Genomic DNA, 144,179 nt, shown 5'->3' on the forward strand with positions numbered 1-144,179 from the left:
TAGCATTGATGGATCCATGAAGAACTGTCACAGATAGACTGTGTGTGATAGACTCTTATTTTGAAAGGCCTGCTGATGCATGCATGTACACCCATGAACAGTTTACACCAATACACACACACACACACACACACACACACACACACACACACACACACACACACACACACACACACACACACACACACACACACACACACACACACACACACACACACACACACACACACACACACACACACACACACACACACACACACACACACACACACACACACACACACACACACACACACACACACACACACACACACACACACACACACACACACAATCTAGATGCCGGCAAAACAACATCATATATGTGATAGATACAGTTCTATCTATCAGATAGATCTGTGGTTATTTTTCTGTTTAGGTGTAATAGGTCGTCTGCTTAGTTCCATGGTTTTGTTTATATAATATTCTTTACTTTTGTTGGTTGTTTGTTTTGTCTCAATGTTTAATGTTGTGTTATATGATTTAACATTCAAAGAAAGCACACCAACTCTTTTACAAATGTTAACGGTTTCCCCTCCAACATACATAGAAAATACTGTTGTACTCACATTGTGGGTCAAATCTCAACTGGCAAACCCATGTGGAGCGATGGCTGCCATTTTAAAGCTTCCATTTTCAATATTCCTTTGCCTTAGTTTTTGTCACTGTATATTTGCTCGGGAATCACGACTTTTGCACCAAAATAAACACCCTGGGCTGAGTTTTTCTCCATCGTCATTGATTTTACACCTTCACCGCCAGTACATCCTAACAAGAACCTTTAACATTCATAGAACCTTTCCAATGCACAAAAAGTTCTTTATAGTATAAAAGGGTTCTTAAGATTATTAAAAGGTTCTTTTAACAACTGTTAACTGCACACCCAGACAGTAACATACTGTCAGTAACACAAGTGGGCCAGATCTGGGCCGACAATATGTTACTGTCTGGACACACTTACACCCCAAGCTGTCTTATCTAGTTACTCATTAAACATGTGTTTTTAATGTGTTTTCGCTATGGGTGTGTAATTTACGTTGTTGGTGTGTAATTTACGTTGTTATAGTCAAGTTATGTTTACCACAGGCTTTATTTGACTCCCCATTATAAAACCCCATAGGAAATACCAGCAGCGAATTCGACTTCCATGTTCTGACGTCATACCTGCACCATATAGCCGACTGCACCATTAACTGGAGAGCTTTAGAAGTTTGACATGTAAATTCCCACAAGTAAGATTTCTTATTATTGTGAGAAATGAATGCTGTAACCGACTCTAACTGATTTCCCCGATTCCCATTTCAGTTTGCTCGCATTTTATCGCCTCTTATTTGAAACATTGAAGGTTACGAGTCGTGAAGTTTCCGCTGTGCATATTCAGTGCATGCTTGTGGTCACTCACTGACAGTAGGGATTCTTGAAACGTTTTGAATTCTATTCAAATGTTCTTTGTTTTAATACTATTCTGTGTGCCGGTGCTACTCACACACATTCCAGTGGCTTTTTCTTTTGAATTCTCATTCTCATGAATTTCATGCCAAACAATCTTGAATACCTTTTACATTTCCACAATGGTTTGACCTTCAGGATTCTCCAGCACTATACTTCATCCAGGTATTCCACCTTAAACGCGTGAATACATGAACCCATGCACATTGTTGTAGGCTTAGATTCTCTATTCCTTCAAATCTGACAAATGAACATCCTCATGCAGCCAAATACCAAATGCAGTGTGTGTTCTTCCCTTTTGAAAGTGCACGTTGCCAATGTTTTTGCAGAGATATTCCCATTAGCAGCAGAGGGAACAACATCACCATTACTCCTCCAGGAAAAGGACTTAGATGCCGAGCCAAAGTTGGGCTTTTGTTCTGGGAAGAAAAGCGAGATGCTGAATGGTGGATAATGATCTTACCGAAGCCCGTTGGCTGTCTGAGTTCAGGCAACGTTCTTTGGGTAACCTTGGTTCACTTCTCCTTTGTTTTCAACTCCAGAAACATATTCTGTAGTGGTTAGCAACACAAATATCTGAATACTTCCATGAGTATTATTATGTGATATTAGCTGATAAAAAATAAAAGTGTTTGTAACTTTGAAAGTCTTACCCTGAGTAGGAAACCATAAATCAAAACCCTGAAACGGTCGACGTCAAACGAATCCTCAGTTTTTAATTCCTGTTATCAATGAAAAAGTTGGATGCCTAAAGTAAAAAATCACCATGTTTACTGAAGCTGAACTTCTTAACAAATGGAAAAGCTGATTTAAAAATCAATAGACTGCCTTGTTCAAGGGCAGATTAACTCCAGATGCAAGAAAAACTGACACATTGCTTTAAGGGGGAAAAAAATGCAGAAATGAAAACTCACTAGATCTTTTTAGAAAATAATCTGCAATATCTTTCCTCCTATAAATAGGATTGAACAATGGGAACGATGCAGCTGATTTTGGCTGAGCCTGTTTGTTGGCTTGGTTCAAAGAATTTGTTGAATACACAGTAGATCTGCTGAGTATATAGATGCACTGAATTGTTTATTCTCTTTGTCAGTGTTGCATATGTCTGCCGTGATAAAGGGAATGTTGCATTTCTGAACCAATAAACCACAAATGTACACGAGGTGATGTTGTGAACTCAAGTTTTCTCAGCCAGGAAAGAAATACAGGAGCGTCTCTGGACCAGTTGATCTGTGTTAGGGTGTACAGGTAAAAATAACTTAGTCAACACTTATATAAATGTACATTATGTATATATATATATGGTTACCTGTAGTGTTTATACAGTATCATTGTTTGATACGCATCTCTGAGATTCAACAGTTTCAAATTAACAATATTTCAATTACATGATTAATCCATCTAAAAAAGGGAATTATGAAAACAAATCGAAGCAAATTCATTTCTAAAAATACTCTTAATAGTTCTGAAATTTTTGTTTTGAATCAAAACAATTGAATATTTTAAAAACAATGATTTTTGCAAATATATACCACCATTTCTTAAAGTAGCATTGTAATGTAAGGAAACAGTTGATGGATTATTATTATTTGGTCACAAATGACCAAAATTAAATACTATGTTGATTGTGGTTTATAAAGAACATAAATGTGAATATCACTTAAACAAAAATGTATTTTGTTTTCTAAGCACAACACATGAAGATTCATAAATCAGTATCCAGTTTCTATAGAATCATTGCAGATAAAGACAAATGTTCCTGAAGCATCTCCTTCAGAATGAATCATTTAGCAGGCCTGTGTTGTCACACTCTATAATCGTGAAAACGGCTGTAAAACTTTCTGTTTAAAACAAACCCGTGCGATAGATGGGCAGTTTAGTCACAGGCAAAACCAACTCCATAAAACAGGCTCTCAAAGAGACATCAATAGCTGTTAATATTTAATTTTGCCCATCCGATAATGCGTTTCACTGAAACAAATCATTACTGTATTGAATTTGAGATAAATGGTGTGCAGAAAATTCTGAGGCTTAAAGCATTTTCCCACTGTTCTGCAAAGTATGCAATTTATATGCATGTTATATAAAGACATATGCGATTATTTATTACGCTTTCATTTCAGGGACAATTTAGATTCTTCATTTTGCAATAAAACACGCATAAAACAATACAACACAGCTACATAAAGTCCTTTTAAAGTTTTATTCACTTAAACTTTTCAGTGTTAAAGCAACAAGAAAACATTTAGAATGTCCTTTGGTGTGATTTTCTTTTTTTACATCTCAGTATATATACTGTATGTAAACTGATATTCTTTGATGCCAGCACGTTGCCAATATACTTTAGGAAAACTTCACAATCAAACTGAAGGAGAAAAAAAAAAGTGTAAATGAAATAAAATTTCAGACAAACGTATTTAAATATTTGATTCTGTTTGCACCTTGATTGAACGCACTAAAATATTGCCCTTAAACACATTTCAGCAATAATACAAAAAAGTTTATGCTCTACATTATCTTTACTCTGTCAAGAAAATAACTTCTGTATTAATACAAAAATTAAATACACTGATGACTGTCTAAGCACTTCATCTGTTGGGGTGAAAACACATCTTTGACCGTGGCCTCAGCAAACAGTCTGTCACATTTCAAAGTCAGCTTTTAATCATATTTTTTGGAGGATAGGGGTTGTGCCACATGAGTGTGACTAACATCACACAGACTGAAAGGAAACCAAAAATATATATATGAAAAAAAATATCAAGGGTTACAGAATTACATTCACAAAAGCACATGGTGGAGGAAGGACGGGGCTCTTGACACAAAGGACACTCTAAAGTTTATTTTCGAGGGTGGGGTCGGGGGTGTTGGCGGGACGAGCTCAATTTGAAAGCAGATCAAATGTGACATTCGCAATAGAATTCCTTGTATCCACAATGCACTGACAGCAAAGAATGCTTGTTTCTTTTCTTAAGTCTTTCCCCATATTATTACTGCTTTATCTTTATTTATTTTTTTGTAATTGTCCAGTTCACACAATCCAGACAGTTTTCCATCGCTCTGTGTCACAATAGCCGAAAGCAGTCTACAGCCAACATGATACCCAGAATGGCTCAGGTGAGGGGCGGCAGCTGGCTTTACTTGTACATGCCGCTGGCTGAACGCAGCTCCCGTTGCCGTGGTGATAAAGGGAGGAAAGGGATGAGTATTGTCCGCTCCGATCCCTGTCACTCTCTCGTTTTGTTAGGGGAGTGAGTATCTATTATGGCTTGGTTCAAGTCTCTTCTTCCTCTTATTTGCTTCATAAAGCATATGCTCAGGTAAATTCTATAAATAACACCTTGATTTTTTTTTTTTTTTACTTTTAGATTTTTGTATTGAATCAATTATTATAAATGCTATTTTTGTTGATGTATTTATTTATTATATTTTGTCTGTCATCCTCTGAAATTTCGCTTTGATATTTGGGCACATTCCACATGGCCGGCCGAGTGTCGGTGGGTCTGGTGCGCTGCTCGTACAGAAGAAGCTGGATAGTCAGAGATCTGCCTCTCAAAGGACCGTGACCCAGCAGATCTCCATGAGGAGAACGGGACCCAGGACGAACAGCAGCAAAAGCAGGATCGGCGGAGGGGGGCGGAGGGAAGCCTGGCCCGAGTCTGATCCTCCGCAGCCGCCCGGCTCGTTCTCACACCGCGGTTTCTCACACAGCAGGCCGGTGTACGCCGGAGGACACTGACAACGGATGTTGTTCACACACACACCGCCGTTTTGGCAACGCAGAAGTTCATTGTCACACACCCGGGCTGTGGTATTGAGAGGAAAAGGGTAAGCAGAAGACAAACACACACACAGGCTACACCCAAACAAGTATGAACACTTCTATGATTACATAGAGCTCTATCCTGAGATATCATATATTCATCTATTGCTGAAAATAGACAAAAATAGTCAATACAAAGTGCAGGCAAAGTATTGATTGAAATGAATCACAAGTAGAAAACTTAATATCATTATTAATAGAAAATCATAAGTAAAAAAAAAATGTTTTACAGAAACTCTTCAGCTTCGATTATTATAATTTTGTTTTCCCTCAAAAAGTTTGCTTGGCATCCCTGCTCATCGGCCTCCTCAAAATTATTTGGAAAAAGTTGAAGTACTATAATTTGTCTGGTTTCATTTGAAACATGTCACTCAAGAGACCTCAGCACTGCCATTAACCCAACCATTAACATGGCATGGGTTTCTGCAAATCCCCGACAATGAATTGCATTCTGCACTGCATCGGGCATCACAACAGGGACACCAAGGCCAGACCTGCTCCCTTCAGATGCAAGCTGTCGAACAAGCTTCAGGCAAACACATTCCAGTGCAAACTAGCAAAACCAACATAGACAAATAAAAACCAATGAACAAGCCATGCCTCTCACATCTTCATCAAAGCTAGAAAAGCACTGTAAACCTGCAGATTGGGAAATAATCATCTAAAACACAAACATTAACCTCCATCAGCTTGCGAGGAATGGTTCTGAGAGGACTTGTGCGTTGCAGCATCTGTTTAATGGCTGTTACCGAGCTATTTTGGGATGGACTGAGCTGACAGGAAGAGCTGGATGATAGAGAGAGGAGGTGTAACTCTCCCAGTCATAACAGGCTGATTAGGGAGCTGGCAGAACTACATGGTCTCCAGCTTCTCTCTCTCCATCTCCTGTGTGGATACGGGCTTTATGGTTGAGTCAGGGAAAAATGAGCCCCTGTTTGTGTCCATAATTCCCCCTGTTCATCACTGCCGAGTCTTTTTACGATGCAGATCAATCGTTCCCTAGTGAAAACCCACACTCGTACCACAAAACAAGACTCAGACACTGGACCTGCAAGATGAACAAGCTATTCGAATTATCAGTGATTAACACACATACAGATTGAATGCGTTCAATTAGTATTAGTCTCATTAGCATTTGTTAGTAAAAACAAGCAAATCATACATTTCTTAACGTTTGGATACACACTGATATACTTCCCTCGATTTACTAAATCATGCATACAATTTACTTTTTTCTTGCGTGTCATATGCGGGTCTTTTTAATTGTAATAAAATAGATTTCTATTAAATAAAATTATTTAATAGAAATAATAATAATTATACAAAGTTATCAGTGTGTATCCAAATGTAAAGAAATGATTAGGACAATAAATTAAATTGTGCTAAAATATTAATTCAATTTAGCAAAATTCATGCATTTTCCTAGTTAGACACTGCAATAGTTTCAATCTTTTCTGTCTGATCTTTAAAGACTTGTTGTTCAGTGTTCAAATTTAAAGCAATTTATTGGTGTTATAGAACAAACTTAATATACAGTTACCTCTGAATACTGTTGAGCTTATTTTCAAAGGTTTGAAAGTCATCATAAACATTATCAGGTCAGTAAGAGAATGCTGTGATATGCTTCTTTTGTTCTATTGCTCTCTCTTCAAATGTAAAACAATTGTTTACTATATAACAGATCGCAGTAGGTCAATAAGTTCATCTAGGTTTTTTCTTAAAGTAATCAAAATATTAATTTAGACCAGTATGTTTTACTTCTGGGGCTCTGATTTAATCATGAAATGACAATCAACTGTCCTTTTCTGAGCATTTTAAACTTGTTTAGCCTGCCCATAAGAAAATAAAGAAATTATGGATCAAAAGATGAAAAACATCTGCTTTTAAAAAGAGGCTTGTTTATAAAAGATGCTTTATTGATTCAATCTTTGTAAATCTCCAAGTTGGCCAATGCTCTTTTATAGACTAGATGTTTCCTTTTTTTAAATTAATCTTATTTTTAAAAGATGTGTAGGACACATTGACTCTTTGCAATTGAGACATCAATGTTGCCTCTTACCAAACTGTACAGAGAGGTAAAAGATAATGAGTTGATCGTGTCTGTGGAAAGACTTTTAGAACAACTCCTCTTTGCGGTAAAGAGCAAATTGATCGATTACCTTTTCCACAACTGTGGCCTTTGGCAAAAGTGTTCTTGTGCTTCATCTAAAGAGAGACTTAAAAGAGGCACACTTTTGTAGATAATGTACTGTATCTCTCAAGAGTTTGGGTCTTTTTGGTTCACCCTAAGAGTTCAACTCTTTCTGTCTCCTCAGTTTGATATCCCCTGATGACCAGAAAAAGGTGCTGAGGCAAGAAGAGCCCCGTCAGTGATTTATAGCTGGTATGGGTGCAAACAAACGCCTTTACCTTCCAAAAGAGGGGGGCATGGAAACTATTTACTCTGCTGTTGGCTGAGAATGTATCTCTCATATCCTACAAACAGTTTAACCTCTATATCCTACCCCACGCTCTCTAGAGCCCAGGCACAAGAAGGCATTTTTATCGAATAAATATGAGAACCTATTTTAAGAGAGCAACAGAAGGTCTGTTTATGTTTAAAGCATGTGCACTCACAACAAGGAACAATGTGCTCAGCCTCCAATTCTGCATTCATAATTTGCTTGCATGTAAATAAACCGTAATAAGAGAATAAATTGAGCCATTTATTGGGTTTGCTTTTGATAAGAGGGATAATATTTATTGAGAACAGCAGTAGATTGCATGGTGCGCTGGAAAGAAAAGGCTTATTTGAAGAAAGATTTGAGCTTTAATTGCATTCCGAAATCTGCACACAGATGGACCGGATCAGGAGAACGAGCGTTATATTACATTTATCACACACATTTTGGCCTTTGGGACTTTTAATGAGACAAATGCAACAAACTTAAATCTCTTATCTAGGACATCTAACAAAAAAAGTGTCTGTGTTGATGACAACATCAAATTAAAATGGTTATGGTGCTTTACCGTAGTGCATCCCATTGACTGAAACAGTCACATGATAATGCATCTTCAAGCTGGTGGGAAATGGATGTGTATAAAGAACATGTCTCTTTATATCTCTTCGAGTACATCTTCTAGAACAGACAGTAATGGGAGTGCATTTGCCACATGTCACCACTTGTACCAAACTCTCTGGTTTACTTTAATCTTGACATGTGATGGTGTGAATTTCTGCTTCTCACACTAAACCAGCCTCGTACTGTTACATTCAAAGCCGCTTTGAACTCAACATACACATTTGATGGACTGTCCATCTTACATTATTACAGCCAAAATCCCTTTGTGTTATCTGAGGCTTTGGTAAATGTTGACCTTTGATGCTGGGAGCCCATTGAAGAATACAAATCAATGCTTGACCTACAGATCGTTTCAACCGCAACACTGGGAGCCAAGAGAGAAAACCAGCCATCATAATGTGGCCATAACAGCAAACAGCCAGAGAACACAGCGCAGGCGTCAAATGTTCTGCTCACTTCAAATATTAGCTCAGCTGTCTGTGTTCATCTGCACAAATGCACATGCATGGGATTATGCCGAGATTTGTTTGCATGACTTATCTCTGTGCTTGAGAACAATTCTACAGTAATACTATTAATAAAAACAATTCTAATAAATTATGATAATAATTCCCTCAAAATTAAATCTGCAGATAAACCTCTAACAAGGCAGTATGACAGGTGTGACTGAGCCTCGGATGGAAGTCAGTCCAAGTTTTTTTTTGTTCCCAAGTGCTGTAAGCAAACCAAGCTGCTCATTCCCGGGTAAGCCAAAAAAGCAGCAGCAAACAGAGAAAATAGAGGGAGAGAAGGGAGGGATTGAGAAAGAGAGGGAAAGGAGAGCAAGGGACTAAAGCTGCAGGTTGGTTGGAGGTTCTACTTACATTTGCAGCCATTGTCCCACAAATATCCTTGTAGACACTCATGGCACTTAGCCCCTGTCGTTCCCTCCTTACATTTACAATATCCTGTGCCATTACAGCGATCAGTGTCTGAGCCAAAGGGATTACAATTACAGTCTGTAGAAACAAGACACACACATACACACAGTGGAGAGATGGGGTCTGTGGTCTTCAGCCTCTCAGATCAGCTCATGAATAAAGTCCCTGTTTTCTACACAAAAAGCATTTTCGCTCAAAATGGGCCTCTGCTGCATCCTTCATGCACATTGCTAGTCTACAAAGGACAGATTTATAACCCGTATATCTGAATATTTACCTTACATCTTCCATTTCAAAGGAACAAAATGAGAAGCATCAGCTGGGGAAGGTGAGTGAGGGTGGAAAATGGAAAAAATGGCATTTAGTTTAGTGAGGAAAACGTATGTTTATGAATGTTTAACGTCTTAGAAGTCCCATTATGCAAAAGTGTAAGGCGATGCAGACTATTACAGACTGATTGCACTGTGCATTATGAATAATTTTACGAAAATATATTTCTATATTTAGTTTAGCACTAAAAATGAGTGGCATGAAGGGAAGGAACATACAAAAGAGAAAAAGAAAGACAGAGACACGTGGTGGAGGGTTCCTGATTAACCAATACGTTTGCTGTCAACAAGTGCATTAAAGTCAAATACTGATATAATATCTTAAAATGATCTCATAATTAAATCCTTTGATACTACAGGAAATTTCCTTGAAGGGGACCATTTCATTAAAGTCAACATGAAACAGCATTTGTAACACATTTCACTTGCATCATTTTAAAACAAGATACTAAACAAAACCCCCCTCTGAAAAATCCAAGTAAATGTTTGGGAATGACAGTAACTCTCTAGGTCATGGATCACTCCTACTAACATTTGACCTTAAGACATCTGGCTTATGACAACTACCCAGGGTCTGATTACTTTCTTGGTGCTGAAGGACCATTCATAACCTAGATCTCTGGGACATCCATGGAGAAGACAGATGTTGAGCTACTAAAGGGTTTTAGTTTAGTTACATTTTTTAAAAATATTTGCCATTCAAATGGTTAATTCTCTTGTGCTGAAGAACTTGGACAAGTAGCCTGAAACTCATGTGTGTAATAGCATTTCACAACTCACAACTGCATTTGTTTTTATTTTAGTTTTGTTGTTGTTGTTTTTTGGCTGGGCTGCTAATTTTCAGTATAAATTCACCAGAATGCCCAGCACAACAGAACTCTACATATGTGGGAATATAGCCTTCTGAATATAGGATTCGCTACAGAGCAGATACTTGTTTAATTTCTAAGTAAGTTAACTTCGAGTAAGTAGAAGACATTAATGCTTATTAATTATTAATGCTTTGCTAAAACACTAACACAGACCTCTCCCAAGATGCACTTTTCACATATTTTGACAGCTCTGTGGCCCTCCTGTGAGTACGGAATTTGCTGGGTTGAGGTGGAGGTCAGAGTCTGTGACCTGTAACACCTAAAGATGTGTGTGTAAGTCACACAGCCGTGACCTGCTCCCAGACACCTCTCTCGCTCTCTTCTTTCTCTTGTTTCTTCTTTCCCAGAGTGACATATGCAGCACGCAGCACCTTTTTCTGTGGGTGCGAGCCCTCCCAGACACCACACTGGGGAAGTGTGAAGGCAGACAGCACCTCTGTCTCACAATGACACCTTTCTGACTTTATAGTCTGTCTTTTTTTTTTCTTTTTCTTGTACTTTTTCCTTTCTGAGCTTTGTAATAAATATTCAAAATGATGTTTTATTAACAAAGTTTGGGAGGAGCACGTTCAGATAATTAACCTAACTAACATAGGAGGAGCTCATCCAGTTAATTCAATTAACATCAGGAGGTATATATACAGCAGACTTACCTCTGTTCTATGACAGTTTTCCAGCATCCCTCCACCACCCCATCTCCTCACTTCTAACTATTCCTATCCCAACCTGGGATGGGGGAGTACTCTATGTTCGGGCCAAATTCCGAGCTCGGAGCCCTCCCCTCGGACAGCACGCCAAGTACGCATAACCTTTACTCTATTTAATTACATGTGTGAACTCGTGAAACACTAATAAACATGCCAATTTTTCCTGACAGTGTCAGGAAATATAATCTGCCATGGATCATTGTATCAGATACTTGCTGATTTTGTGCTCAAATACCGGAGGGATGTGGTTCAACGTGACGTTGCTGACTCACACAAGCATGCGTGAAGAGATTCGGGTGATGAGACAGAGATGGACAGACACAGAGAAGGGAGTGAAGAGATGAAGGATGATGGAGCAATAGAAAGGGAAGGCCATATGGCAGATTTTGGGAGGGTGTGTGATGTGCGTTGGTGGATGGGAGTGCTGGAGGACTGACCTATGCAAACATTCTCATCGTCCAGCTCTGCTGAGGCATTGCGGTAGTATCCAAGCTTGCACAGTTGGCAGTGCTGCCCTCTAGTGTTGTGCTTACAGCTCACGCAAATGACGGTGTTTAGCACCTCGATGTAACTGCAGCGGTTGGAGTGACTGAAGCATTCGCAGTCTTGCAAAAAGGGGAGAGAGATGTGGCTGTGTTTAGGGTAAGTGTGTGCGAGTCGCGGCGGCGCTGCAGAAGAGGGACACCATGGCATGCGAGGTTTGGATGGTCTGAAACAGCGGTAGGGTGGCAGGCACTGCCATGGATGCAGCCAGCGGTGTTAGATGTACGATCACCTTAAGATGAATGGAGAAGCGGTGTTGTTATTAGAGAGTTTGCCTCGAGCACACCACAGCAATGGAGAGGAAAATAAGAATAGGAATGCCACATGGAAATCAAACACGAGTAGATGTAATTTTCAACCTCGACAGAATGTGAGTGCAATTTGAAATTTACATCTACAGTATTTATATTCTATTGCTCATGGAGAGTTGTCTGAAATAAATGATGGAAGGGTGTTGTGAAGGAGCTGGAACTTTCAAACATGAGAATAAAACAATGGCTTCTATTTTCTATGCCCCCGAAATAACAAAGCCTCTCAGGTCGAAAAACGGGTACACAAACTGTATCCTCTCCACAGAACTACTGCCATAAAAATGAAAGACAAAGCACTTTTTTCAGTATTGATTCTGTCAGCTCCAAAATGAGAAATAGCTCAACCAAATCAGAAATAACTTCCTATCTATTTCCCCACAGCCTCCAAAGAAACCAAACAACGTTTATCCAGGACCCGCAAGGAGTCTGTCCTAGTTTCAAAGTGAAGTTGAATCTCAATGCACGGATGCTGCTCTTGGCATAACAAAGCAAAGTGGCGCCCTGACCTGCCAGGGACACTTGGTCAACCTACTGGCCAGAACCCTCAAATCAACGGGTCTGACAGATCTTCTCGTTCATAAAGCCTCCATATCCTTCCCTCCTGAGATGATTCCAGGGCTTTCGGGAGAAATGGAGGGATTCTCATTATCAACATCTGGATTGAGGTCAGGCCTCCTCAGCAGCCTTTTCCCCCGTCCCCCGACTGGAGGAGTCGAGACAGACATATCTCCTGAAAAGCGATCTCTAAAGGTGCCTGGATATGTCAATCATTGAGTCTGAAAAATGTTTTAGAGGGCCCACTTTAACAAAAAAAATTGACAGGGTTCTCGCCTGTGAGCCACTGGAGTTATATCAGATTTAATGTTCTCATCCAAACTTGGATCAGCAACATTGACTATATACAACACATTAATCCGACAGAGTCAACATGATGCTTCCCCTTCTGATTCATCCAAGTAAAATATTTGCCTCCTCGAATATCAAAGACTCGTGTCCCAAAAGCATTCGGGACAGAGTTTACATGCTGGTTCAGGATGGAACTAATAATATAAACAAATTAAACAAAGTAAATAGAATAAAATCAATATATTTTTAATGGTACAACTTGATACTATGCAAAGTGGGAAAAGTAAGGTCAGGGATAGGTGTTCTGCAAGTACAGAAAGTACAGGACTCACTCTGGATTCATTCGGGGGATGGTGGTGGGGGGTAATTCGGATGACATACACTGACACAGTAGTTAGAGGATATGAATCGAGTCCTCCTACCTCTCTTACTGTTTGCAACTTGTACAGAAGGAACGGTTGACAAAGCAACTTGAGGAGCTACTGGACAAAATAAAGACAAAGTAAATCAAATGAAAACATTAAATCAACAGAAACCCTAGATTATATTATGAACATTAATGTTCATACCAAAAGAAGAATGAATTTGAAAGAATGCAGACTATTTAAATCCCGTTTCTCTGTCATAAATGATAAAAATAGACAAAAATGTGCACAGTGCACGTTGCATTCCTTGCAGCTGTTGTGGTTTGGAAGTTTCAACGGCTCTGGAAAACAAAAAGCCTGCATTGCTGGCAGAAACTGCTCAGCTGGCATTAGCGCATTTGAGCTTCCCAGGCTTCTTGTGTGAGAGCACGTAAGGCTTAGATCCCTACGTCCCGCTGCCAGTCCGACACAACAGCAGAACAACAGGGCTCAGAACAATCCCAAAGTTATCAGCTTATCATGCATTCACAAATCAACCCAAGTTTCAATGAGCACTATGTCCTTTACTAACCTCCAACCCCCAATTCAATCAAAACCACTGTTTATGCAGGCCTGCTGTTTGCATGATTTTTCTCTTTGGCCATCTTTCTGCGCAATGTATTAACTTGAATCAGTATACTTAAACAGCCGTGAAGACTCCCTAGCAGGGCTGAGAAAAGATTGAGAGGGCCCAAGAGAGAGCGTCGTTCCTAATTAAAATGGAGGGCATAATGCTTTAAATCATCTTCGTGTGTCTTTATGGCTGTTCAGCTTGTTTCTCAGAAATGCTGAGAGCTCAAAAATCTCACAGCTTTCAGACATGTCAGAAACTCGTACGTGAAAGAGAAAAAGCAAAAAGAACATATTTGTCCATCTGGAATGAGTCAGTATACAACAAATGTACAAAAAAGACTAGCTGTCAGCAAACTTTTGCTGGATCTGTTTCACTCTTATAGCAGTCTAAAAATTGTTCTGTGAGTCAGATCAAAGGAAATTTTATCCAAGTTGAAAAATATACCCTACCTTGATTTCGGTTAGCGACACCTAGAGATGAAATGTTCTGCCGAACTGCATGCAAGCAGGAGAAATCAGGTGTTAATTGAATGCACTGGCTGTCGGATGTCAGATGCACTAGGACGGGTCAAGTTTGGACTCATGTACACATAAACAGCTACACACATCTCCAGATGGGTCATTCATAAAGTTGAGCTGATAGGCTCGATGAGGACAAGCAACCAATAGACCAATCACAGGTCATCTCTAGAGATTGTATGTAATTGAGCTGTGTTTTGTGGCTTACTCTATATTAATACATGGGAAAGACGGCTGACAGAGATGAAGGGAAATTGTGTCAGTGTTTCGGATGCACCATGTGAGACTGGATTGTGCGCATGTGTAATCATGGTTGCTTGAGATACTTGTTAAATTCATCAAATTGATTCATTTGAAGTGTGCTTCTGAATGAAAAAAAAAACCTGACAATTGAAATTATGATTTGCTGGGAACATCCTTATAATTACAAAAAATTAATTTCCTTAGATACGGAAATATGAAGTCAACCTCAGTCTCTCAGTCAACCTCAGAGGCAGCACTAAAGCGAAAGGACCAAACCAAACGTTCCTTCCCTCCAACACAAACATGGTTAAGTCCCTTATGTGCTGCTTCATGGTTGACCTCAGTGTGTGGGAAAAGTGTGTAAAACGAGGACAGGGTGCAGGAATTCCAGTGAGGACACGTCTATGAATTTGAATTCGATTTTTTTTTCACCAGGGACATAGCATGGTGTTTGGGGACTCAGAATGCATGCAGACGCAGGTTACTGACAGAGGAAACCCATCTTGAAGACCCATTATGAAATGGCCTCTATGTCCAATCACATTGGGAGAAATTACTCTTTTTCCATGTGATTCGGGGAATTCCATGAAAATAACTATGAGTTTTCAGTTCAAGCTCCAGTAATATTTTATGATAGAAATTAAAGATGAAAAACAAATAATTGTTCTTGTAAGAATAATAAGATAATGTTAGCTGAGGGTGTGTCAAAATTGTAAAGTGTTTCTCTTTCTTCAGATTAGTGTTTAGCATTTCAGCATCACCTCATCAGTTGAATATTTATTTTATTTTATACTCAACCTCATTAAAACACATACAAGAAAAAAAGGAATGTTTTTACAATTATTTCAAAATGTGATTAGGCTTTAATTTGTAAACTAATAATTTTTTCTAAACTAAAAAAACAATTTGCATTCATCAAACTAATCTAATATTTGGAGAAACACTTTTTTTTGTCCACAACTCTTTTCATAGAGGTTTTCTGTATCTTTATTTTTAATCCAGTTAGACACAACGAGTGAGAACACAGCATTGAACAACCATTGGGGTTACTATCAGTTTGGAAGCTATCAGCCCTCAGATTGACGGATGAATCCAGTTGTCCTCTTTCATCACATTACATGACACTAACACATGCAGAAGCCAGTGTCATGATACCCATGGGACAACATTGAGCACTTTATTATTGATATAAAATGTGTTCTGTATTACCAAGTGATTAGGAGCGATGCTCATCACATCTGCTCTTCATTAATGTTTTTGTTAGTGAAAATTTGGATAAAAATTGGATAAATAAGAAGTGACAGCTTTTAATCAATGCCATCCCAGTAATGAAATGCAATCCTGTAGAGCCTAAATCTCATCTTAAAATATTAATTTTGCTCTAATGCCTGCATTAGGCAATTCTGGCAGGCTTAATAAACTTGAAATAGAATTGGGAAAAGTCAATAAAGAATTCAATTACCCTCAAGCAACTCAAGGAAACTGCAGTGTTTTCTTTTTCAGTCTCGGGCAAAACATCTCCGTCCTCAAGGACTCTCTTTACAAGCTCTCTCTCTATAGTTTTTATGAAAGGGAGAGAATGGTGTTTATAATTGTTATAGTGATGGTCAGAGGACAGTGTTTATGGCTTCAGCTCTGTTTTGGTGCTAAAGTATCATCAAACTGTTCAGGACCCTAGTTGTACTGTGAGTGTCTCATCTTTGTGTCTTTCTGGATGGAGGTGTGTAAATTCACCATGAGGGACAGTGAGTGGATGTTCATGTTGATGATTGTATAAGAAATAATGGAGTGAGCCCATGCAGAAATGGCACAGCACAGGCCATGCTTTACAGCCAAAGACAAAACACACTTGAGGAGAGTGTTCACTTGGTTTAACGTACATTTCTGATTAAAAGTGCAACTTTGTTGTGCAAGTTTTTTGTTCACTTACTTCTTCTCAACAAATGTTCAGTGGTAACACTATATTGTATGAATAAATCAGAGATGTATAAATCCTTATCAACTCCTGTAATAATTCCAATGTTCATTATTGAATATTTGATTTGTGCAATGTTATCTCATACACCTTTGATATGTTACACCAATCTATCCAAAGAGGAAATGTGTATATTTGTCCTGGACCCAAGAGAAGTGAAGCGTATGGAAATATTCAAGGCTCTACATGCATTCTGACTTGTTCAATATCTCTGTGGCTCCAGTTTTCACATTCAACTTCCCTGCACCTGTAACTCTATCTGTCTGCTGGCTTATGAGGTCCCTGGCAGGACCAGATAATACCAGATAGACCTGCATTTCTCATATTAAAATGATATTCTCCCCTTTCTGCTTCTAAGCCCCTATCTTATTATGTGGCAAAACTGCTGTTTGCTAGAAACAGCTTACCTTAAACCTGTTCTAATTAACTTCAAAACTAATCACATTAGGTTGCACAGTTTATAATCAATAGGTCGAATATAAATCAGAAATTAACGTTTAACCAGAAGTGTACTTGAGGTAAAGTGAGAAGCAAAGCTGTTCATCTCGCACTTCCTGTTGATTTAGATCTATGAGTTTGTTTACTTACTAACTGGACCAACGCTATTTGGCAGACCTAGAAGAGAGATGAGAGAAGAGATTATATTAGTAACAGTATATAGAAATAGCAATAGCAACAAATTTAAAATGCAATAAAAAGTGCAAAAATGTGTTTAAAAAAGAAAAGAAATTAAAAGCAATAATTACATTTTACATTCTATAAATATATATTTCCATAAAAATACATAAATGAAATAATCATAACACAATAAATAATAATAATACATATAAATAAATATTGGGAAAAAAACACATACAATGCACATAACATGTTCACACTAGTTTGGTTCGTTTGGTCCGGGTCAAAAAAAAAAAAACTTAGCTTAAACTTAAAAACTTTAAAAACTCCGCTTAGCATATGCATTTTAACACCATATAGGGATTCATTTCTTAACCTGATTGTTCAGCTTTTATGACGTTTCGAGACGGAACTTCCCGAACATCCAAACCTGCTGGGCTAAATTTGCTCATTGTATGTGCGTAACTTACATACAGTATGATTGTGTTTAGACTCGTGAAGAGCTTATAAAATGTGTAAAGGAGTCAAAACAACGGGTTGCATCTTGTGACATCATGTCCCATTTTTGGTTAGTTTACATGCTTTTGGTCCGTATTGCGTTCATATTTGATTCAAACCACACCAGAGTTTGTTTGGAAGTGGACGGAGACACATCTTTTCAGCGGTCTCGGTCCACTTGTTTGGTGCGCACCAGGGTTTGCATGGTAGTGTTCACACTTCAAATGAACCGCACTAACAGAACAATTGCACCAGGGTTCATTTTAATTGAACCAAATGCCAAGTGTGAACACACCCATAATCTGGTTTTTATGTAATAAAATAGTTTGTAATGTACTGCTGGACTATCTCTCACTATACTTGATACAGAACTTGAACAAATAAACAACCTTGGTAAAACAACTATTTCAAACAATGGATGACAGCAGAGAACCACCCTAGGATAATTCATAAAAAAAAAACACACACACAAAGCAAATCCAAAGGTAGGAGCAGGTTCAAATATTATATCTGCATTCCTAATAAATAAAAATAAACCAAAAATGGTGAGATATAAGAATAGATGCTACGTTTCAAACAGACCATTTGGAGAGCAGTGAATGATGGAGAACTGATGGAGAACTATTGGAGAGCTGAACTCACGGCCCTGCAGTGTGCCATTGATCTAGTGTGCGCCATCTAATCTCTCCCCCTGATCTCTGCTTCATATGGACATTTAAGAGTCAAATTTATGACCTTTGGAAGGAGGGTTGAGAAATCACTTGGAAAATAGGCACCTCCAGGCACCTCCAACGAACATGTGTGAAGACTGAGACAGAAAGATAGAAGAGGGGAAGGAGTAGAGAGGAAAACCTGCATATGGAAACATTAACTATAACATCATGCTTTAGCATTCACACGTATTCTGCCAATACCAAAGAGAGATTGGTATCTGCCAATCCCTTGATTTCATTGATGAAATCAAGAGAGAAATCTTTCACACTTCATAGAAGACTTCATGTAAGCTCAAATATGCAAATTATATTGGGACAAATTGTTCCGGGTAATTTCGGTGGAAACGCGGCTTTAGTCTTTATGATATTCTGGTCCATAACAGTAAGGCTTGGTTCCCTCTTTCAGTGTCTTTTTTTTTTTTTTTTTTACTTGAACGTCATCATGGAAAAATTACAATGATTGATGCTGCATCTGACACCACAGAAACAAATACAGACGTCTCTATATACTCTAAACAGCATCAACAGTGTAACACAGCACCTCTCACAGCACATTGTCCGCTCTCTTTGCTTTAAATACAGTCAGGCTTTTAGTCATGGTTCTCATTCATCCTCACGATTCATGTAAGTGCTATACAACCTCACTTTTATTTTTATTTATTTATTCACCTCTCCTCTTTTGAGTTGGACAGTCGTCTGCCTGAGACGGACACAACATATCATGTGTCATATCATTAGATTACCTTTCAATCAGAGCGGTTTTTAGCCCCCCTCACCTGCTGGAACTCTCCATTATTTCCGAGAGCAGGAATCAAATTGTGAAGCCTGATGCAGAAACACATTAGGCTGCTTATGTTTATTGCACACTCCATTGATTTTTACCATCTGAACTTCTGCACTCTGGGGTCACTCGAGTCTCCAGGATCAACTGATGATGGGCAGGAGTGTGTGTGTGCTAAATGAATATATATCCAATATTTTTCCTGTACCTGATTTTACATGTTGGGTTGTCATCTTTATGCTATTGTTTGTTTACACTGTCAGAAAATGTTTGCAAAATGTTTTAACTTTAGTAGCTTAATGGCTTATTGTGTTGTTGTGTGTGGCTTATTGAATAATTATTGATGTTTGTGTGTGTGTATGAGAAAATAACCCATATTACAAAAATAAAACACTGCAAATAATACAAAATGTGACATTAAAAGTGTATACAGTTCAAAAGTGACACCAGGGGGTAATTGGTGAAATTAAAGTCTCTGACCAGTGTTTACAGAGCTTGATGACTGATGAAAATATATGTACTATTAAAAAGAATAACTGAACATCAGTTCACAAATAAAATATATTGTTTACATATATACATTTATGCTGTCAATCAATACAAAAAGTAACGAATTAAATCGCACATTTTTCTGTAATTAATCGTGATTGAACATTGAAGTTTTAATATATTTTTATATTGTAATAAGTTCCATTAATTTAATTTAATCTCCAAATTAATGTAGAAACGTTATGTTAGAAATGTGTGTTTAATGGCATCTTTTTCCCCGGCCAATATCACCGATACCAATAATGCTACTGACGTACTGTATCTATGAAAATTATAACCATTAATTATAGGCATTTAGCATTACAGTATAATTGAAAGCTATACTTGCTTACCATTTATTAGGCTTTAAATAATAGAACAACTTTTAATTTAAGTGAACTTAAAACAATCTTTACATAAACCCATCATAATCAATGCCACATTCACCAGCTCTTCAATATATTAGGGCTCATTTTTTTTTCTATGGGCCGAGTCAGACCGGTTCAGATTTATACTTGCCCTATCAAAATGCACAAAAAGTTATTGTTTTTACAGTTTTTGTCCAATGTAATCTTGTGTAAACAGTGCTTTAAGATTTTTAGGTAGGTCTAACAGGTAGGATATATACAGAAATTGAATAAAGTTCTCATTCACACAGTTACACTGTAACACATACAGGAGATTCACACACAGATGCAAGCGCCTATTTTACTGCGTTTTATTTAAGGTCTTATCTCGCGTGAATGTTTAAAAGCATTTGCATTGAATAAGAGCGTGACCATTTAATGTAATGTAACGCTAGCCAAAGGATGATGGAAAAAAATGGATACTTCGTTAATTGCGTTAAATATTTTTAAAACAGAAACAGGAAAACATTTATTACGTGTGTTAAAGCGTTAATTTTGACAGCGCAAATATATATATATATATCAGTGTGTGGGACTTATTCCACATTCCTTCTATTCATATTTTAAACAAATACTTCCTTGATTTTGTGCAAATCCACCTTTCCACAAATTAATAAGACCCTTTTCTCACAATCAAGCAATTATGCCATCAAAATACACCTACAATGTTATGTGAACCTGCACAGAATGATAAAGAATAGACAGTCTCTTAGGGGGAAATCCACCCACACACACCTAAACACATGTTATACTGACAGTTAATTTTTCAGGCTTCCTCCCAGAGGTTGACGGGACGTAATTAACCCAACCTGGGCAAGATACCAGATCTGTCCTGCCCTACATAACACACTCACACGCCTGCCAAGTCATCCAGCTTGAGGGATTCCCGCTGGACGGCATGAAAATTGTGACGACTTCCTTTTTTTCTCATTTAAAAGCCAATCTGTTCCTTAACCGCCCACTTCCGTCGCCAGCAAAAGGACAAACCCCTCTATGATGCTTTATTTCATGTTTCATGTTGGAAACGGAGCTAGTTGAATTGCTGGTGGCCTCATTATTGTTGTTCTAGTAGAACAACTTCCTGACCTTCACTGAGTCTCATCTGTTTGCTTTTTCCGTCCACCTGGACTTTCCGGCAAAGCTTATCTACAAAATTTCTACCCTAGGCAAAGTTTGTAATTACTTTCCCTGGCCACTTACATCTCATGGCCATCCATCATCCGTTTTCTACACAGATGTGAGCCGTGACATACACAACCAATCGCGCGGCTCAAAACGGAAGGAAATATGACAATCCACACCGGTGGAACTTGTCGGCCAACCTCTGCTACAGTAACGGCACCTCCATCCGAATGTCTTACAGGGAAGAGTGAATAGATTTGTACGGGAGATGGCAAGTATGAAAAAGTGCCTGCGACGATGAGTCACAGTCACAGTTAAGATTCTGGGAATGCGACGCGCGGCGGAAAATCCTGTGATGGAAGAAACAAATATTTGAAAGAGAGATTACCGTTGCGGCAGCACAGAGAAAGATGTGGAAAAGGCAGAGTAAACAAACCAGGTCTCATGGGGGAATAAGGAGAACATAACACAAAACAAAGAAAGAGAAAAAAGACCGAAAGAAAGAGGGAGCGTAATATGCTTTCGGAGTTGACACTACAAGAGTCAAGATGGAAATGGTAACTGTGGTGGCTGTGGAGGATATGCAGCCAGGGTGGAGATGTTAAAATGAATAATTAGATAACACAAATGGTACAAAATAACTCTCCTCTTCTGGGAGAAGACAAGATGGCCACCTGGCCCTTCAGATAACACTAATTAGAGCATCCGTACGGCAGTGGAATGAGGATCGAGGACACGCTTAATTACACTTCAAGATCGTCCATGTTACAAAACAAGAAAGGCAAACATCTTCTACAGGACTGAGCACGTTCTAAGGCTGGAACTGTCTACCTCACTTCCTCCTTGAGTGTATGCTTTTCCTATAAGAAAGTTTGCATGTCAGAGGATGGCAGGTGGGGGAGGAAGGGTACAGCTGTTATAGTTTCATCCCAGGAACGAACCATTTGATTCAAGGACGCCGAACAACGGCAGGCGAACACACTGACATCTGGCAGCCCTTTACTTATGTACACTAATTAAAAAACAAAACCAGCCATCAGTCGTACACTACGGCACCACTGATAATAATTTACTCTCATTGCGACTGTCATCTCCAGATGTGTTGGGCTGTCTTCGTTAGCTAGGCTGAACAGAAGTAAATGAGGTATTATGAATCTCCTCCCTCGGTGGATCTCGCTCAAGCATGATTTCCATGGCTTCTGTTGTATGCTGAGTGGAATTTTGTATCCAAATAATTAAATGTTAAAAAGCTGTAAAATCAATAAGTCGCATAAAAGCATATATCATGTTCAGCTTTTATCTTCACGGACTGAAGCTGAGGTCAATGAGGAGTGATAAAAACCGTTACTGAAACTGTGTCGGGACACATCTCTCTTTAAGTGCTTTGATCGCGAGTAATTTACAAGGCCAGGCCGGTTTGATTTGAAGTTTCATTTGCACAGTTTAATCCTGCCAGGACAAGAGGAATTAGTCAGTTCTCTGTACAGAAGTGCTGTCTTAAACCACAGAGTATTACTCAGCAGAGACGTGGAAAACAATTAGCATTGCTTGCTAATCCTCCCATTTTTAAACTTTAACGCTTGCTGATCTTACTTGCGTGAACCATACCAAATGCCATTGCTTCGCTTGGGAACCAGCAGGCACAGTGCAGATCAGACCTTATTTTCACTCGCGTCGTGAAACCCTACATCAATCTGACAACCCATAAAACACACAAACATTAGTCAAGTTTAAGAAGGCATTTTAGATTCAGATCAGCACGGGCCAGAACATTGTGTGTGAGTCCCATTGCCGCCTTTTCCAGGAGGGAGAAAATGGGGGCGCCCTCATCACTTCCCCTCTCTTCGAGAGCAGAAATGGTCTGTCACTGCTAATTCTCCAACTGATCGCTCTCCGACTCGCCGTTCTGATGTGAAGCGAGATCCTAGCTACTTCCCAGAAGTCGGAGCACGCTTTGACGAAGAGTGATATCCAACACTCTTTCATCAATCTCAAGCTCTTTTCTTGATTTGTCTGACCCACTCGGACTAAGAGGAACTCTGCCTTCCAACGACACAAAAAAGGAGAGCTAACACTACATAATATAAATGACCAAACTACAATTACTCATCATTTAAATGAGTAAAACAGCAGTCAAGATACAGTACCTGTATATATTTAAAAACAGTGTATCTAAATATAATATCTCTCACAAAAAAAAAGAGAATACAAATAAAAATGAGTTAAAAACAATACAAATAGAAAATGCTATTTTTTACAAAGTGCCAATAAAAAAAAATTACTTTGGTGAAAGCATTGTGATAAACAGTAGCACTTATTTAACTAAATATTTTGCTTCAATAAAAAGAAGACCGAAGCGAGAGAGCAATACACTGTTAGCAATAAAAAAAAAAACGTAAAAAAGCACAAAAATGCAACCTGTAGTAGAAAACATGCTATTTGTAATTATTTACGTTTGTCTCCATTGCCCTACCGCATGGTGTCAAGCACAAAGAACTATTGTAAAATCAGCTGCAATTGGTTTTTAATCGACAAACTGCTTTTCTTCTGTTTGAAATATTATTATTGTATAATCGAATTATTTGAATCCAAAGGGAATAATCCAAGAGCCTGTCTTTTACAGCATTATTATGTTATGGACTTCTCACTCTCCTCACAAAGGACCATAATAAGGGGTTTAAGGTGAGGCTGTTATAGTGGGTTCAGAGTCTGCGCTGTCTTTAAAAGAAAAATAATGTCCTGTCAATCTCAGTCCTTCAAAACACTCCACCGGCTCCTAGAGAGTCATGAGGTACAACAGCTGCCAGAAGGCACGCGTCGCTCCCCTTACACACGCAGAGGGATACACAAACAAACAAACACACACACACACACACACACACACACACACACACACACACACACACACACACACACACACACACACACACACACACACACACACACACACACACACACACACACACACACACACACACACACACACACACACACACACACACACACACACACACACACACACACACACATGAAGACTGAAAAGAAAGTTTTGGCATGTACACAGTTTCTGTGCATGCTAAGGTCATTTCTGTGATATGTGCTGCTGCTTTAGTCCCAGAAGCATATTGAGTGCTAGTTTATTTCAGGGCAAACATTTTGTGTGTTGGATTGAAGGCTCTGTCTTCTGCCATTTGAAATAAACTGCAGTGGTGGTGTAGTCCCCAGGCTTACAGACAGCACTGGTATTCTAAAGGCTAACTGTCCTTCTTTATAGTTCTAACATTTGACATGCATGCACTGTTTTCTGTGAAAGAAAGGTCCTACAAGTATTCTGCATCTTTCTGAAGGGTAAACACTCCTTAAAGGGATAGTTCACACAAAAGTACATTTCTGCCATCAGAATTTTGTCTTCACTTCAAAAGTTTATCAGAACACAGCCATAACCAATCTTAAACCTTTGAATGTGATTTATAATAGTATCTGCAGATTTGTTTTGAGGTGTCCATTTAGAACTCATCACTGTGAAATGTATCAGTTATTGAACCTTCTTGTTCACTAAATGCTAGACGACAGTATCATTGGTTGCAGTTTGTTCACAAATGTATTTTCTCAAACTATCCATCCTATCTGAAACAATACTTGATTCCATATCAAACATCCTACAGCCTAAGAGACACTGACTATTTATTTTTTTCTGAACCAAATATATCCAAAGAAAGTGGGAGGAGCCCCTTCTGATTGGAATGGTTTACCTAGGTCTTTTAGATCGATCTCCTCTTTTCACCAATTTAAGATGTCTCTTCTTAATTATTTGCATACAAGCTGCAACTGTTTTCCTCATGTTTGATATAAATGTCTATATGAATGACATGAATTGTTTATTGCCTAATATCTAATGGTTGGATATGGGAAGATATGGGTGGTTTTGGTGTGATGGAGAGCATTTGTTTTCGCTCTGTTGATATGTATGTATGTGAAGTATGTTTTTCTTGAGGTCCCCTCGAAAACGAGAAGTCACATCTCAAGGGGTTTTCCTCTTAACAATAAATTCAAATTTCAATAGACACAAACAACTGAAACCTTATTTAAAATATCTAATTTTGTGCCCTACAGAAGAAAGGTTCAGAAGAAAGGCCCTAAATTCATAAAGGTTTGGAATGACATGATGGTGAGTAAATGATGGCAGCTTTTTTTTTGCAGCTTTTTTTTTTTTTTAAGGTAAACTATCCCTGTAACCAATAGCATGGCTGCTTAGGCACTTCCATGCTATTGCTGTCATTAAAGCTAAATGACATAACAAATAGAAAATAATGTTAACTTTTCACTGAAATGGTAAATGGTGAGAAAGTTTACTTTGGAACCCACATTATATCAAATTTCTATGGATAAAAATACCATGGTAGCACCACGATTTTTGGACTTGGTCACTACATCTGTAGTAAACAATTATGAGCATTTAGTTTGTAATTTAACATAAGTGAATAAAATATGAAATATGTCTGATAGCCCTTGTTAAAGTTGAGAAGTTACTGTGATGTGTCAGAGTTCCTGTGAGGACCTGATTTTAAATTGGAAGTAGGGTAATGGCTTCTGGGGAGACACCGTGAGCGCATTGTGAAAGGTAGGACAGCAGTAAGAGAGATGGTTTTTGGTCAGAGTAAAAGGACATGTGAGCCTTGTTATCCACAAACATAGAGCCCATATTGTTCTTTCCAGTAAGTGGAATGGGAATGTGTGTGTGTGTGTGTATACTCACAGATATTTGCTGTGCCCTTGGGGATGGGGAGATAGGATCCAGCGCTCCAAGCTCTGGCCTGATAATTCCTCTTACAGCGGCCACAGTCAGGCCCCGTAGTGTTGTGCTCACACTCGCAAGTGAGTTTCTCTTTGTCAAAGATGCAGCTGTTGGCATGAAGGTTGCACTTGCACCTGTCACGGTAAAAAAAAAAGAGAAGGAAATAAAACATATGCCCTTGTGGATTTTCAATTGTGGAGTTCAATTACACCCGAGAGGGCAAAAAAAATTGGAACCAGCACTTAGAGACCAGAGTGACCTTGTAAATCATTTGCATTTCAAGTAAATGTGCATCTGCATGTGGAGGTATTCTGAAACTTCCAGAAAGTGACTTCAAAACCTTGCACACGGTGTCAAGGATTCTGCAAAATCCACATCATTATTTTTCCGTTTTTTTCCCCTTCTCGAAAGATAGGTTATTTCTAATTATCCCACTGGAAAATAAATAATTACAGACAGGTCACACTTTCAAAGAGAGAAAGAAAACAGTTAAATAATCAAAAGAAAAAATCAATTAAGAGGTGTATATTAGACGTATATGTTATGTTGCACACTTCTTTATTTACATATTCACAGTTCTTATCATTTACAGACTTTTTACTATATAAATATAGTTTCTATGCATAATATCAATAAATGCTGAAGCACTTGTGAGTGCTTTTAATCCTCAGAGGCAGTCATGTTTTAAATGTTGGTTATATATTCACTATGGCCACTGAGGACAACCCCCGTGCAAGCGTCTCACAGCCAGGTTTGCTCTCCCCAGTTTCCTCTCTAAGCACGCAATCAAAAGATGGATATTTCTGTGACACTCATGCAGTACAGACGTAAAGAAATGTGATGCGGTTAAGTGAAACTGTTCTGCAGCTAGAATGGAGTAGCTTAACTTGTTTATATGGTATATGTGCGTCTGTGTTTTTCAGTTCACCATGCAATTCTGTAAATTAAATTGACCATCACTTGGCGCAAATATTTCATTTATACTCATGAACTGAATAACATAAACAATATGGCCCCACTTTACAATAAGGTCACATTTGTCAACATGAGTTATTGTATTAACTAACCGAAATTAACATTAACAAAGATTAGTAAATGCTGTAGAAGTGCAGTTCATTATTAGTTCATGTTAACTAATGTAGTTAACTAATTTTAATTGAAACATTATTGTGAACCGTTACCAGTGTCTTAAACTACAATAACATTTACATTTATAATTTGATACAATGCACTTATTATGTACATACATGTTTTTACTTATAGTATTATAAATACCTGCATGTAATTACATCTGTAATTAATTTCCGTAATTACAGCGATAATTAGTAATTACACTGTTGACCCTTCCCTTTTCTTTTAACCCAGCCTTAAACCTACTCATACCACTAAACCTGTCACTAACCTTACCCGAATCCCTCAGTAGCAGAAAAAGTGTTTTGCAATACAACATCAACACAATAAGTACATTGTACTTATTTTTTTGATGTAAGGGCAAAGTAGTTAAAGACACCTAATATAAATTGTGACTAACAATATAAAAGTACAATTAAAAATGTTAATACTATAAACCAGTAAGGAATAATCCCTGGCTTGCTGAGCATTAAACTATTTTAATGCATGATGTGGAGGCAAAGACCACCCGATGGGAAGCGGAGGCTGGTTGTCTCAATAAAGTGAATTCAAATTGTTTAATGCACAGCTAGCCATGAATTATCCTGCTTATACCATGGCCATTTGTCAACATTGACAACTTAAAGCTGTTATTGATGTTTTCAGTGCAAATTTTGACCGGAAGGGTAAAATTGACGTTATTTTCGTCAGTTACGGATCGTTAGTTCTAGGATTCTGCCTGCCTTCAAATCAGACACAGAGATAAAATAGTGTGTAAGTTTACACTTTATTTGAATGAATAAACTATAGGATTAATTTGAATGAATTATTAAGAGAGAGATGAGAGATGGGTACCTGCATCTGTTCAGCGTATCTCTCTACAATAAAGCTGTGAATTTATTTTCCTTCAGAATAGCGATGTAACCCCCTCATGCTGAGAAATGTAGCGATTCAGTGGCGAAGCTATATTATTACAGGTAGTCGCAAGGCAGCGTTGATAACAATTTTCACTCCTGAATGTTTCTGTGTGTGCTTTCCGCAATCTCTGCCCTCTGTGTGCGAGTGACGTATGTGTGTATGTGTTTCAATGAAAACAGTGCATTAATATAACGGTAATTAAACTGACTTGGAACTACTTATTAAACGGTTTTATTGCACACCTTCCAGCCAATCAAAATAGAGTATTCAGACAGGCCATGGTATAAATATAAATAAGAAATAAAAAAAGATATGGCATGAATGATAACAATAGAAAGTCAAAGAGAGTAAAGAAGATTTTACTTTTCATAAAGCTTGGGTTATATAGAGCAAACTCCACCCAGAGTTGGAGGTACCCAGAATGTATTCAGATAGCAAAATACATTAAAATTACTCAAATTATTCTGGCCCACTTGCCTGCTAAATATAAATGCATTAATGTAAATATTTTATGTAATTAATATAGCTGAAACTAATATACAGCACGTCACAGATGCTGTCCATAGATATTATGTTAGAAAAAAAAACCTGAATTCCTTTAATGTTGCTCAGCATGATTCTAACAGATTAAAGTAACTGTATAAAAAAAAAAAAAAAAAAAAAAAAAAAAAAATGCAAAAGCTGATCAGTCTCTTTTCTTTGATCTAACTTTTTCCAGACTCTTGATGTCTGCCGTCTCTCTTTCTCACACAGGTTTACGATCGGCCAAGTGTGGGTAGAGGAGCATTATTAAAACCATTGTGTCCGAAGAGATGTGCATGCAAGGGCTGATAAATGTGATGCACAGAATCACGTTTGGAAGTGACAAATGACTGCTCAGTCCCTGCACGTATACACGGGTAGAATAAATGAGGGGGCATTATTCTCCAGACACCCTGATTTGCATCTCATTATCTATAGTTTTTTTTTTTTTTTTTTTTACAGAAGGGCATGTCAAATCTCAATATTATAGGACATCCTCTTTAAAACTGGCACCTGTCAGCCAAGCATGAATCTGTTGCTATAAACTCTCCAACCAAATAATGACATATGATGCAAATTAGTTGCTGATATTAAACCGCATATAAACAGTGAGTAATAGACTTCTGAGACATATTAAAAGCACAAAAGAGTAAAAACCATAAAAAAGGGCTGTTTTACAGGGGCATGAAACATTTCCAGTGGGCAATGAGGTACTTTATTCAGAAAAAAACTATGCATTGCAATGAACAGCTCGCTAGCCTTAACTAACAAGGCTGGTTCCGGGACCGAGCAAAACAAAGTCATCGAGCTGCAAGGAGTTAAAGGCATGCATGGCATTCTGATTAGGCCTCCTTGTTCAGTTCAGGTGGAGGTCTCAGATTCCATGCACTGCACTTCTTGTAGCTTGACCTTCATATCCTCTTATCACCAGAAACATTTTAATCACGGTGTTGATATGAGGCAGAGCTGTGCTGCTGATGTAATGAAGGGGACACAGCAAGGGCCTGCCGGGTCCCTTTGCCGTCGGCATGGTAGCATCGCTAACAGAGACGAAACATTCTCGTTCCAGTCTGGTCACCAGGGGAGATGAGGTGCAATAGCTGCCTCAAGGAGAAGTGAAGTAAAAAAATATATTTAATTAGACTTTAATGCCAAAGCTGCTCTCCAGGGCTCCGCCATAGAAACTGTCTGTCTTAATTTAGCCAGCCTTTGCCATATTCACAAGCACTGCCTTGTTCTGATAAAATATTATGATGCATGTGCATTTTGCTTGTGTGAGTTTCCACAACAGTCTAAAATGTTGTTTAAAGAATAGTTGAACTAAATTTTTAAATTCTGTCATTATTTGCTCACCTTCATGTCATTCCAAACCTGTATGGCTTTCTGACTTCTGTGGAATTTGACTTCTTGCTGATTGTCCAACCTATTCTTTTCCGTACAATTGTAGGTGTCAAACACAAAATTGACACAAAAGAGCACCCCAAATGTAGTGCACTATACTAAGTCTTCTGAAGTCATACAATAGCTTTTTGTGAAAAACAAACATGCATTTTGTTATTTACTGGAAATCTTCCCCTCCTCCATAGCTCTTAAATTTTGCCCTCGTCTGTGTATATTCAAACTCAGAACCTAAAGATGTGTTAAGGGACAGCTCACACAAAAATAAAGTATAAAAACGACATGAGTGTGAGTAAATAATGACAGATTTTGGTAACACTTTATTTCGATAGTCCACTTTAGACATTCTACTAACTATAAGTAACTTTTCAACTAAATGTCAATTAACTCTCATTAAAGTATTAGTAGGCTGTAGTAGACTGTCAATAGACTGTTCAGTTATGGTTAGCTGTTTGGTTTCGGGTTAGTAAAATTAGTTGACTTGTAATTGCCAAGTTACTTATAGTTAGTAATGTCTGTTGGGGGACCCATATAATAAAGTGTTAGCAGATATTAAGCAGGCAGTCTAATAATACTCTAATGACAGTTAGTTGAGATGTAGCTGCAAAGTTACTTATAGTCAGTATAATGTTTATTGGGGGCCCAATATAATAAAGTGTTAGCAGATATTAAGCAGGCAGTCTACTAATACTCTAATGACAGTTAGTTGAGATGTAGCTGCAAAGTTACTTATAGTTAGTAGAATGTCTAAAGTGGACTATCGAAATAAAGTGTTACCAAAATCGGTCATTATTTACTCACACTCGCACATTATTTACTGTCGTTTCAAGTTTTGATGAATTTAAAAAAAAATTAAGTGTTCTATAAAATGAAGTAGGCTAATGCATACAGGTTTGGAACAACATGAGAGTGAGTAAATGATGACAGAATTTTCATTTCTCACTTGTTTCAAATTGTATAGATGGCTTACATGCTACAAAGAAGAATATCAGCTTTGAAGAAAGTCAGCTTTGAGTCTAACAGAAAAGTTGAACCTGGCTGAATGTCCTCCTTGAAAGGCAGGAGGCAGACCATGCTTATAGTGATTTATTTATTCATCTTTTATCAAAATACTAGCCTGAAGCACATGAGTCTGTGACCTCCAAAACAATAGAAGCTTGATTGACAACGAAAGCACAAACAACACTGTAGTCTCTCTTTAAATAGTCCCCCTCACAACTGACCTCTTGAAAAAATGAGCCCATCTTCATCAATTCATATCTTATCTGCTCTCGCACCAGTTCAGAAAACCGACAGTAAAACAGCCCCCGTTCTCTAGCCGCCTTGCGTCGTACTGACTTATCAGTGGATAATTATTAGCAATTATCTCCAAATGAAGCTTACACATGCATGGCTAAGCATGCTGATCCAACCAAAACAGGCTGAGCAAAGACAGAATGGCCTGTGAGTGAGCGAAGTAAGTGAAGTAATTATGTTCAATTAAATGTGCAGGTGTTATTGTAATACAGAGAACATGGTCAAAACTCTCACTAAAATAATTGTTTGCTCATGTCAGTGTATAAAAACCATTGTGCAAATCATTAAGATACGAGGAGGCAAACAACCTAAAAGATAAGAGTGTTGCTGAGTAACTGGGGTATCGCACAGCTTCAGAAGACTCGGAATATAGCGTTCAAGTCGTATGAATTCATTTGACTTTTTAAATTACCGTTTGTGTTCCACATAAGAAAGAAAAACATATTGATTTGGAAAAACAAGATCACTGTTAAACCTTTTCCACCGACACGGTTCTGGTGCGGGTTCCCGGCTTTTGTCGGTTCTCGAACCATTCCGCACATTTCCACTGCAGAAAAGGGGGTTTCGGGCCGGAAAGATCGGTTCAACTCTGGCTCTAAAAACTAGCTGGTCTCGAATACTGGCAACACAAACACCGGGACGCACAATTTTTTTTTTTTTTGTCTTGTCATAGTCAGGTAAACAACTCATAATAGCGTTACATCACCATTCATTCCTCAAGTCTGTGGAAACACGCGGCTGACTCGCGACAGACTCCTGGCTGAGAACAGGCTCTAGATCCAGAACATGAACCATTCTGGTGGAAAAGAGTATGTTAGACTCAGAGCCGTCGCCAGTACACACGGACTAGGGGGGCATTCATAATTCTTAAGGGGGGGGGGGGGGGGGTCACGTTATTTTCGTTAGTTTCACTGCGGCACGTTATGCTTGTCACGTATGTTGTTTAAACACCTTTATAATGATCATGTTAGTTGATCTATAGAACACGATGGGAGCCGGATCTGTCAGATTTAAGTCACTTAAATTCATCCATTTCTCCTGAAATACATCAATGTAAGTGGCTGGTGAACTCGGAGAAGAATAGAGTAAACTTTATAGTTACTGTGTACAGTGTGTAGGCTCTCTGATATTAATAAAACACAATGTCAAATTATAATTGAATGGATTATTATTGCCGCTTCCATTGACATCAGGGTATTTAACAAACAATTTTTTTGTTATTGCCTACATGTCTGAAGCCTAAATTAAACATTATGTGATCGAAAACACTGAATAGTTGTGATATATGAACAGCGCTGAGCATGCCTGTCTCTGGCTCAGCAGCACCAGTCGAAGAGCAAAGATGCATATTAATTTAGCAGTTTATCACGTCACACACTGAACGTCATAATCACACCGGTGTGAATGTTAAAAGGGTTAAAATTTATCGCGTTTCGGGGGGTGGAGGGGGGACAGATTGCAACTGAGGGGGCACAAATCAGATCTGAGGGGGCAATGCCATCATTAGACTGTTAGCACTGAAGACAAAGTGCTATGGTTCTGAAGTGGACTTGAGTCCCCAAATGTCTAAATGCAGAACTCATGTCTGTAGTCATTCAGATGTGGTATCTTGGGCTTTTTGAGGAACAATGGCTGCTCTTTTGAGCAGATGGGAAACTGCAGTGCTGCTTTCAAACATCCAGTTACTTTGAAAACATTCAAACTAACACATCCTGGCCAGCACAGTGTTGGATTTCTATCCTTTATCTTTCAGCATCCTTCAGTAATTTTGTTCAGCAGCATCTGATCTTGCATTTCCATTTTTTGGAAGATGTTGGCTAAATTGTAATGATGGGTTTGGTTGATGTAGGGTGCTTTTGAGGTTTTGAGTAAGGCCTGACTGTTTCTCATCTTTGTAGTTCATGCAATCCTGAAGGCTTCCCCTATTTTAGATAGATAGCTGGTTCAAAATTGTTTCCCCAAATATTAAAAAGAACCGTGTTCTGATTCCTCTTTCTAGGATGCCAAGTTCTTAGACACCTTTGTTTCTTTCAGCTCTGATCTATTTGGCCATCTGCTGCCACACATCTGATAAACAAGCTTCAAACTGGATGTAGACACCAACCAAAATTGAAGAAGGGAATCTCTGAGGTGATTCTCTGCTTTGGTCTAAAAAACAAAACAAAAAAAACAACAACAATTGGTCGTTAGACACAGAAACGAGTGTAAGTTAATGATAAAACTATCCCTAAGGTATTTTACGGATTTGTTTTACTTCCTGTTTAACAAAGACAAAGACCCCTTTTCTCATTTTTTAAAAACATTTTCTGTAAAGTGTTTACTTCTCCATCCACTGTAAAGTGATTACTCCAGCCAGTTCGGACTCTTTGTGATTGGCTGTGAGCAGTAGCGTGTCATAGCCTGACAAGGTGAGGCCTGAGTACCGCACCTCACTCTGAATCTGAGATAAATGAAACAGAGCATCTTGAGTGCTGACTCTAATTGCCTCCTGACAAACACAGACAACTGCTCCGCAGCACAGCATAGGAAGTGAGAAGTGGGTGCAATTTCTCCGAGACACATCTGTGCAACTATTGCTTTTTGCTAAACTACATGTACTTGACAGCAAGAGAAGTTAGATTCAGGGACAGCTTAATGCCTTGAGAGCCGAAGATGACCATCTGAGAAACCAACTCCTCTGGGTTCAACTAGATGCAACAATACTTACTAAAAACAGCTGGTAACAACCTGAACCACATTAATCCTCTCACTCAACCGCTAATGAGTGACAAACACGACAATTCAAGTGGCCATGGTGGATATGTAATGGATATTCTGTACTTTGAAAAGAGGACCGTGGATATTGTCTTAGACTCTAGGCTCACAATTATCAGACGGCTTCACATTTGCTAAATAACAATGTTAGCAGGATGCAGTGAGGAGCTAAATTGGAATAAATCTGAATGACCCTGAAGCCAAACATTGGCACTGAAATTACAAACACTGTAACCACAATTCATTTAACAATTTAAAGAACATTCAGTCGTCCTACTTTTGTTTTGTGCAGCAGCCACAAGCTATTGCAGATTGTTAATGTAAGCCCCAAGACATTCATATTATTCAGGGGTCAGTGAACTAATCACAAGATAAAGAAAAGCTGGAGAAACTAGGGAGAGGAAAAATATATTCTGGGCTAATGTTGCATTCAATTCAACTTGAAAAGCCTGAATTTCAAAATGACTACTTGAGTGCAATAGAATGCCAAATGAAGTCGGACTTCCATGGAAACTTTGGCAGGAATCTAGAACATTGCACAGAGGCCAGGTGTACGGCATAATGCAAAAAAAATAAAAAAATAAAAATATGACAAATAAAAAAGGCAAAAGTATGAAAAAAAGTTGACAAAAATAAACGAGTTTAATAAAAATGATAGATCAATAGGCTGTATGAAACTGTGTATTGTACTGGTGATAATAAAGGCACAGTCTGGGGAGGGTTGTGAGATAAATGTCAAGGAGATTCTGCTAAAATGAAGCAAGAATATTCCTTCATTTCTCCTTGAGTGAACCTTTACAGCCACCAAAGTGTGTTTCATTTCTTTCTAGCACCTTCAATCCTAGAATAAGATTGAGGTAAAATGTAGATGCAATGTGCTTCAATGCAGCATGTCTAGCCAAAATACTTCAACATAAAATCTATCTATCTATCTATCTATCTATCTATCTATCTATCTATCTATCTATCTATCTATCTATCTATCTATCTATCTATCTATCTATCTATCTATCTATCTATCTATCTATCTATCTATCTATCTATCATTAAATTTTTAATTATTTTTGTCACCACAATCAAAATTCAGGTATAGAATTGAAATCTAAATTAATTCTTAATTCAATTCTGTAGTGTACAATGGGTAAAATGAAAAAAATCAACAACAAAAAAGAAGAGAAAGAAATTCCTATTCATCTGTAGAGCCCTGCTCTGGTTTACAACGAATCTCACAGCGCAGGCAACAGAAAAGCCCTTATAAGCCTGACAGCCGAGCTCACCACACGCCTGCCATGACCATACAGATGACATGGCTCTCTCTGATGGAGTATCGCTGCGGGAATTCGTTTTAAACAAAACTCACGAATCTGGCTTTACACAGCCAATCTGTTGTCTTGTTTCCTGTCCCTTTCACACCACTGCAGCAAACAGCTTGTGTTTCAGTATTATCATTCTGGAAAAACAAGGGTTCGTGACCTTCTTCGATTGCTGAATGTGTAGAGTGGTGGATGAGGGATGTATTTAAATCTTAATGTGTCGGGTCTGAAGGAGGCGGGTAAGAGGAGGTCGGAGGATATCTGTGTTGTAATGATGCATGGCTGTATGGGGCTGGTGAATTGGCCTGGCTCAGATTGCCAAGTTCTCCCCAGACGCTCTGATTAAAGACTCTTAATCCATCATCAGAGGCGGCCTGAACCGCACAGATGTGCCCGGGGTCAGAGGGCAGTTCGCGATTGGAATCCTACAGCGCTTTGCGTCTTAATCTGTCCTATACAACAGGCATCAGCCCAGAGTGAGAGAGAAATATTAGATGTAAGCACCTCATAAATTTTTAGCTAAAGCATCTTGAGACATAAAAGATGTTCAGAACGCATGTAAAAGCTTCTCACACATAGTGATTTAAAGAAACACCACAGTAATCTAAGCAGGGTGACATCTAAATATTGTGTGTATGTGTGGGTGGGTGTGTCAAATGGTTTAGGGTGCGGTTATTAGAGGCAGAGATGTTGAGTGAAGGTGAGGTCAATGAGGGGATTACTCATAGATATCCATCAACAGTCGTATTATGAGTGACGTGAACCCCCCCTCCCCCCTTTTACTAATTAAATAGGTCATGCCTAGGGATGTGCCCGAAGCCAAATACCTTATTCGGGAAGGCACGGATAATGGCTTCAAAACGAATAACGAATAATTCTGCTGAATAATAGAAAAAATATTCAGCTGACACAGTCACTCCTTGTGTTTGCTGGATAACAGGTGAGCCAGGGGATCGGGTGATATTATACAACCTCTAAAATCACTATGCAATAATGAGTGGGAAGTGAATGAGTGTAAACTTTATGAATAAATTGAGCACAAATCAAATAGCCGCGTTGCCGTCTCTGTGCGTCTCTCAGAAATTAGCTCTATGTCAAGAGTACTGAAAACATACTGAAAAAAGATACTGAATCTTACACATTTTCCACTCAAATAATTATTTGATGAGTTATACAAGGCATATTTGTTCAATGATAACTACGGAGGAAACAGATATGCTATACATTTAAAACCATAGACTTCTCTCAAGTAATTGTACAAACTTCAGATTAAAGCCCCGCCCACTTCCAGTTTTATCCGAATGCATATAAAGAAACAAATAATTTTGAGACTGTTACAGACATGTATAAATATTGGCTCCACTGCACACCTCTAGTCACGGTATGAACACAGAGTAGGCCATTAACTAAAAAAATTAAATGTGGAAATAATTTCAACAATTTCATAATTTTAGCTTTTACAGTCTTTGTGAATGCAGTGGGCCTCAATCATGAAACTTATAAATACAGTAACTATTTTGCAAGTAAAATGGACACTTCTTAAACCTCAAAAGAGAATTAAACTAAAATAATTCAATGAAGTGGTGTTACTCTTGCAGACGAATAGTTTTTCGTACCAAGCTAACATTTAGAAAATAAGACAATTATGTCAGTAGTTCTATGAACGGCTTTACGAATGATCTACATAAAACGTTTTAATATTGACCTTGTATGAAGCAAGACAGTGAATAAAAGCGGCCCAAACTTTCCTCCTCAGAAGGAATGACAAAGTTAACCCTGATTTTGACATATTAACATAATAATTCTTGCGTTACAGTGCTAATCTGGAGGTAGGCTAATAGCTTTATTCCAGTCAATGGCTTTGAACGGGATAGGGATTTTGCTGGAACCTCTAAATGGGATCAGCCTTTCCGGGGTAACACTATGGCTTTGCACTGTAAAAATCCTCCCATCACCTCAGTATTAGCCCTGCTTATGGGGCTAAGCTGTGTATACATTTGCGTGCATGTATGCGTTTATGTGCATGTGAATTTGCACATGTCTGTGGCAAGGAACGTCTGTCTGGATGTGTTGATTTTACACACTGAAACACATAATTAATCCATTTGTGTAGTGATTGCACACATGTTCCTTTGCTGAACGCTCTGTAAAGGAGGAGGAACAGAATAAGGGCTGTGCCATCTGTGAGTGATCAGGTCAGAGAGAGATAAAGAGAGAGACACAGACAGAGACGGTGTGAGTGAGTGGAATGCAAATCAGCTCTGCTTGGGAGGAAGGAGACTTTGTGACAGTGAGAGAAATGTTCATCTTCTAAACAGTGATTCAGGCTCACACACTGAATCTCAAGAATTATTCACACTAGTTGCCAAGGCACTTTCACAAAATATACAGAAATCACTGGTCACATCAGTTGCATTTAATGTGCACATGAAATGTCTGATTTCAAAGTGGATATGTGCAACATTTGTGCTTGTAAACACACTGGGCCTCTGAGCTGCAAATTGCAGGAGAAAGCTGAAATATACAGCACCTTTGGCATGTCTTTTTTTAAAATTAATTTTAATATTTGATGTAGTCAACACTTCCTTTTAAATCAAACATTAGCAGGAGTTTTTTTTTTTTTTTAAGTGACTGCAAATAAATGTCACCCTCTTGATTTTGATATATTTTTAATTGCATGTGAAATTGCATGACTAGTGCTCCCTCTACACTGCATCTGTTTCTGAAAAACCTTGTTTCTAGACAGAATAGCCATTGATATATATACTATACTGTATATCATTAGACAATTGGAAATATATTTGGAGTTTGGATGTTCTCCCCGTGTCTGCATGGGTTTTCTCCGGGTGCTCTGGTTTCCTCCACAATCCAAAAACATGCAGTATAGGCGAACTGGATATGCAAATTTTTCCGTAAATGTATGTGTGAGTCCCAAGCCATGTAATGGGAAGGATTGGGGAAAGACCTGGCAACCTACCCGGAAAAAATCATTGCCAAAAAAATCACCGCCCAAAAAAATCATCTCTCATGTATAGCGAGAAATGGCCCAAAGAATCAACAAGAGTCAGATAAGCCTGAAATGGTTAATGATCTAATTATACATATAAATTAGAGCTGCAAAATTCTGGATAAATTGAGAATCATGATTTTTTTTGTTTCAAATAGAGATCACAATTCTCCCACAATTCCGAACATACAACTAAACAAAATAACGTAATTTATTACGGTTCTGACAAAATGTTAATTGCTGCAGTCTATTTAAAATGTTGAATTAATCCGAATTATTTACAAAAAACTGTTTGAATGAATGATTCAATGACAAATAATTTTTTTTAACAGTCACTTGTCACCACCAATTGTTTTTTAAAGGGCTGTGTTACTTTCAAAAGGTGATTTACTCTATTTTGATCGCTACCATAACATAAGTGTTTATAACCGAACTATAAATCTCAGTACTTCTGTGATAATTATATTTGTAACTTGAAAAGACTTTTTGCGAACCTGTTTTATTCTTATACATGAGAACTGCTCTTTCTGGCTCAGAGTTCTGAATGTTCCGCTGTGATTTTGTCAAAGGTTTAACAGACAAAGGTGAATCGTTGTCATTTATGAATGAGATAGCTTGGGTGTTTGAATCGCTTCAGTTTTGAGTTCTTTTTTTTACATCTTATCATGCTTGAATGTTTTAATAGCACTTAAATGAATGATAGCATCATCATAATGTAACGCTAAGCAAAGGATGCCAAAAAAAAAAGGAAGATATATTTTTAACACGAACTGAAAAAATTACTCACATGCCTTTAACGTGTTAATTCTGACAGCCCTAATATATATATATATATATATATACAGTGCTCGACAATAAACCTTTTGGTGTGCTCTGCTCTGAAATCAGTCATTCACTTGTCCGAGTAAAAAAGTTGTTTTTCCGCATTTCCTTTTGTGTGTGTTATATAATTATATATAATTTATTCCGAAGCAATATTCTCATCAGTGTTCAATCAGCTTTGCTTTTTGCCCCCCCCCCCCCAATGCTTCATCTTTCATTTTAAATTCCTAAATTTGATCAATAAATTCAATTATTTAGAATAATAAGACAGGGCTGATCAAATTAAATAATTTACACTGAAAAATTACAATTGCATTAAATAATGTTATGAGATTGTTTTAAATATACAAATAAGAAACGTTGGAAAGAATGATACGTTTAAACATGAAACTAAACCGCCTGTAGGTGTCTTAATGAGTGAGTCATTGAATCATTATTTCGCATTATTAAACAACTGATTCATTCAAGAATGAGACGGATGCTAATGAATAGGTCATTGAATCTTTGACTAAACCGATTCGTTCAAAAGGCTGAATCATTCAGTAATGAAAATAAGGTTGAGTGTTGCTGTGAGATGCGCTGGGGTTCTGCTGTGATCTTTGTTTGGAACTATTTTCGCTGCTGAAACAGAACAAAAACAGTCAATATTGCATCTAAAATGTAAGTGACTTCATTTGAACTGTTGTATGAAATCAATGTCACATTTTCAATCGTGATGGTATTTAGGAAAACAACACTCGTTGTGCGAGGTTGCTTAACTGTGTCATATGCTAAAAATATTAAAGGGCACCTATTATGACATTTAAAATGTTCCTAATGTTGTTGTGGGAGTCCCCAACAACAGTTTTACATGCATGCAATGACAAAAAACACTTTTGTTTTCGTATAATATGCATTTATTTTTACCTGATTTGCTCACCGACTCCCAAATGAATCGTTCAACGACTCGTTTTTCAAACCCCTCCTTTGCGCGACGCTAATCTGCGTTGATTGGTCAGATGACCCAGCAGTGTTTACAGAGATAATACTTATTTTTAACACGGAGTGCAATGATGCTTTTATCAATTAAATTGTATTATAATAATGATTATAGTCCACTGCTTTATAGTTTGTAGTAAAAAACGAAAAATAAGATAAAGAATTTAATGTTATGTTAGCGAGCATAGACCAGAGTTCATATTGTAACGTTAAAAGCACAATCAGTCTTTGTTTGCGTTAGCCCGATGCATAAACATAACGTTTTTACAAAAAAAAAATGCAGTTACGTTACTACGAGGTATTACTCTATTCTTTAAGACTACTCCGAAAACAACGACAAACACTTCACATATCTCAATACAATTGTCATCGAAGACCTAGAAGCTAAACGGTGCTTACACAACAAACAAAATAATTATTAAGCATGCTACATAAAATATAAAAGCAAAAATTATTAATAACACTTACAGGTTGTGATACGGAGGAGGAAGCTGATGCAAATACACTTGGAACTGAACCTTCCTTCAATATCAGCCGGCTCGCGAATCCAAGTTTGATTGCATTTAAAAAGCAATCTTCAAAATGACGCGAACAAAGCACAAGGCTCGGACTATACTTCTGTGGTATAGTGAATTGTAGCCACTTAGTCTTCAAATGCTCCTCCTTGGGCAGATGAAAAAAGTTTGCTTTTGAGCCGCACTTCAGAACACAGCGTCTCGTCGCCATGATATTTTCCCTGGGCTTGGAGCGCAATAAGTGGGCGTATCGTATTCAAATAACTTGACAAGTTGACGTCATCTAGTCAGAGAGAAAGCTTCGGTCTTCTAACGATTCATAAAAATGACTCAGAGTCGACTCTCACTTTTGAAAGACAATAACTTTATATACGGTGCACTTTCATATTTCAAACTTTGCAGGATGTTTTTGTTCACTTAGATCTATGTTACACACTACATGAAAGGTAAATTTCAAAATTCCATAATAGGTGCCCTTTAAAAGTCCACATTTTTTATTTTTATCAGCAGTTGTCTGTTAACTCATTGTTAACTGAGTACAATAAATGTAATAACATCACAATCATTCTCTCGTTTTAGTGATTGCCTAGTTATTTTTTTGTTATTGACGTTCTAATCAGGCTACTTGTTCCGTCAGGAAGTTCAATTCTCTTGTCCCTTCAAAAAGTCCACTCGTCCCAGACAAGCCCTGACATAATAGACTCTATATGTGTATATATATTATATGTATATATACACAAACACGCACACACAATGTGTGTATATAAACATTAGAGTATGGCCACATAGTACTTCAAACGGTTTTATTTCAAAATTCTACTATGATTTGACCTTATTTAAAATAAATTGCTGTCTTCAGTCTAAACATAGTATATTGTTTAAGGGTCAAAGAGTTTACAATACAGGGAGACTGGTTTGCTAACACCCTCTAGGCTACGGTCTGTCTCTCTTCTGTCTGAATGTGCTGGATCAGGCAGTCGCTGGTAATCAGTAAGGGTGTCTAGAGGCATCCAAACGTTCAGCATGTTATCATTAACACAGTTCTCAGTCAGTCAGCAGAGTCCCAAAAGACACAACATTCTCTTCACGGAGAAGCGAATGTCTTTCTCAGTCTCTGGATGACTGCTACATTATTGATAAGTCAGAGTGGTTCAGCCGTTCTTCTTACTTAATGTCACACAGGTGAAATAATTATCAGCATGTTTACTAGGCTTGCTGGTTGCAAGTCTGACAAATCTGGAATGCAACTACGAAATGGTGGGTAGTGTTTTTTTTTGTTTGTTTTTTTCAAATTTAATGAGAACACTCAGTCTCATGAGCTTGCTTTCTTTTTGATGGACTTTCAAATACATATTTTAAATCAGTGGTCTGTGTTCATTTGTGCATCAACCAAAGCTTCACCTTCTGTGAAACAAGTGAAGGAGAAACCACTCGAGCCACAACACGAACACGGACAGACTTTACAATAAACACAAATATTCAAATGAATCTACAGATCTCGAAGCAACATGTCATTTTCATTTAATTTAATTTAATCAGCTCTGTTCCAAAACCTAGAGAGATATTTACCAGTATTTTAAGGCAGCCATAAAATACACTCTCAACACAAATGCAGCCTTTTAAGATGCCTTGATTTTTTTGAAAATTCAATCAGCACTTCAAATATATGGCAGTCACAAAAATTCACTGACATGCTCAATGAAAAAATAAGAGAAATGCTGATTATAAATATGTCATTCAGTACTTATAAATATAAGTAATAAGTTATCCAGCAAGTATAAATGAAAATATCACAATATAATTATAAAATGTGGGTGTTTTTTTAAATACATTTTTTTTTGTGCTTTATTAATTGGTGCCTATTTAGAGTGTTCTCAAGCTCACTGGAGTTTGGGACAGGACTAAGATGTTGATCCACTAATACTAGCACATATTCACTAGGGATGTCAAAAGTACTAGTATGATACAAACTGCCTGCCAATAAATATAATTAGATATATAACAATTTGTGCAGTTTCAGGAGTAATGAATCCATATAGCCTACTGTGTGACAGTCTCTCCTTTACGACTTTCTTGTCGATCAAATGTTGAACAAAAATATTTTTTCAATACATTTTGAATTCATTTGTTACTGTATTGAGTGTAATATAAATAAAATCAAATTAAAAATTAGTTTGATTTTCATACAAATTTATATTAAAAAGTCAATTTCATTGGTATTGATATTTACTACTACAATTTTAGTATTGTGACATCCCTAATATACACTAAATATAAAAAAAATATTTAAAAAATCCTTAAATATCACTACAAAATGTGATATATGATGGAGGTTTCCTCAAGAGTGGTGCTAGCATTTAGTTTGCCACCATAAATTGCTCCTTTATAATTCATAAAATCAATTGGCCAGACAAACAAAGAGCACACCAGCAATTTTTTTTTTAACAGGAGCTAATTAAACATGTGAACTGCGGAGCGATTCACATGGAACAGAGAGAGATTAGCCCTCCCCCTTTCAATTTTGACCAAGCATGGCAGTCACGCATCAGCCCAGCACGACACACACACATGCACACGCGCACACATCTGGGACCTGGCAGCTGGGCTACCCAGATACGGCACATTCTGCTTCTGTTTTGTCGCACAACCCTTCTCCTCTTCTCTCCCTCATTTTTTTCTACATCTACGGTCTGCAGGTGCACTGCTTGTGGAGCTCTCAAAGCAGTGGGTATCTTATTATGGGGAGGCGATGGTGGAGAGAGACAGAACAGTGAGCCCCATGTGCTTCAGACAGGAAGTGCTGGGCAATATGTGAAGCTCTTTGTATGAAAGCCGGTGAAAACCACAGGCTGTGAAACACCAACAAGCAGATCTGTTATCCGTAAATAAGTTAAAGAGAGTGTAGAGGTCAGGTAGAGACAGGGGGAAAAGATCTGAAAGCAAAACAAATGAACTGAAAGATTTTCTGGACTGCAGGAGTGTCAGTGTTTCTGTTTGTGACTTGTTAAGATGCTTTAAATGAGCTTCTGCGGGTCTAATGGTAACAGGGCGGACAAGCCAGGTGTCACCTTCCATTTGCTTGAGTGATGCTACCTGTCTGCTGTTCATTCATTCTGAGATATACAACTGCCTGCTCAAGAACAACAGAGAAGATGAACCACAAAGAGATACTGTTAAGTTTGTGCATGAAAAAAGCTGCTATGAAAAATGCTATACAAATACTACCACTACTACAAATAAATAAATATGATTATTATAGCATGATCAATATATATATATATAATATATATAAAAAGATACACACACACAGTTTAATGGCATATTTTAAATGCCAAACAATTACTCGAAAACTCTAAATTAATCTGAACTTGATGACCTATTATACCATTTTCTTAAATATTAAGACAGTTTAAAATCATATATATTCTTTAAATGGTTCTAACAACCACCTGCTTTAAAACTCTTTAGAAAACATGGATGAGGACTGCTGAGAAATGGCCGTGGTCTTCAGAAGATGGACCAAAATCACGGTCAGGATTGAGAAAGATGTGGTCACGGGTAATCAGATGCAGAGAACAGAACGACTCATCAATCATGGGGAGAGCAGAGTTACTCTGAGGAATTGCGAGAATTAATCCATCACCTGCATTTTGTTTAATTCCCAAATCGTTGAAAGGAGAAGTCAGCTAATGCACTCTTATGAGTGAGAGGGAACACAAGAAAGCAAGTTAAACAGCGAGAGATACGACTGATTCAGGCTGTGAATTCTGGGAGACTGAGAATAAGAGCTGGACATTTCTTGAGTTGGCGCAAGGGATGCAGTGACACCCTGTATCTGCAGGGTCAAGTGTGTATTTTTACACATTAAATTGTTTTCTTAGCTGAGTTGACGCCTGGAAACGGCGTTTGTGAATAACATGATGACTGGGTGATGAACGAGGTGCCAGAATCAATTGGGTGTGTAATTACACTTCATCATTTGGATCTCTTGTGCTCCGATTCTGTTTCTCACAGTACACACCACACACACACACACACGCACACACACACACACACACACGCGCGCGCGCGCGCACACACACACAAAGTCACGCACACACACACAGTCTCAGATTAACTGCCTGGGCAGCAGCTTCCTGATCTGTCAATGGTGTTAAGAGGTCAAATGGAATTTATCTAAATCGGTGTCCATATCAACCAATATAAAAAGTTGCACTGGAATTCTTCCATCTCTCTAACAATAGCACAAAAATCAAACGCTTTAAATAAAAATCACAGAAATGCAAATCGGATTGCAATCATTTGAGGCCGGGAGGTTATAACATGATTAGATTAAGTTTTGTGGTGAAAGAGCATGTGGAACAGAAGACTGCTGAAACATCAGATGACCGGACCAATGAAATGTGCTGATGTGGAAGAGCTGAAGTGCCGAGCGCAGCACATGAGATGGCAAGAGGAAGATACAGAGTGGAATGACTTATTCTACAAGGGGCGGGGGTGTGGGTAGAATCTCGAAATTAGCACAAATAGATTATCTGTCCTCCGGTTCCTGGCCTCAGCACGGCCTAAGCAGGCTGGAAAAAAAAGAAAAAAAGAAAAACACATTGACTTCTCAGCAAACGACTGCCCATCCGAGCAACCAAGGAGGACCGCAATTAAGCGATCAATCACCGTATCATCGATCCCCAAGGGAGACAACTGTATCCGGGCCTAACTAAATATGCAACGGTTTTGCACAGATAACAGTAAAGCATTTGAAATGGAGTCTAACATTCTTTAACAAGACTAATGCATTCATCTTTTAGTACCCACTGTATTTTATTTTATTTACATTTTTAGATGAATAAGTAACCATTAGGGGTGTGCCATATCATATCGTCCACAATAACACCGGTAAATGTTTATATAATAAAAAAGTGTCATATCGCGATATCAATGATATAGTGACGCGATGACGTATGGCGCATGCGTCTTCTTACTCTCGTCTCTCAAAATGGGTTGCACAAGCAAATCAAATCAATATTTGGTGTGACCACCCTTTGCGTTTAAAATAGCCTTTGTCCTAGGTACACTTGCGCATAGTTTTTCAGGTATAGGTTATATCAGGTGTCTTGGATTTGTTGCTGCAGTTTTTCTAGATTTAGTCTGTCTCAGTTTTTTCTGTTTCTTTATGTATCGTGAATTGTATATATATATATATATATATATATATATATATATATATATATATATATATATATATATATATACACACACACACAGACTCCCTGTTTTAGTCAATAGGGAAATGTCAAACAATTAATAAGCCTGTACTGGTGTGCTGAACTGACACTAACAAAGACCTGCTCAACGCACTAAATGACCCATCCAACCGCAAACTACTCAAATCACTTAATAAAAAATTAATGCTTATCTGTAAGATTTGCCAATTCAATTTCTGTCCCGACTGTTTATCATGTAGCACACAACGATGCATTAATCTCAAAACACAGCATGACCGTTGTAATTCAAAAATGTAAAGATCGTCTCTTAGACATGGCTGTTCAATGAGACATTTACACCCCTCTTTGTCTTCACTGCAAACTAACAAGGAACAGTAGGAGTCTTCAGTTCTCCTGCAGAGACTATGGTTGAGCTCGAGAGAAGGCTGATGTATAATGCATACATTATACATCAGAATGAGTGAGGGCCAGCAGTGTGTCAGAGGAGACAGAGTCAGACTCAAGCTGTTCCTCCAGGAGCCAGCTTCATCCCTCCTTTAATTACACTCTATTGATCAAACACAGATGGAGGGGGAATGAAGGATGGAGTAAAAGAAAAAAAGAGAAAGACATGGAAGGACAGAAGTGAAGGGAGAAATAAGTGTTGTGTGTAGTTTTCAGACTGAGAGGGAGAAAAAGAGACTATTTACTATTGCTGCAGAATATAGTATACACTGCACAGTGTGCAAATTATATGTGACCTACTACATTTGCCAAAATGCTTACTACATGAAATAATGTATCTCACAATGCAATGTGCTTTACTTCAACTACCATTGTGTGATGGATAAACCTAAAGTAATATCAGTCACAAAAATTTAACTGAAAATGAAAAATGAATCTAATATAATTATAATTTAATGTAATATATCATTTTAATACGTTATATTTATGAATATATAAATTATAATATTATATAATATATTTTAAAATATAAGGAACTGGCAGTGTCCAGTATATACTGTGCAGTATTTAGAAAGCTAATATTCCAGTCAGAATATAGCCTACAATCTAATAAGGTTCACATCAGGGCTTTTCAGCATTACAAAGTCTCTTCAGAAAAAGGTCAACCTCAACAAACAAGATGTCACCTCTCAGTTTTGATTTCTAATATTAGATATTTGATCTGATCTGATCTAATCTGCTCTTTCAACACTTACATACTTGACCTTCATAATGAAAAATTATATGAAATCATTATTAGTCATTCGGAATCTCCATACAACAAACGTTAAGTGTGCGACCACTTTTCTCTTTCATTTTGCTGACCTACTTAGCTCTCTGTTCCAGGGCTGCATCTTGGCTCCTTTGTTTCATACCGATATAGACTGAATCTCTTCTGAGATCAGGAATTTCTGTGCTTGGGGTCATCCGCCTCCTGCCAGACTCTAGTGGCTCATGCACCGTGAGGCAGAAACACATTTCAGGGGATGAAGGAGTGTATGCTTCCTGTGAGCATGTGGAGGGAGATGAATCATGATTCTCCATGACAGGGAGGCTCGGAGAAAAACCCGCTACAACGAGCATGCTGCTGAACTCTGGATTACCTTTTTAGAAACAAAACGACAAGTCACTGCTCTCATAAATATCCGTCAGAGATGACACTCACCGATCATCACTGTGCACCATTAATGAGAACACAGCCTTGAGGGAGGTATAAAATTTACAGCCTTTTGTGATCCACTGTCATCGTCACCCAGTAACAGGGTTTAGAAACATCCACACACTCAACACACAGCATTGCAAACTCTGATGTGAACTTTACTGATTAGACTTTCTTTTCCTATGTAGTCTAATTTCCCTATAATACAACAATACTGATTACTTGTTAGTAAATATTGTTCAGCATATCATCATAATCATAACCAACATCATTATTATTATTATTTATACATTATATTTATTAAATTATTATTGCATAATTATTTATATTTATTTAGCATTTTCGGGTTAATTTGTTGTGGGAGATATTACTTCTGGTGTATCCTTTAAAGAATAGAATGGTACACCAACATTAGATACATAACATTTTCTTTAAATGAATCAGCATGTTTAGAAAATAGCAGACTAAAGAAATGGACAAGCAGGGATAGATGCTGAAATAATTAGTGTCCTTTTTAAGAATGAACATATAAAGGTGAGATGAGATAGAGGCAGGTGTGGCCCCTGCTATGTGTATAATTAGAGAATGAACTCCTGTTTATAGCCTGGGTGCCAGAACATTGAATTTCACAGGCTTGAGATTGATCACAGAGTGTCAAGTAAGAAAGTATATTTCTGAATGCTGCAAAAATTCTGACCATGCAAGAGTTTAGCAAAACATAAAGCACCCTCCAAGGAAGCTTTCTGAATTCAACAAGGTTCTTGTGGAAATGAAAGCGTTAATGAGGATAGTAGTTAACCATCCTTGATTACCAAGGTACATATTTGCACTTAAACTAAATGTTTCACCCAGAATGTTATCTTTTTTAATGCACTCACTGTTAAAACTAATTGTAAGACAGAAAAGGTGTTATACTGTACTCTGTAGTTCTGTCTAGCTGTTTATATGCATAAAACATAACCCCTAAAATATAAAGCAAAGTACACCTACCCTGCCTCCCAATACACAGAACTACATAATGAGATAACATAATGGGCAACAATCTACAACCAAAATTCGACTGCAACAACAAGTAAGCCAAATGTCTTACCTGCCATGTACTTTAATGTCAGAGATGGCGTAGAAGTATCTTGAAAGGTTGTTCTCATCCACCATGGTGGCGCCCGTGGCAGGCCTGAGCAGACGTACGCGCAGGTCAGTAATGGTGAAAAAGTCTCTCAGGTTCTTGGTGGTGTCCAGTTGTCCATACAGCGAGGCCATATTGTGCAGCTTAGGCCCGGCGAACAGTGCGAAACGGTCTTTGATTTCGAAGCGTACGGTCTTGTCATTCTTCCACACGTAACCTCTGGAATATTCCTCGGTACAGATAATGTCCAGCAATGTGTGCTGAGTAATGTCTCTCACCGTCTTGGCCTCCATAGTGAAAGCATCAAGGCAGTCAGTAGCGTAGAACTGGTAGGGCTGCCAGCTCCGTCCATAGTCCAGAGACTTCTCCAAAACCATCTGCTCAGGCCGACCTGACTCAAAAGTGATGACAATGTCGTCGGTCAGCTCAATGGTCTTGTTCCACGACAGGGTTATGTTGACCGCCAGAGCTTTAGGGTATTTCTTCCAGGAGGTGGACTGCCAGAAGGTGGTGGGGTTACGGCCCTCAAAGTCGAACATGAGCTCAGGAGGGTGGGCCAGCTCATCTGTAGCTGCGTCACACTCGTTGTTGCACATATAGGGGTTTTCCTACAAGATAAAGAAAATAAAGAAGACAACAGTTAAATGAGAATCCAAACAAACATGTTTTTTTAAATTAAATTTATCACATGTTTGCAGAAATGGGGTATAGGTTGGTTTAGGCAAATGAGATGAAGAGTACTCATATTTCAAAGGCACTGGCCTTGGTGGTGGTACATCAGCGTTACTATGGATAGGATGCAGTGGTCCAATCTATTCTCCAGCTGTTGGCTGGATCTATATAAGGACCAGCCATTAAACGCCCAAATACTCATAGATCTTTTATAGAGCCATTTAAAGTCAAGTTCCCTCATGCACAACCAGTAAAACCAGTCTTGTTTAGCACATAATTTATTATTGCCTGTTTTAAGTTCCGCCTATCCATGATAATAAAGAACAAGAGAATTTAGTCTCTAAAGAGCTAAAAATGGACATGGATTCATGTTAAAATGCTCATTAAAAAAAGTGAAAAATATCAAGGTCAGACTGACAAAATGTGAATAATACACTCTCCTCAAGTCATTCTTTTGCATAAAGGCTACCTTGTTCTGCACCTTGAGGTAAGGACACCCAGAGGTGCACTTTTGTCACAGCCACCACTGGCAAGTGAAAAATATACCACGGATCTACAATTCAGAAAGAGGCATTGAAATAAGTGTGCTGCTGGCTTGTGTGAAGACTGTTGGTGCCCTCATGTCAACTGCCCTCTTTCACCCTGTACCATCCCCCTCTCAAACATTCACACTAATCAACATACTGGTGTGTTCTGCTGCGCCACATGCTGGTGTGCGCTAAGCAGGGGCTCGTGGGGCTGTGATACTGTAGGGTGGCTGTGGCGTCCTCCAGGAAATACCTCTCAAGAGGAACAAGCTCCAATTTATCTGAACAAGAAACACAGCAGCTGATTAAGTGGGAGATGTCTGTCTCTCTGCGGGAATCCACAGGCCTGGACACTAGGGAAGAGCACAGTGATAAAGGATAGGTGGGGAAAGGGACTGCGGAGAAGAAAATGAGCGACAGAGGCAGAAAGGTACACAGGGGAAGGAGCGCTTCTGCTAATAGGCTTTTCCTCTTGCCTTGTCCTCCAAGGCAACGAGACAACGAAGCCCTGACAACCATTGAACCTCTTAATTTTGACAAAGTGGCATTAATATGCTCTCCAGCCAGTCCTCTACAGCTGTGCATATAAGCTTGGAGAATGATCAGACCCACCATTGGAGTCCACATGCCTCTCACTAGGCCATCCAGTCAAGAGGCAGAGCTGTTCTATCTCAGCATGTGCTTTAGGCACTAGCCCTTATGAAGAATTGTGATCGGTGTCTATAGCACTCTATATTTAACTAGCATCACAACTACTATTGCTTATACTTGGAATGTAAGATTAAGGGATTTTAACAAACCCCTACCCCTAAGAATTAAGCTTTAGTGGATAATTTTCCTGCAAATTATGTTCGGTTTTTGAACATGAATGATACCACATATTGCACAGCTTGTTGAGGGGAGGTATGCAATTACTCCTGGCAAACAATAAAACAGGCAAACAAATTGCATAGACTTTCATTAATGTCAATTCTAGAAAGACTTTAGGATGGGCTCTTTTGACTCTCTAGCAGCTGAATAGCAATGGATTAAAAACACTCTTATTACTTTAGTAATCCAGTATTGTGCCATAAAGTTGAAATGTGTGGCAAAATTTTTTATTAAATAAATGTGTGAAAAAATAAATTAATAAATATATATATATATATTAATATATTGCTGTGATGTTAAATAAAGCATAAAAAACCAGAGAGTATGCATGTCAGCGGGAAAATTACGGACATATAGTATCCTCGAATGCCGTTAGATGCAGCGCAAAGCTCGCTCTGTCTGGAATGGATGCGCTTAAATGCACAGTAAGGATGCTTTTCTGTCATATAGCCTATCACATATCATATGCAGACTCCAATAAGACCAAAGAACGCAGGTTAATAGGTTTACATGCCAGGAGAAATCGGGGAAAGGGGCAAAAATCGATCGCTGAGTCGATGTTTAAGCGGTTTATGACTTTACTCGGATAAAGGAAACGCGTTTATTTGACCACATGTGAAAGTGAAAGCAAAAACTGACCAAGCTTTTGGTATCTGTCGCTGAATCAGCCTAAGTATATTACAGCACCTCCAGAGATATTATACTAAAGGGCCACAACACACACACACATGCACGCACGCACACGCACAAGCTTGTGTTATTTATTTATTATTATTATTATTTAATTAGTCCACAGGACAGTAATCTGTAGTTTTGCAGCTGCACAACTAGAGGCTGATGTGAGGAAATAGGCCACACAGTAATGCCTTAAAGATTAATTAAGTGTTTTCCCCCAGTCATTGCAAACCTCACATTCATCAAGAGACATCATCTTTAAAAGGAACCACTGAAAAGCAAACATAAAAAGTTCTTTCATGCCACAGAGCATGTTAAGGTTTGACTCACATTAGAAAAACCGATATAGCTGTCACATTGACAAAAATCATTAATTACTAAAGATGTTTCTATTAATCCTAAACTGATCAGGACACAGGATACTTGGAACAGGGCTGGGGATTTTGATGGCTGGGCTCAGTTGGAAAATCAGACAGCTTTCTGTGAATTGGTGTTAATGAGAGTGTAAGGCTCCAAACTGTGTAAGGTTAATCCCATCCACAAAGAGCTTGATGAACAAGAAAGAGGTCCAGAGATAGAGAGAAAGCAAGGCGAGAGAAAGAAAAATAGAAAGAGAGATGTACCACTCAGCTGGTTCTAATCCGAGCGAGCCTGTTGTCCCCATTAAATGTGTTCTGGGTAATTTCACACCAACAAACACGCACACAATCGTCATGAATCACCTCTCACTTGCTTACTAAACACAGCCTTAACAAACCCACCCATCCTACAAACGCCGTTTGTCTGTTCAGTGCCTGGCTGAGTGTTTTTCTCACGGCTGATCACACATCTCTGTGGAATGAAGATGTATTATCAATGCAATAATTTGTCTCGAACAAAAGAGTGCAAATGAAAGCCATGTCAAAAGCCTGCCTCTTCAAAGCCACAATTAACAGTGTATGCTTACACTCAGTAATGACTCCCATTATTTTCCTGCTGATAATCTCACAAATTGCAGGATCTAGACTGACTCATGTGCACTGAACTCTATGGAGCGTCAAGCAACAACATTACCACTGCGTAGCATGCAGGGTGTTGTAGCATGACTCTCAGAGATCAGACAGTATTTACTATGACCTTGTTTGCCACTGACCGTTTGAACCGCAGCCAGTGATGACAAGGGAATTTGCGTGACGTATCAATACATGAGTGGTGTAACAGAGTTGCACACCACTCGGAATTTAATTGAGAATGCCTTTTAATTTCCTGAACTGTGATTTGAAATTGAATAGTAGGAAGTAGAATTAAAGCAAAACAAAATGTAAAGAAACAATTAACACATTTTTAACAACAAAAGTAAAGTTTGTCAAGAGAAATATTGAATGTTTCTTTGACAAAGCCTAGTTTTTTAAATAAAGTTTAAAAAGACTCATTTCCACAGAGCGGTACGGTACGGTACAGTACAAACGAGCCATTATAGGCCTTTAAAACCTCACAAAACATCCTTCAGTGACGCTGTCTGCAGTACTTTTCAAATGGAGGTCAAAGTGGTGAATGAAGCTTGAATGTATGAAAATGAGAGGTGCATTGAAGCCTTGTCACGAGTCATGTGAAATGGCCCCAAAAGCATTAAAATATTAGTAGTTTAGGACCCATTCTGACCAAGCCACATGAAAAATTATTATTCGGCTGGGAATTTCTTGTCGAGGGCAGAAGTGAAGGAGATACGACTGTCCTACTGGCAGGCAAGGCTTCAGATTACCAGATCACCAATGTGACGGAGTATAAATTTACTGTGGCTGACAGCAGACTGAGATATATAGGACCAACCAATCAAACAAATCCTTTTGTGTGACAGATGTTTGTGACACGCAATCCGGATCAAAGTTTGCTCTCTCTGTCTCCATTTCTCTCTTTTTTTCCACTCTATGGTCCTTTAACAAAGTACATATGTGCAAATATGCGTACACACAATCACACTCACACATGCCCACACACACACACACACACACACACCAATATGCATCGCAACTCAGCAAGCATATTATCTGTTCCATCACTCTCTTGCCATGCTTTTCACGTATTTGATTGTGGCTGTTTTGAGCTCTTCAGAAATGACAAATAGATCAATATCGTTTCATTGGAAATGAAATTACTATGCAGCGGCCACACGGAGATCAGTGCTCACGTTGTGAAATCTACTGTGTAATTGTCTCAGCTAAAGGAGACCAGTGTGAAGAGCGATTTCTCCTCGATCATTTCAAATGTTAATGTCTAATCTGTCAGAGGCCGTTTTGCCAGACCATATGACAGGCTCAGGTCAGTACATTTGCATATCTCTTTTTCTGGTGCTAACATGAAATGATTTAAATCGAACTTGTTCATATGACACGACATTAGCCACTAAATTACAAAGGAGCAAATTTGATTTTACGAGCACGGCTTGCAGGCGTTACAAATAAACATGAGGGTTTGGGCATGTGATTTCTTCTCTTTTTCTCTTTCTGTCTCTCTCTATCTCTCTCTCCCCCCAGACTGCGGTTAAATCCATCACTTGTGCATAAATGAGACCTTGGTGGAGGGATAGATTTCTCCAAGGCCTTCGGTTTGATTGAAGCTCCGACTCCTTTTCAATCTGCCTCTGTGCTCTTGCAAGCACCTTTGAGCTCGTCCTGCAGAATAGCCACAAACGCACTTGGGCTTCACCGCCACGCTGCTTGAATACAGGAAACACCGATTACTGTGTGTAATAGAGCCCAGAATAAATCCCACCAAGAATTACAGTCGAATTTTTGAACTAGAGGTCAGCGGGACGAGATAGCAGACAAAAAGTGAAGCCAGTTCTATTCCTATCTGCCAAATGCATGACACATAAACATGCTGCCTAGATTTAAAATATACATTATTCACATATAAATAAGCTTTTAAAGGGTCATGAAACCCTTAAATTTTTTTATGAGATGTTAACAGATATGTACAGGTTGAACTTCAATGAAAATAACAATAGCACTTTTATTGTTTATTATTATGGAAAAAGTGGTTATTTTTTAATTTTTCTGCACTATTTCGTTCTTCTAGTTTAGAAAGTAAGTTGAACCTACGTCACAATAAGTGAGGTATATGCGTTAATTCAGAGTTGCGATTGGCTGCCGTGGCTGGAGAATATACGTCTACGTCATCAATTTCTGAGTTTTTCTTTCAGCGCTGTGCGTTCACCTCTGTCTCTTCAGCTTTGCGTTCAGACACGTGTTGTAAGTGTATATTTCCTCAGTACAGTAGCAGAAAAGTGTTGTTTACATTTTCCCCACGAGGCGGTTAGAGCTGGAGTTTGACTACCACCAACACATGGAAAATATGACTGTCACAATATTTAATATATGAGAAAATAATAGATAGACAGACAGACAGACAGACAGACAGACAGACAGACAGACAGACAGACAGACATAATACTTTAGCAACACCAAAGCATCATGCCTGTGACAGGGGTTTTCTGAGGCTTAATCCAATCTGTTGCAGACTGTCCCCACTATTTCATTGAAAAGCTAAAACGTATCATTTTAAATGGCCTGGGCGACTTCCCTATGGACAAACGATGAGAAGGGGAAAAAAACATCACGATTCAAAGACACCACTTAAGAGTCTGTATTCACAGATGCAGATCACACCAACTGACTTCCAATATGTCAAGGTGATTCCTTGAGGGATGAAAAGTGAACAGCTGCCTGCACCTTTACGAAATGGACTTGGTAAAGCATGTAAAAAAACGAAGAAGAAAAAAAAACGCATGAAGGCAGAGCTTTAAAGATGAAGCCTCATTCTTATATTAGTTGTTTATCAAAAGCTCACCACTAATTATTGATGGCTTTCTGCTGCCATTTAGCATTTCGAGAGATTACATGTCAGATTTCGAGCTGATGTGTTGTGACAGCAGAACTCTCTCCAGCCTGCAGTTGTCTGTTTGTTGTGCTGGGTCAGCATTATCAGGGCCAGAGCTTCAAGCCCCCTTTGATTGTTCGAAAATGAGAGTACAAACGAAGTCAGGACGAAGTTAGATCTTCCACCACTAATGTTCTAAGTAGTACAGAGAACTTCAAGTGGTAGTAATTATTTCCTCTTTTCAATGCAATAAAGTGCGTCCATTTCTTTTCTTCATAAAAGAAGCAGCCATTACATGCAGGAAAGCACCCATAGCGAATCTCATTAGACAATCACAAAAGATCAAAAATACCACACAAAGTTGTCTGATGACCTGCCTCGCTCAGTTATTCCTTCTTTTGATCTGCCTGAATTAATCAGCGATATTACCACAGTGCACAGACTCACCACACACACATTGCACTTACACATAAAATGAAAAATACTCTAAATAAAAGTCTGACATACTAAACATACACACACTCTTTTTAAAGGGACCATACAGTTTCATAATTTTTTAAAAAAAAATAAAAGAGTTCAACCCTCTGGGGTCAGCGTATGCTCCGGCGCGTTTTGGTGGATTTTTTCTAAGAAAGAAAACGTGCTTTTGTAAAATAAAAAAAAACAAACAGGGTGTGCTTTCTGCAGTCTCAGTCTCTGTGAAGTTCTTTCTGAAACACGTCACAAAAATGAAACAAAACTCAGTGAATACTTGCTGCACAGACATGAGATAGGTCTTTAGAAAGTGTCTACTTTTAAATGAAGGACAGTCCAGGAAACACGAGACAGGAACAGGTACAGCAAAACAATGGCTGAAAAACCAACCAGAGAAGCACAAGTGTATTATTTATTTATACAGAACAAAAGGCCTAATGAATCACTATAGTAACTAACAAGGAGGAGGATGTGGTCAAATGACCAGCAATGGCACAAATATGGGGAGCAAAGTAACAGGGAGACATGAAGTGAACAAAGCAACAACGCAGACAACACAGAACTTAAATTCAAAATATGATATAAAAGTAGTATGAGTATTTACACTGTAACATGGTGAATTTTAGAACGTTTAGACCAGTGTTTACTTATGATGTGCATTTGAAAAGAAAAATGTGCCAAACATGTTTTTACCTCAAACTCACTTCATAACGTCAGTCGAGTATTTTAAATATCTTCGATTTGGGATCTGAAGTGGCTTATCAATGTAATACAAATGGAATGTAATACAAAAGTGTCAGTTGTTGCCTTGGTAACGAGTAAGTTAACAAACAATATGAGATGTAAATAGCGACCGAGTTATTACTATTATGTGATGTTGAATGCACGTCACATTGTACTTGTATGTTGTACACTGTAGCACGATACTACAAAATTTCTTCCAAAGCAGATTGTGGAGACATTTGAATCGTTCACGATCTAAAATTGTGATATTTCACACTCCTAGAATACCTGCAACACCAGAGGCTGCAGTTTCAGGACCACAGTCCTGTTTTTTGGGACACCTCAGGTGCAAAGACTAGACGCCCCCGGTATTTTAATTTTAAATGTATTAACATTTTGGCAAAACGGTATTTGTTACCATACCATACTATTTTATTTTAATATTTTATATTGATTTATCATTGTAATCATAAAAACAGCACAAACAGTTTTACAGTTTAATGCATTTTGTTAAACTAGTCTGTCTACACCAGTCGAGAAGCATCACGCCACCTCGTGGCTAGTGAAATGGAAGGCTCACACATAAAAAAAATCTTAATTCCACTTTGAAAAATAAGGTATTTCGTTCCAAGAAAACTGAATTTAAAACCAGAATACAGGGGCAGCCTCCAGTACTGCAGGATCATGCTACTCAGTTGTGGTGAGGTAATAAGAAAAAAGTAGGAAGTAGATATGAGTACCCCAAAACACCAGAAAAATATACTTTTCCAATTAGTAGCTAGTTGTGGGGGACGTTTGCCAAACATGTTGCTATCTTTGTATAGCATATTCTCACAAGTTTATTTTTGACCATCGTCCCTGCTAGTTTCACTCTGACCGAACAGTTTGTGCTGCATATTTCAGCATGGATTGCTTTGAGAAGCTTTCACAATGTAGGATTTGCAAAAAGGCTGTTATTGAATGATGGGGCAGCACCAAATTTATTGGACCTGACAGCAAATTTGAAACATAAAAATGTGTTACTCATTTACATTCAAAACATTTAGCCAATCGTAGCAGAGGTTATTTAAACATAGAAGCCTGCTAGCAAAAAAAAAGAGGGAGTTTTTGATACAAAATTCAGAATTGGCGCAAGTTGCTAATATATTTGATACTCAGCACAAAGTAGCCAAAAAGATATTTAAGTACAGTAAATAATTAAATTTACTCAAATACTTTACACCACTGATTATTAACATTATAAGAGGGTTTGAGAAAAACATGATAAAAATACACGGTAAATCCCCTTTAATAAAGCACAGGGACTGGAACAATTCAGAAACTTATTAAAGCAAAATCATTGGCTTTTACATAATTATTTACACACTCTTTCATCATTACGAGTCTCTCGGCAGTTAAAGTCGACATGAAATCAAAATTGACCCTATTTACTTTGTTAGCGCATATTACCAGTCTTGTGGTGAACAACTAATCCGTGCAAGTTAATACACAGAATTTTTTTTTTTGCCGTGGTAATCTTAAATCAAAGTCTGAAAAGTTACTTCCAGTCTGGAATGGCGTTCCTTTTCTGATGACGTCAGTTTGCCGGCTTGGTTTGAAAGCGTTTAACGACTCCCCTCAAACCGTTAGTCTGCTATGAGCGAGAGATGGAGAGGAGGAGCGCTAAAGTCAAACCCTGCCCTCTGTTTAATATTCCCTTTCACTTGGAAATACGTCACAACACTGGAGACAAGTCGTTTGCAACTTCCGGTTCACGTGGACTTTATCATGGCATCCTTCATAGTGCATGACCACAATGTCGTAGACCTGATAATCCTGCCTTTGTCCTAAACTGACTGACAGATCACATTTCCTCTTTCTTCAGTCCTTCTTCGTCTGTGTTTTCTACCTTCAGTCAGACATACATGTCTGCTTCGCCGCTATGGCTGAATAGCTGAATGAACAAGCGTCTCAGTGTTGACTGCACCCTCCTTTGAGGATGCCCATAGAAAACTCATTTCACCTGGAAAGGTGTTCAATTTTGCAGCATTTCCAAAAGACTAATATTTTTATGATAATAGTAATGTGCTAGATGCGAGGAGACAAGAGTTGGTTGTAGAGATCCGCAAATAACATTGCTGCAATTCATAATGTCTTATAAAGATCTGAGATATAGACCCATATTGTTCCTGCCAGCTACATCTTGCATTTTAAAAGTAATTTCTCAGCCATGTCATTGGTGAATCTCTGTAAATAGCAGCCTGAGGGTTTCATTCAGAATAATTTCATAACAACTCTTCTGGGATTTTCTTTTCTGACAGGGAAATTGTCCCTTGATATGAGAAAACATCCTTTGAAATCTTAGGCCCCTAGAACAGCTATTTAACTCATAATATAGTTTTAATATTTTGTGCTTAATTAAAAGTCGCAGTGCTGACATTAATTGCTGTTGGCTGAGAGATCTCCCTTTGTGTTTAATCTGGTTTATATTGCAATTCTGACCATCTCAGAAAAGCAAAAGGGGTTTACTGCTGAAGGTGGCAAAATAATTTAGTCAAATGTCCTTATTTGACACCTACACCATTCTTGGATATAACAAGTCTTTTGAGGCTGTATTTTGCTCATGTTTTTCTGGGTACTGGAACACTGTGGGATGATTAAACTCAATATGGCGTTGAATGCCGTCTGTTTGTGGCAGACTGCTTTAGTGGTCTTTAAATTCAGCTCCTACCACCCTTGCCGATCAGTGAACCCTTTCTGGACCATCCGCCGGGGATTCTTTTACTCTTTTTCACAGCTGAATGTGAAAAATGATTGACAGATGATTCTAGGGACCAGAGAACAATCCTCTGTACTCTGCTAGACTTATTCATGTTTGCACATAGCACACACACAAGCATCTTTTGTGTTTACAGAGAAAGAAAGGGGTGAGAGAGACAGACACTGGGGACAATGGGAACAAAAAAAATTTTTTTAAAGGTGAATGTGCCTTCTAAGCATGGAGATGTTTTTTTTTCTTCCACGTGTAATGAAACCAGGATGTCTTTCAGTCCAGACGGACTCATTTGCTTCCTGACAAGCTGCTATTAAAAACTTTAAAAGGACCAACTTGGCTGATTATCTCCACTCCTCAGAAATAAAAGATGAATTAAGCTCTCTTTAAGTGACTAATTAAGCCTTGAGACTAATCTAATGAGATAACCCAGAAAATAGCATGAAAAGCCCTACATTTTCATTCTACACTTGTCAGGGCTCAGCGTGGGGGTCCACGAGAGAGAGAGAGAGAGAGAGAGAGAGAGAGAGAGAGAGAGAGAGAGAGAGAGAGAGAGAGAGAGAGAGAGAGAGAGAGAGAGAGAGAGAGAGAGAGAGAGAGAGAGAGAGAGAGAGAGAGAAAGAGAGAGAGAGAGAGTGAGTGTGTGTGTGTGTGTGTGTGTGTGTGTGTGTGTGTGTGTGTGTGTGTGTGTGTGTGTGTGTGTGTGTGTGTGTGTGTGTGTGTAGAATCAAGTATGGAGAGTTCAGTGTATAACTTTAAATGTCATATACATATGTCATATGACTTTACAGAAATAGCAATAATAAAGAAATATTTCAAAATAAAAATAAATAAAAATAAAGCTTAATTCAAATATCCTTAATTTTTTTTAATTTTTTTTCTACATAAAGTGTATCCTTGCAGGTTTTGAATAGCACCACTCAATGAAATAGTTCCATGAATTAGAATTTCTACAAATTCAAAAAAGTTCTGTGTGGAAAAACAAGACAGCCTAGAATTCCTCAGTTTAAATGAAAAAAAAAAAAAAAAGTTATTTTTATATCAATAAATAAAAGAGCAAAACAATTCCTTCTCTCATCTGGAACAGTGAGTTCACAACAAACATATTTATCACACTTCGGATATTGGAGCCATAGCATCCTAACAAAACTACCTCATAAACGACCGGCTCAAGGGACTATGAAGAGGCACAAATTTTGTTAACAGCCACTTGTGCACTCTAACTCACACGATAGATAAACCTAACATATACCCAACTGATTCTGATGTTAGCATGTGACTGCCGATATGAGACCACACTTGATTAAGCACAACACCCACATCAATACTGAGACCCATGAAAAATGCACACTACTGTTGAAAATTTGGGTTCATTATTTTTTTTCAGCAAGGATGCATTAAATTAATCAATTGTAAGAGTACATTTTTACATGGTTACAAAAAAAAACCTGTTCTTTTAAACTTTCTGTAAATCAAAGAATCCTGAATGTATCATGGTTTCCACAAAACCATAAAGCGGTAATGCGGTCAAATGTTTCTAGAGCATCAAATCAGCATATTAGAATGATGTCTGAAGGATCACATGACACTATAGAATGGAGAAATGGCTGCTGAAAATTCAACTTTGCAATGACAGGAAGTACGTATATAAAATATATGTAAAGTATACAGCAAGTGTCTGTGCTCTCTGTGAGTACATTTTAACTTTTGGATATGGATTTGGAGTCGAGTTAGGTGTGTCCCACATGTTTTTTTTTTAAACTAATCTAAAGCCCTGGAAGAACTTGTGTTTTTATCTGTGAACAAACTATAAAAAATAAAACTGTATGAGCCCCCGTAACCCTGCAAGCACTTCCACCCCACATTTTTATTAAATTATTTATTTCCATGTTTTAAATCTCTGTCACAGACTGAACATTCCGCCATATCCTCCTCCTTCTGTCTCAACCCTTCTTTCCTTTCTCTGATGTTTATTGTCAAACTTTTTTTCATTATTGATGTTTATTGTCAAACTATTCATATCTCCTTTTCTGCTATTCCATCTGTTTCTCCAACAGGCCCCTTAGCTCCGACTCTCAGCCACTTCTCTCGGCTCTGTCTGACACATCTCTCCTTGAGATCGATGCAGCTGACAGCTCTGACTGAAGTTCTGCGCGGGGGCTTGTGATTTTTAGATGCGAAACGGCACAAAAAACCTTCCCTTATCCTCTACTAAAACATCTTTCTTGTATTTTTCTCTCTCACACTCTCTTTATGTCACTTTCTCTAAGAGAGAGAGAGAGAGAGAGAGAGAGAGAGAGAAAATAATATATTTCCTTTGGTTTGTATCTGAATTATTTAATTAGTTACGTGTCAGAGCGTAAGGCCAGAGGTAGAAGTGATGCCCATGTGTCTTGTATAATGCTGGGCTTACAGTGAGGGAGCTAGACCAGCACTGATGCAGCTATTCACAAGCACATGCTTACACATACAGAGAGTGATCTTCCCTTCCCACACTCCGTACACCACGGTAGCACCTGTCTGTAGTATCTGCCACTGTATGTCTCAAAGCTGCCCCAGATTTTGCTGCAGACTTTTGGCAACTGAAAAAAACAAAACCCCAAAACCCCCCACTTCATTCCGTTTCTTGTTTGTTGCCGCAAAATATTTGGATTTAGCAAGCAGATAATAGAAGTTTCTCAAAACACGTTCTTGTCTGTAATTGTGGACTTGTGAAACGTCATCAATCATTGCCCAAGTAAATAGAATTCCAAGTAGTATAATTTGCATCTAAGGGGTAATCTTTGGTCTTATAAATCTTCTATCACTTTTTTTGGGGGAAAATCGTTTTGGCTGGGAGCAAAGTTAAATTTCATTACTTGATATTTTGAGCAGTTTGTACTTTTTATCAAATAGGTTGCTTCTCTTTATTTCTTATTGTATAAGCTTATTACACTTTCGACATATACTTTTATAATGGCTATTATTTTTCATTAAAATTCACATTTAACACAACTACCATTTTTAGAATCGAGGAGCTTGTTCCTAAACGAGGGGATACCTCTGTAGCATGTACATGGTTTGGTTAACTTTCTATGTTTAATTGACTATTTTATTTGGATAATTAACAGGCTGCGATATCAAGTTAGCAATGCTAGATTAAGTAATGTGCACGTGAGGCGCCATCACAGGAATTTTTGTCCTTATGAGTAACCCGTAACTCTTTAATTTGTGGTCATGCGGATAGAAGCAAGACATGATTCAAAACTGTAAAGCCTTTGTAAAATACAGAATACAAGCACAATGCCGTTTTCTGCCATCTGTTTCCTTTCCTTGAACTTTGGATATACTTTGAAATGTAGAAAAGAGTACTCAAAAAATACTCAAAAACACTTAGCAATGACCATTTACAGTATATTAACTTTGAGATGTGAGACAAATATCTGCCCCCACAACAAAATAATTTGAGCTAATAATATCTAAAGACACCAAAAACTTAGATGCTATGTTCAACACCTGTGCTGTCAAGCAAGCCAGGAAGTCAAGTCAAGGAATACTAGAATCTAAAAAAATCACTTCCGGCAAGCCTTGACATTACATCTCTCTGAGGTAAAAGGTCAGACCCAGCAGCATCTTGCATGACTCAGGGAAAGGTCCGAATGAGTTGTATACACCCTTTTGAGTGGAAACGTCATCATCCATCAATTTGAGGGGTTTTCTAAACAACAGCTCACTCTGAAAAGACAGATTTAGACAGGTACAAGCTCAAAAAATGTAGCAAAAATCCCATGACTCTCTGTAAAAAGCCCAAGCTTTAAATGAATTAAAGGGGTCCTGTTATGCCCTTTTACGAAGTCTTGATTTAGTTTTTGTTGTGTACTAGAATAGGTTATCATGCTTGATTGTTCAAAAAACACATTATTTTTCACATATTTTACATTATTGCAGCACCTCTCTTCCCAGTCGGACTCAAACGCACTGTTTAGTTCCTGATTCGATTAAGCCCCTCCTTCCAAAATATGAAAAGTTCTCTGATTGGTTAGCTGACCCAGGGGATGTGATTGGCGAACCACTTAGAGCGTGTTCCGGAAACTGTCATTCCCCTTACCATAACCGTGAGTTTCAACTGCTCAGGTGTACATATTAAAGATGCTGTCAATTTTGCCATACCAATACGAGCCTGATTCAGACCCTGAGAATGTTTACGAACAAGAGGATCAAGCAGAACCTTTACATGCACAGATTTTACAGGACGTTTCAGAGTGGTAAGTTCTTAAAGATCAGTGAACAGACTTACAAAAGCGAGAGCTTAACAAAAGGAGTGGAACCGGGGTGAAAAAACTGTATCCCTTCGACATGGCAACAACATGCTACTAAAGGTCTACTTCATCTTCTCTAGCGCAGCTCAACCAGGTCTAACCCCCCTTTTTGCGCATTCTGTTATTTAAGAGTGACATTGAGAGAGCTTTGTAACCTTGCAGATCGTTTTTATGCACAGACAGACAGACAGACAGACATGACAGATAGACAGATAGATAGATAGATAGATAGATAGATAGATAGATAGATAGATAGATAGATAGATAGATAGATAGATAGATAGATAGATAGATAGATAGATAGATAGATAGATAGGTAGATGTGAGCGTCTATCAAGGCTTCCTCACTGAGAAATTAACACTTCCCTCCAGCGGAGTGTGTGTGGGGCTCTAGCCAGCGGCAGGGGGAGCTTGGCTGTTGGCAGAGAGGTGTGATCTCCCTGCCAATCCCCCTCTATCCCTCCGCCCTCTGATGGGAATATGGAGCTCGCTACAAGTAATTAAATCAGGCGCCATTCAGCTGCATAACTGCCTAAATTACAAGAATGACAGTGAAAAGGAAACATCAAAAGAATCACATTGTGGATCTGTAATTGGTTTGGATTTCATTTGGCGTGCTACTGACGTATTTGCAACAGATACCTTCAGGCATTATCTACAGCCCAATCAGTAATTTTGCACAAAAAAATGATTTAAAGATATCTGGAGCCATAGAATTGTGTTAGCTAACTGCGTGATTTGTATATATACATTTCTGAAATGCATTACTTGGACAGTTACCTCTGATAACAGATCACTCTAAATTGTGATATAGACACGCATTTTCTGTAAAGCTGCTTTGAAACTATGTATTTTGAAAAGCACTTTACAAATAAATGTGAATTGAATGGCACAACAATTCAACTCAAGAGATCTGATGGACCCTTCAGGGCTTATGAACCCATGGGTTCTATCATGCAGTCTGAACAAGGGTTTGAATAAGGGTCTCTTTACTCAAACTGTGTTTAGCTGAGGCATGCTGTGAAAGCGATCCTTCATTTAATGTTGCCAGACAGAGAGGAAGTGAGAATGCATGGGCTGAATGTAGACTGGAGTGGTTTTAACTGTACCCTGTCAGACAACACTAAATATCACATTTATCAAGAAGGAAAAACTGATCCAGGGGAAGAATGTATGCAGATACCATGTACACACACACACACCACTTCTAAAGTGCTGGTGCAGGAGTCGGTGTTTAGCGGGAAGATCTGCAGTCGTCTGTTACAACAAATATGCGTTTCCAATGACTTGGGAAATGAACAATACGGCAACTAACTATATTACTACAGTACACACTCATCCTACAAACAACAACAAAAATCACAGCCTTATAGTACGAACATATTTTATCCAAAGTAAATTCACTTTTAAAGTGTCCGTATTATGCGATAGTTACTGTTTTTCTTCTTATTTCCTCCTACCGTGAAAAGCTTGCGCTGTCTGGATGCGCTTAAAGCACAGTGAGAATGCTTTCCTGTCAGAACTAGCCTATCACATGAGTACACTTCAATAAGCCCAAAGAACGCAGGTTAATATGTTTACATGTTGGGAGAAATCGGGGTAAGAGACAAAATCGAGTCAAAATCGAGTCGATCGGTTTATGCTTAAGCCATTAATACTCAGATAAAGGAAACCGAATTAACGCGTTTACATGACCGCATGCATTGTCGGATTATACAGCATTCAGCATTGGGTAAAGAACGTGCATGTAAACGCACGCACTTATTCCTTGAAAGTGAAAGATAAACTGTCCGAGCTTTTGGCATTTGTCGCTGCATTAACGGTGCATTCTCTCAGTGACGACGATGATGTCTATATCAACAAACTTAATTTACTAGCTTAATATTTTTCTTGTGGACCATACATTAATTAGAAGAATCAATATTTCTAGTAAAACACGTTTTTTAAGTTGATGTTTGAAGCTGCTTTTAATTTTCACAGATGATTGATTTGTGTTGTGTTTGGACCTAAAGACTTATTCGGTTATTAGGCTTATATAATTTTAGTGATAGTATTATTATTATTATTAATTTGTAATTGTACTGTTTTTAGTGTTATTGGTGTAATTAAATGTTTTGTTAATGTGCTATGAAAACAAAATGATGACGAACAACAATACCGTTTTCTTCTTGGCTTAAACAACAACTGTATAAGAATGCATCTCTTTTACAACAAGCACTCTTGACAATTTGTGAATAGATCATCTTGCAATTCTATTTTGATGTGGGATGTAGTTTTGTAGTCGTTTTAAAAAACATTTTCGATGAGGAGTCCTCAATCCTCGAGAGTATGTCAGTGTCGCAAGTGTGGTTAAGTGATGTCGTTATGAAATTAGGGAAGGCAAATGAATTGTAGGCCCTAATATTAATTTAAACGATAATAATAGCCTTATAATAATAATAATTTCATACATTAATGGGAAAACGAGCCAATTATAAGACTTTCTGGACATCTTCATGATGGGTGTTTGATCATTACCTTGTCTATGTTCTGTGCAGGGTTTTTCTCTCTCTCTTTAACTGCATTAAATGTGCTATATAAATAAATAAATTAAATTAAATTATCGTCTTGATAATATTGCCATCGGCGATATCTCTGGCTATCGCCAATACACAATACTATCATGTATCGGCACAACCCTAACACTGTCCATTGTTGAGTGACAATCATCTCCTTAATTACAGCAAGAAAACGCAACATATTCAACTACATAATCTGGGTAAGTGAAACACCCCCTGGGAAAACTCTGCCTTTATCAAGCTATCAAACAAAACCACACTAAATTAAAAGGCAATGTGGCCACTGTAGTCAAAGGAAAGAGCGTTTGTTTGCTTATTAATTTTTAATTGTTGCACTTAACTGAATGGTTTCGTAAGATAATGCTGCTACTTCAGTTCATCTCCCGAGAGTTCGTTAGTAAATGTGAGATAACTCATCCCAGGAAACGCGAACTCAAGGCTCTTTAGCTCTCTGGAATTTTTTCACACAGACAGTAAATTTGTGAATGGAGATAATATTTGTTTCCAAATTTGCACTGGTACATTAGCAGTCCTAAAAAGATGTGGGGGTATAAGAAAAACAAAGTACACAGACAGAAAAGGATCTCAAACGGTGTCACTTATTGGTTTTCATGTTACTGCTTGTTTTACTGTTGTTTCGTAAAAGCTCTGTAGTGACTCCCGAGTGACTGAGCACACAAAACTATTCTGCATGGAATAGTACGAGCTGCGGCTCTGTGATCATCTAAATTTATCTACAGAAATCAATAGTCCTAATGAGCAAAAGTGAAGAGCATCAAACGGAATAGAATCAGATGATGTGTATCAGAGCTCACTGTATTGGCTGCTTTAACAAGGCTTAGAAGAGATAGATAAATTGATGAAAAAGAGGGAGCGGTAACAAATTCTGATTAGAAACAGAATTACTAATTGCAAGAAAATGAGAGACAGATATAGAGCTGCATTTTTTTCTTCTAATCATTCAAACTGGATTTCAACTTCCTGATGCTGTTCCTGCTAGCACTACCATATCTAAATGAACCCCCACACCTTTGGCTTCTCACTCTCTTTCTCTCTTGTCTCCCAGGGCTGATTACTTCCCAGGTTGGATGTCATTTATCCCCTTAGCTGTCGAGGTGTGGGCCAGACTCCTCTCAGCTCTCTGTCAGCTCTGAGGGACCAATGTTCTGAGGTTGTGACCGTGGTTAACTGGCTGTCCTTTTCGCCCACCCCGGGATGGCACGCACTGACACCATGAGTCAGCCTCCTGTCTGCTCCTGCACACCCATGGGGATCCACTGGCCTGGCTGAGGATATTGAGTCTTATTTTCAAATTGCACCTGATTATAGTATATTGCTGTCAGGTACATGGACATATTTGACTATAAACTGTGTGCAATGTCACGATGGTAATGGCCCTGCTGAGATCATGTGTAATTGTTTACAATTCAACGCAGCACTGAATAATATTGAATATCAACAGATTATGGGCATGTCAAAGTTTTTGCTTAGACCAATGCATACACAAATGATATATAGTTTTGAATCCAGTGGATCTAAACCCATCTGCTCTTGAAACCGAAAGCAAGACATTTTGAGGACTTCCAAAGGTGACACAGAGACAAATGAATGCATAAAATTCCAATGCACTAATTGAGAAAAATAGAAAACTCAAAATAAATAAACTAACTTTGCCAGTGTTTGTGACAGCTGTCAGCAGTATTATTGAGTGAGTTTGTAATTGTCATGCAGCGGATGGTTCACGGCCGAAAGGGAACGATTGAAGATGTTTTGGTGCTGCCAGTCAGAGACATATCAGCCTTCCAAAATGATCCACTGAATATTCATTAGGTTTAGCTCACTGAAAAAGAGGTATGCCTAGGGTGGCTTCATAATAAAAGCTGCAGAAACATTAGACGTGTGTAAGTTAATGAGCGTTGGTGTTCTTTTCTGACCTCCTTTGGTAGTGGTAGCATGCCTATGCATTTTCATTACAGCTCAGTTATATGAATGCCATGTAACAGTAGAAATACAGAAGGCTTTCTGAATTATGCATGATGACATTGACAAAATCCAATATTCTGAGCAATCACACAGAAATGTTTGGAATTCTGCAGATGAACGCATTGAATTTTATTAAATCTCTTAATTAACTGAAATGTATTGAACATTTTAATTGAAAAATAAATTGTGCTATTCAACTACCGTAGATATTTTTTTTAAACATGAATGGAACATTTAATTTCATGGAACACAAATTAAATGGTAAAGAACAGTTCAAGAGAACCAATTTGTGAAAGGGTCTAAACTGAGAGTGAAATGAAGATAACAAATAAGTTAGCTATGTATATTTAATACCTGTGGTTTGGGGGAAAATCACAGAAGTGACCTTGACGTCCATGTTACGTATGGTAGCATTACGATGGTAGCATAAGCCATCAGGTGTTATTTAAATAAACTCCTGATGTACTTACAAACTTTACAATGCCTCGTTTTATGAGTACAGAACCTATTTGTACTACTGTAGAGGTTTGGTACCATTGCGGGCATTATGCCTATTAGTCGGGTAATTTACGAGATACAACATCCGGATCCATTAGCACCAGCACTAAGCCATTCGGCTGATATCTCTAAATAAGCTCTAACTTTAATAATGTTCGACCAAGGGAAAACACCAAGGGTGTTTGGCTCGAGGTCATGGCGCAAAGGACCCTAGGTTGAAATTACTCCGAACTATCCCTTTAAGTGCTGCATTAAATCGTGCCCTGTGATATTCAGTATTAATTCCAACTTCTTTATACAATCAGTGGTTTTGTGTACAAAATATATAATGATTGATCAGAGCATGTTACAAAGTTGCATCTGTTGATTTCTTTGTCATAATTTTAGCATTAAACAGCTCTTTTCCATTTCACGTTGAGGAAGTTGAGGAACAGTGGTAAAATTGCCACATGCAGACTTCAAGAAACAAGGCAGACAGAACAGTATTTCAAGCAAGATTGGAATGGGATAGTAAAGGCTTTGCTTGTGCTGTCTTTAGTGTACACCCTCTAACCTAACAATGACTTACAAAATGCAGAGATAAGCCAGTCACTCAGACAGCAGCCAGACTACATATCACCATTGCATGCTAAGAAGACCACTTCAACCTAAATGCTGTCACGCACCTTAATCCAGATCCTGAAATCTCAGCCTTTATGTTTCCTCTGCCCACATCTGACACAGTCACACTTGAAGGAATGGTGAATGGGAGGTGAATCCCCCAGTGAAATCACCTGATGCCCAGTGTGAACAGCAAAGCTATTCCTGTTCCACTTTAAGCCTAGATAAGCAACACAAGCAAACTGATAGACATACTGGTATAATGGTAACACTTTACAATAAGATTTCATTTAGTTAACAACTTTAGTTAACATGAACTAAGAAGAAAGAATACTTCTATAGCATTTATCAATCTTAGTTCATTATTTCAACATTTACTAATGCATTATTAAAATCAAAAGTTGTATTTGTTAACATTAGTTAATGCACCGTGAACTAACATGAACAAACAATGAACTGCTGTATTTTTATGAACTAAAATTAACAAAGATTTATAAATACTGTAACAAATGTATTCCTCATTGTTAGTTTATGTTAGTTAATGCGTTAACTAATGTAAACAAATGAGACCTTATTGTTAAGTGTTACCGAGATAATATTCTCAACATTTTGGCTTTAAAGCCTCAAATCCGATCCTAAAAACACAGTAGCCATTAACCCCAATATGAGTGAGAACAAAATGGCTTATTTCATATCAAATAAATCAGACTAAATGCTAATGTTCATATACTGTACTAATAGTACATTAATTGCACTACAAAAAATAAATGAACCAAAATCAAGATTTCATTCATGTAAAGAAAATTTGGCAGAAGTCATCAAATGGACAGCTATGCTTCACATAACCGGGAAACAATATCTTTATCGAAAAGAATTTACATGAAACGATTATGGCAGAAGACATGCCTAGCCTTCCAAATTGCCTGTTTAAAAATAGACAGCAGAAACAACTTTGGACAGAGATAATTCCGTGGAAAGGCCTGTCGACTGGGGAGAAGAGCGGCTTATGCTGTGTTCTTATCTACGAGCAGAATAAACCCAGACGCCGTGACACATGGCACGCTGGCACACACCTTTACTTTCATCCATTCTCTGAAAGCAGAACAGGGTTCAAAAGCATTAGAAGAATTCAGTGCCAGTGTAAAGCACCGCTAGAGATCTTTAGTGCTCACATACTATGACATTCTAAATAGGTTTGCTCTCAGCAGCAGAAAAAACACACTCTGATAACATAGACGTCCAAGCTAAAGTGCTATTAATTGGCAGAAGGCTATTGCAAAGTTCATAGAGAACCATTTAAGCCTGGTTTTGTACCATAACCTTGTTTGCCAATCGCAAGAATATGTGCTGTTAAGTGTTTAATTAGAGCTGATCATAGTTAAGAGTAAACCACACCAACAGCTTTAAGCAACCATAATGGGCCCAGCACTCATGGCTCACTCTAGAGGAAATGTTTGAGGGGAAATACATTAGGAGGAGTAATTAGGATTATTAGCAGGGTGTAATTTGCTCAAGAGGAATAAAACAAATTGCTGAGGCGTTTCCAAGCTAAATCGAAAATGAATACAAAATTAATGGCATGATGAATAGAGGGATTTTACAACTGTTGACACGAGAGGCCATGGTGTCACCACCAAACCGCCTAATGAGCGGAGAACGCCACAGGGTCCAGGGATATTGTGCCAGATACTGTAAATGCTGACCTATTGTTTTCACGCAGCCATCCTTTCTGTTCATATTCCATGGTCTCATTGGTAATATGTAAGTATTAATACATAACTTTCAAAGACGCAAAACATACTTTTTTGTACGTTTGGATAGATGCTGAAACGTACAATACGTATCGGAAACATTTGAACATAGCATTATTCATTTTTTACAGCTACAAAACATTAAATATTTACGAATCTTTCATATCATGAAGATATCTGTATAATTTCCCTTTTACCATTATAGATAAATGTATTTCCCAATTTCAAATGTACATCGAATAAAACATGGCATGTCGCAAGCTGTGATGAAGTCGGCAAGAGCCAATGAGCGTTTGAGATCACTGCCGTAAAACATGTTGTAAAGCTTCTTCAGGGCGCAATTTTTGAATTTGAATTCATCATAACGTGCGCGGGATTTGACGTTTAAGGTCGCAGCTGAGAATGGAGATGAAGATTGCAGGTTAAAGGTCTGAATTTGGATCTTTTCCTCGCAAACGTGTGGATTCTAAAGATTTGGATTACAGCGAGGGAATACAATTTATGTATTTTGTGAATTTATATTGTGTTTTGGTTATTATTTTATGGATATATTGTCAGTTGCTGTAAAGGAGAAAAACGCTTTTTGTGTCTCAGGGCAAACAAACTAAATATTACAAAATGGTTAAACGATTAAAGAAATGTTATTCATTTTAAGGTTTTAAAGTGTAGTCTTGTTTAACATTATGTAATCCTCTGAAACGAGTTTGAAGCAGAAGTCACGAACAGAGCGAAATGTTATTATTTCTATAGTAGATGAGTAAACTGTATTTAATAATGTGACTGTAAACATGTCATTGATATGACATGTCATTCAATGACAACTGAATACAACAGTGTCAAAACATTAATGCCAAGATTTTAATATTCATGAATAGGAATACGTACAAATTTGTACGTCTGTAAAGTTGTTCATACATAAATAATTGCTGTCAATACGTAAATATTTTACGTTTTAGTGCTATCAATATTATATGTTTCAGTGTGTATGAAAATGTAAATGTACGTGTGGTAGAACTACACTTTACATAAAAATATACACGTATTGAGATATTCATTGAACCGTATGAGTTATTAAATACAAATAAAAGAGTCATCATCACTTGCGTGCAACTGAATTGGGGTTAAATGTCAGATAAAAAAATTAATTAATAATATATTTTTTTCAATTCAAACCGAATAAAAAAAATCGGATAAGAGAAAATGAAGGGAGTTTTTTCCTAAGCAAGTCAGTCCTCTTTACAGATTTACATTATCACAAGTTTTTTCCTCACGCATGCAAGGTTTTGTTCTTCTCTCTTTAAGGCAGATTCACTGTGAAATAGCAGCTTGAAACAATAGGAGCTATAAGAAAAGGGTCTAATGAGATTTCTACAAATTCCAGCATACATCAGAGAAAATAGCCCGTAGTATGGCGGCTGTCGTCTTGAGCTATGAAGTTTGGGGGGGGGGTGTGAGAGAACGAACACATTAAACACCATTAAAGAGCCCCTTAACACGCCCCGAGATGAGCCGTTACTCCCAGAGCAACATCTGAGGCTCAATGTGTGTCACTAAATCACTTCATTTCTATTCTCTAATGTGGAGCGAGAGGATACAATACATTTTAAGCCAAGGCTTTTGAAAACGACGACCCGCTGAAGTTACAAGAGTTTCTCATTACGCTGCCTTCTCTAACTTTGGACAACGATAGCCTGCACCCCCTTGTAAAATATACATGGATATTAGCCACGGAAAACGATGAATAATGCTCTCATTTTCCTCTGTGAGATAATTAAAATGAAAGAAAAGCATGTAATAAAAGGCAATGCTACGTTAGACAAGCTGTGTGGTTTCAGTTAAGACAAGAAAGGAGAAATGGAGGTGAGGAAGAGGAGGAGTCCCTCCCCAGTAACTGTAAAAAATGTGGCTGCGATTAGTTAAAATTTGTTGAGATAACTTAAATATCCAACTTAACCAAACTAAACTTAAGTTAACTAAACTTAATATTTTAAGTCAAGCTTGAACACATACTTTTTAAAGTTGAAACAATGTTGGATTTTAAGTTGTGCTAAATAATCGCAGCAATTTTTTTACACCCAGGCTACTTATGATAACTAAACTGCAAAAATGGGTAATGCGAAAAATGGCATGGTTATGATGTCACAACTAGGGGTGGGCGATATGGCAAGATTTTTTCCAGAAAAATCTCGATTCACGATTTTATCACGATTTTTTCATGTTAGTTTTTACTATTTTGCAAGTGACTGAGCATTACAGCCAAACTAATGTCCTTATTTTAAAACCAAAGCTTTACAAGGTAACAAAATATAAAATAAAAAAGAATGGCAGACATTTAGGCCAAAGTGGCAAAGATAAAAATCTTTGTTCTTATATTTTTTAATTACAAAAGAAAATAAGAACAAAGATAAACAAATGAACACAACAAACAAATGAAATAAAGAGTGCTTTATTTTTTCACCTAGGTGTATTTAACAGTAGCATTCAAGAAAGAAATTTAATGAACAAGTATTAAAATAAAATACTAAATAGACACTGTATGAATTATACATTATACAATGCTACTGTTAAAGTTCTCAGTAAAGAGCAGTAAGTGATTTGCTCCCTGTGTTTTGTTTTATTAACATTGAAGGGATAGTTCCCCCAAAATGAAAATTGTAATCATTTACTCTTTTAAGTTGTTTTAAACTCGAATAAGTTTTTCTTCTGTTGAAAATAAAAGTTATTTTGAAGAATGTGGCCAACCAAACAGTTGATGTACAATTTTAACAATTTTGACAATTTGAACATGCTATATAAAAATATATGTGGGGTATTTTGAGCTAAAACCTCACATACACACTCTGGGGGACATCAAAGACTTATTTTACATCTTGTGAAAAGGGCATTATACCACCCTTTTAAGACCGGCACACATCTAATAAACACGCATATGAGACTCACACGATTTTCTCTCAAATGTTTGCTTTCACTTTAGACATAACCAACTGTGTTTATGTAAACCTTGTTTGTATTTGACAGTATAAACTCAATAAGACTTGAAAGATAATGTAGTCCAGTATACAGGCGCTGTTTGACAGGCTTTTAGTGCCTGTGAGCTTCAAGTTTATGCGCTCAGAAAAGCATGTTAGAACAGCACATCAGCACGAGAATGAAATGTTTAACCGGCAAGGCTTTAAAGCACATGTAAATAATGAACTTTTGTGAATTGCAGTGTCCCGTGAGTGTAACTCTACCTCTGCCTTAACATGTGATGTGAATGTACGTCGCGTTGTTGAGACGGAGGCGCCAGAACTGCAACTAATAGCACGATACAACTGTATGATATTTCTTCAAAAGTAGATTGTGGAGACATTTTTATCGTCCACTATCAAAAATCGTGATATCACACACCCCTAGACACAACCACAAGCACATTAACAATATGACCATATTTACATATCAGCACCTATTCAGCATCGTGGTCCGCCCTGATAAACACCAGTACACACAGGTTAACCATATTGGTACAGGGGATAAAATGCTACAAATATGTATTTTTTTGTTTGTTTATTTTTAGAAAAGAGAAGAGTAGATAGGCTGATAGGGTAGATGGGAGGGGTTGAAGAAAGAAAAGATGTCAGTCTAAATAGAGGGGAGTGAAAAGGGATAAGTTTAAATGCCAGACATGTGCTGGCTGCTGGCTGCTGCCTGCGGGACATAGACTTGCAGACACTGCAGTCCATCCACCAACAGACTCAATTTACAGATTGGAGAGCAGCAATAAAGAGCTAACAATCTCACTACAGACAGCACTTCTGTAACCGTTCTGTGGCACGTCCATTTCTCTTCTTCTCCTCGCCTTCCCAAGAAACTGTAATTTGCTCCTGTTTTTTAATCAGGGTCTCACTAATTAAATGAAAGCTCTTGGGCCTCTCCTAATTTGGTCCTGGGACAGTTTCATTTGCGCAGTAAATACTGATTATATCAAAAAAGTGTGTATGAGAACTGAAGGTTTTGTCTCTTTAATTAAAGCAAGGGGGATTTTTCTTAAACTGACTGCAGACAGTAACAGGACTAAAAAGGACAAAAAACTGTGATGTTAAGAAAATAAAATTTATATTTTAAACATGTATTATTTAAGAAAATATTTCTAATTTATTAATAATTATAATCAGAACATATCATTATTTTACCAAGTAATAGAGTTTATTAAATCAGAAATAAAAAATAATAGGAAACATTCTCCTGGAAATTAGTTTTTACTTACAGACAGAACCCATCCATTAAATGTGAATGAAATTAAGTAAGTGTCATAAATATTTGTATGCAATTTTGAGCTCTTCTGCAGCAGTAGTCACACCTGACTGTGGACTACTAGCAATAAGCTCAGAAGCACATCAGCAATTCATCAAAAAAAAAGCAAATGGCATTCTGCAGTAAATGTCTAGGGAAATATTTAGCATTTGATTCTCAATCTGATTTCATTGTCATTGATTTTGAATTTTCTCTGCACTGCCTGGGACAGACATAACAGATCATTGCATTTTTTAACTGTCAGTCAGTTGAGGAGCTCTGTCTGGGGGCCAGTGAAGACAACCAGTCTCTCTCTCTTTCCTTCTGTCTTCACACGGCTCTCAGAAAGAGAGATCCAGCCCTCGAGGCCTGCAAAGAGCCTCCTCAGCCCTTTTCTCATTGCCTGCTATCCCTTGAAAAGACAGCTTTTTCCTTTTCTTTCCTCTCCATGAAAATGAATAGCCCTATTAATCCATCCTCCACTGACCATTTTGAAAAAGATAGAAAATGAGAGACGGCTTGAATTGTGTTTGTGAAGTTTCTATTTTTTTCATCTTTTATAATCAATTCCCTTCACCTTGGTCAAGAAACGTTGCTGTTCGTGGTCCATTGCCCATTTAAGGAGATCAATGTTTTTATCGATAAGGTCCTTCCTTTCCTCAGCTGTTTCTGTCAGTCTCCAATTAGTAAATGGCTTGGCTTTGACATCTAGAAACCGCACATTCTTTGTTAATCTCTCTGTCCCTACACACACACACACACACACACACACACACACACACACACACACACACACACACACACACACACACACACACACACACACACACACACACACACACACACACACACACACACACACACACACACACACACACACACACACACACACACTGGAATAGTGGATCCCTGTGACCCAGTGCGACACTGTGAATGATACCGGCCTTCACGGATCTAATTCAGCAGTGCCAAAAGCAATCCGTGTCCTCGTACAGCACACCGGATGATTCATTCAAGTGGGTAAAATATTAAAGGTGTCTTAGCAGTTAGTGTGTGATGCATGTGTCTATGTTTAATGTTTTTGGATAGTAGATTATTTTCTGCCGCTTCTTGAATCATTTTACGTTTTTGAATGCCAAACAGATTGTGAAAGTCACCATGTCTGCTCAGCCAACACAAGCATGATGGTGCAACAGTAGTAACAGAGAATAAGACTGACAGAAAGAAAGAAAGAAAGAAAGAAAGAAAGAAAGAAAGAAAGAAAGAAAGAAAGAAAGAAAGAAAGAAAGAAAGAAAGAAAGAAAGAAAGAAAGAAAGAAAGAAAGAAAGAAAGAAAGAAAGAAAGAAAGAAAGTAGAGGGAGAGAGGGAGGGAAAGATCTGTAGCCTAAAGGCAGAGACAGCAATTAAAAGTAAATGGATCCCAGGGCCCGTTTCAGATAGGCTACTACAGATTTCTGCCTATTCTTAGAAGCCGTCCTCAGAGAAGGTTTGAGCTGAGAGTTTTCCATGCGTGATGAACTGTGGAAACCAACAAAAGCCCCATTACCAGGAGAGGGAGTTAGCCTCATCTTGCATTAAGAGAGGGAGAGAGAAAAGAAGCCCATAGTCAAATGGAATACATTAAAGAAAATTCCCTGTGTCATAGAAATAAAACTAGAAGCCAAATGACAGTGCTCTCATTATCTGCAAACTAAGAGCTCCAGTGGGACATATTCATAGAGCAAATTACAGACCAGACAAAATTATTTTCCAATATTCTAATGTACTGTTTGACAGTGACTCAGAAATGTTTGCGTTAATTTAAGGTTATAATTTTCAAGTTGAGCAGCATTTGGTAGTTATCTTTTTTGTGCCATTCCGTAAGGGTAAATGTCAGGATAAATGTGTATATGAAAATCATTTTAACTTAAGCAACCTGTACTTCCTCCAATCTTTACAAGAGAAAGATAAGATGGTACACTGCGTGTGTGTAGCCTGGCTCCACCCTCCTACTTCCGCTCAATTTTCATTTTTCTTCAGAACTACGTCTGGGTTTGTGGTATATTCTTGGGTTTTCTCTGGTCAATTCTTTACCGGTCCAATCAGCGAACAGAGGGAGTGGCCGAGAACGATGACGTTGAGGTCGTGCGCTAGTTTGAGTTGAAGTTTCGTCAAGACCAAACATTAGCGATTGGTTATGGCAGATCCAGAGTGGCTCTGGGCAGATCCAATAGTTTTAAACTTCAACAGAGTACCCGCCTACAAGGAAGTTAACGCTTGTCAATGGAGAGAGGGCAGACTCTCTGTACAAATGAAATGTACGAGAGTCTGGTAGGACCAGGCTAGTGTGTAGGTGCTAAGGTTGTGCCAATAGACAATAATAACGTGTATCAACAATAGTCAGAGATATCGTCAATGGCTGATGCCTTTGTTGATATCAAGACGATAATTAAGACAATAATTTTCCCATTGATGTATTAAATTATTATTACTATTATTATTATTATAAGGCTAGTATTTTTATTATTTTAATATTAGGACCAACAATTTATTTGCCTTCCCTAATTTCATAACAACATCACCACATAACCACACTTACAACACCGACACGCACGTATGAGGATTGAGGACTCCTCAATGAAAATTATTTTAAAACTGACTACAAAACAAATTTGAATTGCAAGGTGATTATTCACAAATTGTCAAGAGTACTTGTTATAAAAGAGACATCATTCTTATACTGTTGTTATTTAAGATGAAAACGGCATCATTGTTAGCCAGCATTTTATTTTGTTTCCATAGCACATTAACAAAACATTTAATGTCACTAATAGCAACACAATTACAAATTATTATTAATAATAATATCACTGAAATTATATGGGCTTAATAACAGTCTTTAGGTCTGAACACAGCACAAATCAGTCATCTGTGAAAATCAAAAGCAGCTTCAAACACGACTTAAAATACAATAACTTGTTTAACCCTTGTGCATTGTTCAAATTTCCATCCTTTCGTTATGTTCGTGGCTGAAAACAGCCACTACTTTAAACTGCTGTAAAAAATGATCAGATAAATATTTTTTTGCCATTTTTTTTGCACAAATCTATTAATCAACCTCAGTCCTGTTCAAAACTACTAAATGTTTTTAAAAAAATCAAGATTTTAACTCTTTAATTGCCAAATTCATAAATTATGTCACTGATTTGGAAGGGAAAAAAACACAAAATTACTTATTTTCAATATAAAATGTGATTGTGGACTGGATTTTTTTTTACCTTTTATCACAGTCTTGGACATGTCAAAGATTAGAAACAACATTGGTTTTGATGCATTGATAGTTTTTGTGCAGCATCAGATTTTAACTTTTTCTCCCTCATTTACTGTTCGTGGCTGTTTTTGCCCCATTGACTTCCATTATAACCACATTTTTTGATTGCAAAGCCATGACACCATAAAATCATGTATTTTTGATTGTTGGTGGTTTTCCCTGTTGGGAAGAGGTAAAATTTGTAATTTTTACTGTTGATAACCAGGTGGCACAATTAACCCTTTATATAGGCCTGTGCAAAAAAAAGCTTAGTTTCTGGCTTTTACATGGAGTTATATGGAGTATAATAGCATAATAAAGTGTGTGTGTGTGTGTGTGTGTGTGTGTGTGTGTGTGTGTGTGTGTGTGTGTGTGTGTGTGTGTGTGTGTGTGTGTGTGTGTGTGTGTGTGTGTGTGTGTGTGAGAGAGAACTTGATGCGTCTGAGAAAATCAAAATATGCACCTCAGCTCTCAGAACTACATGGAGTAAACAAAAACAAATTAAGCGTATTTATGCATCTGCTGCCTTTTGATAATGAGAAATGCAGACTAAACAAAAACTAAGCAAGTGGATTTGAACACTTGCATGCAAGCCTGCTGGTCATTTGATGGTGAGAAGAGCAGCAAGCAACATGAGAAAGGGCTTGACTTGTAGTGAAGTTCTAGAGATGATTCTGCAGCCGGACCCCTCCAGCGAGCTGCAGGATGTATTGTCTTCTCCCTCTGACACCACAGACTCAGGAGAGTCAGACCATTATTTGGATTTGGCACCCTCATCATCCTCTCTAGCTTCCACTGAAGGCGAGGAGGATTCGGAAGATCCTGGATCTGGGTGGATTGTGAGAAACGGTGAAGTGTGGTTTTCCACCAACGCGGAGACAACTCCCTTTCTTCAGCCTGCCAGAGGCGTGACTTCATGGCCGACGCGCTATGCCATCGCAAGGGTCCAGAACATTGATTCTGTGTTCAATCTGTTTTTTACGGGCGCCGCACAATGAGAAACTGGACCGGGGTGGACTCCACAGATCTCCGTGCCTACATGGGGCTACTGATTTTGGCCGGCGTCTACAGGTCCAGAGGGGAGTCCACACGTTGCCTGTGGGATGATCACAGTGGTCGTGCGATTTTTAGAGCCACCATGTCCCTCTCAAGATTCAAGAAATCACCAGAGCTCTGCGTTTTGGAGGTTGGTCATGCTGACAATGAGGTCAATCATCTCGTCGGCCATGAAGTCACGCCTCTGGCAGGCTGAAGAAAGGGAGTTGTCTCCGCGTTGGTGGAAAACCACACTTCGCCGTTTCTCCCAATCCACCCAGACCCAGGATCTTCCGAATCCCCCTCGCCTTCAGTGGAAGCTAGAGAGGATGATGAGGGTGCCAAATCCAAATAATGGTCTGACTCTCCTGAGTCTGTGGTGTCAGAGGGAGAAGACAATACATCCTGCAGCTCGCTGGAGGGGTCGGGCTGCATGATCATCTCTAAAACTTCACTACAAGTCAAGCCCTTTCTCATGTTGCTTGCTGCTCTTCTCACCATCAAATGACCAGCAGGCTTGCATGCAAGTGTTCAAATCCACTTGCTTAGTTTTTGTTTAGTCTGCATTTCTCACCATCAAAAGGCAGCAGATGCATAAATACACTTACTTGGTTTTTGTTTACTCCATGTAGTTCTGAGAGCTGAGGTGCATATTTTGATTTTCTCAGACGCATCAAGGTGAGTTCTCTCTCACTCACACACACACACACACACACACACACACACACACACACACACACACACACACACACACACACACACTTTATTATGCTATTATACTCCATATAACTCCATGTAAAAGCCAGAAACTAAGCTTTTTTTTGCACAGGCCTATATAAAGGGTTAATGGTGCCACCTGGTTATCAACAGTAAAAATTTAAATTTTTACCTCTTCCCAACAGGGAAAACCACCAACAATCAAAAATGCATGATTTTATGGTGTCATGGCTTTGCAATCAAAAAATGTGGTTATAATGGAAGTCAATGGGGCAAAAACAGCCACGAACAGTAAATGAGGGAGAAAAAGTTAAAATCTGATGCTGCACAAAAACCAACAATGCATCAAAACCAATGTTGTTTCTAATCTTTGACATGTCCAAGACTGTGATAAAAGGTAAAAAAAAATCCAGTCCACAATCACATTTTATATTGAAAATAAGTAATTTTGTGTTTTTTCCCCTCCCAAATCAGTTACATAATTTGTGAATTTGGCAATTAAAGAGTTAAAATCTTGATTTTTTTAAAAACATTTAGTAGTTTTGAACAGGACTGAGGTTGATTAATAGATTTATGCAAAAAAAATGGCAAAAAAATATTTATCTGATCAATTTTTACAGCAGTTTAAAGTAGTGGCTGTTTTCAGCCACGAACATAACGAAAGGGTAGTGAATTTGCCCAGAGTGTACTGTTGAGTTTTTGAAAATTTTCAAAGCATTTTCCTAAAATATGTGTAAAAATAAGCTTTGTCACCAAAAATCATTCCATTTGCTGAAACACGGAAAAAGTTATGGCCAAAATAAGACTCAAAAATACCCCATAGTGGCTGAAAACAGCCACAACAGCACATAAGGGTTAACAAGAAATATTGATTCTCCTCATTTTTTCACTGTCATTAATGTGGTCCATAATAGGAATATTAAGCCAGCAAATTAAGATTGATATAGGCTACAGTTATCAGCTTAGTTTGAGGTAGATTCATCTCTACGTCTCTGAGAGAATGCAGCGTTAATGCAGAGACAGATGCCAAAAGCACGGTCAGTTTTTCATTTCACTTTTACTTTCAGGGAGTAAGTGAGCGTTTACATGTCATGTTCTTAACCCTATTATGCTCAATAAGCTGACAATGTTTGTGGTCTTGTAAATGCATTAACCTGTTTTCCTTTACCGGAGTAAAGTCATAAACGGCTTAAGCATAAACCGATCGACTGCGCTAGATTTTTGCCCCTTACCCCGATTTCTCCTGGCAAAACACATTAACCATCGTTCAATGGGCTTATTGAAGAGCATATGATATGTGATAGGCTATATGATAGGAAAGAGTCCTTACTGTGTATTTAAGCGCATCCACGCAGAGCAAGCTTTTTGCGGTAGCTACAGGGAGGAGGAAATGTATCACAAAACGTTCTTCTCAAATTCGTTCTCATCTCGTGCAGTATAGCACAGTCTCGTAAGTACAGTCAAAATGCTGCATCTGTAAGGCATGAGAGGATAAAGCTGTGCTCGTCATTTTCCCGCTGACATGTTGGAATACTCTTCGCTTTTTAATGCTTTATTTAACATCACAACAGTCATAATAAATGGAATACTCAGAATCAGATACACAAATGATTAGGCTATGTTTTTATCTCACTACCTGGAAAAACCTGATTTATTAACACTATTAATAAACTAGCATATTAATATCTTTACTAGCAAAATAGAAAAAAATATTTTTTTCCAAGATTATAACATGAAGTAAATAATTAAATAAATGTGTAAAGGAACAAGTAAGTAAATTAATGATCAAGTATAATCATACTTGATCATTATGATTAATACTTGACCCCCCAGCCCCCAGCCCCCACGATAATATTGTGTATCTCACAGGCTGACGATAGGACGACATGACTTCGCCCAACACTAAAAAGCGAGCAAACTCCTAAACCAAAACCAAAAATCTAAAATCAAGAATATGAAATATTCCGCTAGACTTTTGAAGAGATGAACGGTCAAACAATTCTCTCTGAGAATTTTAAATGTCAGACATGCTCTAAGTCTTATATTTTTGTTCTAGAGAGTTGTACTGTTAATATTTAGTGCTAGGCTCTGATACAGAGCAGCCACTTCAGTTTGTTGCTACCGTAGCCTTTGATTTCTATCAACTCTACGACTCTGCTAAAAAAACAAACAAATAAATATATTAATCATGCAGCACAACTCCTCAGATGTTTAACAGCTCTATTGAAAAGTAATTAGTTTTTCAATAGTGTTAAAATGCAAATATTAGCCTCAGTCCATTCATGAAAGTCAGCACTTTTGAAAAGCTGCTTTGTGGCTGGTTTTGTGCAATCTCTCAGCATGAATTCGGCATGAATAAACTATTTGATTAAAGTCGAATGTCACCATTTGTCTGAGACAACACTGTATTGGCAGGAGCCTTTTCCCCTCGGCTTTCATCGAGATGCACATTTAAATATGAGAGGAGGCATATTGTAGCTGACAGCACACTCAGATCTCACTGAAATGTCAATGCTAAGCCACTTGAGGAATGGCACCGCTCTGAGAGAAGGCTGATGAACCAAAATGTCTTCCATCACTTCCTGAGCTCTGCAATATCATGCAGAAATATGCAGGAAAAGGTCAGAATTATATATCAAAACATAAATAAAGTGGTGTCACTTTATAGAATAATGAAAGCTTGAGTAATGCTGCATGGGACAATCTTCAGATAAAAGCCATTATGATTTTCAAACCGCAATCTAGTTTTCTTTCTGCAACTGTGTAATTGTTTGATTTTCCTTATGAGAAACAGCTCTCTGTCAATCTGTTCTTCTTTTTAGGATGTAAAATATCACATGATGAATGGAAAGGTCTTTTACGGCTGTTGCATTAGTGAGGACGTCTCTCTGAATTAGTGTCATGCCACATCACTGATGAACAAGCCACCTGAATTATATATTTTCTAACTGTAGTCTGTATATATAAAAAACTATTTCATTTCAATAATCCTTTTAGTGATGCATGAGGTCAATCTTACAAATGTGAGCCTTTTTTTTTAACTAAAACTGGCTGAACTGAAAGCTAGAGAGTTCAAATCCAATACAGAGGGGCAAGTGTGGGGGAAAGAATCAGACCATAATGAGTGTGAACATGGAGAAATTGAGAAGCAAGGTGACAGAAATGGATGATAGCAATGACCAGGTTGGAGCCGTTAGATTTAAGTCTAAAGGTAGTGATGGCACAGACCAAAGCACTGTTTTTGGCCTGTCTTAAATTCATTCTAGCAATTACTGGAAGCCAGCACAGAGACCTAAGCAGAAGTGTAATATGTGAGAATTTCCAGAGGTTAAATACAAGGGCACATTTTTTGATATGCTCAAGGGACCAAGAGCTTGAGGTGATAAGCATGTATTATGAAACGCTAGAGAGATTTCCTTTAAAATTTCAGATGTTGAGACAGAGAGATTTGTGAGCAGTTTTCTGGTGTAAATAGAGAAGAGGGGGCCAACTACCACCCCACTAGAGAGGGGTGAAAGGGTTCAAAAAGGGTGAAAAAGTGGATGTCTACTGACGTGGCATGTTTGGCATTCATTTCCCAACTTTGGACAACAAAGGCACAAAACATTCAGAGACAAATAGCACTCTCTACAGCACATAGTTCAGCTTAAAGAACGGCTGGATAGGCGTTAATGTGGTTTAGGCCACAGAGGGTCAAGTTTTTGCCATAGAGAAGGTCATCACCCATGGCAGTATAAAAGCTTTTCACAAATGGATCAGTCTAGCTTCCTGCACTTCACTTGCAGGGTAAAGCATCGGTCTCTCCAGTGCTCGGTTCTCTCCAGCCCGCAGCGGGCTTGCTGTCTGCCTGCGATGGCTGTTACGGGTCTAATCAGCCCAACAGCCTCAGAGAGGGAGAGAGAGAAGCCCATGGCCAGCCTGAGTAGAAATCAATTACGGAGGATTGAGCTCTTGTATAAAGAACACTAATGGCAATAGCCGGAAATAAAAGAATGATTACAGACATCATAAAAACTGTTATTGGCATAATCAGTATATCTATGTAATGTCTGCTGCCAATTTATGGCTAACAGCTCAGAAATTGATCGGCCTCGATGCACTGGCAGAAAACCGAGTGGGCTTCAAGGCTGGACAATGGCAATTTATGTTGCTTGACAACACGGGCCCTAATAACCTAGCAATAAGAGAAGTTTTACAATAAATAATTTATGTAAACATAGCCTATAACTGTACTCAACTGTTAAATCAGGTATGTTGCAACAAGGAACTATCTTTCTATTATAAACACCACAGACATGTTATGAATATAGAGTAATACTGAAGCCAGGAATGAAGGTAGGTATGACCACAGTGCACGTTGTTTGTCAGTCATCTGTTATTGCAATAATAACTGACTGGTGTACTAGGGTGAAATTATGTGTCAAATTTTACTCTGGGCCCTTGGGAAACCAAAGAGCGGAGCTATATTGTGACAGTGACCCTCCAAAATGGATAACAGCCCTTGCTCTAACCTTGGGAATCTATCAGAGGGAGTCAGCATTTTCAAAAGTGCCTCCCAGATATGGCTCTGAATAATGTATCCTATGAATAAAACACATTAGTGACAAAACATACTGAATAATTCACTTTTCATTCCCTGCACGCCAGATATTAGGTCCTCTGTCACTCAGCGGACTCTCATTGGACTGTCCCACTCCACTCGTTATTTTCACCTCTTAAATACTGTAAACGGCCTCTCGCTGACTCTGTCTGAACCTGTAGTAAAACTTTAGAGTCTTGAAAACACACACACATGTACACACTAGCACAAGTAAAACTGATTTCTAAAAGTGTGAGCTGTGCGTTTCAAACAAGCATGTGTAAATGTAGAAATGACATTTTTCTAATTAAACACTTAGTCCTGCCCATTAAAAGACATACAGCTCACCTCCTCAAAGAAAGACAGATTTTTGAAGTGCTTCTTTCATCTGTCTCTCTCCTCTCCTATCTCTTATTCTTTTCTTGTTCTCATTTTCAATGCTAATGACAGACAGCATTTTGTTCACAAAGACCTAATGAAGGCTTCCACCAAAGCTGAACTAGATAATTGAAACAGTCAATGGCCCGGCACAGGAAGTGGACACCACTTACATTGACACAAATTTGACGTAAACTGAGATTTCAGTTGCAATACTTATTAGCAGTTCTAATGACTTTGTCAGGTACTTTTGAGCATCTCAGTTCCTAATGGTGGTAGATTTCACAGATCCACCCCACATCTTCAAAACTATTTAACTTCCATTATAGTCTGCATGTGGCACCATGCATTTCAAATGTGAAGCACATAAATAAGTTAAATAAAATAAGATGAAGCCACAAGTAGTAAATACACTGTAGGTGAAATCATATGATTAATTTACTCACCAGGGTGCAGTAGGTCTCTGGTGGGTCTCCACAGGTGATGTTGGGTGGGTCAAGAGTGACTTTTAGGTACTTGGTCATGTCCGCGGCTTCGGGCTGACAGGCCATGTAATACCAGGTCGGGCCTTCGTCCGTGTAGCCATGTGACTTGCACAAGTCATAGTGTCCCCAGGTTGTGGGATAGTGTTGCGTGGCCTGACACACAGTCAGCCATAATGCCTGCAGTGTCAAGAGCAGCGGGAAACGCATGGCTGCTTCCTTTATTCGGGCCGCCCCTCTAATAGACTATTCACTGTGATGTAAAGTATCCGTCTGCTCCCTCCTCTCAAAAACGCATGAGAGAAAGAGAGATAGAGAAAGGGGAGGGTGGAGAGGAAGCTCTAGGTCTGGTTTAGAAAATAATCCAACTTTTGCTGAGTGTAGGCCAGAAGAACTGCGGCAGCATGCCAGCTTCCCTTTGGTCACTGTAAGGTCGTCAAGTCTGATGCTTCAATCTCCACCTCTGGTCTTTATTGTGTCCACTGGGAAGGGGCAGGATGGCAGGCAGGGTCGGGGGTGCCAGCAGAGATAAGAGAAGTGGAGGCAGAGAAGACGAAATGATCAGTCAGGGCTGGAGAGAGAGTAAGGCTTCTGACACTCTGATGAATCGACTCTCTGGCTAGATGTTGACTGACAGCCGTCTCAGCTTTGCCTTCTGTCAATCATCCTCTATTGCAGCTTGGCATCTGCACTCTGCACAGAAAAATGAGAGAGGTGATGGTGAATATCAGTTAGGGGATAGAGTTTGACAGCAAGAGGAAATTAGCGCTCTGACTCCTCTGAGGTGGTGCCATTCAGGTGTCTGGTGTGCGTCACAGAAAAAATATCATATGTAAAAAGCCATCAAAGAAAACGTGATCTTGAGAGCTTACATACATTCATTCCTGGCTTTAGCCATAATCACATGCAGGCCCGTTCTCTTCCACCATGCCTACACTTAAAATGCACTTTTGATACTGTGTATAGACCAACAGCTACGTGTAACACTAAACAAAATTACAGGATGTAGAGGGATCAGGTCAGAATTCAGAGAGTAAGTGCAAAGCTGATGATTGCTTCTGATGCCTTTTGTATGGGAATTGATGAAATTCTGAATAGGAGGCAGACTCACGAGGTTACTCTCACAAAAGTTACTATAGAAACACATGTCATCTTCTGCTCGGCAGCAAGCTGAAGTCACTTCGGAGCCCCTAAATGGGGCCTGTAAACTGCTTGTGTAGGGAAATAATAATGTGAAACACCTCTCTTAAACAAAATTAAATGCGTTTTCCCTGTTATTATGAAAAGAAGTTCAACATCTAAATATTTCACAACATGCATTGCACATAGAAACCAGAACCACCTGGAGAAACCAACGCATTCTTGACTGACAGTTTACTTACATAGCTGAAGAAGCAGGGTTGATCTGAACATTAAAATAACCCTATTAGGTTGAACTAATGATTTTTACACCAGCAAGTGAGTTGTACTATTCTAACCATTCTGCACAATACTTTACAAAAGTACAATATTTAGCTTTTAGTGAAGATGAATATGGTTTTTAGCTGACATTGAAATTATTGATGGATTGTTATGGTCCCACGTTGCCTCATCTTCTTGTCATCTTCACTCATGATCCTACTATAATGATTTCATTGAATATATTTAATCAAAGTTCTCTATTCATCCAGAATCATCGAGTGACTCATTCACTCAGGCATGTGTTGGGCCTTTGAATTGTAAGTCTGAAAATACAAAGCTGCAACAAGTAATGGAACTCGCAGAAAAACTCAACAAAATTCTGCTTTTATCTGTTGTGCTTCAGAAGTTCAGAACAGTAAAATGATGTACTGAAATAAAACCAAAATACAAGAGAAATACTAGAAGGATGAGAAACAAAGCAAGAAAAGAAGCCATGCATAAGATATTTGTTTCAACTGAGCGTAAAAAAAAAAAAAAAAAAGAATCTCAAAAAAAGTATCCTAATAGATCATTCACATTTTTGTTTTACTGTATTTGATACTAATACTACAGCAGTGTTGGGAAAGCTACTCTGAAACTGTAGTTTGACAAGATACTATAGCTAGCTACTGATAAATTAAAGTAGTCAAGATACAGTCAAGGCACCTTAGTTAGTAGTATCTTCACACCTATCAAAATGTAGCTATAGCTACATTGAAACTACATTGATTAGTTTTTTACAATGACATTATATATTACAAATAACTGAATATTTTTTATGAAGAATGTTTTAGGTAGGCTAAAGGGTAGGCCCACACAGTGCACTTTGCTCTGAAACACACTGTTACTCCCCAACACTGTACTACAGTACATTGTATATGTTTACATGCATAATCTTGATTACGATTAATAAACGGACAAAGTTTAAGGTAATTTAAACACCTTAAAGGATTAGTTCACTCCAGAATTAAAATTTCCTGATAATTTACTCACCCCCATGTCATCCACATTTTGGCCAAATATATGTTGCTAGCAACAAAAAATTGTGTGAACCTGGACCACAAAACCAGTCACATGTCGCACGGGTATATTTGTGGCAATAGCCATTAGCCACCAATCCAATCCTCCTTTATTTATAAAGCACCTTAAAAACAACGCTGTTGACCAAAGTGCTGAACACAGTCTATAAATAAACTATAACATACAACAGATGCGCAACAAAAAATAATAAAACAATAATTAACAATAAAAATAAATACTACAGTAATACAAAACTGAAAGTCAACTCTCAAACTGAGTTAAAAGCCAAAGAAAATAAATGAGTTTTTACATTTAAATAATACATTGTATGGGTCAAAATTATCGATTTTTCTTTTATGCAAAAAATCATTAGGATATTAAGTAAAGATCATGTTCCATGAAGATATTTGTAAACGTCCTACCACAAACAAATATACGGTATATTAGTGAGGGGGTGCAGCAAAATCGCGAACATAAATGGACTTAAAGGCGATTTTCTCAATGTTTCGATTTTTTTGCACCCTCAGATTCCAGATTTATTTTTAAATAGTTGTATCTCGGCCAAATATTGTCCTATCCTAACAAACTGTACATCAATGGAAAAAAATAAATTCAGCCTTCATATGATTTTGTTGTATGCACACAGAGGATTCACTTTTTTTAGACAATCAACATACCCGTCACGCAGAGTGTAACGATTTCTCCAATATTATATTATTGTTTGTTAGATTCAATCAGTTTGTAACCCTTGCTAAGAGCAATCAATACGGAGCAGTAAGAGTCGCCCATGTACGTTTCTGCACAGCACAGCTACAAAATGAAGAGGGAGCAAAGGTTGCCAGTTCCCCCTGATGGAGGCTGGCAGGGGGATAATTGACGACGACTTACCAAACGTTCTAAAAGCGGGGGCCAGGAGCATTTTAGTGCTTGTTAATCAGTCTGTCCAGTCAATACAGATGCTGACCCCACACTCATCCCGTCACCAGTCCCACAATGATCAATTAACCTTGTGAGCCCCAAACGAGTTGAGGTGGTGAGTCAGATCACAGCGCAGTCTCGCAGTGGACCACCCTCAGATAGGAGCTCTTTTCTCACCAGAGCAGAGATCATGCACATTGTAGTGCAGAGAGGATCATTTGCACAATCACTGTCACTGTAAAATCACAGAACAGGGAGTTGAGTGGGGTGTCTGAAATAGAGACTAATCTCCATTTAGAAAAACATGGAGCATGAAATCACATCTCAATCTGACTGTTGACCAAAGCTGCCTAAATAAAAGGGTGTTTGGTGCCAAAGATCTGGATCAAAGAGTTCATCATAAATGAACTTGCGCAAATATATTAGGATCAGAGATGTACTTAAACTTTGAAAATTACAGATTAGTCATATTGGCTGTTATGAAAGCCAGACCAAAACCATGCCTTCAAATATGCATTAGGGAGGAAAAAAGAAAAACAAAACTGAATGAATGAAAGAACATCATCCAGTCTATTTTTTTCCCTGCTTAACTTAGACATTTAACTTAAGGATTAATCGAAATGAATACAAACAGAATTGGAAAAGGTCCGTATTTTAATGAATTTTAACGTATCGCCATGCCTTATTAAAACTCATCACATCCATCATAATGACCATTATTCAGAACTATGGATGGAGGGCGTGATTAGATTCCTCCAGATTTAATAAGGACAGAGTGAGGAGACAGTAAGGGAGAGAAAGAGGCAGCAGAGAGAGAGAGAGTAGGTGGGATGGACTTCTCTTCAAAAAACGAAGGGAAAAAAAGCAAACTTTTGGCATGTAGCTCTCAATAGGCACAAAATCCAAACATACAGGAACGTACAGGAACGGGGGGAGAAAGACGAGGGGGAGGAAAAGAGGACAGTGTAATGAGCCATTAGAGATACAGGGAGGATAAGTGTCTAGGGCACATTAAAGATCACACAAGCCCGCTTGTTATCACTTTCCATGATCCATACGAGTCCTCTTAATTATTCTGCGCTGCCTCCGGTGATGTGGCTGGCGCAGAGTGGAGGATGCATTATGACACAGAGCGAGGTGATTTGAGGCAGGTCACCTCATCTAGCATCAATCGTATTTAACATGGGACCCTGATGAGGAGATTCACAAACAATCTCATTGTTTAATCCCACCATTACAGGGCAGTCATATTCATAATCTGCTGGGTTAGCATGAGAGGGGAAACAAATCCTTGTGACCATATTTACATGTAAATTGTTATGGTGATTGGGGCAGGGGAATGATTATTATTATTTTTTATAATTTATTATTATGATTATTATATTGGTGGGGGTCTCCTCAACCCCCACCAATGTGCAGCATCCACCTGGATGATGCGACGGCAGCCATATTGCGCCAGAATGCCCACCACACACCAGCTTATTGGTGGAGAGGACAACATGATGAAGCCAATCAATCATATGTATATGTATAGGCTTTAGAGTAGAGATTTAAGTAGAGATCATATGGCCATATGACAGGACTAGAACTAGAGGCTCTGTCAACACACCCCTCCTTTTCTTGGTGTCCACTTCGATCTTGTCCCCTGGGCCATTGAAGCATGCCTGCATGTCTAAGCCTCAGAGGTGCTCATAAACGATGGCCTGCTAAACTATACTATACCAGAACAGATACATGTCTGCTTTTAATTTCATTAAATATCAAATTCTATAAACCAGCCTCCATCTTGTATCCCAAAATCCTTTTCTCTTGTCGCCACATTTCTCTTTCTGCCATTCATGTCTCGGCCTGTGATAGAGAGGGAGGTTCAGCGCTCGATGAGATCTGCACTCTCGGGATTTCTGCGCCCGCCTGCACGGGATCAGTGATTCTACCATAAACAGCCTGCCAATATGACAGGTCTCATAAATAAACATTCAGTGCAGCAGGGAGTGAGTATGTTTTCCCTAAACATGACAGCCCAACACATACACCCACAGAGTCTGATGATCTCTACTCTAATCCAGACTTAACCACAGCACAACCATCAGCCATGTTGCTCTTCTGATGTTCAGGTATCGGAGATATTTCTTTCATCGTAATGTGTGGCAATTGCAAGCAGAAGGCATGATGATGGCTTCATGTGACTCAGCCTGTCAGTTGAAGGCAAAATCAAAGCACAGGTTTGTCTACACTTCATGAGAGCTATTGGACCTGGCAGACGTCCTATCCCATAATGCAATCTGATTTTCTGCAATAGACAGGTCCCTGGCCTCGGAAGAAAGGGATCTCCCTTAGCACAGCTGCTAACCCTGGCTTGACTTCTCCCACTCTTGCTCGTCATTCTCTCTTTCTTTCTCTCTCCTCGGCATGTTCTGTCACTTTCTGTTCATGTGTGAAGGCGCAGGACGCTTGACAGGGCGACTCTCGACTCTAGCAATGCCATTTGTGTTGTGCAGCTTAGCTTCAGGGGTTTGTTTCTCAATCTCCGCACACAAAATCCCCTATAAGGCTTGTGTTGTCACAGACCTTCTCCCCTACAACCCCCCCTCCGCTCAAGACATCAGCCTCCACCGCCAAGCACACACTTTGCTGCGACATCGGAACATGTTATGCATTATTAAATACACTTTTCCTAAAAGGCTGCTGTGGCATTCAGTTTTCGTCGCGATATGTCAGACTGCTCAAAATATCCCACTGGAGAACGAAGCTTGAAATCATTATCTTGGGATGTTGAGAATAATTTTGCACTGAACTAAAGCTCACAGCTCAAGTGCATGCTACTATTTCCTCATTCCGTATACTTACATGAGTGATTCTGCTAAATCTGAGATGTCATAAACACCTGATGATGATGATGATGATGATTGATACAATTCCCCCACTCACCATACAAATATTTTGCAACAAAGCATGACTCAAACGCAACCTCTACCCTATGCCTTTTTGCTTAAATTGAGACTTTATAAAAGTAGATTGTAAAGATAACATGCACTAATTATTTTTAAAAAATCAATTATGTTTTATGTCAGAATATTTCTATAGTCATCCATCCGTCTGTCTATCTGTCTGTCTGTCTGTCTGTCTGTCTGTCTGTCTGTCTGTCTATCTATCTATCTATCTATCTATCTATCTATCTATCTATCTATCTATCTATCTATCTCAGCAACATTTTAAATGTATATGAATGTATACACGCAGCATGCATGCAGCATAATGCATGTCACATCAGTCAAGTTCTGTTAAGCATTCAATTTCAACTACCGTAGTTGTAGTTCAGATGTAGTAGCTACACAGAAACTCAAATCCATAACAAAACAACCTGAATCGGTAACGGGTGAACAAGAAAACGCCAATAAAAACTAAAGTTTATAATTATTAATTCAGTTTGATGTTTAAAGTAAATTTACTGTAGGCTACATGCAAAATAAACTAGAAATGAGCATTATACTAATCGCACTCCAGCAGCATTTACTAACCACTATCGAAACATTTGCTAACCACTATTCAACAAAGTTGCCTACTTTGACGAATTAACACAAATTAGGGCATAGCAGGGAACGCGAAAGCAAACTAGACATGGACAATAAAAGCATGTCGACCGCAAGGGGGCGCTTCCATTCGCATTTTCTCAAAGGAATTTCTCAAAGTCCACTCTCAAAGGTGATGAAATCATATTCAGTTTGCATACATTTTCTACTTGTATGTCACAAATATAACGTTTTCAAGGTTACAGTAGAGCTTGCAAGTCAGTATCTGGTGCAATAAAACAATTATTCTGAATGAAAGTTATTAAAAGTTAAAGCTGCAGCAAAACAACATTACTAGATCCCATAAGTAAACTATTAAATAACGTATGGTAACGTACAAATATTCTCACAAGCCAACCTTAACTTAACAAGGAAGGGGAATACTCACGTCATTGAGATTCACTCTCGATATGAAGGGTCCCGCGGAGGACTGGGTGTTCAACAAGTTCATGAATGACCATAGAGGATCCTCTTAAAGACGGCTTGTTAATCTTAATGTGATGAGTTTGGGGAAAAACTGAATCTCCCCCCACCTCCACCCTATCTAAACGGGCTGACTAAACAGCGACTGAAGGTGTCTGGCGGCACGTCAATCTTCCCTTAAGACGCGTGCCACATTTCTAGTGCGAGACGTTACTGAAGCATTCATTTCTGAGGTACTTCAAAGGAAATGTTAGGCTATCAGTGCCAACAAAATGAACATAAATTCAACCTCTGCGTGTGTCCCAAACAGTGTAAACTCATAAATCCCACAATTTCTCCTCCTTCATCGTGTTTTCTTGTGTGAGCATCGTGACAATCACATCAGAGCCAATAACCGTCCTCACTAAACTTTGAATAGCCAAGTGTCCGTTCCTCCTGACGGATTTTCTCAACGCCAAAAAAAGAGATTCCCTTCTAGTTTGAGGGGATAACGAAAAACTGTTCTCTTTGAGATATTTTCACTATCTCCTCGACGTTTTGGTCGTGAGCGAGACACGAATCGCACCAATTAGACCCGCGCGCACCAAGAAGATCCTCACGCGCATTCCCTTACGCGCGTATTCCGCGAGTGTTCGGCGGGAAATGATGGCTGGGGAAGATTACGCACTTGGACACTCCACACACTCTCTCTGCTTTTACACATCCACTCAGCCCTCACTGTTTTCTGCTCATCCTCTCACTCTCTCTCTCTCTCCCAGCAGTTTAAAACTCAGATGGGACTTCAGCAAAGACACAAACGGGACAGAAAACCCGGTTTTTATTCGAACAAATGGTGAGGGAGATGGACTACAGATAGTTATATATTTTTGTCTGATGTGGGGATCTCTTCACTGTAAATACTAAGTAGGATATGCCATCCACTGGGTCCTAAAGGTAGCATATACTTAAGACATTATGCCAGAGCTTCTATCTTTGGTGAGTGTAATTCATTATCTGTTCAACAAAGAAAATGATATAGTACTTATACCTAAAATGTAGCAGCTTTTTCTATTAAAGAAAAACCTACTGTATAATTTCACATATATTTTGTTAATATCCTACTATTAATTGAATGTTAAATTAAATGAACCAACTAAAATTATGAATAGCCTATATTACTAATATATTATTATAAATATAATATAATATATTATACTCATCGTTTACTCATAAATGATTATATTCACTTTCCAGAGAAAAGTTTAAAATAAAGTAGAGTAAAAGTAAAAAAATCCAAGAATGAAATGGAATTATTTGCTTTAACTCTCACAGACCAGAAATGAATCCGACGAAAAATCACTTATATGGCAATACTGACTGGAGAACAACTTGGAAATGTTGTAGATTTTAGCTGTAACATCTACAAAGTAGAAATAACGTACAAAAAGAAATACAATTAGTGAATTAGTTAGAAAAAAAGCTAAAGTTATTACTATTTGGAGAAGCTAAAGTGATAAAAATTTGCAAAACACTGATTCTTTTCAGGCGTATATGCTCCAGTCTCCAAACTGTTATAAAAAGCCAAAGTGGCCTTTTTTTTCTTCAAAGCAACAACTGAATTTCCGTTAGTATCTAAGTTCAAGCACCCTATCAATATGAAATTAACTAATGGCATTTAAAACTTGTACTGCGTTAGATTTATGAAAAGACCATCTTATAAAGTGTGGAAAATACTCCAGAAACTACTGTTGCAAGTCAACTGGACCGTCACTGAGCAGTGAGGACTACATAGATAAAAAGAAACAGCTAGTGATAATCATTCATCTCATAAAGAGGCAATGAGTTCAAGCTCTGCTCATTTATGTAGTTGCTGTCAGAAAGCTTTTTATGGAGAGCCAATAAACTAGATTATTGCCAGTGGCAGTGCGTGACATCTTACACATAAATTGATTGTGCTTTTCTTTTCAAGTAATATCCAAAGTAAGGTAACAGCAATTTTGCAACTCACAAAAAAAAAACCCATAGATTTTTACACCAGCAAGGTCCGCTGCCAGAGCCATAAACAAAAAGACACAGAAGTGCGCAAAAGCGTAATGTTACGCACTGCAGGCGAAGGAGAATAAAACGGGGAAAATCCGTAAACAATAAGACTCGTATTGTATTAGCGTGTTAAGTAGCCTAAGTTGCATTTAAATGATGCTCTAAGAACGCCGACAAGCCATGGTATTCCCATAAAACACCTTACGCACATCAAAAGTTTGAGCGAGAAGCACCCATTACTCATGCATGCATTGAGATAAAAAGTCTTCATTGGCCTCACCTTCACTCAAAAGCTTCAATCCAAAGCGTCAATCCGAACAGTGCGATGAGATCTCATGTTGCACACCGATATTTGACGGCTTTCAATCGGGACATCTTGGAGACGCGCAGGTGCGGAGCTGAACTCAGAAGCGACCACTCCTGTCCTCGGCTCCGGGAGAATGGTGGTCTAATCGAAGCCACAAATGGCACTTCAGCGAGTCAAACAACTCAGCAAACAAATTCGACGGCGGGGAAACACTTTTCCGGCTTAGTGTTAGGTTTTGGTGAAGCCTTCTTTCTTTGAGGTGAATGTGACAGTTGAGATGCCTTGGGAAGGTGGGATTATATTCAACATGTGATGTGGCGGATGGTCGTACAACTTGAAAAAGATGGATCATAACACATATTAAACGTAAATCATTATACAACTATTATCACGATTGTGTATACTATACTAAATCATATCTAAACAGTACTATATATAGCCTATATATATATATGTGTGTGTGTGTGTGTGTGTGTGTGTGTGTGTGTGTGTGTGTGTGTGTGTGTGTGTGTGTGTGTGTGTGTGTGTGAGTGAGTGATTTAGTAGTATCACAATAGTGATAATATATGATTTAGTAGTATCACAATAGTGATAATATATGATTTTGTAGCATCACAATAGTGATAATATATATATATATATATATATATGTATATATATATATATATATATATATATATATATATATATACAGTATACACACACACACACACACACACGAGAAGCTTATACATTCTTGAGGTTTTTAGACCATTGCTAATGTCAAAAGTCATGTCGACTTTTTTTGCATATCATAACTGCATATTCAGAAATGAAAGGTATGTCCTTTAAATAGTTGTCCTCAAACTAAATGAATGCCAAAAAAATAATTACTTGAAAAAATGTATGTTTTATTGCATGCATGAAATTAGCAGATTTGTCTCTGACTTAAACCTGCACATCTAAATTAGTGATGGAGAAAGAAGATAAACTTTCTGTCACGGACCATTTAACCTGAAAGTGGCCAGTCATTAGCTCAGACAGGAAGGTCAAGTCGCTGATATGAAAACCTAAATGCTGCTTGTCTAGTTTATGGAACACGCATTAACTGTATTTCCTCGCCTGAATAGAGTAATCCATGTAAAAAATATACTAAACAGCCTTCAGCTTATCATCATACAAGTCAACAGCAAACAAACAAAAATCCTAACACACTGGTGAGAATAAGGCCATCTATACAAGCAGATAATGTATATCACCAATTGGTGTGCGCCTCCTAAACACGCTTTAAAAATCAATTGATATTCTTCCTTCACAGACAGTGCACATCCGCTGTGTGTGTTTACCATTTGATATTCCGCACAGCCATGCATCTTAAAATCTATCATAAAGCTCAATAGCTCACTGGTGCTGCAATTGACTTGGACAGGCAATCACGTGACTGCATCAGCCAGTAGGAGATGACGCCTGTATTTCCTTCAGTGCTGTCATACCTTTCAGTTATTTGAGAATTGATGACTGCCTCTCATGTGGCTCATCACTGTCTCTCACATCTGAGGAGAGTATTGAGTTTCATCTGTTCCGTCCAGCGCATATCTGTCACATGGTAAGAAATATGAAGAGAGATCACTATAAAGTGAGATGTTTCCACCGACGGTTCAACCCTTAAATAGACAATAACATGTTCAAATTTAGACTAATTCCTCTTCTGATCCTCGAATAAGATGGTTACACTTTGATTTATTTTGACCTATAAAAGACTTTACAGTGAAAGTTGGATAAAAGTCAAGCAAGTTTTGATCTTTGAGCAAAATGCTAATTTAAATTTTGGGGTGAAAAATAACTTTTAGGGGGAAGATATGTGGCATGTAATCATAATTATCTGCTAAAAATGATTAGCACTGCAAAGAAAATGTGTCAGTGATTTTCTAAGACAAAGCCATATATGTGACAAAGCCTTATTTATTTTAAGCCTGGCACTTTTCAACAAATTTAAAAACCTAGCACCATAATCGTGAATTTTTATATTTAAGCTCTAGCCTCTTCTTAAGTTTACTGACATGGAAAGGTAATATTCAGCAGCAGATGATGTTCCTCCAAAACTGATCTCCTCAAACACACAAAACCTCCAAATCTACAGTCAACACAATAATCCCTCAAAATTAAAATTTGTTTTTAGCTGCCATTCATTAAATCCACTGCCTTGAGGGCAGATATCACACCATGAGAGACCTTGTCACCATTGTTAATGAAAGCAAACTGGCCTGCTAATGATAATGATGACAAATTGAAGATCCGCCTAGTGCCTTGGGATCTGGTCTTCTAAATTAGGATTTGTCAATAACATGCTTCCAATTTGTCTTCTCACGAATCAAAAATATTGGTTACTGTAACTGGCAGGCGGCAAATGATTTCCCCTGGTTTATTTACAGTAACATCATTAGCATATCAGGGGGATGTATTGGATAAAATGATATGCCTTTGTGGATGAAACTCATTGAGGCTGTCTAGGAGACAGAGACAGCTCTGATTTAATTTGCTCCTACTGTCTAAACAGCTATTAATAGCAGGATTCAATTAGACACATTTAATTCTTAAATATGGTAAGATATTTTGATCTATTGGTATTAAATGGAATACATCAAATCAAGCGTGGCTCTGAAAGCGTGTTAATGACAGATTGTTCCAATTAATCGTCACATAACATCACATAAATACAAAGAAAAATGAATTTGCTTTGCAACAAATCACTCTCTGCGATTTTGAGGATTAGTAACTTCTTGCATCCAAAATGCATTCAATGGTAATCCGAATCACAGCTAAAAAACTGATGAGGATTGCGTCATAGCAGGTCATTGAGCTTAAGCTAATACATACAACAAATGAGAAATTAGTTCTGAATGGATTCCACAGCCACAAATGTCCCTCAGATCATCACTATGAATCTATGCCTGCACACTTTTCAATAAATACCTTGGGCTGCATCCGAAATCGCATTCAAATTAAGTACATTAAGAGAGTATGCGATTTCAGACACAGCCAATGTCAATATTCTTTGTGCCAAGGCCACTGTAAAAATAAAGTTATGCCAAATTTAGTACCCATTGGTCATGAAATGTTTAATGGGTAACTTTAATATCAATTGGCTAAAGTCTGTTCCAAAAGGGATTATTTTGCTAAAAGCAAATAATAAATTCAGGTAATAATGCATTGTTAAACATGCAAATCATTGTACATAGGTTCATCACCCTTTAAGGTAGAATAAAATGCCTACAATATCATGTTGTTAATGTCAAAGGATGTGCATCCAATTAAACTTTAGAGAGGTCACCTGATAATAGAACAAAAAAATATATACTTTGCAGGGCTTTCAATAAAACTTGGCTGCCTATACAGTAAAAAGGAAGAAATACGCTGAAAGGGGTGCTTCCTGACTAGAGAAAGCAGAGAAAATAAATGCTGTTTTCTTCCCTTTTGCCAAATAGTTAGGAAAACTTCAACACCCATAATGCACCAAGCATGTTGTAATACGAGGCCACTCCCACCAGTCTGCTATGGACACGGTTATCAGTCAAACACCGCCTTGCTTTAGCAGAAAATACCTCTATGTAAACTTTTAGTCATAATGGTGTCGATATTGTTCCCGTGTTCAAGGATTTAAAGAGTAAACGTTTAGCGGGAGGGAGTTATTTCCAGTGAAGGATCCAGCGCAGTGGCTAAAGGCTGCAAATAATTGTAATTATGGAGAGAATGGCGCGACGGAAAATCTGAAAAACCTGTTTTTGAAGTCTACATTTCAAACTGGATGACCACACAAAACAGTATTTTAGGCTGAACGTAAAGTACTTTTTTTTTTTTTTTTTGCCGTTCTGTCAGTTTAATTTTAAACTAATATACAATATCTGGCACAGGCTGATACACTTTTCCCTTGTCGTTTATACATTTCCAAGTGTCAATTCTGCTATTCAGCTTATGTCGTGGAATTGAATTTAGCAATACAATATTTTTGCACAAAAGGGCAAAAAGGGTCACCAGCAAATCCAAAAACCAATGATCTAACCTACCTCAATGACTTGCAAATATTTTCCTAAACTTTATCTTGAAACTGAATGGTTAGATTATAACCAGTTGTTCCTGATGTCCTCCACTACTGGCCAAACAACGATTGTTTCATTTTTTCCACAATAAGCAACATTACAGAGCTCAGGCAAGCATTGTTTATTGTGTATAACTTTGCACATGTGCTGTCCATAGACAGGAGTTTAAACCTGATTTTCCCCCTAGGTCACTTAACATACAATTTCAAGGAATAATTATAGTGAAAAGTATGTCATGTGTGAAACTTAGTGGGGGGAAAACAAAAACAAACAAACCAAAAACATCCAAAAGGAATGCTAATGGAATTCATCATTATTTATTACCATAATTTGAAGCTAATCACAAATTATTTTAAAGAGACACTGCCAGACCAACAGAAGATCCTACTGGATAAACTTAAATTCTAGGTGTGAAAATAGGAATTTCAGTGTATCCAGAAGGATTCTTTATGACTCTTTTATTTTTTTATGTTTATTTGATTAAAAAAACAAATTTAATAACCATTAGCATTCCTTAATTTGTTTGACTGTAAATAACTACAAATAGGTTATATAGTGGCCAAACTTCTATTTAACTTCTAAATACTGATCAGGAATAGAAAAGGTTTTGGAGTGTTTTTTCTGTTCACCTATCACATAGTCCACATGGATGCATATGTGTCTAGAATTCTCCTCGGAGGGATACAAACTGATCTCCCCCTCAACGTTAGTGTCCTGCATCACATCCACAGCATCATCCAGATACAGCACAGCCTGCTTCCAGTGCGTCTCGGGTTTGAATGGAGATGTGGAGAGCACCAGGGCCTTCTCCTCAGCGGGGAAAGTCACGGTGAACCACACGCACAGGGCGTGGATGGAGGACGAGCCGAAACACTGGCAGCGAAACACTCCCCTCACATCTCTGAGCTGCTCGAGTGTGACTGTGTTCAAATCCAGCTCTGCAAACTTGCACGGGTGGGAGAGCACATCCTCCACCGTCACCGGATTCACAGTGATGTCTTTGTTCATGATGCACTTCCTGGCAAAGTCGGTCATGCAGGACATGTCCACGCCGTACTGTCCTTTAACGGTGCTCCAAAAATCCAATCTGCCCTCCACCACCAGATCGTTTATGGGAGCGATGTAAAGATCCGCCCGGGACGGTAATATGAGGCCGCCGGGTTTGAGCCACTTATCCCGGGCAAAAATCACAGAGTTCAGCATGGATTCGTGGAGGAGCGCGTAGCCCATCCACTCGCTGACAATCACATCCACCTGTTCGGTTAGTTCGATCGTCTCTAGTGTAGCTTTAATGATTTCTATTCTGTCCTCCATCTGATTCAGTTTTACGATTCTCACAGCCTGATCGGCAATCGAGCTCGCTTCGACTGCATACACCTTCCTGGCACCCGCTTGCGCACAGAATAGGCTCAAGACGCCGGTACCGGCTCCCACATCAAGCACCACTTTCCCCTCTATTGACTTACTGTTTTTAAAAATGCCCATTCTGTACGTGTTAGTGCGCACAGTGTCTGCAATCATCTCTTCGTGAATGGTGACATCGGAGTAGCTGTCAAAGTACATGTAATCCTCTGTACTCCGGTCTAGTTTTCTTTTCTTAGTACCGTGCTGTGACATTTTCCCCAAGTTTGCCATGCGTATTTAATTTTTTTTCTCCCAAGTAGCTTCCGTTTCTGAAACGCAGCTCGAAGGGCATCATGGGACATGTAGTTTTTAAACTCGACCTAGTTCCTCGGAAAGAACGTCAATCGGTTAAGAAATGAACTACACTTCCCATGAGTAGTCAGATATTCTTAATAAAAACGCATTTCCCCCCCATTTAAAATAAATGTAGTGAATGATATTATAACATTTTCCTATATACATTTTTGGGAGCTTTCTTTGCTTTAATTAAAAAAAAGTTATAATGTGACACTGACACCTAAATGTGTCACAGCTAAATGTGACACCTCCTTTCAAAACAACCACATAGAAAGAGACAATCCCATAATTCATAAATAAACTGAATAATTATGTTTGTTAGGTGTTGAGTTAGTCTGTTAAATAGACTATAATTATTGTTATCTATAAACATTATCGAGAGAGAGAGAGAGAGAGAGAGAGAGAGAGAGAGAGAGAGAGAGAGGGGGTGGAAACATTGTAGCCTACAGGCTACTTAAAGAGACAAAATGTGAAGTAGGCTATAATCTATCAGAAATTCCTGATATGCAAGATGAATATACTAGCCTAGCACTTGTTTGTCACAATATATCCATGGGGTTATTTAAGTTAATACTGCATGCTGGCCCACACAAATAAGTGGATTAAGCAGATAAATTCTCATATTTTTTTTTTACAGTGAGTGTTAGCATTGCTGTCTGCCTGTTTGGCAGAAGTTCTGGGACAGCTGTTTAAACTGACTGTGCCCAGCTGTAGCTGTACTAACATAACACTAGGGCTCCGTCTGAGCCAAACTGCATTTTCCACCATGACGGATAGCATGATCTGCTTTTAACCTTAATAAAATAGCTCTGCCTCACCCTGGGCCGTCACTCTCTCCGTGCACGCTAAAGGCTACACACTGACAGCAGGCTATTCCTCTTAAATACAGTGTGTTTTATGATTTCTTCTGCTTTATCTATGGTGATAAATGTTCACGGTTGGATCATAAGATCTGTTTTTTTTCTCCAGCATTGTCCTCAGGTTGAACTCATGGAGTAGCAAAGTCATAGGCCATGGATGCACATTCGTTATCTATCTTTTAATAAATTACACAGATTTTTTTTAACAGAAAATTTTAATATCACAGAAGGACAATGCATATACATGCAAGGCTGGCAACTTTTCAGTTTAGCTTGGAGTGAAAATTATGGAGTAGAGTGTCACTAAACTTAAAGTTTAGTGACTACACAATGTTTACATGGTACAATGACTACTGTACATCCTCCGTTTTTGAGTGCAACACCCACATCTGAAAATCCAATCAATAACCAATACACAGAAAGTTCCCACTCTAAATTTTTTTTTCTTTTTTGATAGAAAAATGTGCATACAACCAGTGTTGGGGGAAATGAATTACAAGTAACTTGAGTTACTTAATCAGATCTTTTAACATTTACAACAAAATATCTGAGTTACTTTTTCAAATAAGTAACGCAAGTTACTTTGTCTTCCCATTTATTGACTGACAGCTCTCCTGTCCTCATGTTGAGACAAATCAAAGTGCAGAGGTGTGTGTGTGTGTGTGTGTGTGTGTGTGTGTGTGTGTGTGTGTGTGTGTGTGTGTGTGTGTGTGTGTGTGTGTGTGTGTGTGTGTGTGTGTGTGTGTGTGTGTGTGTGTTTATTGTAGTTCTAGACTAAAAGTGAGCATTTACTCATCTCACTTGCACAAAAAAATATTCAATATTCCTCAAAATGAATAAAATCAGTGAAATGCAGAATCAGAATACTATGCAAACCTCCAAATAACTAAATATGTTAAATAAAACATAATTGTTATGCATTTAATCTCACTTTATTGACCAATGTACTTGCTTCTGACCTTCGATGATTCAGTTAAATAAGCAAAAATGACTGTAGATAGATAGAAAGGTTTGCTGGTTTGCTTTCCTCTACTGTACACATGTCCTTCAGCCTGAGGATTATTATTTCACTTTTGGTGTGAAAGGGTCTTTACATTTGCCCAAAAATATAACTTTTGTGTTATAAAAAAACAAGCCCAGCCCAGGTGGGGGAAAAAAGTAACGCAAAAATAACGTAACGCATTACTTTTCTAAAAAAGTAACTAAGTAATGCAATTAGTTACTTTTTAAGGGAGTAACACAATATTGTAATGCATTACTTTTAAAAGTAACTTTCCCCAACACTGATTAACAACAAAGAGGAAAAGATCTGTCACTTCGGATTCATTGCGACTTTAAAGTGAATATGAAATCAAAATTGACCCTATTTACTTTCATAATGCACGTTAATGGTCTTATTGTGAACAATGCATCTATGCAGAAGGTCATACAGGCTAGGTTGTTAACCTCTAGTCAAATAGGTATTGTTTCAGAAAACTAGCATTTAGTCTGGCTCCATTCTGGTACGTAATGCTCAATTTCCCCGTCCAATCATTCATTTCATGCCAACTTTGAATACTTATTTTACTTTTACTTTATTTATATGCCACATAGAAGTAAAACATTATATCTTCAAAAAGTAATGGAAACATTTTCTCATCCTTTTAAAAGTTGATAAAGGTATTTACTTTAGCTATTTCGCATTGTTTTCCCCCCCACCTGCTGTCTGTGAGCCTATCTAACCTGCTGCGACTCCCAACCCACCCGTTGAGGAAAAGTTTATTAAAATGTGCTGTTTTGCAAATTTCCTTCCACTGTTTCTCTCTTTCCATATCTCCCTTGGGTAGTTTTGAGTCCTTGCAATGATAACACAGAATTTCCACATCCTGTGAATGTTTTTACACATTCTGAAATGATTGGGGGGGAAAACTGTGTTTGCACAGACATTGGCACCTGATCTCGTTTTAATTAAAATTGCACATCACTGTTTGCCCATCTAAAGCACAGACTCTGAGCTGATTGGAAGGGGATGGACTGGCAATGAAGGAAGAGACTTTGCTCAGTGGTCCTGAAACATGTCTGGAAAACCTGAGATAATTTCAGAGCAGAAAGATGGTGGCTTCTGCAAAGGGAAGAGACTGGTTGTTCAAGCATGAGTGTAACAGCGGGAAACCAAATCACTTTGGACAATGAAGGATGTCCTGAAAACATTTGATAACACAGCTCAAACAGATTTTTCCTGGGTGGCTCATGTTGTTTCCAATCCGCCTGCTGAATCTTGTTTGGTTGGATCAGTTAAGGGTGAGGACATGTGATAAGTCTCCTGTAAGGATGAAACTAGAAGGGGAAGTTGCAATCACCGCAGCGTATTGGTGGTTTGATTCAGTTGTAGCAGTGCCAGCCTTCCGGCACGAATTTGATTCCTATCTGAAACAGCAAGCACATTAAAATCTTTGGAAGCAACCTGTCGAACAGTCAGTCAAAATGTTTCTTTCAGTTAAATAAAACAATGATGTTTTCTGCTTTTTTGGCCTCTTTTGAGAGGATGATGTGCTATTGTACATATTGTACAAAGGCAGTATTTTTAACAACCTAGGCTCATTAGGAAAAACAGCCCTCTACTTAAATTTTTTGCAAAACTCCCAAAAAATTACATTTAGGCCTATAGATACAATTCCCTTCAGTTTCCAGCTAAAACATATTAGTTGTAGTAAAACACCACTAGTTTTTATTAGGGGCTGTATATCGATTAATAAACACTTATTTTTGTGCAGCTCCCTGCATAATATGACCTCAAAACCATACAAATGGACCATAATGCGTGATTTGTAAAGTAATGACATTTGCATCACATAACCAGCTCCATATGTCTGGCTTATCTGACACGGTAAACTTACACAATACATATGTATTGGTCCTGGTCAATACATGTTGACAGGCAGGTAGGACATTGTATCATTGCATTCAGACCGAATGCAATGATTGGACAAACATTTAGTGGTCTTGTGCCTTCCACAGACTATATATATACATATAAATACATTTAGACCACCTAACTTAATGATTGCTAGATGTGAAGGGACATTCAACCAGCATAACAAAAAATGTTTCTGGAACAAATCACCTACCGTGCCTTTAAATACTAATCTAAAATGGCATGGTTGCTTCCGCAAATGCATTTTATATCTCACGTTTGATGTTTGATGTTTGATTTAGTTAACAAAACAAAATCCATTTAGTGCATGTGCTAATCGCTCGCCCACCAATTTAAAATGCAGATTTACAGCAAAATTACAATACTTGCTAAACAATATTAAACACAATGCATGAGGTAACACGTCAATAAATGGTTGAAATGGATGAGCTATGTAACAGATGCACTGTAGCCTACATAAACACACTAAAGCCGGACTCTACAGGAGTTGCAGGCCAGTTTATGGCCGATTTACCCCTCCTGACATTCAGAGAAAAAAATCGTGTCCAGGGCATCAGTCAGTTTCCGATGTTGTTCAGCCCAGATTATATGGTAATGTGAGGCATTTACAGATCAAACCTAAAACCTCCCGCTCTGTCCGTGGACAAATCAGGGACAATATCAAACATGTTCCTTTAGTCTACAAGGAGACGGAAGTGACAGAACTTTTGAAATGGGGACCGCAAAACAACAAGCAGCTGTACGGGTCTGGTGGACAATATAGGAGAGGAACGGCTGGTCGAAATGTGGCTTTATGATGTCTCCTCAAAAGACTTCCTTCTTTACTTTTTTCTCACTACAAAGAATACGTATTGATACAGAAAGTTGGCGCGACACAGTATCCATTTTGTTTACATTTTTATTCCCCGTGAGATCACGTGAGGTGCTAAATCTGGCATGATAATCTTAAATATTACAGTCTGTGATGCTCCATGATTTCAAAATCTTGTAGTGTGTGCAGGTTTGAGATTTAAAAGAAGAAAATATTTGCGTGATGCAACCAGTTTCACAATCGGCTTAAGTCGCCTCCGGAGGTGAACCTAGAAATCCGTTCAAACCAAAGAAGACTGTTTTTATGAAATCACACTCTCATACAAGTGTATTTCAAAATGTGTGGATGTGTGTGTGTGTCTCACTTCTCTTGCCAGTTGCTGTCGGAATTCGTGTGCCTATGGGGAAATCCTAAGTGCTGACAGCAGGACTGAACCTGTCACCTGCCTGACCATCGTGTGTGGCTCTCCATCAGCGTCAGGCCTGCGGGCAGTACCGCCTGCCAATCTGCCCACTGTCGCGCTGGCCTATTCAAACATAAAACCCTTCTGAGAAATTAATATGTGATGCTCTGGCTGAAGATCGATTCCAGCTGGATCAATATGGAAGTGCCTTGATATTTTACTCTCGTAGTGAGGCGCACATTAGACAACAGCAGTTTGTTGAAATCTGCGTTTTACTGAACATTGATTATGACTGCAATCTCTTTCCAACTGACAAATAGGTTGATAAATAAGAACGAGAAAAAACATTAGTTGGCTTTGTAAGCTAAACAAAAGGCCTGTTACAGATGTAAGGCACGTTGCATTCTTTATTATCCTATAGCAACTGTTTAATTTAGAAGTGAAAAGAAAGAATTTAGCCCTTAAGATAGTGATAAGATCATTTGATTTTGGGAAAAAATAATAATTTGATTTATTATCTTACATTAATGACAAAAAAATAAATAGATATTAATAAGAATAATACAAAAAGTGAAAGTTTAGAGGGCTTCTTACCCTAAACAGGAGGCCGTATTAGCCCATGTAGTGGGGTTAGGCCTCTTTGAATATTTGTGCTATGACAACTAATTTAACAAATGTTTTATTTATTTTATTTTAATTTATTTTAACACATTGGTTAATGAATCATCATCCTGCAGACAAAAGAAAGATCAGTAGAGTTTTCCCCCCAAAGTGTTGCTTCATGTTTAGAAGGTATTTACAGAAGAGATCTCCCCCACTGGGTTCTAATCAGCATGGAAGGACGACACACTGACACTGCCGAGCACAAAAAAGTCAGTTCCACAGCATCATACGTGACTCTCAGAACAACTGATATGTGTTCTGAGCCTGATTCTATTCTATTCTATTCTATTCTATTCTATTCTATTCTATTCTATTCTATTCTATTCTATTCTATTCTATTCTATTCTATTCTATTCTCGTGTTTTAAGCATATATAATATAATCATTATGCTTAAAACAAGAAATAATTTGCCAGTGTGGTGAGAAAATAAACTTGATGTAAGATTGTCTCTGAAAACAAGTCTTGTTATCTAAGGCAATTTAGCTTCTCAAGTAAATGCTTTAATGATGTTAAAAATTTGTGGTAAAATACTGATTAAGATTTAGTTTTTCAGTGTAAAAACCTGATTACCCAGAAGGGAGTAAAAAAAAAAAGAGCACACACACAGTAAGAGCAGTGTTGTGGAGTGCCAATTAAGCATCAGATCATTTTGTGGTGTTTGGTCTACGGTTTGCCAGCATGAGGTGAAATCTGTGCATCTATTTTTACCTCCAAAGGCTTGCATCCTACTGTGTTCATACTGGACACTATCAGAACATCACCAATTAACAGGCAGGTGCTAATAAGGTAGACACAAGCCAGATGGAGCAGAAGATGAAAAAAAAAGACAGGCTGCAAGACGTTGCTTGTTCTTTTCATGATCAGAAATCAAAATATATTCCTACATGCACATTTAAGTGTAACTGGAGGAAATCGTTGCACAGCACATCTCACAAGGAATCTTCAACTGAGAGGAAATTATTTATATATTTCTTTTAACCTTTTTTTTTCTCCTTGTCTGAATTTGGATGTGTATTATTCATGCTGTACTCTACTCACATACACTGGACAGACATCGAGGCATTCAAGATGAATCTACAGGATAGGTGTCATGAAGCATGATTAGGTATATTTAATGTTTACAAGGTTTAATGTACTAAGTTCATTAACATTTGTGAAACAAAGCACAATAATCGTTAAAAAAGAAGGAATTAATTATTTTAACCATAATAGCTTAAAGGGATAGTTCACTTTCAAATTTAAATTCTGTCATCATTTACTCACCCTCAAGTTGTTTCAAACCTGTATTAATTTATTTATTCTGCTGAACACAAAGAAAGATATTTTGAAGAATGTCAGTAACCAAACAGTAGTCTGTACCCATTGACTTCCATAGTATTTTTTTTTCCTACTATGGAAGTCAATGGGTACAGACTACTGTTTGGTTACTGACATTCTTCAAAATATCTTTCTTTGTGTTCAGCAGAATAAATAAATTAATACAGGTTTGAAACAACTTGAGGGTGAGTAAATGATGACAGAATTTTAATTTTAAAGTGAACTATCCCTTTAAAGACATTTGGTGAAATGCAAAGTTATTCCAACTATGAGGTCCATTTATAAAAGCCTTATATGAATCTCTGGTTATGTCTGGCACCATGCACTATACCAGACCATAGAGAAAGCCAAACCTCTCTCAAGGAAAGACTGAAATTAAACTCCTTGAAATTGCTCTCCACAAACCTGACCTTGAAGTTTGGATAAACAGAATCAGTGACCCTCAGATGGCTTTGCAAAGAACACGACTCTCTTGAGTGAACGGCAGCTGAGAGGGTTCTTATGAGACGGTTCCTTATATCAGACTAAATACAGACCTGGGCCCACTCGCTAAACAGAACGCCATATTTCATAAGCAGCCAGACTGAGCCTGTGAAGAAAACGTGAAGAAATAAAAGGAATCCATTTGGTACATTAGCAGGAGGTATAATTGGTAAAATCTGTTTATGTAATTGCACATATTGATTTTGGCTGTGATGATCAAAGTTAAAATTAAATTAAAGCAATGATGAAACATTGGGAATTTATATTTTTGAAACCCATCTCCAGTGTAGCGAGCAATGAAACAGATAGATAGATATGGAGGATGGATGGATGGATGGATGGATGGATGGATGGATGGATGGATGGATGGATGGATGGATGGATGGATGGATGGATGGATGGATGGATGGATGGATGGATGGATGGATGGATGGATGGATGGATAGATAGATAGATAGATAGATAGATAGATAGATAGATAGATAGATAGATAGATAGATAGATAGATAGATAGATAGATAGATAGATAGATAGATAGATAGATAGATAGATAGATAGATGGTTTATTTACACACTCCCAATCACCGTTGCAGATCTGAACAAGAACACGTTAGCTTTCTTATTCTCTGTGGTCTGTGGAATTTCCCACATGTATCTCTGACTCCGAGATTCTGCTCCAGGTGTTGGGATATCAGCAAACACTCCTGGGTATCTCCGTTCTTGGCCGCTGAGTTGTTTGTGTAAGCTGTGTCTTTGTGAGGTGGAAGACTCCCAAGGCGTTTAATCTTCCCAATACCACACGCTCTTAAATAAATCACAAGTGTGAGTGATTGGGCGTTGGACACAGTGGACGTTCGACAGGACTGTTCCTGACAGAAATCACTATTTACCTCAGGTATGCAAGGCATGTTCAAGGTTCCTACAAACCACTGAAATATTAACACTGCCCACCTGCACTTTTTCTCCTCGCTGTGAATTATACAAGACGGTCGCAAAGTTCTAGACATTTGCTATGCTAGCTAACTTACAGCTACCTCTCAGCACATTCCTTCTCTCATTTCTATCTATCTATCTATCTATCTATCTATCTATCTATCTATCTATCTATCTATCTATCTATCTATCTATCTATCTATCTATCTATCTATCTATCTATCCACAACACACTCTCAGAGGCAACACTGACTAACAGTCAGAGTCAGATAGATAGATAGATATATAGATAGATAGATAGATACAGTAGATAGATAGATACAGTAGATAGATACAGTAGATAGATAGATAGATAGATAGATAGATAGATAGATAGATAGATAGATAGATAGATAGATAGATAGATAGATAGATAGATAGATAGATAGATAGATAGATAGATAGATAGATAGATAGATATTATCTGAACTTTGCTTGTTTGGAATTGTGAATCTTAGAACATTCTATCGATAAAAACCATATTAAACTTGGCAGTAAAGTTGCTGGCTGTTAATGTTTTGCTGCGGCGTACGACACAGCTGGTGAAATTTAGCCTGGGGGAGCGAGTGATGGCCCTACACAACCCTCAACTGATGGCTGTGGGCATGTGCCCGCAGGGCACCAGAGTGAGTGGTCACAGTGAGGACAAATAGACTGCTGAACCGCACAGACACGGGCCTTTGTCTAAAACAAAAAGAGGGCAGTATCTCTATTTTCACCCATATAACTAACACAAACGCCCCTATGAATGTGCTTTAGCTTCATTGGTGTTGGCTTTGTTCTCTAAGTGAGCCTTTCATTTACCATATTATTCCATTAAATCAAACAAGCACACAGTATTTTGAAAGTTACCGCTGAATAGCCTCCAGAAGTCTTAAATAATTGCAGTCCTAATTGGTGCCTTGTGTCACCACTGAAATTTGAAAACAAGCCAGTGGCGCCATCACAATTTTTTCTCCCCATCTTTATAGCATGGGTAGAATCCATTCTCCCATTTTTTTTTTCCTTGGGAAAAGTAGAGGGAAAACATTTGTGATGATAGAATTATCCAGTGAGGTATGGGGACACAGGCAGGATGGTGGAGAGCACAGCATGTCGTTCCGTAACACCCTGCTGCATTCAGCTAATAAGCCCTAAATAATATCCTGTGACCAGCTTGGCTCTTTATCACTGGGATTTGCCCTGTGTAATAAAGTCAAATTAAGCTGGATCAACCATTTTAAACTGCCTTCACAGTGCACACTCAATGAGTCTCTGGACACAATGGACTGTGCCGGTTGTTAGCTGGCTGTTCATAAACCATTGGGAATTATGCACACACAAGCATTTCCACTGACATCATACAGCCGCTCTCAAATGAATGCAGATGGTTCCTATTTCAGAATTTTTTTCTCCCAATTAATGTGACATTGCTCTGGATATTTGGTGTTGTAAGGGAATACACAATGCACAAGTGTTATGTATTGATAAAAAGTCTTGTTCTCTTGATGTTCTGTTATGTAGTCAAAGTATTTAAAGGGACAGTTCACAGAAATTGCAGGTCTAAAACAACATAAGACTACATTGGGTACATTAGGGTACATATTTTGTCTCAATGTCTCATATTTTGCAGAAAAACAAAAATGAATCACCAGGAGGGTGAGTAGGCTAAATTATGACAAAACTTTTTTTTTTTCTTTTAACTGAGTGAGCGTGAACGTTTCCTCTTTACTTTTATTCCTCTCTTGTGTGTTCATTTTAACATAAGGATCATTCATTTTCAGTGTTCATTTTTTACTAAACATTCATTCATTCATTCGGACTGTTGGTGTGTTGGTGGGAATCTCAAGTGAGCAGACTGACTGAGAACGTAGATAAAAGATGCTGACATATATAATAATCTAAAAATCATCCTTCATAAGAATTTCCTTGTTATATTTTTGATGACTATGCACTTGTATCTTCATAAAATTACATGAATTGGTTAAAAAGAGGAAGACGAGAGGAATAGGAGGAAACTTGCATAACTCTTCCCTCCAGAATTCATGCAAACCAAATGAGACGTAATAATGTAACATGATAGATTACGCACATCGGTCACCATTCTTTGCATAATTTAAACCACATAATGATCTATATTTAACTGTTCAGAATCTCCTCTCAGAGTCTATAAATACAGTGGGAAGCTACAGCGACGCTGACATTTGTATGGCCACACTAATGACCAAATGAAGAAAATGTAATACTTTTGCTAAAAAAGGCTGAACTAAAGTTTCCTACAATAGAAGCGCATTAGATGATGAAAACCACTCCCATCTTTCTTATCATGTAATACGTTGATGAACTAAATACTTTCAAAGGACAACGTGCAGGTTTAGAAAGAAAGAAAGAATAAGAGAGACACAAAAAAACCTTTTCAACTTAAACCCATTTAGTCATTGTTGTAGACACTGGCAAACACAAGAGTGGCAGACTTTCAACGTTCAGGTATAATGGGCTCTCTGAGTTACTTTTGTCAGGGTTGTTTCATTCGCCGTCAGAAACATGCTTGAATTATTGTATTGATTTGTTTAGGCGTCAGGCAGGCTGAAGTGTAAGATCTTGACCCAGTCCGTCCATGCATTGTACCAGGTTTCTTTATCCGTGGCATTACAACTGGCAGCAGTTTCACGTTCAGCTCTGCCGTTGGCCACGAATGAGACATCACACTTCAGTTACGTCCAGCACTATCTATATAAAGGGGGTAGAATCCAGTTGGTAACAGAAAGGGTTTGTAAAAAGGCTTTTTCAGGGCATCTAAACCTGGCTTCCCTCCGTTGCCCAAGGTCCCAGTGCTCTTGAAGGTGACTAATTTCATTTCCCTGATTTAAATGACCTTTGGCAGAGATGTTTTGACTGTAATGATTTCCTGTCCCTTCTGCTCAGCCAGTAGAGCGTTCTGAGTGGACAGGAGTTCTGCTTTATGTCCTGGTGGCTCAGATAAAATGTGTAATGAGTTGTGCAGAGATGTTCGCGCGACAGAGGTAGTGACTGCCAGGTTTGGCACTTCAACCCACAGTCTCAACTACCATTCACCTCCTCAATCTCAATTTACACTTTGATGCGGCAGAGGGCCTGGCAAAATATGTTTGGGTTGCTTTATGTCCTACTGGTGGAGTTTAGTGATCGACGACAGCTAAGTTAATACTAAGTTCTGTCTTGAAAACGCTTAACCACTCCCCTTAAACCGTTAGTCTGCTATGAGCGAGAGATGGAGAGGAGGAGCGCTAGAGTAAAACCCTGCCCTCTGTTCAATATTCCCTTTCACTTGGAAATACGTCACAACACTGGAGAAAAGTCGTTTGCAACTTCCGGTTCACGTGGACTTTTACATTGTCATATCCATTACCATGCCGAACCCTTCAAGGGTTGTCATGACAGAAATGTTTTCAGATGTGTTTTCAGGCTCTGCTTTTTTGCCAAGGGGATTTTCTTTTGCTTAAAAAAACAACAACTAAATTTGATCAGTAAAGTTGCACCTGCACTAATATCAAAACATCTCCAGGAATTCAGGAAACAAAACATCTCCTATCTACATTTAGCTTCTCAAGGCACTTTACATAAAAAGACAGAAAATATACACGTTTCTGGAATATTTTACAATAGAAATATTTACAATACAATACAAATTTTGAGTACTATATATATATAAATACACACACACACACACACACTGTAAAATACAAGTAAAAAAATACGATCGGTTTCCAGGCCACAGACTGGAGGACGGAGGAGCGAGGAAATGAGGAAGCATCAGAAATGGAAGCTTTAGCGTAAGTTCTGCTGGGAAGACTCAATTGTTGCGTCATTGATTATCTTCTCATCTATCCAATCACGTTTTAATACTAGAAGTATAAAAGACCCGTACTTACACTTGTCTGAGTTCGCAGATGCTGACGCTTCACTCACCTCCATCCACCCCTCCACCACCAAGATGATTTCTTCCCTCCATCAAGAGATGGGTTCCTCCGTCCATCCTTCCTATCACCATAGGATTTCCCCTTCAACCTCCCCACCACCACCAGGATGGTCCCTTCCAATACCGCATTGGGGGTCGGCTGCGCCCCCGCCATCTTCAGGCGGGAAATCCGTACCCTCGGATTGCGAGTTACGGACGGGGCCTACGCCAAAGAACTTATTGCATGTGGCTTGCTGGGCTGTTAATAAATGTATAATTATTGAGTATCTATTCTCCCGAGTCTTTCTGGTAGAACTAAGTTTTTTTTTTCCTTTGTTTCCATTGCTACCTTTTTTGTCTCCATAGTTACCCTTGTTTGTTAGCGATTGACTACACTCACCTGTTCCTTGTTAGTTCTTGTTATCCTGTGTATACACATGTGTTCCAGTAGTCTGTTGTTGGTTGTAGTCTTTACATCCCCCTTGTAAAGCAGTTGCGTTTGTCTTCTGCCTTGTTTGGGTTTGGGTTTTTTTGTTGTTGAGTTTTTGGGATTTTTGCCTCATTTTGATTTTCTGTGTTGTGTGTTTGTTAATAAAAACTGCTGCACTTAGATCCTCGCCTCACCTCTTTCTTGCACATTCGCAACACACTGGATGTTTTACACAATTTAAGCTAGTTCAGGCTATTTTTGGGTCAACTCTGCAAACATCTGTAGGGCACAGAACTTTCCAGTGCTTTCCGCATGACACAGATGTCCTTCAGAATTCTGCATAAAGGCACAAGAAGAGACGGAAAGTTTATGATTTATAAAATGTGAACAAGGAGGGAAAATATGGATAAATTGTTGAGTCGTTTGAAAATGTATTCATATCCCGCTCTCCCATAGCACACAAATTTTTCATTTTGTGCGGAAATGACTCTGTAGTAGACTTTTGATTTTTTTGACAATATTGAACATTAAAGTTATGGCAAAGTCGTCCCCTGTAGCCAAGCTTTTCTCATAACGCATGAACACGTCAATGCAAAATTAGCATTTTGCAGTACCTGATAGACAAATGGGTTGGCCAAGCTCTCTGGGGGCACTGCTCTCTGGAGAGGAGAGAAATATTTGATGTCAGGTTGCTAGGGCTCTTTACGTGTGTATTAATACAGGCAGTATGAAATATGAACACACATTTTAATATGGTTAACATTGAGTTCTCCATACTGCCTTGTGCTGTCTTGGAAGCATGACCCGGGGAAAGAGTGGCTCTTTAACGTATGAAAATGCACTCTTTAAGTGCTTTGTTCCACTCTATAACAGGGAGGGGAATCCGGAGGCAGTGAGCAGCCTGGAAGCCCTGGGAATATCATCTTTAACAAAGAGTCTGTCTTAGACAGGCGCCCAGCAACCAAAGAGCTCATCTCAACATTTCAAAAGTGTTCCATCACGTTTCATATCCAGTGGCTGCTCTCGGAGTGTGGAGCTGAATTCAGAAGTCACATTTCTTTGTTTTCTCTTTTTTAACCTGTTACGAAAAGCCACAGAAGTAACTCCAGTGTTAGTAGCCTACAGTTAAAAGCTTCCATAATATCATTCTCACTTCTTTTTGAATTAAAAGCCCAAGTGTCATGCCCGTTCAAACATGCTCCCTTGGGTTTTTGATCCAAGTGGGAATTGTAATGTAACCTCCAAACTAACTTATTAACTAAAGATTGTTTACTTGAAACAATTATGTGAAAAAAACAATATTTATATTTTCTTTTAGTACATATATTAATATCAAAATGTCAAAGTTGATCTTCTTCATACAGCATAAATTAATGCTGATAACTGGATGTCAAGTTCAAATGGGATTTTGATTTGGTTTGTTAGTTTGTTTTTGGATTATATATAAAAAAATAAAAAAAACTGTTTTTGAACCTATATCTATACAAAATCTTTACTTTATTTTTGTGTCATGTCTTGTAAATTAAGTGAACCAGGACTTTGACATGCGGCCCAATCTAAATTAAATTAAATTAAATAAAAAAATACTGTGTGTTTGACAGACACTTGAAAAGACATTGCCGCTTTTCGGTTCAGGTGAGCTGTTTAGGCCATAGTGCTGACTCAGTAGCCCCGGAGGCTAGAAAGAGACTGGACCATATAAAGCTCTTCTGCTTTCATGGGATATAATCACACCTGCTTCCCACGGTAGCCTACTGTCTTCCCGTCATAAAGCTGCATTTAGGAAAGAACAGATGAGCTGTTGGACTGCTTGAACACTTCCTCTGTAAGCACATCGAGCTGCTCGGATGAGTCGCTGTCACAGAGAACAGAACAATTCCCCTTGGTTAAAATCATATTGTGGGAAAAATATTTAATCGCCTTTTTTCCTAAATGTTATTTGCTTTTCAGAAATAGATATACATTTCAGAAGCACTGTACTTTTCTTCAGCAAGCATCATGATATCATAATACCAAAAACACTAATTTAGGTGACTTATCTATTCAATGTGTACACTACTGTGCAAAAGTTTAGAGTTAAGGGTCAGTAAGATTAATAGATTAAGATTAATACTTTTACTCAGAAAGGACCCATTAATTAAATTGATCAAAAGTGGCAGTACATATTTTACAGTGTTATAAAAATATATATATAATTAAATGCTGTTCTTTTGAGCTTTCTAATCATCAAAGAATCCTGGGGGGGGGGGGGGAAAATTTAACGGTTTCCACAAAAATATTAACAGCACAACTGTTTTCAACATTGATAATAGGCTACCAGTAATAAGAGCAGCATATCCGCATTATAGAATGATTCCTGAAGGATCATGTGACAATGAAGACTGGAGTAATGGCTGAGCCATTAATGTGGATTGCTTTGTCTAGATAATTTGATCTGGGGAGAATTTGATGAGAAATGGTCATAAGTTCATATTGAAATCCCTGACCTGAGCACAATTTGAGACATTGTTGAGATCTTTGCTTGGAAACCCGAAATACATGGCTTTTCTTGGCACAAGAACGTAAGCTAATTCTCCAGTTAATCTCATTGATGTCTAAAAGAAACAACTGAGATCTTGAATCCATATGAATCTGCTCCTTTTTATTTAAATATTAATTAACACATTTGTACAAAATTACAATGTTTTAAATGCTTTCCACATTATCCACTATTTCACAAATGAGGACATTCCCTCTGCTAATAAACCCAGCTAACAAAAATATGTTCTAGAATGCTTTTCTAATGTTCCCATTAAGTTATAAAACCTTAATTTTTTAATGTTCTCTGAACAAGCTCTCAGGTTATGGCATCATTGTCATAACTAAACACAAGTGGCTCTTAAATCAGGTCAAGCAACTGTTCTTAAAGACGACTTACAAAACTCTGCTCTTTTTGTGTGACTTGCTGCGGTCCCCCGGTGCCTGTGATTGACAGGGCCTTCTGAGGACTCAGGAAGGGCTGACAGTGTTCTCCACACCTCTTCCCACATGTCTTTGAAGCCCAGGAGCTAAGCAGTGTGCCGGAGCCATCGAATGATAAGGGCTTGAATTAAGGTTCAGCATGAGTTTCTGGCAGGTAGAAGGAGAGAGAGAGCACAAATTAACATAGAAAGGGCTTGTTCAGCATGGCCCCTGCATCCTGGTAAGGTCCCACCGCCTGCCGGCGTTGCCAAAGCTTTGTGATCAGAGTTACTAACTTGCTCGACCACTCTACACATTCCAATGAGCTCATATAATCACCAATATTTTAATTTGTTGTTCTGATATTTCTGAGTGAGAGCTTGTCACCTAAACACCTCATTAAATAAAGTGATTTCTTATGTTTCAGAAGTGGAACAGACCTCTGAAGACCCCTAATGTTTTACATAATTTATCCAAAACACACTTTCAAACACCAAGCAAATATATTTTCTTATGTAAGTCCAAACACTCAAGCTACTTTGGAAATGAGGTATGCAAGTCGTCGGGTACAACACAGTAATCTAGGTTATGCTGTAAGCGATTTACACAAATATATAGTAAGATTGGCCACAAGATGTTCGTTCAACAGTACATTCAGACTAAGATGGATTGGACAGCAAATAAAATGGTCAAACTCAGCGACTTAAAGATGAGAAATACGACAAAGTGATTCATCCTAAGGCAATAACATGAGCAAAAAAGAGTACAGTCTAGAAAAACTTTTTTCAAATATAACTGAGTCAACATCAGCACAACATGCTTCAAATCAAACTGTAAAATGACAAGACTACACTGACACTCATTTTATTTTATGATGGATGGATTATTGATGGATGGATGGATGGATGGATGGATGGATGGATAGATGGATGGATGGATGGATGAAAAAATTACATTATATATTGAATGGATGGATGGAAGGAAGAACAAAGTACATTATATACTGTATAGATGGATGGAAGAACAAAGGACATGATTACAGTATATTGGATAGATGGATGGATGGATGGATGAACAAAGTACATTATATATGGGATGGATGGATGGGTGGATGGATGGATGGATGGAGGCACAAAGTACATTATATGCTGAATGGATGGATGGATGGATGGATGGATGGATGGATGGATAACTTATGATTAGCACAGGCCATGATTATGGTGACAAAGTACACATCTCTATGGCATTGCCTTATGGATATTCCACAATAAAGCTCACAACAATATGTATTTATGACAAAGGCTTTAGTTTAACAGCGTGGAGTTGATAAACTTTTCACCATTCAGTGTTTTTTCCACTGAGTCTCACCAGGGAGATATTGAGATGTCCCTCTCATAATGTGCAGGGTTCAGGTAATTTCCCTGCAGGATTTGTATTCTTCCTCTTTGATGGATAGACAGGCTATCCAGGAGGATTAAGGGGGGCTCTCCGCGATTTCTTTTTCATTTCTTTTTAATGCCAGTGGTCTGTAATCTGTCATCCAACATCCGACTGCTGTGACACAGAATTTGGGGCTATTTCTGTTTTGCTGCTATGTCACAGTGACTATTATGAATTTGACTGTTTTCCGGTTTGTTGCATGCAAACTGATCCAGAAGATTGCAACGATCTTGTTTGCTTGTGAAATGCAAACTGTGAATATGAACAAAATGATTGGAAGAGACAAAACTGTTGTCTTGTATTCAGTAATTAAATAACACATCCTTTAGATGATCTGTTAACATGATCATATAGCTTATGAGTTAAGCAAATTAAAGAATATTAAATAGTAGCATTTACCCATTATGTCCCATTGCACAATCAAACCTGAATTACTGAAATGTACTGTACCTGTAAAGACTGCAAGAGGAGAAATAACTCACAACATGGATTAAGGGATGATGGATTTGCAAGAGCTTGGTTTGAAAGACTTTATTTGGAGGAATGGGGATTTAAAGGTGTATATGCTGTCTGGACCCTTAGACTTCATTGAGCCGCATGTTCATTTTGTCACTAGAGTGATTTAATATTGCACAAGCTAATCTGGCTCAAGACAGAACTCTCGACTCCATGCTAAAATATTTCAGATGTATCTGATTAAACTGCCTGTGCAGAGACAACTTTAAGGACAACATTCATAGGTCGATTTATTGGTAACGTTTTATTTCGATAGTCTACTTTAGACAATTTAATAACTAGGCTATATGTAACTTTGCAACTACATGTCAATTACAGTAATACGAGTTTTAAAGGGTTAGTTCCAATGAAGATATTTTAAATGAAATCTGAGAAATTTAGTTCCTCCATTGACAGCTACGCAACTACCATTTTGAAGCTTCGAAACTTTCATGGAGATCATAAAACTAATCCATATGAATTGAGCGGTTAAGGTCAAATTTTCTGAATAGATACAATCGCTTTATATGATGAACAGATTCAATTTAAGCGTTTAATCACATATAAATATTCATCAGCACATCAGTTGTGGTAAATGGAAGCTCAGACATGTTCACTTGACATGCGAGAACCAATGAGGTTCCTTCTCATGTGTTACGTAGCACGTTTGAGCTTCCACAAGAACCAATGAGGTTTATTCTTGTGTTACGTGGCATGTTTGAGCTTCAGCAAGAACCAATGAGGTTCATTCTCATACAATGTTTCTTAGATGAACTGGGATACAAGACACAGCAACATAAATTAAACACAAAGATCACCGATCCAGAGATATGGAGTCTGGCTAATAAAGGTTTCCAATCTTGGAGAGTTTTTTTTAGTTGTTTTAGTTCAATTGACAGATGTGTTTGTCCAAAAAGAACCTCACATTGTGTTTGCAATCTGCATCCGTAATTTTAAACAATTCATGCATTCATGGGGTGTCAAACCACAAACCAAGACCTTGGTGTTGCTAGCATCATGCTGTTGTTTCTGAGATACAATTCTATACAAATTGAATGCTGAACGCACAGCATAGAGTAAAAAAATCAACTGTATGCAATATTTAGCTTCTAAATGTTGTGTTGCTGGAGATAGAGAAATCTGTGCGAACAACACATTGCTTTATTTTGGATATATTTGCAATATGTAATGCCTCAAAAACACAATAAACATAGCATGATATCGGTGGGCAAACAACAGATTTGAGTATATTTGATGAGCGCTGGAAACTGATGTCAGACCAGGTTGGATGTGTCATGGGAGAGTTTTAGGGCACAGATCAATGGTGTATGCCCAGTCCTCACTCATGACATTTTGAACCTGTGTACAAGGTTTCAACCACAACTATTCAATGCAACTTAATATATCACAGCTCCTACTGTTTTGACAGAGATTACAACCCCCCCCGTGATCTAGTGTACAATTGATTCCGCAGTGGTTTTTACAAATAAACCAAAGGGCAAAGAGGGGCAAATAAACAGACAACAAATATTCCTTTAGTTATTTAGTATGGAAAAACAACACAGCGCGGAGTTGGCATTTGGAGGATTATCAATATCCGAACAGACAAGTAAAACCTCATTGACATAATCAACAACAACAAATAAGGGACGTTTTAGTACAAATTGGCCAGATTAAGGATAGAAAAGCCTGTGCACTTCTAATGAGGGCTTTTCTTTTTAATAAAGTCCAAATTGCTTTGTACAGGTTTCACTGGCAATGCCTAAAGTTCTGTGACTGCCATCATATTTCATTTCATTTTGTGTAAAGCTGGACATGTGGAAAACAAAATAATAATGCTTGAATAGTGTATACACCTGCCATTTGACACATTTAACAAGGGTACGTTTTGATTCAGCTGATCCGATTATCTTTTGTCTAAGAGCACTTCACTTGAAGAAAGATGGATTAATTGTGACTTGTTTACATAACAAATTTATCTATCTATCTAGACTCTAGTTACACAGACTCTCACAGTTAATTCCTTACATTCCAAATTTTAAATCTACATCTTGTTTGGTACATCAACTTGCATTTAGGAATTTAACTGGAATTTACAGCACTAACTGAATGTTTGGGGGCAGTAATATTTGTTTGTTTGTTTGCTAGAAATTATATATTTCTTTCAGCAAGGATGTTTATATTGTTATAAAATATTTAATTTTGATTTGATTTTAAAACTTCTATTCATCAAAGAATCCTAAGAAAATGTTTTATCACAGTTTCCACAAAAATATTAAGCATCACAACTGTTTTCAACATTTACAATAAGAAATGTTTATTGCATTTCAAATCAACTTCAACTTCAACTTCAACAAATTCAGCAACAAATCAACTTATTAGAAACATTTCTGAAGACTCATGTGATCATGTTCCATTCCAGAAATAAATGACTTTTTAGAATATATTTAAATACCATTTTTTGTTGTATCAAATAAAAGCAGCCTTGGTGAGCATAATAGACTTTTTCATAAACATGAAAAAAATCTTACCAACCCCAAACTTTTGAATGGTAGAGTAAAAGGCATTTTCAATTTAATTCTGAAAAGTCAAAGCACAAACTAACCTTTCTTTCTACACTTTCTTGCTCTCTCTCTCTTTCATGTCCCAATAGACAGGAGGAGTACTTTACAGAGAGCAGTGCGGTGACGCCTACAGACTTGATTCCAGTCAATACAGAGCCACTTCATTGATCAAACATGCATCTGAATGAACTGCAGGCTGAGGTGTTCGCTTTCACGTCCCAGACGGCCAGTGCTGTCTTACCTAAACCTGTAGAACCACAAACAAAACTTCAACTCCAACAGGAGAAGCACTAGTAGAGGTCCTAGAAGACAAAAACTTATTTCTCCCATGTACCCATTCGTTATGAGCCACATACATATTTAGTTCAGTCATGACACTCTAGAGGGCGCATGTTGATTGGTCACATCATTAACACAGGGCACAAGCTGATTGGCCTTTGCTGATCCTGCAGCCAATGAGATCACTTGCTCAATCCGGTTCATTGTTTGCTATAAGCTACAGCACACTATCAGAGTTTCTTTGAAACCCTCCACCTTCCCCAGCTCCACCTGCTTAGTTCTGCTACAGGATTTATGTGTGTCTATTTATGCAGCAGCAGCACTTGAAAAAATGGACATAACCTGTTAAACATGAATGTATTATGAAATTATTAAAGACATTTCTCCTTATATAACATTCTTGGCATGAAGGGTTCTTTATAATTGACTCAAGAGCCCATTGGGTTCTATACAGAACCCAATTGAACCTTTTTTTCTAAGGATGTGTGCTTTTCTCCATTGCTTGTCTCACGTTCCTATTTACCAAGGGACATTGAGACACTATTTTGAGCCCCTTCTGTAAATAACTGTAAAATTACGTTTAAAAATGGGTCAGCGAAATGTTATTTGACCTTAGATTTTTAAGTCTGGACACGCTCACGTGAATTAAACATTTCTTCCCCTGTCTTTATGACAGATTTCCCGAATCATTAATTTCTGCCCCTTTTCCCAGAATTAAGAATTCAGAGGCCCCTGTGTGAACCAAGCCCCGAGCCATATGCTAAAATTAGCACCTTCAGAGAGGAGACTTTAGTTACCTTAAACTGCCTGCACACACACATTCTCTCGCTTTCTCATTTTTAGCTCCCTCTTGGAAAGAAAAAGCACTGGATGTCATGCTCCAGTTTGTACTAGATTGGCCTTAAATACAATCAGAAAACGACTTACAGTAATCAAGTTATTTTATGCTAAGCATTTTCAATTGGCAGTGTTTAAGAATTAGATTATGTAAAGAGTATTACTCACCCACGACGAGGAGTTCAGGAGACCTAATGGAGTTGTTACATTTATGTATCAACTTTGTTTAATGTGTTTCTGTGGAAGTTTGTTTTCACCTTAGAGTAAAAAATAAAACATGTAATTGTAAGATAACAAGGAAATAAAGTCACATTGTGAGATACAAAGTTGCAGCTGTAAGACAATGAAGTCACAATTGTGAGAAATAGTCACACTGTGAGAAATGAAGTCACTTTGTAAGAAATAATATAATGTTTTTGAAAAAAAGTCTCTTATGCTCAAGGCTGCATTTATTTGATCAAAAATACGGTACAACAGTAGTATTGTGAAACATGAATACAGTTTTAAAGCACTGTTTTTTATTTGAATATATTTTAAAATATATATTTTTTCCAGTGATGCAAAGCAGATTTTTCAGCATCATTACTTCAGTCTTCAGTATCACATGATCCTTCAAAAATCATTCTAATACGCTGATTTGCTGTTAACATTTCTTATCATTATAAATGTTGAAATCAGCTGTGCTGCTTAATATTTTTATGGATTTTTTTTTATTCAAAAGAGCATAATTTATTTTCAATATAAATATTTTGTTTTGTATGCATCCTAAAATAATTAATTTCTTTCTTACTAAAAAATAAAAAATAAAAAAACTCTCACAATTACGATTGCCGCCTTGTTGTTATTCAGAGATGGAAATGAGTTTCCATGTTTCTCTTTAAATTTCTTGGGAGAAAACCCATCAGACAACAGAAAAAGACAATTATGACATGCATTCAGAATATAAAGTAAAAACAAATAAAAAACATCTATAAAATGAAACTTGGATTACAGACTTTAGTGACACTAAATGTGTTACTCAAATCTTGTTCTCTTGCCATTAACATACAGCAGTCATATTATTTCCCTGTTATTGTTTAAAAGAAAAAAAATGGAGAAAGACAGAAGGGGAGAGAATGTTAGAGGAGAAGACAGAGGAGCATGACGAATGAAAAATTAAAGCTGAAGTATATTCCTCACGACACATTGTAAAGGCTGTCAAAGCGATGACGACACTCCCAGGCTAAGAGCAGGAAGTGTGGAACAGGACAAGAGAAAAGGGGCTCAAATGTGAGACGGTGGCTGCCTGGGTGAAGGGACAAAACGCAATGCTGGCGTGCTGGAAGAGCGGAAACGAATTGTATCGACATTCAGCTCTGTACAGGGCCAAGCTGAAACCGTCTGTGTGGCTTCAGAGTCAACAAGCAAGACTTGGGCATTGAAGAGTTTACCCAAGGCTAGGTATTGATTTCTGTTGAGGAAGGCAAAAAGTGTCTGAGGTATAGGAACTGAGAGAGAGAGAAGCTGTCTTTCCTGCTTTTTATCTGATGGCATTTGCAGCTGTTCTTGAGGTGACCCGAGGTTCACTCTACAGCCTAAAAGGCCTTCCAATTTGCACATTTTCAAGAAAAAAAAAAAAAAAAACTTTGATTGTTAGTATTCATATTAAACTCACAAGTTGACTGGAAAATATATCCAACATAGTTAGTCTCAAAAAAGGCCTGTTTGTGCTCATAGATAACATACATATAATATATTTCACATTTTCACAAAAACGTTAAGCAGGTCAAACGTTTTCAAAATTGATAATAATAAGAAATATTTATTGAGTACCAAATTAGCATATCAGAAAGATGTTCCATCACAGTCATACATTTAAAAAAGAATTATATATATTCAAAAAGAAAACAGCTGTTTTTAAATTGTAATAATATTTCACAATATTAGTTTTTACTGTATATTTGATTAAATACATGCAGACTTTTTTTCAAAAACTAGAATTAAGATATTTTAATTTTATAATTCTAAAAAAATCTGAATTGAAACTTTTGAATGCACACACACAAAAAGAAAAAATCTAAATTGTACACAACTTTGAGATATAAGGTAAAATACTGTCACAATTGCAAGATATAAAGTCACAGTGTTAGATATAAAATCACATTGTAAGATATCAAGTTGCAATTAAAATATATATATATTTTTTTTACTTTGAGATGGAAACTTAAAAAACACAAACTTTTAATTATTTTATAATTTTTCCAGCTGAAGTTCACAAAACATCTAAATCGGCCAAATACAACAGTGTGTTGAAATATTATTGGCAGCTTGTTTTAAAAACTCATACAATATTGTGTGTTTTTTCCCAGAGAGATCAGCAGCTGTGTCCTAAACACACGCATGGGAATGCGATAACGGCCTCATCAAACACTCTCTGCGCAAATAGTCCTGTGTGCCACCACACACTCTAAACACCAGCACACACAGCTCTCATCTGCAAACCTGGACACGAAACAAATATGAAATCACCCGGACGATGTTCATTTCTCCTGTGACTGAGTTTCATGCGAGATGCATCATCTGTGCTATTTTCTTCCATATGATAATGCAGGGCATTATTATATCATATTCCAAAAATGACAAGCTCTAGCAGACTGTGGCGCTCTTATCTCTGAGCTATGAAAGCAGGAAACACATTAATCTTAGAGGTTGTTGGTCTGTCTATATCTGTGGTTGAGTTTCCTCAGCTTCCAAAAGGGCCTATGATCCTGTACCGGGCTCATGTTCCTTTCTGTAAAGATTTTCTGCAACCGTATAGCCTTGCAATCTGTCATTCATAAATATTTGCCATCAGAATGTGTTCAAGTCTAAGATTTCCTCCCACATTTCCCAATAGCTACATCGCGGTTATCCAAGTACAAGCCTGGAAGTTGGGGATGTAGGTAAGTATTGGAAATATTATATTACAATAATTAAGGCCTCCGGTTCTAAAGTTAACATTTGGAAGAATGACTAACAGGAGCGAAGTATAGTGCAAAACCACAAAAAGTCCTTCACAACACATTCTAGGATATAGACTTACATATACAGTTTGGTTTATTAAACTTTGGTTAATGAACACATGTTTTTCCAGTAATGTTAATAGACATTTGTTTAAAGTTATTTGGTCTTAATAACTATTAATGTTCTGAAAATGTTAGCACAAAAACATTATTTATACATTGTTCATGGACGTTTTTTTTTCTGAAACGCTTTAGTTGGATGTTCATTCAACATTTTGAATTGTTATTTCATAAAGTTCAAAGAACATTCAAAAGTATTCCGTAATGTTTGCAAAATGATCATATGGAATGTTTCCTTAACATTTGCATAATCAAGAAAAATATTTTTTAAACATTTTGAACTTTCAGAGAACATTCATAAATAACATTTTCATAACTGAATATGCAAAGAAAATGTTCTTCGGGCATATTTTTGGTACTGTAGCTGGGACTAAACTAAATTAAAGTAGCAAAACTAAAACTTAAAAAGTGTGAGATTATCATTTTCAAAAATACAAGCCAACAAGTAACGGTGTAGCATGAGAAGCTGTTGCTTTGTCACATAATATTACATATGCTGGCATCAAAACATTTATATACACACACACACACACGCACGCACGCACGCACGCACGCACACACACACACACATACACACACACACACACACACACACACACACACACACACACACACACACACACACTTTACGTGTTCTGATCCACACGAGTTTGGTTGGTTTACTGCTCTCGTTGCCTGTAACACAATATTGAGGAATACATGGGATAACATGAGTGACCATGTTGATTGTTGTGACAGCCAGTATATCACTGCAGCAAAATGCAATTTCAGTATATAGTCCCTTTAGCCTGTAGATCTTATTAGCTGACCACGAGAGAGGAGAAGAACAGCACAACATAGGTCCACTATCACACGGTAAGGTGTGTGTAGACAGACGGAGAGGAAGAAAAGGCCCTATATATCTCAATACCAAGATTGAGATATTCCCCCTCCAAGTTTGCAAGCAGTTGTCGTTATAAACACCACTTTAGCATGACCAAAACCTGCATCTTATTCACTAACTACCCACAATGAAGTCAAACTAATAAGGTTTCCACAAACATATTAAGTAGTACAATCAGGTTTCAACAATTGTAATAATAAATGTTTCTTAAGCACCAAATCAGTGTAATAGAATGATTTCTGAAGGATCATGTACACTGTAATAATACTGAAAATTCAGAGAGATTTCTTTCAAAAACATAAAAGTTTACCTACACTGAAAAAGAAGGTTACTTAAAAATAACATCTAAATTAGTCAAAAATATAATTTAATTCAACCTAAATACATTGATGTATACCAACAAAATGAATTCGCAGTTTACCACATTTTAAGGTGTAGCAGGTAAATGCTGAAAAAGTGCAGTCTTCAAATCATTGTCTTTTCACTACACACACGCCCTTCATATGCAAACTAGGCTTAAATGATTTAGTACCGGTATGTGATTTTTGGCACTATTAAACCTTTAAACAAACGGATGGTAACACATTTGAAGGTGTCATGGACTAAAATGTCGGCACAATGCAATCAAAGCTGCTGTGGTATCATCTAAATCATATAAGTGAGTTAAAAGGTCCATTATCAATAATTATGAGACCACCAGTGTAGCGATTTACCCAAAATCCACCTCTGCCGCAACATGAGGTCTTAAAAGCTAAGAGAGGAAAAGACTGTTCCTGATAGTCAGCATGATGCTTTGACATTTGGACAGGACTGACAAATAGAAAAATTGCGGGGATGAAGGACACGTACTAACCCGTGGCAGCTGTGGTGGAAGAGGGAAGACATCTGTCTGACTCTGGTTTCATCTCGGTTTAGGCTGCCAGACAGGGTATTTGATACGAGACATTTTGAATAAGACATGGTGGACTGATGCTCTTGAAAGATGTGACTAGAACGCTGAGTTTGATGGCGATCCATTATAGCTGATAACAGGCCATGTAACATTTCAAAAGCCTGACCTCACTCAGAAACCCAGCAGCACTGAAAACATCGCAGTGTCCGACTTTTCATTCTCAAAACCCAATTACCCATCAAAAAATTTGTTTTGTTGTTTTGACATTTTTTCTAGTTAATTGTATGAATTCGGTAACACTTCGGTCTCATTTGTTAACATTACTTAATTCATTAGCTAACATGAACTAACAATGAGCAATATATTTATTAGAGCATTTATTAATTTTTGTTAATGTTGATTAGTAAAAATGTTTTTTCTCATGTGAGTTCACAGCAAATTGTAATAATGTATAGTAAATGTTGAGATTAAAAGTAACTAACAAGTATTATTCATTTGTTAGTTCATTAACTAATGTTAACTAACGAAACCTTATTGTAAAATGTTACTATGAATTCTAAAGCATACCTGGATCAAAGGATAATACTGATGTCAATGATTTCTTAAAATAGGTCTCATGTATTTTTTAGCAGATGTTTATCCATAATATGTTAATGCAGTGTTATTCACACTCACTGTAAAATGCAAATTAGATAGAATAATACTTCAACCTAAAAACATCTGCACCACGTCAATGACATCACTTCAGTGTTGTGCTTCTTTTTTCCCTGGAGAAAAGGGCATCTTAGGTTTGTGGGGGAAAGGAATCAATACATGCCAATCAAAAGTTAAAATTGTCTCATCAACAGTTTTTAGAAAGCACACTAGAGAAAAAACAGCAACTACTGTATAATAATGATAATAGTCAATACTAATGGTTGCTTATTAGTACGTTGCCTTTTAAAAAATGCTGTACAGCACTACTCTGTTAATTGATTTTTCAATTATAAGCACTTTTCTGGTCCTTTTGGTCGTTCATTTACACAACAACAATGTTTTGGGGGCCTGAAAACGAAAACTTTGAAAACAGTGACGTGTGTTCAGTATCATAGACTGTAAAAAAAGATGGACGACGCCCCTTCGCTCGGGACCTGAGTCTGCGCGGTAGCGATCTCGGGACCTGAGTCTGCGCAGTAGCAATCTCGGGACCTGAATCTGCGCGGTAGCAATCTCGGGACCTGAGTCTGCGCAGTAGCAATCTCGGGACCTGAATCTGCGCGGTAGCAATCTCGGGACCTGAGTTTTGCGCAGTAGCGCTCTCTGGACCTGAGTTTTGCGCAGTAGCAATCTCGGGACCTGAGTCTGCGCGGTAGCGATCTCGGGACCTGAGTCTGCGCGGTAGCGATCTCGGGACCTGAGTCTGCGCAGTAGCGATCTCGGGACCTGAGTCTGCACAGTAGCGTTCTCGGGACCTGAGTCTGCGCAGTAGCGTTCTCGGGACCTGAGTCTGCACAGTAGCAATCTCGGGACCTGAGTCTGCGCAGTAGCGATCTCGGGACCTGAGTCTGCGCAGTAGCGATCTCGGGACCTGAGTCTGCGCAGTAGCGATCTCGGGACCTGAGTCTGCGCAGTAGCGTTCTCGGGACCTGAGTCTGCGCATGAGCGATCTCGGGACCTGAGTCTGCGCAGTAGCGATCTCGGGACCTGAGTCTGTGCAGTAGCGATCTCGGGACTTGAGCCTGCGAAGTAGCGATCTCGGGACCTGAGTCTGCGCAGTAGCGATCTCGGGACCTAAGTCTGCGCAGTACCGATCTCGGGACCTGAGTCTGCGCATGAGCGATCTCGGGACCTGAGTCTGCGCATGAGCGATCTCGGGACCTGAGTCTGCGCAGTAGCGATCTCGGGACCTGAGTCTGTGCAGTAGCGATCTCGGTACCTAAGTCTGCGCAGTACCGATCTCGGGACCTGAGTCTGCGAAGTAGTGATCTTGGGACCTGAGTCTGCGCAGTAGCGATCTCGGGACCTAAGTCTGCGCAGTACCGATCTCGGGACCTGAGTCTACGCAGTACCGATCTCAGGACCTGAGTCTGCGCAGTAGCGATCTCGGCACCTGAGTCTGCGCAGTAGCGATCTCGGCACCTGAGTCTGCACAGTTGCGATCTCGGGATCTGAGTCTGCGCAGTAGCGATCTCTGCACCTGAGTCTGCGCTGTAGCGATCTCGGCACCTGAGTTTGCGCAGTAACAATCACGGCACCTGAGTCTGCGCGGTAGCGATCTCGGCATCTCAGTCTGCGCGGTAGTGATCTCGAGACCTGAGTCTGCGCAGTAGCGATCTCGGGACCTGAGTCTACGCAGTACCGATCTCAGGACCTGAGTCTGCGCAGTAGCGATCTCGGCACCTGAGTCTGCGCAGTAGCGATCTCGGCACCTGAGTCTGCGCAGTAGCGATCTCGGGACCTGAGTCTGCGCAGTAGCGATCTCGGTACCTGAGTCTGCGCAGTAGCGATCTCGGCACCTGAGTCTGCGCAGTAGCGATCTCTGCACCTGTGTCTGCGTAGTAGCGATCTTCGGACCTGAGTCTGCGCAGTAGCGATCTCCGGACCTGAGTCTGCGCAGTAGCGATCACGGCACCTGAGTCTGCGCTGTAGCGATCTCGGCACCTGAGTTTGCGCAGTAGCAATCACGGCACCTGAGTCTGCGCGGTAGTGATCACGGCACCTGAGTCTGTTTGGTAGCGATCTCGGCACCTGAGTCTGTGCAGTAGCGATCTCGGCACCTGAGTCTGTGCAGTAGCGATCTCGGGACCTGAGTCTGAGCAGTAGCGATCTCGGGACCTGAGTCTGCGCAGTAGCGATCTCGGGACCTGAGTCTGCGCAGTAGCGATCTCGGCACCTGAGTCTGCGCAGTAGCGATCTCGGGACCTGAGTCTGCGCAGTAGCGATCTCGGGACCTGAGTCTGTTAATTAAGGCCCCGCCCTCACTCTTTTGCAGAATCAATCGCAAGCACATGCTCCTGCACCTTTTTAAAATTAATCATAGAAATTTAGATATTTAATTTAAAGCTTCAATATCCTCAGTCCTCCGAAAATCGCGAAAAAAAGTCTGTTGGTGCTTCAGTGACTACTTTGCTCAGAGAACCTGTCAATCACAGCTGTCAATCATGACGTCACACCACCACATCAAATAACTAACTAAAAACAAACTTACATCAGCGTGATAAAAACTACAGTAAATGACAGAAACCATCTTTGGAAAAAAGATATTTGATGTGTAATTTAATTGTTTAGTTGGTTTCACGTGCCGTTAAACAAAATGGGGAGGCGGGGTTTATGACCTGTACTAGGACCAGTCACCGGGGGGCGATCGAGACGCTTTTTTCTTAGCTTCACTTGTGAGGGCTTGTGCGGCACGCTTGGTTCAGTGTAGGCGCATCGTGTTTCTTTACAAAGTGACATCGCTGACTAATGGCCTAGCAGCATAATACAGCGTTTTTAGATGCTTTTTGCGGATCCGTATGAACGGGAACGTTTTGACAACGTTATCTTCTGTACGCTAAAAAGGCAACGAAAAACGTTTCTGTTTTTTTTGTATATAGTTGTCGTGTAAACGTAGCCTACCATTAGCCTTTAATCAAAACCATTAATCTCCTCTTCCCCTCGAAACGATAACTGTCCTCTTCACGACATATGTCTCGGCGGAGGGTGGGACAAAATATCCTGATTATCCTCCACAATTGACTGCTAACTGACATTCAGATCTGCCCCCGGTTGGTTAGAAACGCCCACCTTCCTACGAACCAATCAATTCACGAAGGACGAAATCAAGCCCCGCCCTACATTTTTTAATTCCAGAAGCCATTTCACTCGAATATACGTCACAATAGAAAAGACTAGCGCAACTTGCATTGCATGCCGACTAAAATCGGGACATTTCTACTTTGAAGTCTTTCCTAGGAACTTTAAAACAAGCTACAACAAAATCAGGGTCTGAATCTCCTGATAACATTGCCATTTCGAACACACACAAAATTGTTCAATTCCTAAAAATGCTACTGCCTATTTTATTAGCTCACCAAAATGAAATTTGACTTGCATTTGGTGATTATTCATTTCAGATCCCGTTAAGTGCGATCGTCCTGATCTTTAAAGCTGGATTTATAAAGTACTGTGAGCTTGCTCTGAACACTGCACACTCCCAGTCATTTTTTTTCTACCTGGAAAAAAAACAAAACAAATTGTGTCCCCAGACAACTGCAAACAAAATATTAATGCATATAATTTGACTCTGTCCTTTTGTCTGAGTGACAGTGAAGTTTTGCACGAGTGGGAGATTCATTGGGAATTATAAATCTGATCAGTGACAGGTCCATAGACACATCTACTGGCAGATTAATGAGCCGGATCTCCATGTGGGCTTCTGGTGCTGTTCTGACAGGCTTTGCTTCAATGATCATGCATTACTGAGGCATGAGGACCCCACCTCAAGTGTGTCTAAAGGGAATATCAGGGTCAGCTTGTGTTTATTTGCATTTGAAGATTTCTCCCGTGAGGATGGGGAACTTGGATGATTTGATTGTGAGAGAGTCCTTGGTGAGGCAGGAGCCATTTCTTTCCTACATTCGCAGTAATTTGCCTGTCACGTCGTCCCAACGTCTGCAAACCGCAACCCCACAATTTCATCAGATGAAATTTCATCTGTTCTCTGCCTATTATTTGCAAAAATTTAATAACAGTTGCCTGACAAAGAATGAGCGTAAACAGAATCATATGCCTGCTCGCTCTGAAACGACCTGGATTTTACTTCTGATGTAAAGCTCCTTCTCCTGATTATAAAACAATCTCTCTCTTTCTGTTAAAAGTCCATTATGCTTATTGCAATTGTAAATGAATCTGAAAATGACATGGTGATCCCATGGTGCTTTGGTTAAAGTACCTATTCTCAAACACAATCATTTCATAAAAAAGTGCATGTATATAGTATATAAATTATATGCCAATCAATAATAATAATAATAAAAAATAGTATAATATCAAAATCTCTGAAACAAAATGACAACAGTGTTTTGGGGGCCTGAAAATGCAAACATTTGAAAATGATATTGTCTCCATGTAAACTACAAAAACACGAATTTGTGAATACGGTCATGTGAATGTGTATTCTGTTCATTCTATAAGCACATACACTGTAAAAAAATGTTGGTGTAACTTAAAAAACCAGTTACATTATGGCCTTAAAATGTTGAGTTCATTGTAATTAAAAATTTGAGTTAATACAATGAAGAAGAATGGTTTAATAAACAGAAACTCAAAATAGTATGTTATCTTCACACATTAGTTATCGAAGTTGATTTGACAAAAGATAAAAAGTTGTGATAACAAATCATGAAAATATTTTTTTGCAGTGTTAGTGTTTCTTTACTAAAGTTAAAACTGTTAGTGCATTTTTTGTTGTTTTCCCAGATCCGTGTGAACGAGGATGGTTTTGACAACATTGTCACCTGTATGGAATATATAGTGGTATCAATTGATGCAGGACACCCTATGAGACCTCTTATACTGTCATAACTCTTGCCTATGTAGGTCATCATGTCAAGGTCAACACTTGCAATAAAAACGAACCCGCATGCTCCTCTAAATTACACAGTGAAGCGACGTCACAGAAACCCAGACGGATTGTGAGATTAGTTACGATGTGATATAGATGTGTTAAATGAGCCCTTCTGTCTCCTGGGGCATGATCTTCGCTTCATTTGCACTAGAAAGCTGTTCTGCGGCGACAATACCACCACGTGTGAATCATACGGCACTACGGAGACGACGGCGGGGAATCTGAATGCTAGACCATCATTTCCAGCATCCTTCTCTCCTGACAGGGCATCAAGAATAATAAACAGTGATCCCGAGGGAAGACACGGCTCAGACCTTTGATGGAAATGAGGGTTCAGCATTTGGCAGCTAAAAAGATGTGATAAACGCCTCAGTCATGGGTCAGAGAGGCGGTCAGGGCGAGAGAGAATCTCTTGTTGATTGCATTCTCAAAAGCTGCTTTGTTTGTCGTCTGCTCGAAAACGGACTCTGGACGTCTCTGTTCTGACAAATGAATATGCTTCATTAGAGGAATATTTTGCAGGTTCACACACTGATGACTTGTTTGCGCAAATGTCCTTTTTGTTGTGACAAGTCTAATGAGAGTGGCTGGATGGCAGATTGAATGCAAACATTGTTTCAGGACAAAAACTTGCATCTCATTCATTGATCTTTTGAACTTTCTGTTCATCAAACTTTTTGTTATCAGTTTCCACAAAAATATTATGCAGCATAATTTTCAACATTGATTATTAGAAAAGTTTATTGATCATCATGTGACATTGAAGACTGGAGTAATGATTCCAGCTTTGCCATCACAGAATAAATTACATTTTAAAATATATAGAATTAAAGAACAGGTGGTTTAAAATATTACTGTTTTTAAATGCAGAGACAAAAAAAAAAAAAAATCATACTGGCCCCAAATATTTAAATGGTGGTATTTCTTGTGCCGTATTATTGTACAAAAATAAGATATTATTCAATGAAAATATTACAAATAAATATTTAATATAAAATATTAATAAATGCTAATAAATATGAATAATAAAATACAACAATATCTATATGATAGTAAAATGTAGCATGATTGTTTTACTATATACTACAATATAACATTTCTGAATACCTATATGAATACTTTTACATTTTATATGGTGTCAACATGATATCCGTTTCAACATGTATTCAAACATGATACATGCAAATGTAATGTACAAATATGGGATCAAGGGTGCATTTCCCAAAAGCATCGTTGGCCAACTATATGATCGCAATTTCCATTATACTCTATTGGTAATGACGGATCTTGCGACCATAGTTGGCTTTGGGAAACGCACCCCTGGCTGGTAATTCAGAAATAGACCTGTGGTTTGACCACAAGGAACCCTACAAAACCACATTTTGATGTAGCAATGGACAAAAAAAAACACACAAAAAAAAAAAACCTCACAAACTGTTCCCGAGAGACTTTACATTTGTCTTCTGGAAACAAATATTTGGGAGGGGTCCTTTCATAGATTAGCTAGGCAGTTGCCAAGAAAACCTCTGCAAATGAACAGAAAATACACAAATGACATTTACAATCAAAACCCAGATAAACATGGAGACTGGAGTGCGGAGTCGGGCAGGAGAGAGGAGTGTTTGGTTTGTGAAGACTCAAATGAGCCAGTTATGCATCTGATTTATTGATTGTGTGGTAAGATGTTGCAGTTCAGTTCATATTGAACCCTACTCAATCAAGCTGACAGCTGCGACTCCGCCGCGACTCAAGCTGTCTCCAGCGTGGAAGAGGAACGTAGAGGTTGACTTCAGTCACTCCCATGGGGGCCTACATTCTTAAACATTAATGCAAATTGCTTAGCATTCAGACCATCAGCACTGGCATATGCTGGTAAATGACACAAAAGATAATGCAACATGATCTCGTTGGCTTTCATAGGTATGTAGTGTCCATTTTCGACACTGAAACACAATATAAATGACTTAATCTATAATGTAAATGCTTTTACATTTACAGTGAAGTTTTTTCTCTTTGAGGTACAATTCAATTCTTGATTTTGTTGAAAGTCTATAACACAATTTAACACATTTATTATATAGGTTTACTTCTGTTCTGTCTGATTTCTACACTGCACAAAATGACTTCTAATATGTTTTTAATTCGTTTGTTAATTTTACAGTTTAAATACATACAAATACTTTGAAAGGTCAATAAGGTTGGGAAGCAACACCACGTTTGCAATTGTTTTAAGTAGTGAAACAAATATTAAAGATGTTTTCTGAAAACTCAATATCTTATTCAGTTTTGCTTCTCAAGTAAATGTATCTTGTCGTAAGGATATTTAAACTGGAAATAATAATTATGAATGTGATTTTTACAGTGTAAAGACAACAAACAAAACCACTTTACACTGCAAAGCGTAACATTACGTTTATTTGTCTCATCTCATTGATTGATTAAAAAAAAAACTTAATATCTTTATTATTACATTATTAGATTCAGTAAATGTAGCTTTATTTAAGAATGTTTAGATATTTGTACTGGGAAACAATACTTTCCCTTTTTTTGCAGTGTATGCATATTTCATATATTTAATGATAAATAAGATAGATACCATAGAGTGCATATGATTTAACTTTTATGTTGCATCTTTTTAATTTCCAAATACATTTTCTCCATCATTTACTGATGAATAAAAGTACTGCTATTGTACTTTAGAATTAGAAAAAGATTTACATTTTAGTCATTATATTGATATTGTACATTTCATCTGAAAGTACAACATGTATTCACTGTACAAACAAAAATCTATGAAGACAAATGAGCTAAGCTAAGCTAACTACAGTCTCAGTTTAGGATGACCTATAAGTGATAAAAGCGCTAGGGAGGAAAACAAAATGTCTCATTATACAGTGCATTCTGTTACTAAACTGCTCTGTTGTGCAGTAACAGCCCCATGGAGGAGATGTTTGTGATGGCTAAGAGCTCGGTCAGCAATCTTCTCTCTAGCCATCACCAGGTGTTAGAAGCTTAGTCCTGCCACACTGAGTCAGCATTCTTGAAGCTGTCGAGTCTTCTCGCAATGAAGCTCTTGAATGGAGTGTAAATGTTACAAAAATGTACCTCAGAATTAGTTAAACATTAGCGTGGTCCGCATGACTTGTGTTATATTCCAAATCAATGTTTTGCTGACCTTGGATGCTGCGGAAAGCAAAAGCTTGTATAATCTGCGTCCATTGCAAATAGTGTGGTTTTTACTTCGTTTTCAGTCATGACAATGTAATATATGATCAATAAGTTATGAAAATGTATGCTTTTACATTGCTTTAACTAATTTAAGCAATTTTCAACTTTTTTTCATACAAGATTCAACTAATTTAAGTCAGTTTAATGAAATTTAAGTTGTACGGACTTAAACATTCAAGTTGATGGTACTTAAAAATGAAGGCAGCAATTTTTATTATTTATTATAGTGTATCAGATATGGGTCACTGTTAAAAGAAGCTGGTCACGGACATAGTGAACAAATCAGAATTGGGCATCAAGACCTGCAGTGTAAAAGCCCAAGTCTCTCTGTCTACATGTCTGAGATGGTCTCAAAATGTCCTTGAACAGAGATGGATGGCTCTGTGTTCTCTGGACTCAAGCTCGTTCTGAGTGTGATCTTTCATGTAGTTACACAGCAGACATTCATCATACCAGCGATATATCCTGGGCGCCCTGTCACCAAATATGCAGTTTTGATGTAAAGTGGGGAAAAAATCAATAGACGCAGATGTTAGAGTAGCTTTTATATTGTGATTAAATACAGTGCGCATTACACACTAAACAAGGGTTAAAAGCTCTCCTGTCCACGAACCTGCGATTGAGGTCATGTATTTGGGAGCATTCACTGTCTTTTTTTCTGTCAGTGTTCAGACTCCGTGGCTCCAACCAAAGGGGCTCACAGTCTCCATGGAAGAGGGAGCAATCCTATATATTTCCTATTATGAATCTATTTTTGAATAGGAATAAGCGTATGTAAGGGCTGAACAAGCAAGGTTCCACACTGCAAACTATCATTTTCTTATCATTTTCCCTTGCCTATACGGACAGGACTAGTTTTCCCTGGGGAAGTCAGGCAAATTTGTGTTACTTTCTGATTTTATTCCCGTCCAAATCCAACTTGTCTATGTAAAAATCACAGAGCAAATTACCTATTGTTTTTTTTTCCCAGCTAACTGAAGAGTCCTATGAGAAATGTCGGATACTGTCTGTGATTGCGGTCTGCAATTTCTCCACAATGCTTCTCGTCATTTATTTGACCTTCATCGAACACCGTAACTAAAGCTACATTTTCCATTCTGCTATACCTTCATTCTGGATTGTTGATTCATTCTTTTTGCCAGCATTCTGGGTACAGAACTGCTGGCTTCCTGGTGGACAATAATAAAATACAATTCAGTTAAGAATGATCAGAACAGCCACAGAAGAAGCAATAATTGCTCACTTAAAAATCATTTCATAAAAACTATATTGTATTTTAATAACACTGTTGCATATAATCTTTAGCATAAATCATACTGCACTTTTTTTTGTATTTGAAATTTTTTACTTCACTTGTAGCATTTTTGTTAGTGTTTTATTTAGATGTTTTATGAATTTAGATAAAATAGTAAAGAATTTTAATATGAGGCTTTTTTAAAAGCAGTTAAGCACCTAAAACATAAAAATAATGTCATCATTTACTCACCATCATGTCATTCCAAACCTATATTACTTACTTTCTTCACCAATTACGATATCTTGAAGAACTTTTTTTTGTCCGTACAACTAAAGTCAATGGGGTCCAAGTACATGTATTGTGTTTTAAGCACATTGGACATTTTTTGTTCCCCTTTTTTTTCTGCATTGCAATAACACAATAAAAAGCATTCATCACAAAGAGATACCAATAATCAGTTGTACCCCTGATGTGGGTTCTAAGTTTTGTTGATTAATATCGAATTTGATTAATGCGAGTGTCTAAAAATGGCACTGAGAAAGAGCACCAGCGAGAGGGAGAGAGAAATCCTTAAAATTCTAAAGCAGTTTGATTCAGATCTCTCTCCCAGCCTCTCCGTCTCCTATCGGTGCTCAGGCGAACTTATTATCTGCTCAGCATGTGAGAAGCTTCAGGTCTCCCGTTGATCTGCTTTGCCCTGAGGCAGTTATAATGATGAAGTCTGTATCAGCCATGTCACAGGAACACTGATTCCATATGTGAGTGAACTAAGCAATGACTATCAGTGTTGCAGCCAACCATCAAAGTCCTGCCCATATCTATCACGCCTGGACCGTTACTGTATTTTCAGATGCTTTCAGATAAAACAACTGCCCTTTAATTAATTGTGTGTGTGTGTGTTTTATATAGACCATGCCAATAGTGATGTCTAAAACCAGTTCAAATGTTGGATCAAGTAAAGAGACATTAAGCGGACACATACTACTAAATACAAGCCCTATTTTATGCCCTTTAAATTCAGTCTCTCTCACCTCTGGGAAAGAGCATGTTAATTGTTTTCCGTCTGGCACATTAATCACGATGTGACGATAATTGCCTGTTTTTATCTCTCACTGTCATATGACTACTCAACTCATTCTTCACAAAGATGGGTTAAGAATATAATGCCTTTATGTTAAACAACGTGTCATACTGAAGTTTTTGTTCAAGCTATTTTATTATCAGTTCTTTGTTATTAGATAAACTACAAGGAAGAAGGTTCTTTTCAGATGATTCTTGGAATTACATTAGATCATTAATCCTTATTATACTAAGCAATTTACTAGGCAGTTTAAAGGGATAGTTCACCCCAAAATTTAAATTCTGTCATTTATTACTCGACCTCATGTCGTTCCAAACTCGTAAGACTTTCGTACATCTTCAGAACACAAATAAAGATCTTTTAAATGTAATCTGAGAGCTTTCTGTCCCTCCATTGACAGCTACACAACTACCACTTTGACAATTCAAAAAATTCATAGTGATCGTAAAACTAATTCATATGAATTGAGCGGTTCAGTCCAAATTTTCTGAAGAGAGACAATCGCTTTATATGTTGAACAGATTGAATTTAGGCTTTTATAGATTTTCGAAAATGAACTAAAGTCATGCGGGTTTGAAATGACACGAGGGTGAGTAATTAATGACACAATTTTCATTTTTGGGTGCACTATGCCTTTAAGGCTTATGCATGCAGAATACTTTAAACTGAATATGAGCAACAGGATGTGATGTCATGCTAGGACTCCATTTGAAATAAGTTACCATTAACAAATGTAAAAAAAATCTAATCGACTTTTATAAACTTTCCAAAAAAAAAAAAAAAACTTGATTTTTGTATTAAAAAAAAAGTTCTATCTGTGATTTTTAAATCATGTGTTCATCAAACCACTTTTTGCTAAATTAATTTTCAGTCCTTCAAACATAAACTCTGCAACACGTTGTAATTGTAACGATGTGGTTGAATCATAGGAGGAAGCAGGATCCACGAGCAGCACACTTTATTAAATAAACTCAAAACTAGACAAACTCAGGCTAGGGAAACAGGACATGGGCACCAAACAACCAACATACAATAACAAGAACTCACAAAGACTGAACTAGACACAGGGCTTAAATACAAAAGCAAACAAGCTAAACAAGAGAACAAGGGGGTATGGCTTATCAGAAACACCTGGGGAGACTAATAAACAAGAAAAACTACAAAGGACTACAAAACATGGCACAGAACAGGAAATAACAAAAGTCCACACAAGACAAGGGGAACACAAGACAGGAATCATGACAGTAATACCCACATTTATAAATGGATGATGTTGCTTATTAATCATTATATAACAAAACTGTGCTTGCTGTCTCTTTCAAATAAATACATTGGTCTGATTTTAATATCTAATGCAAAGGCATTCACACATTTTGAAGAATGGATTAAGTACTTTTTGGATCAAATACTTTTTGAGGCCATTGTAGATCAGCTTAAACGCACACAAATGTTGAAATCTAATGATCACCCTGTGATCTGTAATAATTTGTTCCCAGCGCATCTGGCCTTATTATTCCAGATGTCGATACAGTCAACTGCATATCGCGGCAGGCAGGAAATCTTTGCCCATTACATCTGGGCGCTACCCCGCCCCACGCTTTAATTTTGTTGGAGTCGAGGGAGATTAGGGGTCTTCTGTGCTCGCTGTCATTGAGAGTGTGGCTTGGCAGGTGAGTCAGAAAAGCATGCTGATAAGGGCACCTGCTCTCTGCAGATTTCCCAGGAGAAGGAAGACGACGAGGTGGCCGGGGCAAGGTGCTACGCAGGGAAACACGGGTCGGTCAGAGCACACCAGGCACAGCTGAAGCCCTCCATTTACTGATAGACAACTTACACGCTGGGAGGGCATAAAGCCGTGTTGGCGGAATCAAAGGGTTTACGGGGTCGTAACATAATTGGATTCAATAACCTGGTTAAAAAAACATGCACGCATGCACAAACTGATGAATTAAAAAGGTTATGTGGATGTTAACTATAGATGCTTATAAATAACCTTTATTTTTAAGAGTGTATACCCGTAGTAAACACCACTGACTGTCTTGTGTCACAAAACAATACAAATTTCCCAGGTTCTCAACTTCAGATTCAACATTCAACTCAGTTTAACTATTTGGAGAACAATACATCTGAGTTTGTTTTATAAAGCAGACCCTTGGGTGTTCAAACCTTCAGAGCTCATGTACCATCAAGCCTCCTGTTTACTCTCCATCAAAAGAGCTTGAAACCATTTCCATAAAACAGTGGGAGCGCCAGTTGCCCAGGAGCATAAATATATTCCCTTTCATTGCAAGGAGCTAGTCAGTACTCGGGCATCATGTGACAGTGGGTCTGAAGCTTCTGTGATGGGATCCAACAGCTTCTCCAAGACAGAAGTATTGGAGTTCGTCTGCTTTGATGGCATCTCTAGAATATTCCTTATGGCTGTTGTGCCCCAGCTGGAGTCTAACTGACCCAATGGGGAATTAAACACCTTTAGGGCTGAGCATATTGAGATTAGATTTGTGTTTTGTGTCATGAATTACATTTCCAAGCTTCCCCACGGGAGAATAGTCATATTATTAATACAGCTTTCTTGATAATATCATTCATATTACTGACCGATTTTTCTGAACCTTACCCCTATAAAAAAGCTTGAATATTAAACTAACTGAATGGCCTGCATGAACCGATCCCCGTTTAACCATCTGAGGGGTTTATCCCAAGAAGTTCTCAGCGATCAAAAGGCATTCCTTATTTAGTCTGTGCATATGTACATAAGAATAAAATCTGCCGAAACAGCCAATGTACATACGAGTGAAGTACTGACTCCACTTCCAGGATCTAATCCACACATTAATGACCTGCGGCTCGGAACACTCTTAGGGACACAAATGATACCATTTTCCATAATCTTGCAAATACAGTCACGTCCTTGCATTAGCGTCGTCATGCATGCATTAGCATGTGTTTTGGTTCCACTTGGTCAGTTTAGACATGCAACATCTGACCAACTATAAGTTCATTTTCATTTTCTCTCCCTGTATGTGACTTCTTTGCCCTGAAGCACAAATGAGTCAGGCAGGAAACACATCATCCACACCAGATCAGAGGAAAAGCCTGGACTCTCCAGATACAATTAACCTCAGAGACCACGCAGGCTTGATTAGATTAACTTCAGCGGGTCGAGTTAAGGAACGTAGACAACTGGGTCACAGGCATGGTGATTGAAAAAAAAAAAAAAACTCCAGAACCTTACTGGAGGGAATTGTTATTGCTCATATGTTGCTCTTCTTAGATGTTTCTCCTAAAATTCCTTAGGAGAAATAATAAAAAAACAAATCCGAAAATTGTTGAAATACAGCAAAATGATATTGTTATACATGGCATGGTTCAGATCATTTGGTCTAAAAGAATGAAAAATATTAGAGTTCCTATGTGACCCTGGACCACAAAATCAGTCACATGGGTCAATTTTTTTAAATTGAGATTTATGCATCATATGAAACCTGAATAAGGACAATATTATGAGCCGAGATACAACTATTTGAACATCTGGTATCTGAGGGAGCAAAAAAATCGAAACATTGAGAAAACCGCGTTGCCGATTTTGCTCACAAAAATAAATGTTTAATATATTTACGGTAGGGGATTTATTAAATATCTTCATGGAACATGATCTTTCCTTAATATCCTAATGATTTTTTGGCATAAAAGAAAAATCTATACTTTTGACCCATACAATGGGTTTGTTGGCTATTGCCACAAATTTACCCGTGCGACTTGTAACTGGTTTTGTGATCCAGGGTCACATATTAAAAAATTATACTTTTGATTTGAGATTTTGAGCACACTTTAAGGCATTGTTGATATCTCATCTGAAACAACAGATATATGTGAGATCTAATATGAGAAATCTAAGCAGTTTTTTAGCGTCCTGCAGAATTTAGCCCCAACCCAAATAACTGGACGTTTCTAATCATGAAGACCTTGGCTATGACCGAAATCCTCCCTCATTCACTATTCCCTACATTATATCATCATATGAGGGTATGGGCCGAGAAACAGCTCTTGATTAGCCAAGTGTGTTTAATTAGGATTGTAGCCAAATGTTGCAGGACAGTGGCCCTCCAAGACCAGGACTGGAGTCCCCTGGTCTAAGAGAAACAATTGACACAGTATTATTGCAGATTATTTTATATGTTCATAGACATACATTTGCTTAAACTAGCAATTAACATGTTTAATAGTCCCAATATACGGTATCCAGCGTATTGATACTATTTCGGCAACAATATTGGATTGATATATAACTGTGGATGCTTATTTCCCCCAATTTTACATTTAGAATAACTTTGTCAATATCTAACACTTACATTATAACAAGTTATCCCCAACAAACATTTAATGTCTATATTCTAAATTCACTTCTGGTTTTGGTCTTTAATTGTCCATTTACATTTAGATTGAATTGTTGTCATCTAACACTCACTTAATAATTGAATGAAACAACACATTTTATGTTTAGCAAATATACAAATATGCTAATGCTTTATTTTAATGGTCCACTTTAGACATTCTACTAAATATAAGTAACTTTGCAACTAACTCTCATGAGAGTATTAGTAGACTGTCTGCTTAATCTGCTAACACTTTATTTTCGAAATTCACTTCAAATGATTGATTTTAGTTTTCAGAGTAGAATTTTAAAATAACATGAAAATAATTATTGTCTTACCAGTATTGGCCAGAATATTAATTTTGACGCATGCCTAGTCCCAACTTGCACAGTGTGGATTTCAACAGATTATATAACAAACGTGTCAAACGCACATCAGTATTCCGACAACAAAGATCTCAAGGTCAAATCCTTGCAAATTCATTCCCAATAGGGAGAGGGAGAATGTTTGCTGTGGTTGGAGGGAAGCAAGCGGTGACATATTGCTGGCTGTGAGCGCATCTTCTCCCTTCCCTTCTTTTCATGCCATATATCAGCCGTAGCCAGAGTCGCTGTGACAGTAGGCTGTCAGAGCTTTGGCGATGAACTCATCTTCAGTATGTGAGGTTATGATCACTCTGCCATGTTACAGCTAGAGGAGATTGTCACACTCTGTCACACAAGGTCTTCCTCTACAGCTTTAGAACCATAGTACAGTTGTAACACGACAATACAAACTGAATCAATCCGTTGTGGTGTCTGGGGGGGAAAAATGAATCACATTGTTAGTTTCAAAGCATATAGAGCCAGATTGGAATCTGACAAGTGTACTGTATACTGGAAAATATAAACAACATTTCAGACTATATGTGTAAATTATTGTGAATGATGCCGCATAGAGATGGAATTACCGTGAGTCATCAACAGTGTTCAGTTTAAAGCGACTTAGACGGTCACAGCTTATCACCCTTGTGGATGAAATTGTACTGGTTATTTTTTCCACCTTTTAGACACCGATTCCCCGAACCCCCGAGGGCCAACCGAGACGGTAATTACAGATGTAGAAAAACGAGAGCGCAAGATAAGACAGATTTCTTTACAAAAGGAAATATGAGAGCAGTCCTTGAGTGCCTTTTTGTTTGTTGGCCGGCTCAAAAATATCTACAGATTGAACACGAAAATGATGTTAAAAATTCATATATAGTTCATTGTGTCTACATATTAGAAAGTACTGTAAGACTGTAATATGTTCTTAATTCATGATCC

At 38.2% G+C, this 144,179-nt stretch overlaps 2 protein-coding genes across 14 annotated transcripts; both read right to left on the bottom strand.

Annotated features, from left to right (window-relative positions):
• Positions 1 to 3,657: 3,657 nt before the first annotated feature.
• ntng1a (netrin g1a) lies at positions 3,658 to 95,649 on the bottom strand. Of its 13 annotated transcripts, XM_079601145.1 has the most exons (9): positions 93,028 to 93,683; positions 85,657 to 86,385; positions 48,665 to 49,308; positions 26,039 to 26,211; positions 17,204 to 17,230; positions 14,329 to 14,373; positions 11,639 to 11,806; positions 9,237 to 9,371; positions 3,658 to 5,294 (listed from the first exon to the last, which is right to left on the bottom strand). In XM_079601145.1, exons 2-9 carry the CDS (start codon positions 85,900 to 85,902, stop codon positions 5,041 to 5,043), a joined length of 1,692 nt encoding a protein of 563 aa, XP_079457271.1. In that variant the 5' UTR covers positions 85,903 to 86,385; positions 93,028 to 93,683; the 3' UTR covers positions 3,658 to 5,040. The 13 variants fall into 13 exon arrangements, with proteins under 13 accessions (XP_079457271.1, XP_079457272.1, XP_079457267.1 ...); XM_079601146.1 differs by lacking the exons at positions 14,329 to 14,373; positions 93,028 to 93,683 and adding an exon at positions 95,362 to 95,649; XM_079601141.1 differs by lacking the exon at positions 14,329 to 14,373 and having other exon boundaries at positions 93,028 to 93,750.
• Positions 95,650 to 99,164: 3,515 nt separating this feature from the next.
• prmt6 (protein arginine methyltransferase 6) lies at positions 99,165 to 101,145 on the bottom strand. Its single transcript, XM_079602326.1, has one exon. The coding sequence runs from the start codon at positions 101,097 to 101,099 to the stop codon at positions 100,032 to 100,034; it is 1,068 nt and encodes a 355-aa protein (XP_079458452.1). The 5' UTR covers positions 101,100 to 101,145; the 3' UTR covers positions 99,165 to 100,031.
• Positions 101,146 to 144,179: the final 43,034 nt, after the last annotated feature.

Source organism: Phoxinus phoxinus, assembly GCF_949152265.1.
Source record: "Phoxinus phoxinus genome assembly, chromosome: 24".
Lineage (NCBI taxonomy): Eukaryota > Metazoa > Chordata > Actinopteri > Cypriniformes > Leuciscidae > Phoxinus > Phoxinus phoxinus.

What these genes read in the sequence shown, in the direction of transcription:
- prmt6 (XM_079602326.1), bottom strand. Translation starts at nt 101,099, where the DNA reads ATGGCAAACTTGGGGAAAATGTCACAGCACGGTACTAAGAAAAGAAAA.
- ntng1a (XM_079601145.1), bottom strand. Translation starts at nt 85,902, where the DNA reads ATGCGTTTCCCGCTGCTCTTGACACTGCAGGCATTATGGCTGACTGTG. An exon ending in AAATAGCGTTGGTCCAGTTA is followed by an intron (nt 14,374 to 17,203) that starts GTAAGTAAACAA and finishes GCTTGCATGCAG; the next exon opens with TTCGGCAGAACATTTCATCT. An exon ending in TGTCGCTAACCGAAATCAAG is followed by an intron (nt 11,807 to 14,328) that starts GTAGGGTATATT and finishes CCTTTTTGCAAG; the next exon opens with ACTGCGAATGCTTCAGTCAC.